The sequence below is a fragment of the Lolium perenne genome, chromosome 5 (assembly GCF_019359855.2).
Source record: "Lolium perenne isolate Kyuss_39 chromosome 5, Kyuss_2.0, whole genome shotgun sequence".
In the NCBI taxonomy this organism is placed as follows: domain Eukaryota; kingdom Viridiplantae; phylum Streptophyta; class Magnoliopsida; order Poales; family Poaceae; genus Lolium; species Lolium perenne.
In genome coordinates this window covers 254,684,867-254,829,045 of record NC_067248.2, presented here as the reverse complement: position 1 = coordinate 254,829,045, position 144,179 = coordinate 254,684,867, and the positions used below count along the sequence as shown (strand labels likewise).

The 144,179-nt window shown below is 43.3% G+C and overlaps 3 protein-coding genes across 19 annotated transcripts; 2 read left to right on the top strand and 1 right to left on the bottom strand.

The window, feature by feature from the left end:
- Window positions 1–11,402: 11,402 nt before the first annotated feature.
- LOC127302769 (ornithine decarboxylase 1B, chloroplastic) lies at window positions 11,403–13,220 on the top strand. The gene has a single exon (XM_051333341.2). The coding sequence runs from the start codon at window positions 11,614–11,616 to the stop codon at window positions 12,844–12,846; it is 1,233 nt and encodes a 410-aa protein (XP_051189301.1). The 5' UTR covers window positions 11,403–11,613; the 3' UTR covers window positions 12,847–13,220.
- A 21,717-nt stretch (window positions 13,221–34,937) lies between these two features.
- LOC127302767 (PHD finger protein ALFIN-LIKE 3) lies at window positions 34,938–58,384 on the top strand. 7 transcript variants are annotated; one of them, XM_071820473.1, is made up of 6 exons: window positions 34,939–35,235; window positions 35,875–35,891; window positions 36,162–36,299; window positions 36,404–36,454; window positions 36,596–36,815; window positions 54,027–54,192. In XM_071820473.1, the coding sequence occupies exons 3-6, from the start codon at window positions 36,227–36,229 to the stop codon at window positions 54,157–54,159; spliced, it is 477 nt and encodes a 158-aa protein (XP_071676574.1). In that variant the 5' UTR covers window positions 34,939–35,235; window positions 35,875–35,891; window positions 36,162–36,226; the 3' UTR covers window positions 54,160–54,192. The 7 variants fall into 7 exon arrangements, with proteins under 7 accessions (XP_071676568.1, XP_071676574.1, XP_071676569.1 ...); XM_071820467.1 differs by lacking the exon at window positions 35,875–35,891 and having other exon boundaries at window positions 34,938–35,235; window positions 36,227–36,299; XM_071820468.1 differs by lacking the exons at window positions 35,875–35,891; window positions 54,027–54,192 and adding an exon at window positions 58,264–58,384 and having other exon boundaries at window positions 36,227–36,299.
- Window positions 58,385–76,355: 17,971 nt separating this feature from the next.
- Window positions 76,356–85,057, bottom strand: LOC127302766 (pentatricopeptide repeat-containing protein At1g03100, mitochondrial). 11 transcript variants are annotated; one of them, XM_071820463.1, is made up of 8 exons: window positions 84,595–85,057; window positions 84,394–84,469; window positions 80,756–84,166; window positions 80,451–80,591; window positions 79,961–80,240; window positions 79,558–79,706; window positions 78,225–78,395; window positions 76,356–77,574 (listed from the first exon to the last, which is right to left on the bottom strand). In XM_071820463.1, exons 1-3 carry the CDS (start codon window positions 85,040–85,042, stop codon window positions 81,838–81,840), a joined length of 2,853 nt encoding a protein of 950 aa, XP_071676564.1. In that variant the 5' UTR covers window positions 85,043–85,057; the 3' UTR covers window positions 76,356–77,574; window positions 78,225–78,395; window positions 79,558–79,706; window positions 79,961–80,240; window positions 80,451–80,591; window positions 80,756–81,837. The 11 variants fall into 11 exon arrangements, with proteins under 11 accessions (XP_071676564.1, XP_051189277.1, XP_051189279.1 ...); XM_051333317.2 differs by lacking the exon at window positions 80,451–80,591 and having other exon boundaries at window positions 80,756–80,882; window positions 81,394–84,166; XM_051333319.2 differs by lacking the exon at window positions 80,451–80,591 and having other exon boundaries at window positions 80,756–80,882; window positions 81,508–84,166.
- Between the last annotated feature and the right edge of the window lie 59,122 nt (window positions 85,058–144,179).

Below are 144,179 nucleotides of genomic sequence, written 5' to 3'. Positions count from 1 at the left end.
TAGTTTGTGTAAAAAAACATGTATCGGAGCTGTCGTTTTGGGGGCGCCGGTGTGGAAACAGCTCCCACAAATAGAGCATGATGTGTTGTCACCCTCAAACGGAGTTGTCGGTGTCTATTTAGAAGCTGCCGGTGAAGATGCTCTTAGACACTTGTTAGTTGCGGTTTTTCTTTCTTTCCATAACATGCATGCAAGTTCTGGTGGCGTTCCCATAGATAGAACAAACTGTGGAATTCCTGTTCAGAATCACCTACCCCGATCGAGCAATATAGGCAGCTGGTCGCAACATGTGACATGATAATATGATTATAATCGGATTTATCATTTGTGCTGCAGATCCACGAAGATCTGAACATTTAATCAGCAAGACTGGACCATATAGCGTGTTTCGAAAGAACCCTGGTGATCAGGTGGGTACGTGAGCACGCTCTAAATGTCTGACACGTGTCTAATAGAGGTTTGTAAAACGTTAAGGGGTTACCGGTCACGGAAGCAAAGCAAGGACACACTTTTGTATTGTACCCAGATTCCTGTCATTATGTCCGGCCGTGAAAAGCAAGCGCATGACCAGCACACACAGCTCGCACGGATGGAGCGGCAATTCAGAACTTTTCCCCTTATCCTCTCCACCGCTCTTGCGCTCTCCTGGTTCTCTGACTCCCCGACGCCTCCTCTTCCTTCCTCCTCCGCTGGCTAGTTCTAGGAGAAGCTCGCTGGAGTGGAGGATCCGGCGACTTTGGTTTGGTGTTCTACTTCTCCTCGCGGCCGCCGGTCTAGGAGAGGTAGAATCCGCCGGCCTGGGCAAGGCAAATTTGGCGGCCTTCCGCGCAGGTTCTCCGCTCTCTCGCCGTTGCCGCTGCGGGTAAGGGAGGGGCGCGAGCTCCACCGACAGCACCTCCGCCCTCCACTCCGACAGCCACTGCGACAGCTCCGTCCGCCCTGCTCCGACGGCGCCGCCTGCTGTCCCATCGCCCCCCGACGTCAACATATTGCCGCCGCAGGACGCGCTAGCTGTTGGAACAGCTATCTCTACAAGAAATTGGAAGGAGGCATGAGGATGCGGGCGGCGGGCAGGTGGAAAGGCGGCGTGAGACTGCTGCGACCTGGAATTCCAGCAATCGGAAGAGTTTTGCTTGTTCAATCTGTTACTGTATTTTTGTTGATTTGCAGATATGCTGTTATTTCTGAACCGAACTGCAGTTTTGCTTCTGAACTAAATTGTTTTTTGGCTGCTGAAATGGGACGAACTGAATCGCGTTTCATCTCAGGCTGAGTTTTTTTATGCCAATCGTTTGCTTGCCCCTGGGCTCCTGGCTACAAGCCGCTAAGGAAGATGGCTGTACTGAGGAGTCGGACGAGCTTGACCGTGTAGCCGCGCGGCGGTGGACCATCGGGATGGTGCGGCCAGCTTCCCTGCATGCACGCGCGCGGCGGTGGACCATCGGCGAGCTCGAAGCTGGGCTGCAGAATCCGCCGCCGGCACCGGCACCGGTACACTCAAGAGCTTGGCTCCCTGTGTCTGACTGTGGAGGACTTTTTGGTTTCGTTCGCCAAGGAGAGAGAGCGCATCGGGTCCAGAGCAACACACAACAGATAATCAGATTCTGTTTAACACCGTATGTCGCCGTTAGATCAGAAAGTGGGATGGCAGAATCTTAAAGCCAATCCAACGACAGCTGATGCGTGCGCGCGTACCCATCTGATCACCAAATCCCTAGCGTGTTTAGTTGACTCCACATGACTTTGAAACAGGCTATTTCACTAGTAGAAAAAGATGATTTGGTTTTTGGCTCCAAAGACCATTAACACCGGATCGACTACGAATTGTTGTTAAAGGTGCATTAGCACCGGTTCGAGAGGCTAAATTTTTAGCACCGGTTCGTGCGGGACCTTTAGCACCGGTTCATGCTACGAACCGATGCCAAAGGGTTGGCATTAGCCGCGAACCTTACGAACCGGTGCCAAAGGGTCGGCATCAGGCGCGAACCTTACGAACCGGTGCTAAAAGACCTTTAGCACCGATTCGTAACACGAACCGGTGCTAAAGGTTTTTCTGCTCCACACGCACCTCCACTTCCCTGCGGATCGTCTTTTTTAACTCTGTAAAATAGAAAACAAATGATAGAAAATTCAAAAAAAAATCTTTGAGAACCCTGTATGTTACGCAACCTACTCTTAGGGAAAATTTCAAATTTTGAATTTCAAATTTTTTTGCATAAAAAGTTTAGAAAAAGGTAAAATGGCATTAACTTTTGCATACAACGTCGGAAAAAAGCGTATAGTATATCAAAATGATGGTGGGAAAAAGTTACATCCGAATTCATTGGGGTTTTCCCGATTATCCAATTTTTAGATTCTCAAAATTCCAAATTAAAATATGAAAGCAGGAAGATTTTAGTTTTTTGCTAGAAATTTAGGATTTTATATATTTTTTATTTTTTAAAAATGAAAATTAATAATTGCATCCTGCATAAAGATTACTATTACTTTTAGCAAATTGTAAGACTTTCAAATTTTCAGGTTTTAGGTTTGGCAAAAAAAAATTAAAATAAAAAAATAAAAAATACAAATTATAAAGTTAATGTTTATTTATTTATTCAAGATTATTATTACATCATTACTTTTTTTATTAAAAGAATTATTTGAGATTCAAACAATAAAGAAATATGACATCGACCAACATGTTAATATGATTGATATGGTACTAGTATCATATACATGCACGCGAAGCACTTGGATGCGAGACGAGAAGGAACTTGAAGTTAAGCGTGCTAGTGCTAAAGTAGTGGGAGGATGTGGGACCGAGCGGCAAGTTTGACCATGAGTAAGTTATTTGACTAGAGATAAGTGTAGTTAGAGACTAAACTTGTGAAATAACTAATTCTGAAAAAAGGGAGTGGAAATAATTCGTAAAAAAATTACGGTAGCGGGTTTCTACCGCGGCAGCGTTTTGAGGCGTTTTCCTGCCGCGGTAGACCATTTAGCACCGGTTCGTATTACGAACCGGTGCTAAAGATCCTCTCGCTCGGGCGCTCGACAGCCGCCATGTGGTGCCCCTTTAGCACCGGTTCAGTTGCGAACCGGTGCTAAAGGGGGGCCTTTAGCACCGGATGCGTTGCAACGGTTAGCCATCCGGTGTATATGACCATTTCGAACTGGTGCTAAAGCCCTGATTTCTACTAGTGGTTCTAAATAGCTAGCCAAATCTAGGTTAATTGGTTGGCTGAGCATCCTCCACTTTATCGCGTGTTTTCTTCTAGAGCAATGCTACGTAGTTACGTGATGTTGTCAGTATCATGATACAGATCCTAGTATCTTACGATACTAAGATCCTATCAGAGTGAAATGATACTTATCGTATTGTGTATCTCAATCGGGTGATATCCTTGTGGGAGTGTGATGCTATTCCTTAAATTAAGGGTGTGTTTGGTAGACCGGGTCAACTGAGAATATATATCTCTTATCATACATGCTCACCCTAGCTATGCTGAGGTCAGACTCATCACATGTTTGGCAGCCTCGGATGTGTTGAGCTAGGCTCATATGGGATGGTGTTTGGTACAATTTGTGGTGGGGTGAGCAGGTCTCATAGCAATTTTACAGAATGGTCCAACTTTTTAGCAAAAAGGTCCTGAAACAAAGAGAGAGAAAAGCAATCAAGCCCTCAAGATCTCATCTCACGCCATGGACCTGCTGGGTGGCGCGGTGGCCGGAGCTGGGCAGCCTTGGGCGGAGGCGGGCGGCCTTGGGCGACGGCGGGCGGTGACGGACGGTGCTGGACGGTGGCGCAGGCCGAGCTTGGGCAGCGCTGGGCGAGCGGTGTCCAGGGGAGGGGGCGAGCGGTGTCCAGGGGAGGGGGCGACGGCGGCCAGGGGAGGGAGGAACGGCGGGCGACGAGCGGTGTCCACTGGAGGAGGCGACGGCGGCCAGTGCAAGGGCGACGACGGCCAGAGGAGGTCCACGGGAGCGAGCAATTCCCTTCGAGAGCGAATGACGGGTTCGGGAGAGTGTCTGGGGGTGCGTTGGTGGGCCCCCGAGGTGGATTGCGGGATCAACTCAGCTTGGCTGGGTTGTGAAGCTCGATTTGAGCTTCACAACCGGGCTAGGCTGAGGGACGTTTTTTGTATGAGGTGGGCATAGCCCATCTCTAGTGACCCGCTCTAACAAACACAGTTTTCTCTCAAAATCTCGGTTGAGATGAGATATTCCGGACAAACACAGGCTACCAAACACACCCTAATAGTATCCCGATACCTTTATGACAATGGATACCACACATCGGTTAAGCTAATCAAGATACTAGTTAACATGCTAACATCAGTGAACCTTATAAGCACGTAGTATTTTTGTTGGTTTCTTGTTGTGGACTAAACATAGTATTTGCCACCTCTCCATCCCTCTTGTGGTGTTGCGCTGCATGTTCCAAGTCCAGAATATGATATACCACTCCCTTACAAGAACAATATGACATGCCACTATGTTTTTCTAGAAAAATGTGATAGGTAACTATTTTATTTAATACATAAGTCGATTCTATTTTAAAAAATTAGAAATCTCATAGTATCATGATACTACGATATGATTCTGCGGTACGATATTGTTGACCGAAAAACGATATCACCTAGTATATCGATGCTGAAAACTTTGCCCGGGAGCGAACTTAACTATATGCATGCAAGTAATCACGTCCTTAACTCTATGCATGTGAATAATGTTTCCCTTTATTGAAAGGCAATTGCGAAAATATATGGTGGATTTCTTTATGTCGGCCAAGAGATCACCAAACATCCCAGTTGCTCAGAATGAGTCACACGATTCGTCCAGGAAAGTAAAGGACAGATGGTATCCTGTTCTGCCCACAATTTAGACCGGCGACGTTGCAGGCGTCCCCTACTAACAACTAACAAGATGGATGCACCTGTCGTCGGTAATTATTTAAGGTCGCCCTTGTCTGACTTTGATCTAGCTTTGGCCACTATCATGGCTAATCTGCACGTGTGACTTCTGCATCAGTTCCGGCATCACTGTTCAAGCATGTACAATGTCAATCAGACACTTGTTGGCTACGATATTTTCTTCTTCTTTCGACAACATGCAGGTTCTCGTCGCGTTCCGGAAGAGTTGACCGTCGAATTCATGTTCAGAATAACCTACCCCTGATGTAGCGAGATCTGTCTAGCTACCCACCCGGCCGGTCGATCGATCGACAATATGGCCTCATGCATGGTCACTGGTCAGGGAGGCTTAATCTCATTGCTAGTTTGCTACACATGCATGTATTCCGTACGCGCACTAAGCAGCCGCCTCCAAGTAGCCTTTTTTTTCAGGGGGTAAGAACCAATATAGAAACCTTTATGGCATGCTCTCTAATCATGTAGGATTAGGAAACTATACAATTTTGGGCCCACAATTACACAGAAAATTAAATAAATTATAAAAATAGATTAGAGTGAAGGAAAAAAATTCCTCTGAAATATAGTGCAAATGAATCTCTTGTAGAAATTTTAAAGTACTGCAATCCTATGAATCAACCAACCTTTGTACGAAGAAAGCTTAAGAATTCAAATCCTACAAAATACCTAAACAATTTGTTTGAGTCAAATGAGCCCTTACTTTTTTTTGCCGGAAGAGTCGGCATCAAGTAATCACGCATGTGGAATTGGCATAACCTTTTCTTTTTCATTTCTTCAGTCATCGGACAATCGCCGTCACACCGGCCGGCGTCGGCCTCGAACAATAAGGGTACACCTACCGTCGGTAATTATTCGGGTCGCCAGGAAAGTGATTTTTTTCAACCGGATAGAGTGATGTCTAGAAGTTCACCGCACATGGTTGTTAGTCTATACTGATTTCTGACGCTGAACCTATGCAAGGACACTAAGGATCTTAGAATCTTTGGCCGGTCCAACCGAGCTTTCATACTGAAAGGCGAACAAGAGCCGACAAATGAGGAATGTGTGTTTGATGTGTGGTTCCTCGCACTCACGACACGGCTATGGCAGCATCCTTTGTTATTCTTTTCCGTGGGAGTAAACATCTGGTGTGACTAAGCATAGGTTGGTTTCTTTTGCAAAGTAGCACTCCAAGTTTGTCAAGTGTTGCAAGATGCCTCTTCGTGTTTTCAACGCCCACTTTGCATGATGTCATTTTGAAGGAAAGTATATGTCAAATAAAAATGCTTATCCTGACAGTGATATTGTTCCAAAGACACGAAAATGTTCGAAAAGTGTCTTAGTAGGCAGACGGAGGCGAGGAAGAGACTGCGGAGAGAGGATAGGAGAGCATTCGACACGTTCGTTTTGTTGATCGCTTGTACGCTTTGGAAACAAAGGAATGCCCGGGTGTTTGGGAACCTAGATAGACAGTTATCCACGGCGCAGATCATTGTTAGAGTCTTCGAGGAGTTCAGCCTTTGGTGGGCTGCGAGGGGAGGAGAGCGGAGGGTCATGTTGCGAGAGTAGGTGTTGAGTTCTGGGTGTGTGCGTGGGTTGGCCAAGGGCAGATGTTCGCATCCCCCTATGACTTCTTGTAATTCTTGTTGCTCCCTTCTATAAAGATTTGGCACGCTTTTCGCGTGCCCGCGAAAAAAAGCACTAGTGCTCCTGCTTTTTAAAATTCATATTTTTAAAATTTCCAAAAAATGAGATTAAATATCCACATACATATAAACATTCCGAAGATACGGTATGAACTTGGGTTAAATATGTTGTATTTTGAGCTATACGAAAAAGACAAATTTCTGACAAATATCTACCTCTCTACATGTAGCCACAAATTTGTTTTTCCCTGTAGCTCAAAATATAATGCAATTTCTAGCAAAACTCTGCACAAGTATTCAGGACATATGTATGTATTTATGAAATAAATGTGATGATTTTTTTGAAATGTAGATATATAATTTTTAAATATTTTGAAAACTAAGAGCACTGGTACTCATGTGCACCAAATCTGCTTCCCAAAAATGTCCCGCTTTTCCCAGTCATATAGTTATTATGCTCTTCACCCCCAATTCTTCCTACGGAACCACCTCCTAAGCAGGTGGTCTTCATATTTTAGAAGTTAAACTTGTCTTAATATTGGGCACCATAGCATAAAGAGTATGGTTAGACAAGGTCAATCAAGGCACCCCACGCACGCACAGCCGCCGCCTCAACCCTAGCCGCCTCCAGTACATCCTCCTCCATAGATCGGTTCCCCCTTCTCCGGTCAGCTTCGCCGGCGTCGGGAGGAGTGGGGAACCCGATTTATGCGTGGAGTTTTCAATAAAAGTATTATTTTCATTAGATTATGTTAGGATTTTGGTAGCCACCTTCTTGTTGGTTTCCTCTCAATGGAGATGGCATCGTCTACAATAAGTGATCTTCGGCCTTTCGTTTGGCGACGAGACCTTCTTCCCGACATCAATGGTGGTGTTGAACAATCACAATTTTCTAGCTATGGGTCTTCAGATCTTGCTTCGCCAGATCGATTTTGGATATTTTGTCATTGTTTCCGCGAGGAGGATTATCCTCGCAGTTTTTGTAGGACTGTGTGTTAGAATTGAAAAAACCACAGCCCATCCCATCCAGGCATCTAGCCATCCCCATTGACCCAACCCGCCCTATCACTCCATCACTGCACAAGCCAACTTAACGTCCTAACTCATGAGTCCTAACCTAGCCGCCAGGGACAGAGAGACCCCAATTCCCATCGACCAACTCATGAGTCCTCCTCCTCATAGCATGATGCCCTCCTCCACCTCTCAGATACGTCTAGTCGCCGACGTCGCGCCATCCAAGTCCGCCATCCAGACGGATGCCGGCACTCCATCCTGTTCACCGCCGCCCCCTGCATCACAAGTAATGACAAGGTTGTTGAAGAGTTGACAGATAAGTTGAATACTACTTCTCTTATGCTGAATGGTAAATACTTCCATATGTGTTATGATGCACATGTCCTTAATTTTATTGTCAAAGATGGAATGAATGTATTGGAGTAGGGTATTGGTAGAGTCCACGATAGTGTTGCTTATTTGTCAGCCAGACCTAAAATACATGAGAGGTTTGAGAAAATGGCTAAGACTCTAAATATTGCATATTCTAGAAGGACGAATCTGGATTGTCAAACTAGGTGGAATTCCACATATGTACTGTTCGACATTGCATTACAATACATCCAAATCTTTGAAAATATAAACAAACGGGAAAAAAAATTGCGAAAGAAAATTGTTGTCCAACCATCGAAGATTAGAACTTCGCAAGAGAGATTTGTGATAGGCTTAAAGTATTCTTTGACATCGCTGTGTTTTTCTCGGGTACTAAATATGTCACATCCAATATCTTCTTCTCAAAAATATCTGACATTCGTTTATCAATAATAAAATGGTCCACTAGTGATGATCCTCTTATCAAAAAGATGTCTGAGGAAATGAAAACAAAATTGAGAAATATTGGAAAGATGTTCATGGCCTTATGGTTGTTGCAACAGTCCTTGATCCTGGATATAAGTTACATATGTTGCAGGCTGTTTGGCTAACTTTATGGATATGAATATGCAAATAGGGAAGTAGAAAGAATCAGAAATTTAATGGTTGATTAGTTGGAAGAATACCGACCTGTTGAGAATGGTGGGTGTGAATCTAAACATGGTAGCGTTGCTGCTTCCACAGTTGGAACAGATAAAGCCTTGCAGATATTCAGTGCATATATGTTTTCTTAGCCGGTTGTGAGTGCTAATTCTCGTGTGCAGACTGAACTAGAACTATACATGGAAGAGCCAAATATTCGGCATTCTCATTGTTACAGATTTGCAGCCAGCTTCGAATTATCATTGTTGCAGGCTTGGAGCCCGGCTTGGTGTTGTTTGATTCCTGGGCATTCTCATTGTCGGCTTGTCGCTATTTGTGTAATCATGTTGAATATTAGTGTTGTTTTGTGAGCCAGTGAGGCCAATATTTATTTATGTAATCTGATTTGTGATTGTTACCTGCTTGGCTGCTACTTAGAAATATTTCTGAGACTATGTATATCTATTTGGCATGCATTTGAACATTGTATTATGCCACTAATGTGCTTAAAATTCTGTAAATGCTGCTACTTGATGTCTTTATTGTGCAGACCTGATGGGTGCTCGTCGGGTCGAGTGACCCATCGGGTGCGGGCGTGGGTGAGATCTTACACCCATTGGTAGGGTAATGGGTACGGACCCTTACCCATTTGTTAATCGGGCAATGTGCGTGGGAGAGCTTGACCCGGCGAAACCGACCCATTGCCCTCTTAACTCCTGTTACAAAAAGAAAAAAGAAGCTCGACATTTTTCAAGCAAGGCATATAAACTTCACCTGTGTCGTGCAAACAAAGTAAGAGGCCCAAGGCCCAACACGATTCGTCTAATGGACCAGGAGGCTACTTGGCTTTTCCCACCCAAAACGATTGCGCCTCAGCAACATGTACCTTTTGAAAAGGTAAATCTTATAAGCCGCCCGTTGTAGCCCCAAAGCCTCGCACCGCGTACCCTGTGACACTTGTGTTCGGTGACTGGGTCGGGGCCGTTAGTGGTGATTGCCACCGAAAAATAGGAAGACAGTGGTGGCCACCCGGAGAGGATGGGGACGCGACGACGACCAGCATCATCGACATTAGGAACGACATGGCTAGGCCAAGACCTCACCTGGGACGGGGATGAAGCGGCTAGCCGTGGCGTCACCGCGCGAAGGTGAGGAATAAAACTTAGGGTTGTGGTGCGAGTGGGGTGCGGGGAGCTCGCCAACGATGAGGTCTTGGGGTTTAGGGTGAGGGGGTTTGTTTTATTCTATGTCAGAGGGCTTTAGAGGGGGATTTGGACGGTGGTGGACTGGCGGTGTTGGGCAGATCAAGGAGGGCATGGCAGCGCCGGCCGCGGGCCGCAGTTGGCTGCCTAGCGAACGACGGAGGCAAGGCATCGTTCTTTGTCTAGAGGAAGAAGATCCAAGGAAGAAGAATAAGAAAGTGGGCCATAGCCAACAACGCCTTGATGCCTGCAGCACGTCGCTTCGACACCTCAAAATGCATTGTATAGGCACCCCTTTTGAAAACGTCGTCTAGCGGGCAGCCGCGTGCCTGTTGGTGCATTTGAGCGGGCTTATAAAAAAGAAAGCATGATAGTTTTGTCAGTGTGAATGCCTAGTGATTGTAGTATTCAAAATCATATAATTTTTGAACCAGATGTCGAAATTATGATCCGCTTTCACTTTTGAATTTCTTGCGTGACCTCTTCAAAACTAGATCTCATCTCTATGTATTTTGATAAAAAAAATTCTAGAGCAACTTCTACGTGCGATAAAGCAATTATAATACGAGATGATGCAACTTTAGTGCGGGGCGAAGCAACTTTGCTGCACGGCGTAAATCTACATTCACAACGAAAATTGCATCACTGGACGCCAAAGTTACTCAGCCATCTATCAAAATTTATTCGGTGGGCACCGAAGTTGCTTCGCTAGACGCCAAAATTGGGCCGTCACAAACCAAATTTGCTTTGTCGAGTACCAAAGTTGCTCTGCAGGATATTAATTTGCTCGGTCGGGCGCTAAAGTTGCTCTCCATGGTTCGAAAACTACGTCGCCGAGTACCAATGTCACTCAGCAGGGTTCGAAAACTACTTACCAATGTTGCTCTGCAGGGTACTTAAGTTGCTTCATCACACGTTAAAATTGCTCCGATGGATACCAAAATTGTTGTCGGGCAGCAAAGTTGTGCCTTCGTGTACCAAAAAGTATTCATCTTCGTTGCACATCAAAGTTGCTTTTATCGTACACGAAAGTTGTTTTGGTGCATAATAAAGTTGCTCTGTCGCGTATCAAAGTTGCTTGTTAAAAAAATTCATCGAAACATATGAAAATATGGTCTAGTTTCGAAGCTCTCGTCGTGGAGATTTTAGATGTGAAAACGAATTGTAATTTCTCCACACGATTTAAGAGTTACACCTGATATCAGCTAGCCTACCATTTTTGTGATAGCTGGATGCAACAGGTTGTCGCCTAGTGCGTGTGCCTAAGACGTCCATCTGGCACGCGCCCGCTCCTAAGATTTCAGGATAACATATACTCCCTCCATCTAAAAATAAATGCCTTACTAAAATGTCTCTAAATACATCCACAAAGCTAAGACACTTATTTTAGGTAGTATCATACAAAAAGTTACAAAATATCATAAACATTTGTGTGCTGAGACCAAACTCGAAAGTGCACCCCAATTAAGAAGGGAAGACCGTGCACATATTCCACTTTTGTTTGACCGGACCCGAGAGTCCCGGATCTAGCATTGCAAATTGCAACGCAGCAAGGAAGAGAGCCGGCAGAAACGACGAAGCTCTCCTACTCGTTGGGGCGCCGTTTCAAACAGCAAAAGGAGGAGGCGGCCAACTCCATCCACTACCTACCGCTGTGGCCTGTGGCTGTGCCCGCAGCGTCACAACCGAGCCGGCAGAGCACTACATAAGACGCCCGAGTTCGTCGCAGCTTAGCCGCACACACGCCAAGAAGCACTCGCCGGGATCTCCTCTCGCCGCGCGCATCTCTCATTGTTTAAGCGTGACCACTAACATCCCCACAATCACATCGCCGTCGTCACCATCGTCCTCCTCCTCCTCGTCGAGATGGTCGGAAGCAGCCCGATGCAGGCCGTGCTGGTGGCGCCGGGCGTCAAGGACAAGAAGGTCATCGCCTTCAAGCGCGACGCGCTCAAGGAGAAGGACGCCGTGTCCGCGCTCATGCGGGCCATCTCCGCGCCCGGCAGCGGCGTGCGCAGCGCCTTCTACGTCTTCGACCTCGCCCGCGTCGTCGACCTGCACCGCGGCTGGCGCCGCGCGCTCGCCGGCGTGCGCCCCTGCTACGCCGTCAAGTGCAACCCGGAGCCGGCCCTCCTCGGCGCGCTCGCCACGCTCGGGGCGGGCTTCGACTGCGCCAGCCGCAGGGAGATCGAGGCCGTGCTGGCGCTCGGCGTCGAGCCCAGCAGCATCGTGTACGCCAACCCGTGCAAGCCCGAGGCGCACCTCGAGTACGCGGCGGAGGTCGGCGTCAACCTCACCACCTACGACTCCGAGGAGGAGGTGGCCAAGATCAAGCGCTGCCACCCGAACTGCGACCTCATGCTCCGCATCAAGGGCCCCGACGGCGGCGACGTCAGGGTGGACCTCGGCACCAAGTACGGCGCGCACCAGGACGAGGTCCTCCCGCTCCTGCGCGCCGCCCAGCGCGCGGGGCTCAACGTGGCGGGCGTCTCCTTCCACGTCGGCAGCGGCGCGGCCAACACGGACGTGTACCGCGGCGCCATCGAGGCCGCACGGAACGTCTTCGACCAGGCCCTCGCCCTCGGCATGCCGCCCATGCGCGTGCTCGACATCGGGGGCGGGTTCATGGCCGGCCCGGCCTTCGATGAGGCGGCCACGGTCATCAACGCCGCCCTCGACCGCTACTTCGGGGACCTGCCCTGCGTGGAGGTGATCGGGGAGCCCGGGAGGTACTTCGCCGAGACGGCCTTCACCATGGCGGCGCGCGTCATCGGGAAGCGCACGCGCGGCGAGGTGCGCGAGTACTGGATCGACGACGGCCTCTACGGCACCCTCAGCTGCATCCCCATGGACCACTACGTGCCGCACCCGAGGCCGCTCGCCGCGCCGCGCGCCGGCGACAAGACGTACGCCTCCACGGTGTTCGGCCCGACCTGCGACTCCCTCGACACGGTGGTCACCGGCTACCAGCTGCCGGAGATGAGCGTGGGGGACTGGCTCGTCTTCGACGACATGGGCGCCTACACCACCGCCTCCGGCTCCAACTTCAACGGCTTCTCCACGTCCGACATCAACATCTACTATGCATACTCCAGCTGAGACAGATACTACGTGATGTGGACACCAAGTGTACGTAGCAAACGCTAGTATTGGATTTGTTTTACCCCGGCCGCGCGCGTATACAAAACGTGCTACTAAAAGCTCGTACAAAAATGTACGTACGTGCTTTGTTGATTCTAATTTTCTTATTATTAGGTATACACATGTATCCGATGTTGAAACGAAAATGCAAGTCTACATATATGTGGGCGTCCCCGTCCTATCTAGGACGTCCATTAGTTCATTATGCTTCGAGATTGGTGCCAGCTTTTTGGCAAAATCAACCTCCAACATGTTCCATGCACATTGTAAAAGCACCCTCTAAAACTACTACATGCTTATTAAGAGATCCTCGGGACATAGAATTCACGGAAGATATGGACTGCCATCATGTACATAATTCCTTTCTGTATCACTATTATTTTCTGGAAGATCTGGACTGCGCCCATGTACGGACTTAGCAAATCTTGAATCGAAAAGCAAACAGATTCTACATATGGAGGAAAAAATAGAGGATATGTTCTTCTTTATGGAAGATGCATTTTTTGTACTGTACAATGATTCAGGTTTTGCATCAACAACAGGACAAGATTTTGGAACATAAATTTCCAAGATTTACAGAAGCACAGAAAATCCATACATGACCCATCACAAAGAATCGAAACTACACAAAAAAATCTCACATGAATTGTTAAATTTAGATAACATTACAAGTTGTGTCAATTTAGCTAGCTTAGATTTTGTTTGAGATCCAACCATACACCAGAACATACCCAACGAAAGATCAAGTGGGGTTAACACTACATGAAATCGTCAAGGTGGCGATGGCCTATACCTATGGCGATGACTTTTAGTCGGGGCCGTCGACGTGAGCCATGAGCCAGGTAGCCCAACAGCATTGTCGTCGGCCCAAATAAGTCGTCGGCACCGGGCATGTTAGGCCGACGGCAACCGTCGGTGTAGGCTAAGTCGTTGGCTCAGGGTACGGCTCACCGTCGGCCTACAAATGCCGTCGGTATAGGCTGGGACACTATGGTCCCGAGAAGTCTTCACCATGACGGCGAAGCGAGGGTGTCAACCCTACGCCGACGGGTTAGCCATCGGCCCAGCTCTATTTTGTTTGCTCTTCATTTTTATATAGCCATATATTTATACTCATTTATTTATTACTCTCAATTATTTTAATGTGCTTATATTTTTACCACCACTTGTAGGGAGTCATATCCTCCGAATAGCGGTCTCCACCCACCTAAAATGACGTCGCGAATCTTGTCTCTCACAGCTGCACAACGAGAAATTGCGCAAGTGTTATCCCATGCGTGTAAATAATATCTCTCACGCATTTTCGGGCATAAGTTGGTCATATATTCCATGAAGTTCCTTCACCGGAGTGGGGTAGTGTTGAGGTGTTCCGGCGCTCCGACGAACCCTTTCTAGCGAAACCCTACGTCGTCACCCCCACGGGTCTATCCCGCTAGCTTTCTCCGTGCGAGGGTCAACCAATGGACTTTCCATTTTTTTGGGTTTGTTTAGACCATACCAACATGGGAAACAAAGGTTGACCCCAAGATTCCACCATTTTCCCTTTGTTTGACATGCGGTGCGAGTTTCCTCCTACAAGTACATGACATTTGGAAAACCTTGACTTGCATTATTAAAAAGACATGATAAGTTATGTAAAAGATTATATGGATGTCATATTTAGATTCGTCTAATTTTTCTGCTCGATTTAGACATAATATTTTTCAAATTCCGATTTACAACTTTAAAGATACGAATTATTCCATATTAAATATAAAAACGAAAAAATATTTTCATTATTATCTAATTATTTGTATTTATTCAAATAATTTTATAATTCAAATAATAAATAATTGTGACATCGTGACAAAGGTTAATATGATTGATATGATACTATTATCACCGAGGTATAACTATTTATTTGGAAACTTGTTAGGATAGAACTTAACACTTAAGCATGCTTGACCCAGAGCACTCTGAGAATGGGTGACCGAGTGAGAAGTTTAACTATTAATAAATAATTGACCTAAGTTAATCATGCTTAGAGATTAAACTGTTAAACAATAATAAAAATTGAAAAAAATAATAAAAAAAAGTTTAATACGCCGACTGTCGCTGCCTATTCGACGGTACCTCGGAGGAGGGATCCTCACGAGAGGGAGAAGAAGTAGGGGCCATAGGGCGGAGTGCACACGGGACGGTGGTACGCGATTTACCCAGCTTCGGAACACCTGCACGATGGCAATGCCTACTGCTACTTGTCTGGAATTATCTGGGCGCTTTCGCGTTGTTACAATGAGCTGTGGTTGTGCCTCTAGGGCTCCCAGGATCCAGCTTATAAAGGCGCACGGATCTAGGGTTTACATGGAGAGTCCTAGCCGGATTACAGGTTGCCTAACTACGGTACAATGTCTTGCCGTGTACGTCAAGGATCCGCCTTCCATCTACTTCGTACTGGATCCGGGTTCCTCATGGGCCTTCACGGATCTGGCTTCCTCCGAAGGTCGGTTAGGATCCGGCTTCCCTATCCTGGGCTGGACTTCATCCTTCATGATCAATAGCAACTGGGCCGCCCGATGGGCCACATGCCACATCACCGTCTATGGGCCACTCGGGCTTGCTGGATCTAGGCACTGTCGATGGTACACCCATGAAGTATACTGATGACGCGTAAAGCACACGCTCGTTGGGAACCCCAAGTGGAAGGTGTGATGCGTACAGCAGCAAGTTTCCCTCAGTAAGAAACCAAGGTTTATCGAACCAGTAGGAGTCAAGAAGCACGTTGAAGGTTGATGGTGGCGGGATGTAGTGCGGCGTGATACGTCTCCGACATATCGATAATTTCTTATGTTCCATGCCACATTATTGATGTTATCTACATGTTTTATGCACACTTTATGTCATATTTGTGCATTTTCTGGAACTAACCTATTAACAAGATGCCGAAGTGCCGATTCTTGTTTTCTGCTGTTTTTGGTTTCAGAAATCCTAGTAAGGAAATATTCTCGGAATTGGACGAAATCAAAGCCCAGGGGCCTATTTTCTCACGAAGCTTCCAGAAGTCCGAAGGAGAGACGAAGAGGGGCCACGGAGGGGCCACACTATAGGGCGGCGCGGCCCCCCCCTTGGCCGCGCGGCCCTGTGGTGTGGGGCCCCCGTGCCGCCTCTTGACCTGCCCTTTCGCCTATAAAAAGTCTCCGTGACGAAAACCCCGCATCGAGAACCACGATACGGAAAACCTTCCAGAGACGCCGCCGCCGCCGATCCCATCTCGGGGGATCCAGGAGATCGCCTCCGGCACCCTGCCGGAGAGGGGAATCATCTCCCGGAGGACTCTACGCCGCCATGGTCGCCTCCGGTGTGATGTGTGAGTAGTCTACCCCTGGACTATGGGTCCATAGCAGTAGCTAGATGGTTGTCTTCTCCCCATTGTGCTATCATTGTCGGATCTTGTGAGCTGCCTAACATGATCAAGATCATCTATCTGTAATTCTATATGTTGCGTTTGTTGGGATCCGATGAATAGAGAATACTTGTTATGTCGATTATCAAAGTTATGCTATGTGTTGTTTATGATCTTGCATGCTCTCCGTTACTAGTAGATGCTCTGGCCAAGTAGATGCTTGTAACTCCAAGAGGGAGTATTTATGCTCGATAGTGGGTTCATGCCTGCATTGACACTGGGGACAAGGATGTGAGAAAGTTCTAAGGTTGTGTTGTGCTTTGTTGCCACTAGGGATAAAACATTAGTGCTATGTTCAAGGATGTAGTCACTAGTTACATTACGCACCATACTTAATGCAATTGTCTGTTGCTTTGCAACTTAATACCGGAGGGGTTCGGATGATAACCTGAAGGTGGACTTTTTAGGCATAGATGCAGTTGGATGGCGGTCTATGTACTTTGTCGTAATGCCCAATTAAATCTCACTATACTCATCATGATATGTATGTGCATGGTCATCCTCTCTTTATTTGTCAATTGCCCAACTGTAATTTGTTCACCCAACATGCTGTTCGTCTTATGGGAGAGACACCTCTAGTGAACTGTGGACCCCGGTCCAATTCTCTTTACTGAAATACAATCTACTGCAATACTTGTTCTACTGTTTTCTGCAAACAATCATCTTCCACACAATACGGTTAATCCTTTGTTACAGCAAGCCGGTGAGATTGACAACCTCACTGTTTCGTTGGGGCAAAGTACTTTGGTTGTGTTGTGCAGGTTCCACGTTGGCGCCGGAATCTCGGTGTTGCGCCGCACTACATCCCGCCGCCATCAACCTTCAACGTGCTTCTTGGCTCCTCCTGGTTCGATAAACCTTGGTTTCTTTCTGAGGGAAAACTTGCTGCTGTGCGCATCATACCTTCCTCTTGGGGTTGCCCAACGAACGTGTGAAATACACGCCATCAAGCATATTTTCAAGCGCTGCTGTTCGGGAGATCAAGACACGCTGCAAGGAGTCTCCACTTCTCAATCTCTTTACTTTGTTTTTGTCTTGCTTAGTTTTATTTACTACTTTGTTTGCTGCACTAAATCAAAATACAAAAAATTAGTTGCTAGTTTTACTTTACTTGTTATCTTGTTTGCTGTATCAAAAACACAAAAAAATTAGTTTACTTGCATTTACTTTATCTAGTTTGCTTTATTTACTGTTGCTAAAATGGCCAACGCTGAAAACACTAAGTTGTGTGACTTCACAACCACAAATAATAATGATTTCTTATGCACACCTATAGCTCCACCTGCTACTACAGCAGAATTCTTTGAAATTAAACCTGCTTTATCGAATCTTGTTATGCGAGAGCAATTTTCTGGTGTTAGTTACGATGATGTCGCTGCCCATCTTAATAATTTTGTTGAACTATGTGAAATGCAAAAATATAAAGATGTAGATGGTGATATTATTAAACTAAAATTGTTCCCTTTCTCATTAAGAGGAAGAGCTAAATATTGGTTGCTATCTCTGCCTAAGAATAGTATTGATTCATGGACTAAATGCAAGGATGCTTTTATTGGTAGATATTATCCCCCTGCTAAAATTATATCTTTGAGGAGTAGCATAATGAATTTTAAACAATTAGATACTGAACATGTTGCTCAAGCTTGGGAAAGAATGAAATCTCTGGTTAAAAATTGCCCAACCCATGGATCGACTACTTGGATGATCATCCAAACCTTCTATGCAGGACTAAATTTTTCTTCACGGAATTTATTGGATTCAGCTGCTGGAGGTACCTTTATGTCCATCACTCTTGGTGAAGCAACAAAGCTTCTTGATAATATGATGATCAACTACTCTGAATGGCACACGGAAAGAGCTCCACAAGGTAAGAAGGTAAATTCGTCAAGAAACCTCTTCCTTGAGTGATAAGATCGATGCTATTATGTCTATGCTTGTGAATGATAGGACTAATATTGATCCTAATAATGTTCCATTAGCTTCATTGGTTGCACAAGAAGAACATGTTGATGTAAACTTCATTAAAAATAATAATTTCAACAACAATGCTTACCGGAACAATTCTAGTAACAACTATAGGCCATATCCTTATAATAATGGCAACGGCTATGGTAATTCTTATGGGAATTCTTACAACAATAATAGGAGTTCACCCCCTGGACTTGAAGCCATGCTTAAGGAATTTATTAGTACACAAACTGCTTTTAACAAATCTGTTGAAGAAAAGCTTGGGAAAATTGATATACTTGCTTCTAAAGTTGATAGTCTTGCTGCTGATGTTGATCTTTTGAAATCAAAAGTTTTGCCTAATGAGAATCATCATAATAAAATTACTACTACAGCAAATGCCATTCAAGTTAGAATTAATGAGAATATAAGATTAATGGCTGAACTGCGTGCTAGGTGGGATAGAGAAGAAAATGAAAAACTAGCTAAAGAGAAGAATATAGCTAAAGTTTGGACTATTACCACCACTAGTAATGCTAATGCTACACATGTTGCTGCACCTCCTACTCATACTAATAAAAGAATTGGTGTTAGCAATGTTTCCACTTCGAATGCAAAGCGCGAAAAACTGCCTGAAACTGCTAAAATTGCTGAAACTGCTTGTGATAAAGCTGCTGAAATTTTTTCCAACATTGGGGATGATGATCCCATTGCTTTAGATTATAATGGTTTGAATTTTGATGATTGCCACATCTCTGAAGTTATAAAGTTCTTGCAAAAACTTGCTAAAAGTCCTAATGCTAGTGCTATAAATTTGGTTTTCACGCATCATATTACAAATGCTCTCATAAAAGCTAGAGAAGAGAAACTAGAGCGTGAAGCCTCTATTCCTAAAAAGTTAGAGGATGGTTGGGAGCCCATCATTAAGATGAAGATTAAAGATTTTGATTGTAATGCTTTATGTGATCTTGGTGCAAGTATTTCTGTTATGCCTAAGAAAATTTATAATATGCTTGACTTGCCACCGCTGAAAAATTGTTATTTGGATGTTAATCTTGCTGATCATTCTACAAAGAAACCTTTGGGTAAAGTTGATAATGTTCGCATTACCATTAACAATAACCTGGTTCCCGTTGATTTTGTTGTCTTGGATATTGAATACAATGCATCTTGCCCCATTATATTGGGAAGACCTTTTCTTCGAACTGTTGGTGCTATCATTGATATGAAGGAAGGTAATATAAAATATCAATTTCCTCTCAAGAAAGGTATGGAACACTTCCCTAGAAAGAGAATGAAGGTACCTTTTGATTCTATTATGAGAACAAATTATGATGTTGACACTTCATCTCTTGATAATACTTGATACACACTTTCTGCGCCTAGCTGAAAGGCGTTAAAGAAAAGCGCTTATGGGAGACAACCCATGTTTTTACCTACAGTACTTTGTTTTTATTTTGTGTCTTGGAAGTTGTTTACTACTGTAGCAACCTCTCCTTATCTTAGTTTTGTGTTTTGTTGTGCCAAGTTAAGCCGTTGATAGAAAAGTAAGTACTAGATTTGGATTACTGCACAGTTCCAGATTTCTTTGCTGTCACGAATCTGGGTCCACCTCCCTGTAGGTAACTCATAAAATTAAGCCAATTTACGTGCATGATCCTCAGATATGTACGCAACTTTCATTCAATTTGAGCATTTTTATTTGAGCAAGTCTGGTGCCATTTTAAAATTCGTCAATACGAACTGTTCTGTTTTGACAGATTCTGCCTTTTATTTCGCATTGCCTCTTTCGCTATGTTGGATGAATTTCTTTGATCCACTAATGTCCAGTAGCATTATGCAATGTCCAGAAGTGTTAAGAATGATTGTGTCACCTCTGAATATGTCAATTTATAATGTGCACTAACCCTCTAATGAGTTGTTTCGAGTTTGGTGTGGAGGAAGTTTTCAAGGATCAAGAGAGGAGTATGATGCAACATGAGCAAGGAGAGTGAAAGCTCTAAGCTTGGGGATGCACCCGGTGGTTCACCCCTGCATATATCAAGAAGACTCAAGCGTCTAAGCTTGGGGATGCCCAAGGCATCCCCTTCTTCATCGACAACATTATCAGGTTCCTCCCCTGAAACTATATTTTTATTCCATCACATCTTATGTGCTTTTTCTTGGAGCGTCGGTTTGTTTTTGTTTTTTGTTTTGTTTGAATAAAATGGATCCTAGCATTCACTTTATGGGAGAGAGACACGCTCCGCTGTAGCATATGGACAAGTATGTCCTTGGTTTCTACTCATAGTATTCATGGCGAAGTTTCTCCTTCGTTAAATTGTTATATGGTTGGAATTGGAAAATGATACATGTAGTAATTGCTATAAATGTCTTGGGTAATGTGATACTTGGCAATTGTTGTGCTCATGATTAAGCTCTTGCATCATATGCTTTGCACCCATTAATGAAGAAATACATAGAGCATGCTAAAATTTGGTTTGCATATTTGGTTTCTCTAAGGTCTAGATAATTTCTAGTATTGAGTTTGAACAACAAGGAAGACGGTGTAGAGTCTTATAATGTTTTCAATATGTCTTTTATGTGAGTTTTGCTGCACCGGTTCATCCTTGTGTTTGTTTCAAATAAGCCTTGCTAGCCTAAACCTTGTATCGAGAGGGAATACTTCTCATGCATCCAAAATACTTGAGCCAACCACTATGCCATTTGTGTCCACCATACCTACCTACTACATGGTATTTTCCGCCATTCCAAAGTAAATTGCTTGAGTGCTACCTTTAAACAATTCAAAATTTATCACCTCTGATTTGTGTCAATGTTTTATAGCTCATGAGGAAGTATGTGGTGTTTATCTTTCAATCTTGTTGGGCAACTTTCACCAATGGACTAGTGGCTTCATCCGCTTGTCCAATAATTTTGCAAAAAGAGCTAGCAATGGGATTCCCAGTCCCAAATTAATTAACAAAAATAGACACTCCTCCATGGTATGTGATTGTTGGACGGCACCCGAAGGATTCGGTTAGCCATGGCTTGTGTAAGCAAAGGTTGGGAGGAGTGTCATCATAATAAAACTAAAATAAAAAGGCACTCCTTCATGGTATGAGATTGTTGGCAGGCACCCGAGGATTCGGTTAGCCATGGTTTGTGAAAGAAAGGTTGGAAGGAGTGCCATCCAAAATAAAATAAAATGGGAGCCGCTCTTTGAAGGTTTGTCTGGCAAGGGGGTTAGAGTACCCGCTACCATTCGTTGACAACAACATACACCTCTCAAAACTTTATTTTTATGCTCTCTTTATGTTTTCAAAATCAAAGCTCTAGCACAAATATAGCAATCGATGCTTTTCCTCTATGAGGACCATTCTTCTACTTTTATTGTTGAGTCAGTTCACCTATTTCTCTCCACCTCAAGAAGCAAACACTTGTGTGAACTATGCATTGATTCCTACATACTTGCTTATTGCACTTATTATATTACTCTATGTTGACAATATCCATGAGATATACATGTTACAAGTTGAAAGCAACCGCTGAAACTTAATCTTCTTTTGTGTTGCTTCAATACCTTTACTTTGAATTATTGCTTTATGAGTTAACTCTTATGCAAGACTTATTGATGCTTGTCTTGAAGTGCTATTCATGAAAAGTCTTTGCTATATGATTCACTCGTTTACTCATGTCATATACATTGTTTTGATCGCTGCATTCACTACATATGCTTTACAAATAGTATGATCAAGATTATGATGGCATGTCACTCCAGAAATTATCTGTTATCGTTTTACCTTCGGGACGACGAGCAGAACTAAGCTTGGGGATGCTGATACGTCTCCGACATATCGATAATTTCTTATGTTCCATGCCACATTATTGATGTTATCTACATGTTTTATGCACACTTTATGTCATATTTGTGCATTTTCTGGAACTAACCTATTAACAAGATGCCGAAGTGCCGATTCAAGTTTCTGCTGTTTTTGGTTTCAGAAATCCTAGTAAGGAAATATTCTCGGAATTGGACGAAATCAAAGCCCAGGGGCCTATTTTCTCACGAAGCTTCCGTAAGTCCGAAGGAGAGACGAAGAGGGGCCACGGAGGGGCCACACTATAGGGCGGCGCGGCCCCCTTGGCCGCGCGGCCCTGTGGTGTGGGGCCCCGTGCCGCCTCTTGACCTGCCCTTTCGCCTATAAAAGTCTCCGTGACGAAAACCCCAAGACCGAGAACCACGATACGGAAAACCTTCCAGAGACGCCGCCGCCGCCGATCCCATCTCGGGGATCCAGAGATCGCCTCCGGCACCCTGCCGGAGAGGGGAATCATCTCCCGGAGGACTCTACGCCGCCATGGTCGCCTCCGGTGTGATGTGTGAGTAGTCTACCCCTGGACTATGGGTCCATAGCGATAGCTAGATGGTTGTCGTCTCCCCATTGTGCTATCATTGTCGGATCTTGTGAGCTACCTACCATGATAAAGATCATATATCTGTAATTCTATATGTTGCGTTTGTTGGGATCCGATGAATAGAGAATACTTGTTATGTCGATTATCAAAGTTATGCTATGTGTTGTTTATGATCTTGCATGCTCTCCGTTACTAGTAGATGCTCTGGCCAAGTAGATGCTTGTAACTCCAATAGGGAGTATTTATGCTCGATAGTGGGTTCATGCTCGCATTGACACAGGACGATGTGAGAAAGTTCTAAGGTTGTGTTGTCTGTTGCCACTAGGGATAAAACATTAGTGCTATGTTCAAGGATGTAGTCACTAGTTACATTACGCACCATACTTAATGCAATTGTCATTTGCTTTGCAACTTAATACTTTGGAGGGGGTTCGGATGATAACCTGAAGGTGGACTTTTTAGGCATAGATGCAGTTGGATGGCGGTCTATGTACTTTGTCGTAATGCCCAATTAAATCTCACTATACTCATCATGATATGTATGTGCATGGTCATGCTCTCTTTATTTGTCAATTGCCCAACTGTAATTTGTTCACCCAACATGCTGTTCGTCTTATGGGAGAGACACCTCTAGTGAACCTGTGGACCCCGGTCCAATTCTCTTTCTTGAAATACAATCTCTTTGCAATACTTGTTCTATCGTTTTCTGCAAACAATCATCTTCCACACAATACGGTTAATCCTTTGTTACAGCAAGCCGGTGAGATTGACAACCTCAGCTTCGTTGGGGCAAAGTACTTTGGTTGTGTTGTGCAGGTTCCACGTTGGCGCCGGAATCTCTCGGTGTTGCGCCGCACTACATCCCGCCGCCATCAACCTTCAACGTGCTTCTTGGCTCCTCCTGGTTCGATAAACCTTGGTTTCTTTCTGAGGGAAAACTTGCTGCTGTGCGCATCATACCTTCCTCTTGGGGTTGCCCAACGAACGTGTGAAATACACGCCATCACGGCGCAACACCAGGGATTCCGGCGCCAACGTGGAATCTGCACAACACAACCAAAGTACTTTGCCCCAACGAAACAGTGAGGTTGTCAATCTCACCGGCTTGCTGTAACAAAGGATTAACCGTATTGTGTGGAAGATGATTGTTTGCAGAAAACAAGTAGAACAAGTATTGGCAAGAGATTGTATTTCAGTAAAGAGAATTGGACCGGGGTCCACAGTTCACTAGAGGTGTCTCTCCCATAAGACAAACAGCATGTTGGGTGAACAAATTACAGTTGGGCAATTGACAAATAAAGAGAGCATGACCATGCACATACATATCATGATGAGTATAGTGAGATTTAATTGGGCATTACGACAAAGTACATAGACCGCCATCCAACTGCATCTATGCCTAAAAAGTCCACCTTCAGGTTATCATCCGAACCCCTTCCAGTATTAAGTTGCAAAGCAACAGACAATTGCATTAAGTATGGTGCGTAATGTAATCAACAACTACATCCTTAGACATAGCATCAATGTTTTATCCCTAGTGGCAACAGCACAACACAACCTTAGAACTTTCTCACATCGTCCTGTGTCAATGCAGGCATGAACCCACTATCGAGCATAAGTACTCCCTCTTGGAGTTACAAGCATCTACTTGGCCAGAGCATCTACTAGTAACGGGAAGCATGCAAGATCATAAACAACACATAGATATAACTTTGATAATCAACATAACAAGTATTCTCTATTCATCGGATCCCAACAAACGCAACATATAGAATTACAGATAGATGATCTTGATCATGTTAGGCAGCTCACAAGATCCGACAATGATAGCACAATGGGGAGAAGACAACCATCTAGCTACTGCTATGGACCCATAGTCCAGGGGTAGACTACTCACACATCACACCTGAGGCGACCATGGCGGCGTAGAGTCCTTCGGGAGATGATTCCCTCTCCGGCAGGTGTCGGAGGCGATCTCCCGGATCCCCCGAGATGGGATCGGCGTTGGCGGCGTCTCCGGGAAGGTTTTCCGTATCGTGGCTCTCGGTACTGGGGGTTTCGTCACGGAGGCTTTAAGTAGGCGGAAGGGTAGGTCAAGAGGCGGCTCGGGGGGCCCAAACCATAGGCCGGCGCGGCCAGGGGTGGGGCCGCGCCGCCCTAGGGTTTGGCCACCCCGTGGCCCCTCTTCGTTTCGTCTTCGGACTTCTGGAAGCTTCGTGGAAAAATAGGCCCCTGGGCTTTGATTTCGTCCAATTCCGAGAATATTTCTTTACTAGGATTTCTGAAACCAAAAACAGCAGAAACAAAGAATCGGTACTTCGGCATCTTGTTAATAGGTTAGTTCCGTAAAATGCACGAATATGACATAAAGTGTGCATAAAACATGTAGATAACATCAATAATGTGGCATGAAACATAAGAAATTATCGATACGTCGGAGACGTATCAGCATCCCCAAGTTTAGTTCTCGTCGTCCCGAGCAGTAAAACGATAACACGTATAATTTCTGGAGTGACATGCCATCATAATCTTGATCATACTATTTGTAAAGCATATGTAGTGAATGCAGCGATCAAAACAATGTATATGACATGAGTAAACAAGTGAATCATAAAGCAAAGACTTTTCATGAATAGCACTTCAAGACAAGCATCAATAAGTCTTGCATAAGAGTTAACTCATAAAGCAATAATTCAAAGTAAAGGCATTGAAGCAACACAAAAGAAGATTAAGTTTCAGCGGTTGCTTTCAACTTGTAACATGTATATCTCATGGATATTGTCAACATAGAGTAATATAATAAGTGCAATAAGCAAGTATGTAGGAATCAATGCACAGTTCACACAAGTGTTTGCTTCTTGAGGTGGAGAGAAATAGGTGAACTGACTCAACATTGAAAGTAAAAGAATTGTCCTCCATAGAGGAAAAGCATCGATTGCTATATTTGTGCTAGAGCTTTGATTTTGAAAACATGAAACAATTTTGTCAACGGTAGTAATAAAGCATAAGTATCATGTAAATTATATCTTATAAGTTGCAAGCCTCATGCATAGTGTACTAATAGTGCCCGCACCTTGTCCTAATTAGCTTGGACTACCGGATCATCACAATGCACATGTTTTTACCAAGTGTCACAAAGGGGTACCTCTATGCCGCCTGTACAAAGGTCTAAGGAGAAAGCTCGCATTCGATTTCTCGCTATTGATTATTCTTCAACTTAGACATCCATACCGGGACAACATAGACAACAGATAATGGACTCCTCTTTTATGCATAAGCATGTAACAACAATTAATAATTTTCTCATTTGAGATTGAGGATATATGTCCAAAACTGAAACTTCCACCATGGATCATGGCTTTAGTTAGCGGCCCAATGTTCTTCTCTAACAATATGCATGCTTAACCATAAGGTGGTCGATCTCTCTTACTTCAGACAAGACGGACATGCATAGCAACTCACATGAAATTCAACAATGAATAGTTGATGGCGTCCCCAGTGAACATGGTTATCGCACAACAAGCAACTTAATAAGAGATAAAGTGCATAATTACATATTCAATACCACAATAGTTTTTAAGCTATTTGTCCCATGAGCTATATATTGCAAAGGTGAATGATGGAATTTTAAAGGTAGCACTCAAGCAATTTACTTTGTAATGGCGGAAAAATACCATGTAGTAGGTAGATATGGTGGACACAAATGGCATAGTGGTTGGCTCAAGTATTTTGGATGCATGAGAAGTAATCCCTCTCGATACAAGGTTTAGGCTAGCAAGGCTTATTTGAAACAAACACAAGGATGAACCGGTGCAGCAAAACTCACATAAAAGACATATTGAAAACATTATAAGACTCTACACCGTCTTCCTTCTCGTTCAAACTCAATACTAGAAATTATCTAGACCTTAGAGAAACCAAATATGCAAACCAAATTTTAGCATGCTCTATGTATTTCTTCATTAATGGGTGCAAAGCATATGATGCAAGAGCTTAATCATGAGCACAACAATTGCCAAGTATCACATTACCCAAGACATTAATAGCAATTACTACATGTATCATTTTCCAATTCCAACCATATAACAATTTAACGAAGGAGAAACTTCGCCATGAATACTATGAGTAGAAACTAAGGACATACTTGTCCATATGCTACAGCGGAGCGTGTCTCTCTCCCATAAAGTGAATGCTAGGATCCATTTTATTCAAACAAAACAAAAACAAAAACAAACCGACGCTCCAAGAAAAAGCACATAAGATGTGATGGAATAAAAATATAGTTTCAGGGGAGGAACCTGATAATGTTGTCGATGAAGAAGGGGATGCCTTGGGCATCCCCAAGCTTAGACGCTTGAGTCTTCTTAATATATGCAGGGGTGAACCACCGGGGCATCCCCAAGCTTAGAGCTTTCACTCTCCTTGATCATGTTGCATCATACTCCTCTCTTGATCCTTGAAAACTTCCTCCACACCAAACTCGAAACAACTTATTAGAGGGTTAGTGCACAATAAAAATTAATATATTCAGAGGTGACACAATCATTCTTAACACTTCTGGACATTGCATAATGCTACTGGACATTAGTGGATCAAAGAAATTCATCCAACATAGCAAAAGAGGCAATGCGAAATAAAAGGCAGAATCTGTCAAAACAGAACAGTTCGTATTGACGAATTTTAAAATGGCACCAGACTTGCTCAAATGAAAATGCTCAAATTGAATGAAAGTTGCGTACATATCTGAGGATCATGCACGTAAATTGGCTTAATTTTATGAGCTACCTACAGGGAGGTAGACCCAGATTCGTGACAGCAAAGAAATCTGGAACTGCGCAGTAATCCAAATCTAGTACTTACTTTTCTATCAACGGCTTTACTTGGCACAACAAAACACAAAACTAAGATAAGGAGAGGTTGCTACAGTAGTAAACAACTTCCAAGACACAAAATAAAAACAAAGTACTGTAGGTAAAAACATGGGTTGTCTCCCATAAACGCTTTTCTTTATAGCCATTAAGATGGGCTCAGCAGTTTTGATGATGCACTCGCAAGAAATAGTATTTGAAGCAAAAGAGAGCTTCAAGAGGCAAATTAAAAACACATTTAAGTCTAACATGCTTCCTATGAAGAGGAATCTTGTAAATAAACAAGTTCAAGAAGCATAATGCAACAAGCGTAGAAAGATAAAACAAGTGTAGCTTCAAAAATTTCAGCACATAGAGAGATGTTTTAGTAACATGAAAATTTCTACAACCATATTTTCCTCTCTCATAATAACTTTCAGTAGTAACATGAGCAAACTCAACAATATAACTATCACATAAAGCATTCTTATCATGAGTCTCATGCATAAAATTATTACTCTCCACATAGGCATAATCAATTTTATTAGTTGTAGTGGGAGCAAATTCAACAAAGTAGCTATCATTATTATTCTCAACATCAAATATAGGAGGCATATTGTAATCATAATCAAATTTATCCTCCATAACAGGTGGTACTAAAAGACCAATATCATTATCATAAATAGGAGGCAAAGTATCATCAAAGTAAATTTTCTCCTCAATGCTTGGGGGAATAAAAAGATCATGAAAACCAGCTTCCCCAAGCTTAGAACTTTCTATATTATTATCAACAATGGTGTTCAAAGCATTCATACTAATATTACTACCAGCATGCAAATAAGATTCCATAGGTTTTTTAATTTTCGCATCAAACAATCCATGTTTTAAATCAGGAAATAGAATAAGAAGATCATTCTTGTCCATTATGCCAAACTAGTGAAATAAAAACATGCATGATATTAAGTAAAGTAAAACAAGTAACTAATTTTTTTTGTGTTTTTGATATAGCAAACAAGATAGCAAATAAAGTAAAACTAGCAACTAATTTTTTTGTATTTTGATTTAGTGCAGCAAACAAAGTAGTAAATAAAACTAAGCAAGACAAAAACAAAGTAGAGAGATTGAGAAGTGAAGACTCCCCTTGCAGCGTGTCTTGATCTCCCCGGCAACGGCGCCAGAAATTTAGCTTGATGACGCGTAAAGCACACGCTCGTTGGGAACCCCAAGTGGAAGGTGTGATGCGTACAAAGAAGCAAGTTTCCTCGCAAGAAACCAAGGTTTATCGAACCAAAGTAGGAGTCAAGAAGCACGTTGAAGGTTGATGGCGGCGGGATGTAGTGCGGCGCAACACCAGGGATTCCGCGCCAACGTGGAACCCGCACAACACAACCAAAGTACTTTGCCCCAACGAAACAAAGTGAGGTTGTCAATCTCACCGGCTTGCTGTAACAAAGGATTAACCGTATTGTGTGGAAGATGATTGTTTGCAGAAAACAGTAGAACAAGTATTGCAGAGATTGTATTTCAAGAAAGAGAATTGGACCGGGGTCCACAGTTCACTAGAGGTGTCTCTCCCATAAGACAAACAGCATGTTGGGTGAACAAATTACAGTTGGGCAATTGACAAATAAAGAGAGCATGACCATGCACATACATATCATGATGAGTATAGTGAGATTTAATTGGGCATTATGACAAAGTACATAGACCGCCATCCAACTGCATCTATGCCTAAAAAGTCCACCTTCAGGTTATCATCCGAACCCCTTCCAGTATTAAGTTGCAAAGCAACAGACAATTGCATTAAGTATGGTGCGTAATGTAATCAACAACTACATCCTTAGACATAGCATCAATGTTTTATCCCTAGTGGCAACAAAGACAACACAACCTTAGAACTTTCTGTCACACCGTCCCTGTGTCAATGCAGGCATGAACCCACTATCGAGCATAAGTACTCCCTCTTGGAGTTACAAGCATCTACTTGGCCAGAGCATCTACTAGTAACGGAAAGCATGCAAGATCATAAACAACACATAGATATAACTTTGATAATCAACATAACAAGTATTCTCTATTCATCGGATCCCAACAAACGCAACATATAGAATTACAGATAGATGATCTTGATCATGTTAGGCAGCTCACAAGATCCGACAATGATAGCACAATGGGGAGAAGACAACCATCTAGCTACTGCTATGGACCCATAGTCCAGGGGTAGACTACTCACACATCACACCGGAGGCGACCATGGCGGCGTAGAGTCCTCCGGGAGATGATTCCCCTCTCCGGCAGGGTGCCGGAGGCGATCTCCTGGATCCCCCGAGATGGGATCGGCGTTGGCGGCGTCTCTGGAAGGTTTTCCGTATCGTGGCTCTCGGTACTGGGGGTTTCGTCACGGAGGCTTTAAGTAGGCGGAAGGGTAGGTCAAGAGGCGGCTCGGGGGGCCCAAACCATAGGCCGGCGCGGCCAGGGGTGGGGCCGCGCCGCCCTAGGGTTTGGCCACCCCGTGGCCCCTCTTCGTTTCGTCTTCGGACTTCTGGAAGCTTCGTGGAAAAATAGGCCCCTGGGCTTTGATTTCGTCCAATTCCGAGAATATTTCTTTACTAGGATTTCTGAAACCAAAAACAGCAGAAACAAAGAATCGGCACTTCGGCATCTTGTTAATAGGTTAGTTCCAGAAAATGCACGAATATGACATAAAGTGTGCATAAAACATGTAGATAACATCAATAATGTGGCATGAAACATAAGAAATTATCGATACGTCGGAGACGTATCATATACCCACAACACCGACGACCAACCTGATGCTACGCGCCTTTTTCTACGATGATGACAAACTGTCCTGAGCTAACGATGTATTATACCAACGGGGCTACACCGACGGCAAAATAGGCCTATGCTGACAGCTTCCGGCCATCGGCACAAGTGGGATCTATTCGAATGAGACATATATATATATTATATATATATATAATAAACCTACTAATCAACTAAGAATATGGTAAGGGAGCAAATCTTCGCTTGGAATGGGACCATCCCCGGCGTCCCACAACATCCAAGTGGGAAGTCACTCAACGATTGGTGGGATGAGACGATCTCCCACCTTCCAAAGGCTAAGAAGCGGGAGGCTAGCGGTGCGATCATCTACTCCATGTGGGGAGTGTGGAAAGAGAGGAACGTGAAGTCACTCAACGATTGGTGGGATGAGACGATCTCCCACCTTCCAAAGGCTAAGAAGCGGGAGGCTAGCGGTGCGATCATCTACTCCATGTGGGGAGTGTGAAAAGAGAGGACATGCGAGTGTTTCAGAAAACCGCTTTGCAGTCGGCTGACTTGGCGGCTCTTATCAAAGAGGACATTTCTCGAGGACGTACGCGCACACCCAAGATCTCACAGATGGGATTGTAGCCTAGCGATGTAGCTCCTTTTTTTTGTGCCTTTTCTATGATTTGACTCGCTTGTGGGTCTTCTGTAATTAAAACTCTTCTATCTAATCGATTGGCAGTTCGGCTGCCCCTTCTTCAAAAAAAAAAAACTGAGAATCCAGTAGGTGACTAAAAATAGTAGTATGCCCGTTCAAAAAATAAAATAATATACCCACGTGACCTTAATCAACAATCTCCGCCATTTCCATATGTAAGACGAGTTCTCCCACGGTGACCCAAAGGATTCGGTGTCTCAACACGTGAAGTGAGCTCGGTGCAATGTAAGTTGCTGCTGCTAGTCGTTTGTTCTAATTTAAGCTTGGTCATCACCACCTACTCTGGTTAACTAGTACTTTTATATTTTGACAAGGAGTACTATATTGGCAACTCTGAATATTCGATCGGTAGTTGTCGGCGCTAATGAAGGCGTACACACGCGCTTTTCTGACTCTTGTGTTTGCTCTGCCGACGGTAAACCAGCCCCAGTTCAACGTTGCCGCAGTGCGGAGTCGCGTCATATCGAGATCATGCTGTTCAATCTGTCAGTGTCACTCGATCAAGACACAGGACAAGCCAAAAAAAAAAGGACCCGGCGATATTCCATTCGCATTTCTGGGCTCTAATCCCTTAACACGCAAGCTGGGCTGTTAATCCACACTAGATAGATGGGGCCTGTAAATTTCTCGTGAATAATCTGGGCTTAATCTCTGTGCGTGAAGCAAGGTAACACAGTCCTGCCGAAAGTCCAGACTACTACTAAGATATGGCCCAGACAAATTCGGACTTGTCCTTTTTTCTTTAGAGTTCAAATCTCATGCCCGCAGCCGCAGACCGGCAGAGGTCGCTTGTTCGATCGATCTCCTGTCTAACACACCCCTTAAAACACCCAACCCCGTAAAATAATCGCCGAAATACGGGGTGGGGTTTTACCCAGCAGTCTAGCAGATCCCGTAAATCAGCCTCCCTCCTCGAATTTTTACAGTTTCGGCTACGGGGCGGCTCCTCGCCCCTTACAAGTACAGGGTGGGAGGCCAAATACTTGGCCAACCCCTCACTCGTGGCGGGCTGAAATTTCAGAAAATCTAACTGCTTTCGCGATTCGCATCGCCGGAATCCGGCTAAATTCCGGCGAGCTGCAGCCGGGGCGGGGCGACACGGCCGGTAGCAAGACGGTGCGAGCACGGCCGGGGATCGGGCGCGAGCACGCCAGAGCAGCATGCGCGAGCACGGCCGGAGCATGGCCGGAGCGGGTGGCGAGCACGGCCGGAGCACGGCCGGCGGGGCCGGGAGCGCCGCCGGGGCCGACGCGAGCACGGCCCGAGCGAGGCGAGCCGAGCGAGCGCCGCCCGGGCCGAGGCAGCGCGGCCGAGAGCGGGGCGAAGCGAGGCGGCCGGGGCGACGCGGCGGCGGGCCGGGGCGGGGCGAGGCGAGGGCGGCCGGTGGCGGCGCAGCCATGGCCGGGGCGGGGAGCACGGTGGCCAGGCCAGCAGTTGGCTAGAGGAGGAAGATGGGAGGAGAATTTTTTCGATTTGCCATATTCTGGGAATATTCCATTTTACAGGGTGAGTTTACAGGTTCTGCTAGCTTGGACGCGTTTTTGGCCGGTGAAAAACGAATACAGGGCCCTCTACTCGCTAGATACGGGGCAGAAATTTAAGGGGTCTGTTAGACATGCTCTTACATTATCCGGGATAAGGGGCTCTGGGACTGGGAGAAGGTGGCACCACGGCAGGAGTGGCAATGGAGCGAGGAAGACAGAGGCGCCGTGCTGAGAAATATAGAGGATGAGACTTGTCGCCGCTTTGTTTGACAACTCAAATTGTTTTTGGGTGACCTTTTTGTTGACAATGCAAGCTTGATGATGCAAGGTATTTGTGTTAAAATTTTGCATGGTTCCTGATAGCCTTTCTTCCCACAAGGTTCCTTTGAAGTTTGTCGATGCTTGTATTGAGCTTGGGATGATGTGATTTCTATTGAGAGCGTCGGTGGAAACAATTTCTATCACTAGAATCCCCAAATCGTTGCCAGCTACGATTTGGGGCTCATCGATGGAGATGCTCTAATAAAGAAAAGTATCTAGACTCTGTGGCTTATACGAATAACATGGTTTTTTCTATCGCATTAACGTGACCCCAGAGGCAACCGGCACGACGCGATCAAAACCGTGTGATCCCGGAGCTGACAAGCGGGATTTCCGTGTTGCCTGCAACATGGCAACTTTGACTAAAATTAAAAATATATATACATTTTATACGGAGTATTAAAGATATTGATAATTTTTATGGTCAAACTTTATAAAATTGAACTTCAACTAAAAAATTATAGGCAACATATTTTGAAATGGAGGGAGTAGTTGTTTTAAACTTGGGATAGTTTTCGGGGCCAATTTGAAGTAGACATTTGTACAAACCCATCTAATGAGAGAATGCGTAAAATTGGCTGTTTTTATTTAGTATAAACAAACACATTTTGGACTTCCCGCATCAGTTCATTGTTTCTTTCGCGTATTCGGTTTCGACCTATTCTTTTTAAGTCAAATTTTGCTTTGGTAGCATTTCTATGATAGCAATCCAAAAGTGGTAGTGGGCAATGTCAGTGGTTAAACTTATTCCTCTTCTTTTTTTCTCCCTTTCCCTATTCCTTTTCCTTCCGCTGCCTCGGAGGTTGCAGGTGATGGTGGACGACGGCCGACCACCTGCTCCAGGACGTGCGAGAGAAGCACCCTACCACTCGACGACAAGGCAGTGGCCACGGTGAGCAACCCACGCAGGAACATGGCACCAATTTTGCGGGCTGCCGTGGGAGGGCTCGGAGGCGCGCAAGGCGGCCGTGGGAAAGGTGGGAGGGTAGGGGATTGACCGATCAGGAATCGGCCGGAATTGAGCTCGGGAAGAGGCGCATGGGTGGCGTGATGGTCCGGCAGCGTGTGGGAGCTAGCGGCGGAGGCAGGACAATAGCGGATGTGCACCAATAGTGGCGAGCGAGGTGGTGCGGCCCCGGTGTCATGCGGGAGGAGCAGTTAGGAACTTTCACACCTCGTGCATGTTTTTTGCAAATTATACGAAGTGCCTCTTGCCTTTGCAAATATTATACCAAGTGTAGGTGCAAATATAGCAAGCTTGCCTAAATTTTTGTGTGACATGACCACTTATACAAAGGGTTTGATCAAATTGCTATATTTTCAATTTTTTGCAATTCTAGCAAACTATGCTCTAAAAATTACTACGTACTACTATTTTAGAACGGAGTAGCATTAACATGCGTACTATAGTGAAAATACTAGTACATTAAAGTACTAGAGTAATTATTTAGAAAAGGGAACTGCTGGGCGTCCCCCAGGGGATCTGATTTCCCAGCCCTCGGGTCGCTAGCCGTCGGATCGGCTATATTGGACGGTCAGATCTGCTTCTACTGAATGTAGCGAAAAAATAGCTCCCAGCAACAAAAACATAACCCGTTTTTGCTACATTGTAGCAAAAAACGGTTCAGTTACGAAATCAAATAAAAAGGCTGAGCTCGCCGGAGATCTCGCCGGAGAGCTCGTAGCAAATTTTTTAAATTAAAATAGCAAAACAACAAAATAATTATAGCAAAAAAAAGCATCACATCGTGATAATATGTTTGCTACGTTGTCTCCGGCGATGTCTCTGACGATTTTCATCTTTGCTACATTATCACATTTTTTTGCTACGTGGTCTCCGGGGAGGTCTCCAGCGAGTCCAGCCTTTTTTTCTGAACAAACCGTTTTTTGCTTAGTCATTTACTGCCGGGGGTAATTTTTTGCTGCCAACGGTGTTTTTTTGCTACATACAAATCTAACTATTAAAATAGTTGATCCAGCCGCTGAAGACCCGGGGGCTGAGAGAGCCTTATCCCGGGGGCAACGAATCATTTTCCTTTAGAAAAAGAGGAGCCGATTGGTCAAGGGGTCAGGGCCGCGTGACGGTGGACTCAGTCAGCGTCGCCACTCCGCCAATGAAAGAATTGGACTTGGAGGATGGACCCATCAACGATGCGGGACCCGCCGGTCAGCGTGAGTCCCGAATTCCCATCCCCTACCTCGCCCCTCTCTCTCTGCTCCCCAATTTCTCCCCATCGATCCTCGCCGCCTCCATCCCTAGGCAGGCAGGCTCGAGGGAGGGACGCTCATCTCCGGGAGGGGCTCCGCTTGCCGCACCAGGTCCGTGGGGTTGCAGGCCTACTGCTCCGCCTCCGCCTCGTACGTGGGGTGCTGGCCGTCGCTAGCGGAGGCAATCCTCGATCTGTTTCCGGCTACAAGGTGAGGTCGCAAACCCCTCCTCTTCCTCTCTTTCCTGCCCGCCCCAATCACTAAGGACGGGCTTTATCAAGTGCGTGCATGCATAGGTTGTTTGAGGACAGGCTTCACCATGTTTTCCAAGCAGGAAAACCTTATTAGTTCCGTCCGTGCGTGCGTGCTTCTTTTTATTGCATGACAGTAACAGAGGTGGTTTGAATCTAGGGGACTAGGTAAAGAAGAGGGGTTCACCAAATCCCCAATCCCTTGGGGCTTGCAATTGCAACCCCTCGCTTCAAGGTGAGGGGATTATTAGTATCATCATCATTTAACTGAACACTATTTTGTCACATAATCTCTGCAATCAACCCGACCCCTAGGTTTTCTCAGTAAAAAAGACTGGTGTCTAATCCTTGTAGTCGATAAAAGCACATGTTAGCTTCGTGAAAATGACATGAGCATCCGATGGACAAAACTTGCAATTGTATAACACAACATTTCTAACATGGTCAAACCTAATCCGAAACTAAACGTAGGAAGGGTGACTCACAATTCCACTTGATTGACGGGGTATTAAAAGAATCAGCATTAGTGCTTGCCTGCTTGCTGTGCTCATCGCCTTGGTTCTTGAATCTATGATTGGAATTTTGGTGCACTTGCCAGCTCGATTGCTTCATCCCAAACTGGGTGGACTAGAAAAGCTATCTTCTGGTATAAATATTTTCCATGTTATTAGTATGGATGTTGACTTTCTTGCCTAGTCATGTATGTTCCATTGAAAAATGTTGTCCTGTGATTTGTAATTAATTTAAAAATAGACCTTAATGTAATTTCGCAAACATGTCATATTTTGTATTTAATCTGAAGTATAAATTTAAGCTCCGTTGGAAAATTCTTTTTTATATTCAGCCTAAACTTATGCTGTGTTACTCAGATAGCCTTGACGCCACTTACCTACTGTGTTGCTGCCTTCCATCTTCGCTAATTTCAATCGATCTGGTTTTGTGATCATAAGATGGGCAAGGTGCACGCTGCGTTTCAGGAGTTTCAGCATCGTCGAGATGGCCTTATCAAGGCTCTCACCGCAAGTAATTTAACCTTCATAGCTTTCATGTTATACTTTTATTTGCTTTTATTTTCCGCTATACTATATGATTACTCTTGTTAAGTCATTTTCTTTTCTTTTATATAGATTTGGATACAATTATTGAGGAAGCCAAAAAGATTGGCAAGGAGACACCATGTATTTTTTCTGACTTTTCACTTTTGAATGAATTTTATTATGACTCTCTGAACAAGCAGCCTTGGGTTACTTTAGTACAGTTTGGAATTATCTTTTTAACGTTATGCAATTAAAGCGCTTTGTCATTGATTGTTAATTTAGATGATCAAAGGAAGTGCCTATGGGGATTGGAGGACAAAAGCTGGGAGCTGCGACATGCTGCATATCCATGCTCCGAGGCTCCTCCGCAGCCTGAGCCGTTACCTCCCTTTGAAGAAGGGATGTCACTAATCCAATGGACTAGGATAGTCGCAGATTTCAGCTATGCTTGGCTTGCGACTTTCTCAGCATATCTGTCCTCCTCTTTTACCCTTGAAGAAAGGTTTGGCTCTCTTGGTTGGTTTGCTTCTTACTAGATGCATGCACGTCTCCTTTTTCGGAAATACAATATGCAATATAAGTAATAACAGATTAGTGCATGCACGTCTCTATACCTATGCGTACTGTTGGGTAATACGAAGGGGGACTAAAGGGTTTTGCCCCATAGACCACCCTTTAGTCCCGGTTCGTAATACGAAGGGGGACTAAAGGGTCCAAACGAACCGGGACTAAAGGGTTTTAATGATGAACCGGGACCAATGCCCCCCATTGGACCCGGTTTGGTTCAAAACGGGGACTATTGCTTGGGACGAAAGACCTCTTTTCCACTAGTGTCTGAAATAACAACCGAGATCGGTGTTCCCGAGCTAACTTTTGGTCATTTTTAAACATTGTGTTATGTAAGATTTCTTCTATACGACCTAGGCTTTCAAGAGACCGAATTTTAGCCCATCGAATATGGGAAAAGGTTTTGTTACCAACCAAACACGCCCCTAATGTCTTTTGGAAAGTTTCTAGAACATTTCGTGCAGTTTTTTCTTGTTTAGCCGTGTTTTCGTTTGTCTTCTCTATTATCTTTTCTATTTTTTTCGTTCTCTTTTTTATGTTTTTCCTTTTTAAAATCTGAACATTTTTATGTGCTTTCCGCCTCGCCAATGGCAAAGTGCGACTCGCTCTGCTCCTCTCGTCAACCATGGCGGCGCGCAACACTCGTAGCGCCGGAAACCCAATCCCATATAGCTAGCTCCCCATTGATGACCTTCTCCATCAACTCAGTGTGCAGCCGTTGTTGGAGGATGGACGGCAAGCGGCTCATGGTCTTGGTCGCCGACGCCACCGTGTCGCTCAAGAAAACCACGAGCGCACGACACACACGACGCTCGCGGGCGCGGCAACGAGGAGCCGGTGTTGTGGCTCGAAGATGAGAGAGCGTCGAATCAAGACGAAACCGACAGCTCGAAGACGACACTCGTACCTCAAAGCCGCACTCGCAAGTGGAGAACCTGGCAAGGCGTGCGCGTGTGCGCTATGCATCTCCAAGCGCAAATGGAGAACTTGCCGCACTTGCAACTATAGTAATATGAGAACCGTATCCAATGGAAAGGATTTGATAATGTTGTACTGAAAATTATGGAAATGGCATGTTGTACCGGTGATAAATGAAAATTGGGCAGCATTTTGGCGGTGTTGTATGTCGTACCACCGTGATAATTGAAAATTGGGCAGCATTTTGGGAGTTATTTTTTACCGATTATAGGGACAACAAACTGGGACAAAATGCAATGTAATAGATGACAACACCGGCATTATCTCAAATGTAATAGTGCAGACCTGGAATAACAGATTCAACATCCGATCATACACAAAAGATGCAGATAAATTATTGACCAAATAAACAAAGAACAGAAAAGAATTATTCCTTTACTCGTTTCCCTGGTTCTGCCGCTTTCTTCTTAGTGCCATAAATCCACCACTTGAGCCTCCCAAAGAGCTGGCATTTTTTCTCGTTGTAATTGGTTGTGAATTTGTGTGATATCGAGAAGAAGCGGACCGAATTCCATGACTGAAGCATGTCATCTTCCTCATCCGAACTTTGTTTAGTTCCTTCCTCTGTGTCATCTTCCTCATATGAACTATATTTAATTCCTTTTCCTTTTTCTTCATCAAGGTCCGATATTTGGATGTTGTGCCGCAATATTGACAAAAGCACATGTTGTCTCTTGTAAATTTTCTCTCGGATACTCATCGAACTCCTCTTCGAGGATGCCTTGCATACAAGTCCATGGTCTTCAAGCCGTATCACTGCAGCTCTACATTTTTTGTCGTGAAACTTTCAACATAAAGTTGTCTTCTCAAGAAAGGTCACGAGCAGCTTTACATGATTTGCAACTCGGAGGATTCATGATTTAGTTCGCAAAAAAGGAAGAAAAATCAAACTTTCAAACGATTGCATCGAGCACCGATTTACATCGTTGTTCTTATTAAAATTGTGGTGTCATACATCGCATTCTTTAAAATTTTGGTGCCATGCAACTAGCCTTAATGAGAAGGAAAGTTTCAAAATTTCGTAATTTAAACATGAAAAGTAGTCAGTATACACTACTCTAAATTATTCATCACAAAGTTGTTCCAACTTAATTGATAACTTACCCCGACACAAGTGTTCTACTAGGCATCAAATGGTATGCTACAGCAGCATGCCTCTTTTTCTACGGTAGTAGCTATCATGCTAAAACCGAACCTGAGGTCAACAATAGGGATGTAGGAACCGAATCGGAGCATCAATCTAGCAGATTGTGTCTTTCCCGCATTTCGACATATGCCGATTGTGTCTTTCTTTTTCGACAAGACCTTTTAAACCGCTTGTGGAGCAAAGAATGAGTTCGTAAACCGATATCATGAATAGTGGGTACCCCTCCTTTAAAAAAATGAGTGAAAGTGTTCCCCTGTGTAGTGGAATCATGAGTGTAATGTTCCTGTGCCCCAAATCCCGATTCAAGATACGAGGATGTAAAAGTTAAATTTATCGTATCATCTTCCTTAGATTTTAATACAAATATTATACGCTTTAGTGGCGTGGACAATGAAAGTTTACAAAGGGGCAAGTTAGAAGATCCCTTCTATAGTATGGCAGAGAAAACAAGATCACAAACTTCAAGATAACTATAGATTTACTAAACGTTGCCAATGAGTATATTAGCAATGTTGCCACAACAAAATTAGAAGAGAAGATTTGCTACACTAACCTCGTTTCGTGAGCTTCTTTGCTATCACTAAAATTGTTTAGAGAGCCCGAGTTAATTGACCATGAACGGAAATAGGTCACGGTCCTCCATCACACATAGTAGCTTAAAGCTCGAATTGCGGTGCAATGTTTCAACTTCTAAAAATCACAAAGCCTGTTTGTTTAACATTTAACAACTTAGCACACATGTTCACACATGTTCGGTAGGAGCTTGAGCAAAATGTCAATACGAGCCAAGCCGTTTAAGAGGAGCTTACTATTGGAAACTTGGGATAAAAGTGCAAGACTTCTTCATATATACTTGTAGCTGATCTTTTCTCAGGATTTTTTGATATATTATACGTTTTTTCCGACGTCGTATGCAAAAGTTATTGCGGTTTTACCATTTTTTTAACTTTTTTTGCAAAAAAAGTGAAAATTCGAATTTCTTAATTTCTCAGAATAGTAGGTTGCATAACATACAAGAATCTGAAAAGATTTTATTTTTTGAATTTTGTATCATTTTCTTTTCTATTTTACAGTGCTAAAAAAGGCGATCCACGGGGGGGGGGGGGGGGTGGGGGTGCAGGGGGAGGCCAAAAACCCTTTAGTCCCCCTTCGTGTTACGAACCGGGACTAAAGGGTAGACCTTTAGTCCCGGTTGGTAATACGAAGGCTAAAGGGTTTTGCCCCATAGACCACCCTTTAGTCCCGGTTCGTAATACGAAGGGGGACTAAAGGGTCCAAACGAACCGGGACTAAAGGGTTTTAATGATGAACCGGGACCAATGCCCCCCATTGGACCCGGTTTGGGTCAAAACGGGGACTATTGCTTGGGACGAAAGACCTCTTTTCCACTAGTGTCTGAAATAACAACCGAATCGGCTGTTCCCCCGAGCTAACTTTTGGTCATTTTTAAACATCGTGTTATGTAAGATTTCTTCTATACGACCTAGGCTTTCAAGAGACCGAATTTTAGCCCATCGAATATGGGAAAAGGTTTTGTTACCAACCAAACACGCCCCTAATGTCTTTTGGAAAGTTTCTAGAACATTTCGGTCTGGTTTTTTCTTGTTTAGCCAGGTTTTCGTTTGTCTTCTCTATTATCTTTTCTATTTTTTTCGTTCTCTTTTTTTATGTTTTTCCTTTATAAATCTGAACATTTTTATGTGCTTTCCGCCTCGCCAATGGCAGTGCGACCTGCTCTGCTCCTCTCTGTCAACCATGGCGGCGCGCAACACTCGTAGCGCCGGGAAACCCAATCCCATACAGCTAGCTCCCCATTGACAAATTCCTTCTCCATCAACCGTGTGCGGCTGCAGTGTTGGAGGATGGACGGCAAGCAGCTCATGGTCTTGGTCGCCGACGCCACCGTGCTGCTCAAGAAAACCACGAGCGCACGACACACGACGCTCGGTGGCGCGGGGCAACGAGGAGCCGGTGTTGTGGCTCGAAGATGAGAGAGCGTCGAATCAAGACGAAACCGACAGCCCGAAGACGACACCGTACCTCAAAGCTGCACTCGCAAGTGGAGAACACAGGCGTGCGTGCGCGTGTGCGCTATGCATCTCCAATCGCAAATGGAGAACTTGCCGCACTTGCAACTATAGTAATATGAGAATCAGTATCCAATGGAAAGGATTTGATAATGTTGTACTGAAAATTATGGAAATGGCATGTTGTACCGAGTGATAAATGAAAATTGGGCAGCATTTTTGGCAAAGTGTTGTACTGTCGTACCACCGTGATAATTGAAAATTGGGCAGCATTTTGGGAGTTATTTTTTACCGATTATAGGGACAACAAATCGGGACAAAATGCAATGTAATAGATGACAACACTGGCATTATCTCAAATGTAATAGTGCAGACTGGAATAACAGATTCAACATCTGATCATACACAAAAGATGCAGATAAATTATTGACCAAGAAACAGCAACAGAAAAGAATTATTCCTTTACTCGTTTCCCCTGGTTCTGCTTGCTTTCTTCTTAGTGCCATAAATCCACCACTTGAGCCTCCCAAAGAGCTGGCATTTTTTCCGTTGTAATTGGTTGTGAATTTGTGTGATACCGAGAAGAACTGGACCGAATTCCATGACCTGAAGCATGTCATCTTCCTCATCTGAACTTTGTTTAGTTCCTTCCTCCGTGTCATCTTCCTCATATGAACTATATTTAATTCCTTTTCCTTTTTCTTCTACTGAAGGTCTGATATTTGGATGTTGTGCTGCAATATTGACAAAAGCACATGTTGTCTCTTGTAAATTTTCTCTCGTATACTCATCGAACTCCTCTTCGCAGGATGCCTTGCATACAAGTCCATGGTCTTCAAGCCGTATCACCGCAGCTCTACATTTTTTGTCGAAACTTTCAACATAAAGTTGTCTTCTCAAGAAAGGCTGCCGAAGCAGCTTACATGATTTGCAACTCGAGGATTCATGATTTAGTTCTGCAAAAAAGGAAGAAAAATCAAACTTTCAAACAAGCAGATCGAGCAATGATTTACATCGTTGTTCTTATTAAAATTGTGGTGTCATACATCGCATTCTTTAAAATTTTGGTGCCATGCAACTAGCCTTAATGAGAAGGAAAGTTTCAAAATTTCTGTAATTTAAACATGAAAAGTAGTCAGATACACTACTCTAAATTATTCATCACAAAGAAGTTGTTCCAACTTAATTGATAACTTACCCTGGACACAAGTGTTCTACTAGGCATCAAATGGTATGCTACAGCAGGCATGCCTCTTTTTTCTACAGCCGTAGCTATCATGCTAAAACCGAATCGGAGGTCAACAATAGGGATGTAGGAACCGAATCGAGCATCAATCTAGCAGATTGTGTCTTTCCCGCATTTCGACATATGCCGATTGTGTCTTTCTTTTTCGACAAGACCTTTTAAACCGCTTGTGGGAGCAGCAATGAGTTCTCAGAACCGATATCATGAATAGTGGGTACCCCTCCTTTAAAAAAAATGAGTGAAAGTGTTCCCGGTGTAGTGGAATCATGAGTGTAATGTTCCTGTGCCCCAAATCCCGATTCAAGATATACGAGGATGTAAAAGTTAAATTTACTATATCATCTTCCTTAGATTTTAATACAAATATTATCTCGCTTTCATGCGTGGACAATGAAAGTTTACAAAGGGGCAAGTTAGAAGATCCCTTCTATAGTATGGCAGAGAAAACAAGATCACAAACTTCAAGATAACTATAGATTTACTAAACGTTGCCAATGAGTATATTAGCAATGTTGCCACAACAAAATTAGAAGAGAAGATTTGCTACACTAACCTCGCTTGAGCTTCTTTGCTATCACTAAAAAAATTGTTTAGAGAGCCCGAGTTAATTGACCATGAACGGAAATAGGTCACGGTCCTCCATCACACATAGTAGCTTAAAGCTCGAATTGCGCAATGTTTCAACTTCTAAAAATCACAAAGCCTCGCTTTGTTTAACATTTAACAACTTAGCACACATGTTCACACATGTTCAGTAGGAGCTTGAGCAAAATGTCAATACGAGCCAAGCCGTTTAAGAGGAGCTTACTATTGGAAACTTGGGATAAAAGTGCAGCACTTCTTCATATATACTTGTAGCTGATCTTTTCTCAGATTTTTTTGATATATTATACGTTTTTTTCCGACGTCGTATGCAAAAGTTATTGCGGTTTTACCATTTTTTTAACTTTTTTTGCAAAAAAAGTGAAAATTCGAATTTCTTAATTTCTCCGAATAGTAGGTTGCATAACATACAAGAATCTGAAAAGATTTTATTTTTTGAATTTTGTATCATTTTCTTTTCTATTTTACAGTGCTAAAAAAGGCGATCCACGGGGTGGAGGTGCATGGGGAGGCAAAAACCCTTTAGGCCCCCGTCGTGTTACGAACCGGGACTAAAGGGTAGACCTTTAGTCCCGGTTGGTAATACGAAGGGGGACTAAAGGGATTTGCCCCGTAGACCACCCTTTAGTCCCGGTTCGTAATACGAAGGGGGACTAAAGGGTCCAAACGAACCGGGACTAAAGGGTTTTAATGATGAACCGGGACCAATGCCCCCCATTGGACCCGGTTTGGTTCAAAACGGGGACTATTGCTTGGGACGAAAGACCTCTTTTCCACTAGTGTCTGAAATAACAACCGAATCGGCTGTTCCCCCGAGCTAACTTTTGGTCATTTTTAAACATCGTGTTATGTAAGATTTCTTCTATACGACCTAGGCTTTCAAGAGACCGAATTTTAGCCCATCGAATATGGGAAAAGGTTTTGTTACCAACCAAACACGCCCCTAATGTCTTTTGGAAAGTTTCTAGAACATTTCGGTCTGGTTTTTTCTTGTTTAGCCGTGTTTTCGTTTGTCTTCTCTATTATCTTTTTCTATTTTTTTCGTTCTCTTTTTTATGTTTTTCCTTTTTAAAATCTGAACATTTTTATGTGCTTTCCGCCTCGCCAATGGCAAAGGCGACTGCTTCCGCTTCCTCTCTCGTCAACCATGGCGGCGCGCAACACTCGTAGCGCTCGGAAACCCAATCCCATACAAACTAGCTCCCCATTGACAGCCTTCTCCTCACAATCAGTGCAGCAACTGTTGGAGGATGGACGGCAAGCAGCTCATGGTCTTGGTCGCCGACGCCACCGTGCTGCTCAAGAAAACCACGAAAGCGCATTTGGCTACACACGACGCCCGCGGCGCGGGCAACGAGGAGCCGGTGTTGTGGCCTCGAAGATGAGAGAGCGTCGTAATCAAGACGAAACCGACAGCTCGAAGACGACACCGTACCTCAAAGCTGCACTCGCAAGTGGAGAACCTGGGCAAAGGCGTGCGCGTGTGCGCTTATGCATCTCCAACCGCAAATGGAGAACTTGCCGCACTTGCAACTATAGTAATATGAGAATCGTATCCAATGGAAAGGATTTGATAATGTTGTACTGAAAATTATGGAAATGGCATGTTGTACCAAAGTGATAAATGAAAATTGGGCAGCATTTTGGCGTTGTTGTACTGTCGTACCACCGTGATAATTGAAAATTGGGCAGCATTTTGGGAGTTATTTTTTACCGATTATAGGGACAACAAATCGGGACAAAATGCAATGTAATAGATGACAACACCGGCATTATCTCAAATGTAATAGTGCAGACCTGAATAACAGATTCAACATCCGATCATACACAAAAGATGCAGATAAATTATTGACCAAAGAACAAAGCAACAGAAAAGAATTATTCCTTTACCCGTTTCCCGGTTCTCGCCGTTTCTTCTTAGTGCCATAAATCCACCACTTGAGCCTCCCAGAGGCTGGCATTTTTCTGTTGTAATTGGTTGTGAATTTGTGTGATACCGAGAAGAACTGGACTGAATTCCATGACTCGAAGCATGTCATCTTCCTCATCTGAACTTTGTTTAGTTCCTTCCTCTCGTGTCATCTTACTCATATGAAATGTCTTTAATTACTTTTCGTTTTTCTTCTACTGAAGTTGTGATATTGGGTTGTTGTGCTGCAATATTGACAAAAGCACATGTTGTCTCTTGTAAATTTTCTCTCGTATACTCATCGAACTCCTTTTCGCAGGATGCCTTGCATACAAGTCCATGGTCTTCAAGCCGTATCACCGCAGCCTCTACATTTTTTGTCGTGAAACTTTCAACATAAAGTTGTCTTCTCAAGAAAGGCTGCCGAGCAGCTTACATGATTTGCAACTCTGGAGGATTCATGATTTAGTTCTCGCAAAAAAGGAAGAAAAATCAAACTTTCAAACAAAGGTATCGAGCAATTGATTTACATCGTTGTTCTTATTAAAATTGTGGTGTCATACATCGCATTCTTTAAAATTTTGGTGCCATGCAGCCTAGCCTTAATGAGAAGGAAAGTTTCAAAATTTCTGTAATTTAAACATGAAAAGTAGTCAAGATACACTACTCTAAATTATTCATCACAAAGAAGTGTTCCAACTTAATTGATAACTTACCCTGGACACAAGTGTTCTACTAGGCATCAAATGGTATGCTACAAAGCAGTATGCCTCTTTTTTCTACAGCCGTAGCTATCATGCTAAAACCGAACTGGAGGTCAACAATAGGGATGTAGGAACCGAACTGGAGCATCAATCTAGCAGATTGTGTCTTTCCCGCATTTCGACATATGCCAGATTGTGTCTTTCTTTTTCGACAAGACCTTTTAAACTGCTTGTGGGAGCAAAGAACGAGTTCAGTAAACCGATATCATGAATAGTGGGTACCCCTCCTTTAAAAAAATGAGTGAAAGTGTTCCCCGGTGTAGTGGAATCATGAGTGTAATGTTCCTGTGCCCCAAATCCTGATTCAGATATACGAGGATGTAAAAGTTAAATTTATCGTATCATCTTCCTTAGATTTTAATACAAATATTATCTGCTTTCAGTGGCGTGGACAATGAAAGTTTACAAAGGGGCAAGTTAGAAGATCCCTTCTATAGTATGGCAGAGAAAACAGCATCACAAACTTCAGTATAACTATAGATTTACTAAACGTTGCCAATGAGAATATTAGCAATGTTGCCACAACAAAATTAGAAGAGAAGATTTGCTACACTAACCTGCTTCGGAGCTTCTTTGCTATCACTAAAAAAATTGTTTAGAGAGTCTTAGTTAATTGACCATGTACGGAAATAGGTCACGGTCCTCCATCACACATAGTAGCTTAAAGCTCGAATTGCAGTGCAATGTTTCAACTTCTAAAAATCACAAAGCCTGTTTGTTTAACATTTAACAACTTAGCACACATGTTCACACATGTTCAGTAGGAGCTTGAGCAAAATGTCAATACGAGCCAAGCCGTTTAAGAGGAGCTTACTATTGGAAACTTGGGATAAAAGTGCAGCACTTCTTCATATATACTTGTAGCTGATCTTTTTCTCAGGATTTTTTTGATATATTATACGATTTTTTCCGACGTCGTATGCAAAAGTTATTGCGGTTTTACCATTTTTTTAACTTTTTTTGCAAAAAAAGTGAAAATTCGAATTTCTTAATTTCTCCGAATAGTAGGTTGCATAACATACAAGAATCTGAAAAGATTTTATTTTTTGAATTTTGTATCATTTTCTTTTCTATTTTACAGTGCTAAAAAGGCGATCCACGGGGGTGGAGGTGCATGGGAGGCAAAAACCCTTTAGTCCCCCTTCGTGTTACGAACCGGGACTAAAGGGTAGACCTTTAGTCCCGGGACTAAAGGGTAGACCTTTAGTCCCGGTTGGTAATACGAAGGGGGACTAAAGGGTTTTGCCCCATAGACCACCCTTTAGTCCCGGTTCGTAATACGAAGGGGGACTAAAGGGTCCAAACGAACCGGGACTAAAGGGTTTTAATGATGAACCGGGACCAATGCCCCCCATTGGACCCGGTTTGGTTCAAAACGGGGACTATTGCTTGGGACGAAAGACCTCTTTTCCACTAGTGTCTGAAATAACAACCGAATCGGCTGTTCCCCCGAGCTAACTTTTGGTCATTTTTAAACATCGTGTTATGTAAGATTTCTTCTATACGACCTAGGCTTTCAAGAGACCGAATTTTAGCCCATCGAATATGGGAAAAGGTTTTGTTACCAACCAAACACGCCCCTAATGTCTTTTGGAAAGTTTCTAGAACATTTCGGTCTGGTTTTTTCTTGTTTAGCCAGGTTTTCGTTTGTCTTCTCTATTATCTTTTCTATTTTTTTCGTTCTCTTTTTTATGTTTTTCCTTTTTAAAATCTGAACATTTTTATGTGCTTTCCGCCTCGCCAAGGGCAGTGCGACCTGCTCTGCTCCTCTCTCACAACCATGGCGGCGCGCAACACTCGTAGCGCCGTGGAAACCCAATCCCATACAAATTAGCTCCCCATTGACAGCCTTCTCCCCGTCAATCAGTGCGGCTGCACTGTTGGAGGATGGACGGCAAGCAGCTCATGGTCTTGGTCGCCGACGCCACCGTGTCGCTCAAGAAAACCACGAGCGCACGACACACGACGCCGCGGGCGCGGGGCAACGAGGAGCCGGTGTTGTGGCTCGAAGATGAGAGAGCGTCGAATCAAGACGAAACCGACAGCTCAAGACGACACTGCACTCTCAAAGCTGCACTCGCAAGTGGAGAACTCCGGGCAGGCGTGCGCGTGTGCGCTATGCATCTCCAACCGCAAATGGAGAACTTGCCGCACTTGCAACTATAGTAATATGAGAACTGTATCCAATGGAAAGGATTTGATAATGTTGTAATGAAAATTATGGAAATGGCATGTTGTACCAGTGATAAATGAAAATTGGGCAGCATTTTGGCGTTGTTGTACTGTCGTACCACCGTGATAATTGAAAATTGGGCAGCATTTTGGGAGTTATTTTTTACTGATTATAGGGACAACAAACCGGGACAAAATGCAATGTAATAGATGACAACACCGGCATTATCTCAAATGTAATAGTGCAGACACTGAATAACAGATTCAACATCTGATCATACACAAAAGATGCAGATAAATTATTGACCAAAGCAAACAAAGAACAGAAAAGAATTATTCCTTTACCCGTTTCCCCGGTTCTCGCTGCTTTCTTCTTAGTGCCATAAATCCACCACTTGAGCCTCCCAAGAGCCGGCATTTTTTCTCGTTGTAATTGGTTGTGAATTTGTGTGATACCGAGAAGAATCGGACTGAATTCCATGACCTGAAGCATGTCATCTTCCTCATCCGAACTTTGTTTAGTTCCTTCCTCTCGTGTCATCTTCCTCATATGAATCGTATTTAATTCCTTTTCCTTTTTCTTCTACCGAAGGTCTGATATTTGGATGTTGTGCTGCAATATTGACAAAAGCACATGTTGTCTCTTGTAAATTTTCTCTCGTATACTCATCGAACTCCTTTTCGCAGGATGCCTTGCATACAAGTCCATGGTCTTCAAGCCGTATCACCGCAGCTCTACATTTTTTGTCAGAAACTTTCAACATAAAGTTGTCTTCTCAAGAAAGGCTGCCGAGCAGCCTTACATGATTTGCAACTCGGAGGATTCATGATTTAGTTCTCGCAAAAAAGGAAGAAAAATCAAACTTTCAAACAAGCAGTATCGAGCAGCTGATTTACATCGTTGTTCTTATTAAAATTGTGGTGTCATACATCGCATTCTTTAAAATTTTGGTGCCATGCAGCTAGCCTTAATGAGAAGGAAAGTTTCAAAATTTCTGTAATTTAAACATGAAAAGTAGTCAGATACACTACTCTAAATTATTCATCACAAAGTTGTTCCAACTTAATTGATAACTTACCCTGGACACAAGTGTTCTACTAGGCATCAAATGGTATGCTACAAGCAGGCATGCCTCTTTTTTCTACAAACCGTAGCTATCATGCTAAAACCGAATCGGAGGTCAACAATAGGGATGTAGGAACCGAATCGGAGCATCAATCTAGCAGATTGTGTCTTTCCCGCATTTCGACATATGCCAGATTGTGTCTTTCTTTTTCGACAAGACCTTTTAAACTCGCTTGTGGGAGCAGCAAAGAGTTCTGTAAACCGATATCATGAATAGTGGGTACCCCTCCTTTTAAAAAAATGAGTGAAAGTGTTCCCCGGTGTAGTGGAATCATGAGTGTAATGTTCCTGTGCCCCAAATCCTGATTCAAGATACGAGGATGTAAAAGTTAAATTTACCGTATCATCTTCCTTAGATTTTAATACAAATATTATCTCTTTCAAAGTGGCGTGGACAATGAAAGTTTACAAAGGGGCAAGTTAGAAGATCCCTTCTATAGTATGGCAGAGAAAACAGCATCACAAACTTCAGTATAACTATAGATTTACTAAACGTTGCCAATGAGAATATTAGCAATGTTGCCACAACAAAATTAGAAGAGAAGATTTGCTACACTAACCTGCTTCGGAGCTTCTTTGCTATCACTAAAAAAATTGTTTAGAGAGCCCGAGTTAATTGACCATGAACGGAAATAGGTCACGGTCCTCCATCACACATAGTAGCTTAAAGCTCGAATTGCGCGTGCAATGTTTCAACTTCTAAAAATCACAAAGCCTGTTTGTTTAACATTTAACAACTTAGCACACATGTTCACACATGTTCGCAGGGAGCTTGAGCAAAATGTCAATACGAGCCAAGCCGTTTAAGAGGAGCTTACTATTGGAAACTTGGGATAAAAGTGCAGCACTTCTTCATATATACTTGTAGCTGATCTTTTTCTCAGGATTTTTTTGATATATTATACGATTTTTTCCGACGTCGTATGCAAAAGTTATTGCGGTTTTACCATTTTTTTAACTTTTTTTGCAAAAAAAGTGAAAATTCGAATTTCTTAATTTCTCCGAATAGTAGGTTGCATAACATACAAGAATCTGAAAAGATTTTATTTTTTGAATTTTGTATCATTTTCTTTTCTATTTTACAGTGCTAAAAAAGGCGATCCACGGGGGGGGGGGGGGTGGAGGTGCATGGGGAGGCAAAAAACCCTTTAGTCCCCCTTCGTGTTACGAACCGGGACTAAAGGGTAGACCTTTAGTCCCGGGACTAAAGGGTAGACCTTTAGTCCCGGTTGGTAATACGAAGGGGGACTAAAGGGTTTTGCCCCATAGACCACCCTTTAGTCCCGGTTCGTAATACGAAGGGGGACTAAAGGGTCCAAACGAACCGGGACTAAAGGGTTTTAATGATGAACCGGGACCAATGCCCCCCATTGGACCCGGTTTGGTTCAAAACGGGGACTATTGCTTGGGACGAAAGACCTCTTTTCCACTAGTGTCTGAAATAACAACCGAATCGGCCGTTCTCCGAGCTAACTTTTTGGTCATTTTTAAACATCGTGTTATGTAAGATTTCTTCTATACGACCTAGGCTTTCAAGAGACCGAATTTTAGCCCATCGAATATGGGAAAAGGTTTTGTTACCAACCAAACACGCCCCTAATGTCTTTTGGAAAGTTTCTAGAACATTTCGGTCTGGTTTTTTCTTGTTTAGCCAGGTTTTCGTTTGTCTTCTCTATTATCTTTTCTATTTTTTTCGTTCTCTTTTTTATGTTTTTCCTTTTTAAAATCTGAACATTTTTATGTGCTTTCCGCCTCGCCAATGGCAGTGCGACCTGCTCTGCTCCTCTCTGTCAACCATGGCGGCGCGCAACACTCGTAGCGCCGGGAAACCCAATCCCATACAGCTAGCGCCCCATTGACAGCCTTCTCCCTCAACAACCGTGTGCGGTTTGTTGGAGGATGGACGGCAAGCAGCTCATGGTCTTGGTCGCCGACGCCACCGTGCTGCTCAAGAAAACCACGAGCAGACGACACACGACGATCAAGGGCGCGGGCAACGAGGAGCCGGTGTTGTGGCTCGAAGATGAGAGAGCGTCGAATCTGAAGACGAAACCGACAGCTCGAAGACGACACTGCACCTCAAAGCTGCACTCGCAAGTGGAGAACCTGGGCAGGCGTGCGCGTGTGCGCTATGCATCTCCAACTGCAAATGGAGAACTTGCCGCACTTGCAACTATAGTAATATGAGAACTGTATCCAATGGAAAGGATTTGATAATGTTGTACTGAAAATTATGGAAATGGCATGTTGTACCGGTGATAAATGAAAATTGGGCAGCATTTTGGCAGTGTTGTACCGTCGTACCACCGTGATAATTGAAAATTGGGCAGCATTTTGGGAGTTATTTTTTACCGATTATAGGGACAACAAACCGGGACAAAATGCAATGTAATAGATGACAACACCGGCATTATCTCAAATGTAATAGTGCAGACCTGGAATAACAGATTCAACATCTCGATCATACACAAAAGATGCGTATAAATTATTGACCAGCAAACAAATAACAGGAAAAGAATTATTCCTTTACTCTGCTTTCCCTGGTTCTGCCGTTTCTTTCTTAGTGCCATAAATCCACCACTTGAGCCTCCCAAGAGGCGGCATTTTTTCTGTTGTAATTGGTTGTGAATTTGTGTGATACCGAGAAGAACTGGACTGAATTCCATGACTCAAGCATGTCATCTTCCTCATCTGAACTTTGTTTAGTTCCTTCCTCTCGTGTCATCTTCCTCATATGAACTATATTTAATTCCTTTTCCTTTTTCTTCTACTCAAGGTCCGATATTTGGATGTTGTGCTGCAATATTGACAAAAGCACATGTTGTCTCTTGTAAATTTTCTCTCGGATACTCATCGAACTCCTCTTCGCAGGATGCCTTGCATACAAGTCCATGGTCTTCAAGCCGTATCACCGCAGCTCTACATTTTTTGTCGTGAAACTTTCAACATAAAGTTGTCTTCTCAAGAAAGGCTGCCGAGCAGCTTACATGATTTGCAACTCGAGGATTCATGATTTAGTTCTGCAAAAAGGAAGAAAAATCAAACTTTCAAACAAGCAGATCGAGCAGCTGATTTACATCGTTGTTCTTATTAAAATTGTGGTGTCATACATCGCATTCTTTAAAATTTTGGTGCCATGCAGCTAGCCTTAATGAGAAGGAAAGTTTCAAAATTTCTGTAATTTAAACATGAAAAGTAGTCAAGATACACTACTCTAAATTATTCATCACAAAGCAGTTGTTCCAACTTAATTGATAACTTACCCTCGACACAAGTGTTCTACTAGGCATCAAATGGTATGCTACAGCAGTGCATGCCTCTTTTTTCTACAGCCGTAGCTATCATGCTAAAACCGAATCGGAGGTCAACAATAGGGATGTAGGAACCGGAATCGAGCATCAATCTAGCAGATTGTGTCTTTCCCGCATTTCGACATATGCCAGATTGTGTCTTTCTTTTTCGACAAGACCTTTTAAACTGCTTGTGGGAGCAGCAGTCTGAGTTCTGTAAACCGATATCATGAATAGTGGGTACCCCTCCTTTAAAAAAATGAGTGAAAGTGTTCCCCGGTGTAGTGGAATCATGAGTGTAATGTTCCTGTGCCCCAAATCCTGATTCAAGATAACGAGGATGTAAAAGTTAAATTTACCGTATCATCTTCCTTAGATTTTAATACAAATATTATCCGCTTTCAGGGCGTGGACAATGAAAGTTTACAAAGGGGCAAGTTAGAAGATCCCTTCTATAGTATGGCAGTAGAAAACAAGATCACAAACTTCAAAGATAACTATAGATTTACTAAACGTTGCCAATGAGTATATTAGCAATGTTGCCACAACAAAATTAGAAGAGAAGATTTGCTACACTAACCTGCTTCGGAGCTTCTTTGCTATCACTAAAAAAATTGTTTAGAGAGCCCGAGTTAATTGACCATGAACGGAAATAGGTCACGGTCCTCCATCACACATAGTAGCTTAAAGCTCGAATTGCAGTGCAATGTTTCAACTTCTAAAAATCACAAAGCCTGTTTGTTTAACATTTAACAACTTAGCACACATGTTCACACATGTTCGAGGAGCTTGAGCAAAATGTCAATACGAGCCAAGCCGTTTAAGAGGAGCTTACTATTGGAAACTTGGGATAAAAGTGCAGCACTTCTTCATATATACTTGTAGCTGATCTTTTTCTCAGGATTTTTTTGATATATTATACGTTTTTTTCCGACGTCGTATGCAAAAGTTATTGCGGTTTTACCATTTTTTTAACTTTTTTTGCAAAAAAAGTGAAAATTCGAATTTCTTAATTTCTCCGAATAGTAGGTTGCATAACATACAAGAATCTGAAAAGATTTTATTTTTTGAATTTTGTATCATTTTCTTTTCTATTTTACAGTGCTAAAAAAGGCGATCCACGGGGGGGGGGGGGGTGGAGGTGCATGGGGAGGCAAAAAACCCTTTAGTCCCCCTTCGTGTTACGAACCGGGACTAAAGGGTAGACCTTTAGTCCCGTGTGGTAATACGAAGGGGGACTAAAGGGTTTTGCCCCATAGACCACCCTTTAGTCCCGGTTCGTAATACGAAGGGGGACTAAAGGGTCCAAACGAACCGGGACTAAAGGGTTTTAATGATGAACCGGGACCAATGCCCCCCATTGGACCCGGTTTGGTTCAAAACGGGGACTATTGCTTGGGACGAAAGACCTCTTTTCCACTAGTGTCTGAAATAACAACCGAATCGGCTGTTCCCCCGAGCTAACTTTTGGTCATTTTTAAACATCGTGTTATGTAAGATTTCTTCTATACGACCTAGGCTTTCAAGAGACCGAATTTTAGCCCATCGAATATGGGAAAAGGTTTTGTTACCAACCAAACACTCCCCTAATGTCTTTTGGAAAGTTTCTAGAACATTTCGGTCTGGTTTTTTCTTGTTTAGCCAGGTTTTCGTTTGTCTTCTCTATTATCTTTTCTATTTTTTTCGTTCTCTTTTTTATGTTTTTCCTTTTTAAAATCTGAACATTTTTATGTGCTTTCCGCCTCGCCAATGGCAAAGTCAAGGACTGCTGCTCGCTCCTCTCTCACAACCATGGCGGCGCGCAACACTCGTAGCGCCGGAAACCCAATCCCATACAGCTAGCTCCCCATTGACAGCCTTCTCCCGTCAATCAGTGTGCCGCAGCTGTTGGAGGATGGACGGCAAGCAGCTCATGGTCTTGGTCGCCGACGCCACCGTGCTGCTCAAGAAAACCACGAGCAGACGACACACGACAGTCAGTGGCGCGGGGCAACGAGGAGCCGGTGTTGTGGCCTGAAGATGAGAGAGCGTCAGAATCTGAAGACGAAACTGACAGCTCGAAGACGACATCCGTACCTCAAAGCCGCACTCGCAAGTGGAGAACTGGCAAAGGCGGCGTGCGCGTGTGCGCTATGCATCTCCAATCGCAAATGGAGAACTTGCCGCACTTGCAACAATAGTAATATGAGAACTGTATCCAATGGAAAGGATTTGATAATGTTGTACTGAAAATTATGGAAATGGCATGTTGTACCAGTGATAAATGAAAATTGGGCAGCATTTTGGCAGTGTTGTACTGTCGTACCACCGTGATAATTGAAAATTGGGTAGCATTTTGGGAGTTATTTTTTACTGATTATAGGGACAACAAACTGGGACAAAATGCAATGTAATAGATGACAACACTGGCATTATCTCAAATGTAATAGTGCAGACCTGGAATAACAGATTCAACATCTGATCATACACAAAAGATGCAGATAAATTATTGACCAGCAAACAGCAACAGAAAAGAATTATTCCTCTACTCGTTTCCCCGGTTCTCGCTGCTTTCTTCTTAGTGCCATAAATCCACCACTTGAGCCTCCCAAAGAGCTGGCATTTTTTCTGTTGTAATTGGTTGTGAATTTGTGTGATACCGAGAAGAACTGACTGAATTCCATGACTCGAAGCATGTCATCTTCCTCATCTGAACTTTGTTTAGTTCCTTCCTCTCGTGTCATCTTCCTCATATGAACCGTATTTAATTCCTTTTCCTTTTTCTTCTACCAAGGTCTGATATTTGGATGTTGTGCTGCAATATTGACAAAAGCACATGTTGTCTCTTGTAAATTTTCTCTCGTATACTCATCGAACTCCTTTTCGCAGGATGCCTTGCATACAAGTCCATGGTCTTCAAGCCGTATCACCGCAGCTCTACATTTTTTGTCGAAACTTTCAACATAAAGTTGTCTTCTCAAGAAAGGCTGCCGAGCAGCTTACATGATTTGCAACTCTGGAGGATTCATGATTTAGTTCTGCAAAAAAGGAAGAAAAATCAAACTTTCAAACAAGCAGCATCGAGCAAACCTGATTTACATCAGTTGTTCTTATTAAAATTGTGGTGTCATACATCGCATTCTTTAAAATTTTGGTGCCATGCAGCTAGCCTTAATGAGAAGGAAAGTTTCAAAATTTCTGTAATTTAAACATGAAAAGTAGTCAAAGCATACACTACTCTAAATTATTCATCACAAAGAAGTGTTCCAACTTAATTGATAACTTACCCTGGACACAAGTGTTCTACTAGGCATCAAATGGTATGCTACAGCAGGCATGCCTCTTTTTTCTACAGCCGTAGCTATCATGCTAAAACCGAACCGGAGGTCAACAATAGGGATGTAGGAACCGAACTGGAGCATCAATCTAGCAGATTGTGTCTTTCCCGCATTTCGACATATGCCAGATTGTGTCTTTCTTTTTCGACAAGACCTTTTAAACTGCTTGTGGGAGCAGCAAGCCCGAGTTCAGTAAACCGATATCATGAATAGTGGGTACCCCTCCTTTAAAAAAATGAGTGAAAGTGTTCCCTGTGTAGTGGAATCATGAGTGTAATGTTCCCAGCCCCAAATCCTGATTCAAGATACGAGGATGTAAAAGTTAAATTTACTGTATCATCTTCCTTAGATTTTAATACAAATATTATCTGCTTTCAGTGGCGTGGACAATGAAAGTTTACAAAGGGGCAAGTTAGAAGATCCCTTCTATAGTATGGCAGAGAAAACAGCATCACAAACTTCAGTATAACTATAGATTTACTAAACGTTGCCAATGAGTATATTAGCAATGTTGCCACAACAAAATTAGAAGAGAAGATTTGCTACACTAACCTGCTTCGGAGCTTCTTTGCTATCACTAAAAAAATTGTTTAGAGAGCCCGAGTTAATTGACCATGAACGGAAATAGGTCACGGTCCTCCATCACACATAGTAGCTTAAAGCTCGAATTGCAGTGCAATGTTTCAACTTCTAAAAATCACAAAGCCTGTTTGTTTAACATTTAACAACTTAGCACACATGTTCACACATGTTCAGTAGGAGCTTGAGCAAAATGTCAATACGAGCCAAGCCGTTTAAGAGGAGCTTACTATTGGAAACTTGGGATAAAAGTGCAGCACTTCTTCATATATACTTGTAGCTGATCTTTTTCTCAGGATTTTTTTGATATATTATACGTTTTTTTCCGACGTCGTATGCAAAAGTTATTGCGGTTTTACCATTTTTTAAACTTTTTTTGCAAAAAAAGTGAAAATTCGAATATCTTAATTTCTCCGAATAGTAGGTTGCATAACATACAAGAATCTGAAAAGATTTTATTTTTTGAATTTTGTATCATTTTCTTTTCTATTTTACAGTGCTAAAAAAGGCGATCCACGGGGGGGTGGAGGTGCATGGGGAGGCAAACCCTTTAGTCCCCCTTCGTGTTACGAACCGGGACTAAAGGGTAGACCTTTAGTCCCGGTTGGTAATACGAAGGGGGACTAAAGGGTTTTGCCCCATAGACCACCCTTTAGTCCCGGTTCGTAATACGAAGGGGGACTAAAGGGTCCAAACGAACCGGGACTAAAGGGTTTTAATGATGAACCGGGACCAATGCCCCCCATTGGACCCGGTTTGGTTCAAAACGGGGACTATTGCTTGGGACGAAAGACCTCTTTTCCACTAGTGTCTGAAATAACAACCGAATCGGCTGTTCCCCCGAGCTAACTTTTGGTCATTTTTAAACATCGTGTTATGTAAGATTTCTTCTATACGACCTAGGCTTTCAAGAGACCGAATTTTAGCCCATCGAATATGGGAAAAGGTTTTGTTACCAACCAAACACGCCCCTAATGTCTTTTGGAAAGTTTCTAGAACATTTCGGTCTGGTTTTTTCTTGTTTAGCCAGGTTTTCGTTTGTCTTCTCTATTATCTTTTCTATTTTTTTCGTTCTCTTTTTTATGTTTTTCCTTTTTAAAATCTGAACATTTTTATGTGCTTTCCGCCTCGCCAATGGCAAGGCGACCTCGCTCTGCTCCTCTCTGTCAACCATGGCGGCGCGCAACACTCGTAGCGCCGGGAAACCCAATCCCATACAGCTAGCTCCCCATTGACAGCCTTCTCCTGTCAACTGTGTGCGGCTACAGCTGTTGGAGGATGGACGGCAAGCAGCTCATGCTCTTGGTCGCCGACGCCACCGTGCTGCTCAAGAAAACCACGAGCAGACGACACACGACAGTCAGTGGCGCGGGGCAACGAGGAGCCGGTGTTGTGGCCTGAAGATGAGAGAGCGTCGTAATCTGGAAGACGAAACCGACAGCTCGAAGACGACACTGTACCTCAAAGCTGCACTCGCAAGTGGAGAACCTGGGCAGGCGTGCGCGTGTGCGCTATGCATCTCCAACTGCAAATGGAGAACTTGCCGCACTTGCAACTATAGTAATATGAGAACTGTATCCAATGGAAAGGATTTGATAATGTTGTACTGAAAATTATGGAAATGGCATGTTGTACCAGTGATAAATGAAAATTGGGCAGCATTTTGGCAGTGTTGTACTGTCGTACCACCGTGATAATTGAAAATTGGGCAGCATTTTGGGAGTTATTTTTTACTGATTATAGGGACAACAAACTGGGACAAAATGCAATGTAATAGATGACAACACTGGCATTATCTCAAATGTAATAGTGCAGACCTGGAATAACAGATTCAACATCTGATCATACACAAAAGATGCAGATAAATTATTGACCAGCAAACAGCAACAGGAAAAGAATTATTCCTTTACTCGTTTCCCTGGTTCTGTCGCTTTCTTCTTAGTGCCATAAATCCACCACTTGAGCCTCCCAAGTAGCTGGCATTTTTTCCGTTGTAATTGGTTGTGAATTTGTGTGATACCGAGAAGAACTGGACTGAAATCAATCACCTGAAGCAATTCATATTCCTCATCTGAAAATTGTTTAGTTCCTTAATCTGTGTCATCTTCCTCATATGAACTAAATTTAATTCCTTTTCCTTGTTCTTCTACGGAAGGTCTGATCTGTGGATGTTGTGCTGCAATATTGACAAAAACACATGTTGTCTCTTGTAAATTTTCTCTCAGATACTCATCGAACTCCTCTTCAGTAGGATGCCTTGCATACAAGTCCATGGTCTTCAAGCCGTATCACTGCAGCTCTACATTTTTTGTCAGGAAACTTTTAACATAAAGTTGTCTTCTCAAGAAAGGCTGCCGAGCAGCTTACATGATTTGCAACTCTGGAGGATTCATGATTTAGTTCTGCAAAAAAGGAAGAAAAATCAAACTTTCAAACAGTGCATCGAGCAGCTGATTTACATCAGTGTTCTTATTAAAATTGTGGTGTCATACATCGCATTCTTTAAAATTTTGGTGCCATGCAGCTAGCCTTAATGAGAAGGAAAGTTTCAAAATTTCTGTAATTTAAACATGAAAAGTAGTCAGTATACACTACTCTAAATTATTCATCACAGCAGTGTTCCAACTTAATTGATAACTTACCCTGGACACAAGTGTTCTACTAGGCATCAAATGGTATGCTACAAAGCAGGCATGCCTCTTTTTCTACAGCCGTAGCTATCATGCTAAAACCGAATCGGAGGTCAACAATAGGGATGTAGGAACCGAATCGAGCATCAATCTAGCAGATTGTGTCTTTCCCGCATTTCGACATATGCCGATTGTGTCTTTCTTTTCGACAAGACCTTTTAAACCGCTTGTGGAGCAGCAAATTGAGTTCAGAAACCGATATCATGAATAGTGGGTACCCCTCCTTTAAAAAAATGAGTGAAAGTGTTCCCGGTGTAGTGGAATCATGAGTGTAATGTTCCTGTGCCCCAAATCCTGATTCAAGATACGAGGATGTAAAAGTTAAATTTACCGTATCATCTTCCTTAGATTTTAATACAAATATTATCTGCTTTCGGTGGCGTGGACAATGAAAGTTTACAAAGGGGCAAGTTAGAAGATCCCTTCTATAGTATGGCAGAGAAAACAAGATCACAAACTTCAAGTATAACTATAGATTTACTAAACGTTGCCAATGAGTATATTAGCAATATTGCCACAACAAAATTAGAAGAGAAGATTTGCTACACTAACCTGCTTCGGAGCTTCTTTGCTATCACTAAAAAAATTGTTTAGAGAGCCCGAGTTAATTGACCATGAACGGAAATAGGTCACGGTCCTCCATCACACATAGTAGCTTAAAGCTCGAATTGCTGTGCAATGTTTCAACTTCTAAATATCACAAAGCCCGTTTGTTTAACATTTAACAACTTAGCACACATGTTCACACATGTTCGCAGGAGCTTGAGCAAAATGTCAATACGAGCCAAGCCGTTTAAGAGGAGCTTACTATTGGAAACTTGGGATAAAAGTGCAGCACTTCTTCATATATACTTGTAGCTGATCTTTTTCTCAGGATTTTTTTGATATATTATACGTTTTTTTCCGACGTCGTATGCAAAAGTTATTGCGGTTTTACCATTTTTTTTAACTTTTTTTGCAAAAAAAGTGAAAATTCGAATTTCTTAATTTCTCCGAATAGTAGGTTGCATAACATACAAGAATCTGAAAAGATTTTATTTTTTGAATTTTGTATCATTTTCTTTTCTATTTTACAGTGCTAAAAAGGCGATCCACGGGGTGTGGAGGTGCATGGGGAGGCAAAACACCCTTTAGTCCCCCGTCGTGTTACGAACCGGGACTAAAGGGTAGACCTTTAGTCCCGGTTGGTAATACGAAGGGGGACTAAAGGGTTTTGCCCCATAGACCACCCTTTAGTCCCGGTTCGTAATACGAAGGGGGACTAAAGGGTCCAAACGAACCGGGACTAAAGGGTTTTAATGATGAACCGGGACCAATGCCCCCCATTGGACCCGGTTTGGTTCAAAACGGGGACTATTGCTTGGGACGAAAGACCTCTTTTCCACTAGTGTCTGAAATAACAACCGAATCGGCTGTTCCCCCGAGCTAACTTTTGGTCATTTTTAAACATCGTGTTATGTAAGATTTCTTCTATACGACCTAGGCTTTCAAGAGACCGAATTTTAGCCCATCGAATATGGGAAAAGGTTTTGTTACCAACCAAACACGCCCCTAATGTCTTTTGGAAAGTTTCTAGAACATTTCGGTCTGGTTTTTTCTTGTTTAGCCAGGTTTTCGTTTGTCTTCTCTATTATCTTTTCTATTTTTTTCGTTCTCTTTTTTATGTTTTTCCTTTTTAAAATCTGAACATTTTTATGTGCTTTCCGCCTCGCCAATGGCAGTGCGACCTGCTCTGCTCCTCTCTATCAACCATGGCGGCGCGCAACACTCGTAGCACCGGGAAACCCAATCCCATACAGCTAGCTCCCCATTGACAGACTACTCCCCGTCAATCCGTAGCGGCTGCAGCTGTTGGAGGATGGACGGCAAGCAGCTCATGGTCTTGGTCGCCGACGCCACCGTGCTGCTCAAGAAAACCACGAGAAGACGACACACGACAGTCAGTGGTGCGGGGCAACGAGGAGCCGGTGTTGTGGCCTTAAGATGAGAGAGCGTCAGAATCTGAAGACGAAACTGACAGGCCTGAAGACGACACTGTACCTCAAAGCTGCACTCGCAAGTGGAGAACCTGGGCAGGCGTGCGCGTGTGCGCTATGCATCTCCAACTGCAAATGGAGAACTTGCCGCACTTGCAACTATAGTAATATGAGAACTGTATCCAATGGAAAGGATTTGATAATGTTGTACTGAAAATTATGGAAATGGCATGTTGTACCAGTGATAAATGAAAATTGGGCAGCATTTTGGCAGTGTTGTACTGTCGTACCACCGTGATAATTGAAAATTGGGCAGCATTTTGGGAGTTATTTTTTACTGATTATAGGGACAACAAACTGGGACAAAATACAATGTAATAGATGACAACACTGGCATTATCTCAAATGTAATAGTGCAGACCTGGAATAACAGATTCAACATCTGATCATACACAAAAGATGCAGATAAATTATTGACCAAGAACAAAGCAACAGGAAAAGAATTATTCCTTTACTCGTTTCCCTGGTTCTGCTGCTTTCTTCTTAGTGCCATAAATCCACCACTTGAGCCTCCCAGTAGCTGGCATTTTTTCTATTATAATTGGTTGTGAATTTGTGTGATACTGAGAAGAACTGGACTGAATTCCATGACCTGAAGCATGTCATCTTCCTCATCTGAACTTTGTTTAGTTCCTTCCTCTGTGTCATCTTCCTCATATGAACTATATTTAATTCCTTTTCCTTTTTCTTCTACTGAAGGTCTGATATTTGGATGTTGTGCTGCAATATTGACAAAAGCACATGTTGTCTCTTGTAAATTTTCTCTCAGATACTCATCGAACTCCTCTTCAGTAGGATGCCTTGCATACAAGTCCATGGTCTTCAAGCCGTATCACTGCAGCTCTACATTTTTTGTCAGGAAACTTTCAACATAAAGTTGTCTTCTCAAGAAAGGCTGCCGAGCAGCTTACATGATTTGCAACTCTGGAGGATTCATGATTTAGTTCTGCAAAAAAGGAAGAAAAAATCAAACTTTCAAACAAAGTGCATCGAGCAGCTGATTTACATCGTTGTTCTTATTAAAATTGTGGTGTCATACATCGCATTCTTTAAAATTTTGGTGCCATGCAGCTAGCCTTAATGAGAAGGAAAGTTTCAAAATTTCTGTAATTTAAACATGAAAAGTAGTCAGTATACACTACTCTAAATTATTCATCACAAAGAGTTGTTCCAACTTAATTGATAACTTACCCTGGACACAAGTGTTCTACTAGGCATCAAATGGTATGCTACGGCAGGCATGCCTCTTTTTCTACGGCCGTAGCTATCATGCTAAAACCGAATCGGAGGTCAACACTCGGGATGTAGCAACCGACCAGGAGCATCAAGCTAGCCGCTTGGGTCTTGCCCGCCTTTCCACATATGCCAGAATGGGTCTTTCTTTTTCGACAAGACCTTTTAAACTGCTTGTGGGAGCAGTGCCGAGTTCTCAGAACCGATATCATGAATAGTGGGTACCCCTCCTTTAAAAAAATGAGTGAAAGTGTTCCCCGGTGTAGTGGAATCATGAGTGTAATGTTCCCAGGCCCCAAATCCTGATTCAGTATACGAGGATGTAAAAGTTAAATTTACTGTATCATCTTCCTTAGATTTTAATACAAATATTATCTGCTTTCAGTGGCGTGGACAATGAAAGTTTACAAAGGGGCAAGTTAGAAGATCCCTTCTATAGTATGGCAGAGAAAACAGCATCACAAACTTCAGTATAACTATAGATTTACTAAACGTTGCCAATGAGTATATTAGCAATGTTGCCACAACAAAATTAGAAGAGAAGATTTGCTACACTAACCTGCTTCGGAGCTTCTTTGCTATCACTAAAAAAATTGTTTAGAGAGCCCGAGTTAATTGACCATGAACGGAAATAGGTCACGGTCCTCCATCACACATAGTAGCTTAAAGCTCGAATTGCAGTGCAATGTTTCAACTTCTAAAAATCACAAAGCCTGTTTGTTTAACATTTAACAACTTAGCACACATGTTCACACATGTTCAGTAGGAGCTTGAGCAAAATGTCAATACGAGCCAAGCCGTTTAAGAGGAGCTTACTATTGGAAACTTGGGATAAAAGTGCAGCACTTCTTCATATATACTTGTAGCTGATCTTTTTCTCAGGATTTTTTTGATATATTATACTTTTTTTTTCCGACGTCTTATGCAAAAGTTATTGCGGTTTTACCATTTTTTTAACTTTTTTTGCAAAAAAAGTGAAAATTCGAATTTCTTAATTTCTCCGAATAGTAGGTTGCATAACATACAAGAATCTGAAAAGATTTTATTTTTTGAATTTTGTATCATTTTCTTTTCTATTTTACAGTGCTAAAAAAGGCGATCCACTGGGGGGGGGGGGGTGGAGGTGCATGGGGAGGCAAAAAACCCTTTAGTCCCCCTTCGTGTTACGAACCGGGACTAAAGGGTAGACCTTTAGTCCCGGTTGGTAATACGAAGGGGGACTAAAGGGTTTTGCCCCATAGACCACCCTTTAGTCCCGGTTCGTAATACGAAGGGGGACTAAAGGGTCCAAACGAACCGGGACTAAAGGGTTTTAATGATGAACCGGGACCAATGCCCCCCATTGGACCCGGTTTGGTTCAAAACGGGGACTATTGCTTGGGACGAAAGACCTCTTTTCCACTAGTGTCTGAAATAACAACCGAATCGGCTGTTCCCCCGAGCTAACTTTTGGTCATTTTTAAACATCGTGTTATGTAAGATTTCTTCTATACGACCTAGGCTTTCAAGAGACCGAATTTTAGCCCATCGAATATGGGAAAAGGTTTTGTTACCAACCAAACACGCCCCTAATGTCTTTTGGAAAGTTTCTAGAACATTTCGGTCTGGTTTTTTCTTGTTTAGCCAGGTTTTCGTTTGTCTTCTCTATTATCTTTTCTATTTTTTTCGTTCTCTTTTTTATGTTTTTCCTTTTTAAAATCTGAACATTTTTATGTGCTTTCCGCCTCGCCAATGGCAGTGCGACCTGCTCTGCTCCTCTCTGTCAACCATGGCGGCGCGCAACACTCGTAGCGCCGGGAAACCCAATCCCATACAGCTAGCTCCCCATTGACAGCCTTCTCCTGTCAACTGTGTGCGGCTGCATTGTTGGAGGATGGACGGCAAGCAGCTCATGGTCTTGGTCGCCGACGCCACCGTGCTGCTCAAGAAAACCACGAGCACGACACACGACGCCGATGGCGCTGGGCAACGAGGAGCCGGTGTTGTGGCCTCGAAGATGAGAGAGCGTCGAATCAAGACGAAACTGACAGGCCTGAAGACGACACTGTACCTCAAAGCTGCACTCGCAAGTGGAGAACCTGGGCAGGCGTGCGCGTGTGCGCTATGCATCTCCAACTGCAAATGGAGAACTTGCCGCACTTGCAACTATAGTAATATGAGAACTGTATCCAATGGAAAGGATTTGATAATGTTGTACTGAAAATTATGGAAATGGCATGTTGTACCAGTGATAAATGAAAATTGGGCAGCATTTTGGCAGTGTTGTACTGTCGTACCACCGTGATAATTGAAAATTGGGCAGCATTTTGGGAGTTATTTTTTACTGATTATAGGGACAACAAACTGGGACAAAATGCAATGTAATAGATGACAACACTGGCATTATCTCAAATGTAATAGTGCAGACCTGGAATAACAGATTCAACATCTGATCATACACAAAAGATGCAGATAAATTATTGACCAAAGCAAACAAAGAACAGAAAAGAATTATTCCTTTACTCGTTTCCCCTGGTTCTGCTGCTTTCTTCTTAGTGCCATAAATCCACCACTTGAGCCTCCCAAAGAGCTGGCATTTTTTCTGTTGTAATTGGTTGTGAATTTGTGTGATACTGAGAAGAACTGGACTGAATTCCATGACCTGAAGCATGTCATCTTCCTCATCTAAACTTTGTTTAGTTCCTTCCTCTGTGTCATCTTCCTCATATGAACTATATTTAATTCCTTTTCCTTTTTCTTCTACTGAAGGTCTGATATTTGGATGTTGTGCTGCAATATTGACAAAAGCACATGTTGTCTCTTGTAAATTTTCTCTCAGATACTCATCGAACTCCTCTTCAGTAGGATGCCTTGCATACAAGTCCATGGTCTTCAAGCCGTATCACTGCAGCTCTACATTTTTTGTCAGGAAACTTTCAACATAAAGTTGTCTTCTCAAGAAAGGCTGCCGAGCAGCTTACATGATTTGCAACTACGAGGATTCATGATTTAGTTCTGCAAAAAAGGAAGAAAAATCAAACTTTCAAACAAGTGCATCGAGCAGCTGATTTACATCAGTGTTCTTATTAAAATTGTGGTGTCATACATCGCATTCTTTAAAATTTTGGTGCCATGCAGCTAGCCTTAATGAGAAGGAAAGTTTCAAAATTTCTGTAATTTAAACATGAAAAGTAGTCAGTATACACTACTCTAAATTATTCATCACAGCAGTGTTCCAACTTAATTGATAACTTACCCTGGACACAAGTGTTCTACTAGGCATCAAATGGTATGCTACAGCAGGCATGCCTCTTTTTTCTACAGCCGTAGCTATCATGCTAAAACCGAACTGGAGGTCAACAATAGGGATGTAGGAACCGAACTGGAGCATCAATCTAGCAGATTGTGTCTTTCCCGCATTTCGACATATGCCAGATTGTGTCTTTCTTTTTCGACAAGACCTTTTAAACCGCTTGTGGGAGCAGCGATCGAGTTCTGTAAACCGATATCATGAATAGTGGGTACCCCTCCTTTAAAAAAATGAGTGAAAGTGTTCCCCGGTGTAGTGGAATCATGAGTGTAATGTTCCCAGGCCCCAAATCCTGATTCAGTATACGAGGATGTAAAAGTTAAATTTACTGTATCATCTTCCTTAGATTTTAATACAAATATTATCTGCTTTCAGTGGCGTGGACAATGAAAGTTTACAAAGGGGCAAGTTAGAAGATCCCTTCTATAGTATGGCAGAGAAAACAGCATCACAAACTTCAGTATAACTATAGATTTACTAAACGTTGCCAATGAGTATATTAGCAATGTTGCCACAACAAAATTAGAAGAGAAGATTTGCTACACTCACCTGCTTCGGAGCTTCTTTGCTATCACTAAAAAAATTGTTTAGAGTGCCCGAGTTAATTGACCATGAACGGAAATAGGTCACGGTCCTCCATCACACATAGTAGCTTAAAGCTCGAATTGCAGTGCAATGTTTCAACTTCTAAAAATCACAAAGCCTGTTTGTTTAACATTTAACAACTTAGCACACATGTTCACACATGTTCAGTAGGAGCTTGAGCAAAATGTCAATACGAGCCAAGCCGTTTAAGAGGAGCTTACTATTGGAAACTTGGGATAAAAGTGCAGCACTTCTTCATATATACTTGTAGCTGATCTTTTTCTCAGGATTTTTTTGATATATTATACGTTTTTTTCCGACGTCGTATGCAAAAGTTATTGCGGTTTTACCATTTTTTTAACTTTTTTTGCAAAAAAAGTGAAAATTCGAATTTCTTAATTTCTCCGAATAGTAGGTTGCATAACATACAAGAATCTGAAAAGATTTTATTTTTTGAATTTTGTATCATTTTCTTTTCTATTTTACAGTGCTAAAAAAGGCGATCCACGCGGGGGAGGTGCATGGGGAGGCAAAAAACCCTTTAGTCCCCCTTCGTGTTACGAACCGGGACTAAAGGGTAGACCTTTAGTCCCGGTTGGTAATACGAAGGGGGACTAAAGGGTTTTGCCCCATAGACCACCCTTTAGTCCCGGTTCGTAATACGAAGGGGGACTAAAGGGTCCAAACGAACCGGGACTAAAGGGTTTTAATGATGAACCGGGACCAATGCCCCCCATTGGACCCGGTTTGGTTCAAAACGGGGACTATTGCTTGGGACGAAAGACCTCTTTTCCACTAGTGTCTGAAATAACAACCGAATCGGCTGTTCCCCCGAGCTAACTTTTGGTCATTTTTAAACATCGTGTTATGTAAGATTTCTTCTATACGACCTAGGCTTTCAAGAGACCGAATTTTAGCCCATCGAATATGGGAAAAGGTTTTGTTACCAACCAAACACGCCCCTAATGTCTTTTGGAAAGTTTCTAGAACATTTCGGTCTGGTTTTTTCTTGTTTAGCCAGGTTTTCGTTTGTCTTCTCTATTATCTTTTCTATTTTTTTCGTTCTCTTTTTTATGTTTTTCCTTTTTAAAATCTGAACATTTTTATGTGCTTTCCGCCTCGCCAATGGCAGTGCGACCTGCTCTGCTCCTCTCTATCAACCATGGCGGCGCGCAACACTCGTAGCGCCGGGAAACCCAATCCCATACAGCTAGCTCCCCATTGACAGCCTTCTCCTGTCAACTGTGTGCGGCTGCAGCTGTTGGAGGATGGACGGCAAGCAGCTCATGGTCTTGGTCGCCGACGCCACCGTGCTGCTCAAGAAAACCACGAGCAGACGACACACGACAGTCAGTGGCGCGGGGCAACGAGGAGCCGGTGTTGTGGCCTGAAGATGAGAGAGCGTCAGAATCTGAAGACGAAACTGACAGGCCTGAAGACGACACTGTACCTCAAAGCTGCACTCGCAAGTGGAGAACCTGGGCAGGCGTGCGCGTGTGCGCTATGCATCTCCAACTGCAAATGGAGAACTTGCCGCACTTGCAACTATAGTAATATGAGAACTGTATCCAATGGAAAGGATTTGATAATGTTGTACTGAAAATTATGGAAATGGCATGTTGTACCAGTGATAAATGAAAATTGGGCAGCATTTTGGCAGTGTTGTACTGTCGTACCACCGTGATAATTGAAAATTGGGCAGCATTTTGGGAGTTATTTTTTACTGATTATAGGGACAACAAACTGGGACAAAATGCAATGTAATAGATGACAACACTGGCATTATCTCAAATGTAATAGTGCAGACCTGGAATAACAGATTCAACATCTGATCATACACAAAAGATGCAGATAAATTATTGACCAGCAAACAGCAACAGGAAAAGAATTATTCCTTTACTCGTTTCCCTGGTTCTGCTTTCTTCTTAGTGCCATAAATCCACCACTTGAGCCTCCCGATGCTGGCATTTTTTCTGTTGTAATTGGTTGTGAATTTGTGTGATACTGAGAAGAACTGGACTGAATTCCATGACCTGAAGCATGTCATCTTCCTCATCTGAACTTTGTTTAGTTCCTTCCTCTGTGTCATCTTCCTCATATGAACTATATTTAATTCCTTTTCCTTTTTCTTCTACTGAAGGTCTGATATTTGGATGTTGTGCTGCAATATTGACAAAAGCACATGTTGTCTCTTGTAAATTTTCTCTCGTATACTCATCGAACTCCTCTTCGCAGGATGCCTTGCATACAAGTCCATGGTCTTCAAGCCGTATCACCGCAGCTCTACATTTTTTGTCAGAAACTTTCAACATAAAGTTGTCTTCTCAAGAAAGGCTGCCGAGCAGCTTACATGATTTGCAACTACGGAGGATTCATGATTTAGTTCTGCAAAAAGGAAGAAAAATCAAACTTTCAAACAAGCAGTGCATCGAGCAGCTGATTTACATCAGTGTTCTTATTAAAATTGTGGTGTCATACATCGCATTCTTTAAAATTTTGGTGCCATGCAGCTAGCCTTAATGAGAAGGAAAGTTTCAAAATTTCTGTAATTTAAACATGAAAAGTAGTCAGTATACACTACTCTAAATTATTCATCACAAAGCAGGTGTTCCAACTTAATTGATAACTTACCCTGGACACAAGTGTTCTACTAGGCATCAAATGGTATGCTACAGCGAGCATGCCTCTTTTTCTACAGCCGTAGCTATCATGCTAAAACCGAATCGAGGTCAACAATAGGGATGTAGGAACCGAACTGGCGCATCAATCTAGCAGATTGTGTCTTTCCCGCCTTTCGACATATGCCTGATTGTGTGTTTCTTTTTCGTCACGACCTTTTAAACTGCGGGTGGGTGCAGCAGTCTGAGTTCAGAAACCGATATCATGAATAGTGGGTACCCCTCCTTTAAAAAAATGAGTGAAAGTGTTCCCCGGTGTAGTGGAATCATGAGTGTAATGTTCCCAGGCCCCAAATCCTGATTCAGTATACGAGGATGTAAAAGTTAAATTTACTGTATCATCTTCCTTAGATTTTAATACAAATATTATCTCTGCTTTCGATGGCGTGGACAATGAAAGTTTACAAAGGGGCAAGTTAGAAGATCCCTTCTATAGTATGGCAGAGAAAACAGCATCACAAACTTCAGTATAACTATAGATTTACTAAATGTTGCCAATGAGTATATTAGCAATGTTGCCACAACAAAATTAGAAGAGAAGATTTGCTACACTAACCTGCTTCGGAGCTTCTTTGCTATCACTAAAAAAATTGTTTAGAGAGCCCGAGTTAATTGACCATGAACGGAAATAGGTCACGGTCCTCCATCACACATAGTAGCTTAAAGCTCGAATTGCAGTGCAATGTTTCAACTTCTAAAAATCACAAAGCCTGTTTGTTTAACATTTAACAACTTAGCACACATGTTCACACATGTTCAGTAGGAGCTTGAGCAAAATGTCAATACGAGCCAAGCCGTTTAAGAGGAGCTTACTATTGGAAACTTGGGATAAAAGTGCAGCACTTCTTCATATATACTTGTAGCTGATCTTTTTCTCAGGATTTTTTTGATATATTATACGTTTTTTTCCGACGTCGTATGCAAAAGTTATTGCGGTTTTACCATTTTTTTAACTTTTTTTGCAAAAAAAGTGAAAATTCGAATTTCTTAATTTCTCCGAATAGTAGGTTGCATAACATACAAGAATCTGAAAAGATTTTATTTTTTGAATTTTGTATCATTTTCTTTTCTATTTTACAGTGCTAAAAAAGGCGATCCACGGGGGGGGGGGGGGGGTGGAGGTGCATGGGGAGGCAAAAAACCCTTTAGTCCCCCTTCGTGTTACGAACCGGGACTAAAGGGTAGACCTTTAGTCCCGGTTGGTAATACGAAGGGGGACTAAAGGGTTTTGCCCCATAGACCACCCTTTAGTCCCGGTTCGTAATACGAAGGGGGACTAAAGGGTCCAAACGAACCGGGACTAAAGGGTTTTAATGATGAACCGGGACCAATGCCCCCCATTGGACCCGGTTTGGTTCAAAACGGGGACTATTGCTTGGGACGAAAGACCTCTTTTCCACTAGTGTCTGAAATAACAACCGAATCGGCTGTTCCCCCGAGCTAACTTTTGGTCATTTTTAAACATCGTGTTATGTAAGATTTCTTCTATACGACCTAGGCTTTCAAGAGACCGAATTTTAGCCCATCGAATATGGGAAAAGGTTTTGTTACCAACCAAACACGCCCCTAATGTCTTTTGGAAAGTTTCTAGAACATTTCGGTCTGGTTTTTTCTTGTTTAGCCAGGTTTTCGTTTGTCTTCTCTATTATCTTTTCTATTTTTTTCGTTCTCTTTTTTATGTTTTTCCTTTTTAAAATCTGAACATTTTTATGTGCTTTCCGCCTCGCCAATGGCAGTGCGACCTGCTCTGCTCCTCTCTGTCAACCATGGCGGCGCGCAACACTCGTAGCGCCGGGAAACCCAATCCCATACAGCTAGCTCCCCATTGACAGCCTTCTCCTGTCAACTGTGTGCGGCTGCAGCTGTTGGAGGATGGACGGCAAGCAGCTCATGGTCTTGGTCGCCGACGCCACCGTGCTGCTCAAGAAAACCACGAGCAGACGACACACGACAGTCAGTGGCGCGGGGCAACGAGGAGCCGGTGTTGTGGCCTGAAGATGAGAGAGCGTCAGAATCTGAAGACGAAACTGACAGGCCTGAAGACGACACTGTACCTCAAAGCTGCACTCGCAAGTGGAGAACCTGGGCAGGCGTGCGCGTGTGCGCTATGCATCTCCAACTGCAAATGGAGAACTTGCCGCACTTGCAACTATAGTAATATGAGAACTGTATCCAATGGAAAGGATTTGATAATGTTGTACTGAAAATTATGGAAATGGCATGTTGTACCAGTGATAAATGAAAATTGGGCAGCATTTTGGCAGTGTTGTACTGTCGTACCACCGTGATAATTGAAAATTGGGCAGCATTTTGGGAGTTATTTTTTACTGATTATAGGGACAACAAACTGGGACAAAATGCAATGTAATAGATGACAACACTGGCATTATCTCAAATGTAATAGTGCAGACCTGGAATAACAGATTCAACATCTGATCATACACAAAAGATGCAGATAAATTATTGACCAGCAAATAGCAACAGGAAAAGAATTATTCCTTTACTCGTTTCCCTGGTTCTGCTGCTTTCTTCTTAGTGCCATAAATCCACCACTTGAGCCTCCCGATGCTGGCATTTTTCTGTTGTAATTGGTTGTGAATTTGTGTGATACCGAGAAGAAGCTGGACTGAATTCCATGACCTGAAGCATGTCATCTTCCTCATCTGAACTTTGTTTAGTTCCTTCCTCTGTGTCATCTTCCTCATATGAACTATATTTAATTCCTTTTCCTTTTTCTTCTACTGAAGGTCTGATATTTGGATGTTGTGCTGCAATATTGACAAAAGCACATGTTGTCTCTTGTAAATTTTCTCTCAGATACTCATCGAACTCCTCTTCAGTAGGATGCCTTGCATACAAGTCCATGGTCTTCAAGCCGTATCACTGCAGCTCTACATTTTTTGTCAGGAAACTTTCAACATAAAGTTGTCTTCTCAAGAAAGGCTGCCGAGCAGCTTACATGATTTGCAACTCTGGAGGATTCATGATTTAGTTCTGCAAAAAAGGAAGAAAAATCAAACTTTCAAACAGTGCATCGAGCAGCTGATTTACATCAGTGTTCTTATTAAAATTGTGGTGTCATACATCGCATTCTTTAAAATTTTGGTGCCATGCAGCTAGCCTTAATGAGAAGGAAAGTTTCAAAATTTCTGTAATTTAAACATGAAAAGTAGTCAGTATACACTACTCTAAATTATTCATCACAGCAGTGTTCCAACTTAATTGATAACTTACCCTGGACACAAGTGTTCTACTAGGCATCAAATGGTATGCTACAGAGCATGCCTCTTTTTTCTACAGCCGTAGCTATCATGCTAAAACCGAACTGGAGGTCAACAATAGGGATGTAGGAACCGAACTGGAGCATCAATCTAGCAGATTGTGTCTTTCCCGCATTTCGACATATGCCAGATTGTGTCTTTCTTTTTCGACAAGACCTTTTAAACTGCTTGTGGGAGCAGCAGTCTGAGTTCTGTAAACCGATATCATGAATAGTGGGTACCCCTCCTTTAAAAAAATGAGTGAAAGTGTTCCCCGGTGTAGTGGAATCATGAGTGTAATGTTCCCAGGCCCCAAATCCTGATTCAGTATACGAGGATGTAAAAGTTAAATTTACTGTATCATCTTCCTTAGATTTTAATACAAATATTATCTGCTTTCAGTGGCGTGGACAATGAAAGTTTACAAAGGGGCAAGTTAGAAGATCCCTTCTATAGTATGGCAGAGAAAACAGCATCACAAACTTCAGTATAACTATAGATTTACTAAACGTTGCCAATGAGTATATTAGCAATGTTGCCACAACAAAATTAGAAGAGAAGATTTGCTACACTAACCTGCTTCGGAGCTTCTTTGCTATCACTAAAAAAATTGTTTAGAGAGCCCGAGTTAATTGACCATGAACGGAAATAGGTCACGGTCCTCCATCACACATAGTAGCTTAAAGCTCGAATTGCAGTGCAATGTTTCAACTTCTAAAAATCACAAAGCCTGTTTGTTTAACATTTAACAACTTAGCACACATGTTCACACATGTTCAGTAGGAGCTTGAGCAAAATGTCAATACGAGCCAAGCCGTTTAAGAGGAGCTTACTATTGGAAACTTGGGATAAAAGTGCAGCACTTCTTCATATATACTTGTAGCTGATCTTTTTCTCAGGATTTTTTTGATATATTATACGTTTTTTTCCGACGTCGTATGCAAAAGTTATTGCGGTTTTACCATTTTTTTAACTTTTTTTGCAAAAAAAGTGAAAATTCGAATTTCTTAATTTCTCCGAATAGTAGGTTGCATAACATACAAGAATCTGAAAAGATTTTATTTTTTGAATTTTGTATCATTTTCTTTTCTATTTTACAGTGCTAAAAAAGGCGATCCACGGGGGGGGGGGGGGGGGGTGGAGGTGCATGGGGAGGCAAAAAACCCTTTAGTCCCCCTTCGTGTTACGAACCGGGACTAAAGGGTAGACCTTTAGTCCCGGTTGGTAATACGAAGGGGGACTAAAGGGTTTTGCCCCATAGACCACCCTTTAGTCCCGGTTCGTAATACGAAGGGGGACTAAAGGGTCCAAACGAACCGGGACTAAAGGGTTTTAATGATGAACCGGGACCAATGCCCCCCATTGGACCCGGTTTGGTTCAAAACGGGGACTATTGCTTGGGACGAAAGACCTCTTTTCCACTAGTGTCTGAAATAACAACCGAATCGGCTGTTCCCCCGAGCTAACTTTTGGTCATTTTTAAACATCGTGTTATGTAAGATTTCTTCTATACGACCTAGGCTTTCAAGAGACCGAATTTTAGCCCATCGAATATGGGAAAAGGTTTTGTTACCAACCAAACACGCCCCTAATGTCTTTTGGAAAGTTTCTAGAACATTTCGGTCTGGTTTTTTCTTGTTTAGCCAGGTTTTCGTTTGTCTTCTCTATTATCTTTTCTATTTTTTTCGTTCTCTTTTTTATGTTTTTCCTTTTTAAAATCTGAACATTTTTATGTGCTTTCCGCCTCGCCAATGGCAGTGCGACCTGCTCTGCTCCTCTCTGTCAACCATGGCGGCGCGCAACACTCGTAGCGCCGGGAAACCCAATCCCATACAGCTAGCTCCCCATTGACAGCCTTCTCCTGTCAACTGTGTGCGGCTGCAGCTGTTGGAGGATGGACGGCAAGCAGCTCATGGTCTTGGTCGCCGACGCCACCGTGCTGCTCAAGAAAACCACGAGCAGACGACACACGACAGTCAGTGGCGCGGGGCAACGAGGAGCCGGTGTTGTGGCCTGAAGATGAGAGAGCGTCAGAATCTGAAGACGAAACTGACAGGCCTGAAGACGACACTGTACCTCAAAGCTGCACTCGCAAGTGGAGAACCTGGGCAGGCGTGCGCGTGTGCGCTATGCATCTCCAACTGCAAATGGAGAACTTGCCGCACTTGCAACTATAGTAATATGAGAACTGTATCCAATGGAAAGGATTTGATAATGTTGTACTGAAAATTATGGAAATGGCATGTTGTACCAGTGATAAATGAAAATTGGGCAGCATTTTGGCAGTGTTGTACTGTCGTACCACCGTGATAATTGAAAATTGGGCAGCATTTTGGGAGTTATTTTTTACTGATTATAGGGACAACAAACTGGGACAAAATGCAATGTAATAGATGACAACACTGGCATTATCTCAAATGTAATAGTGCAGACCTGGAATAACAGATTCAACATCTGATCATACACAAAAGATGCAGATAAATTATTGACCAGCAAACAGCAACAGGAAAAGAATTATTCCTTTACTCGTTTCCCTGGTTCTGCTGCTTTCTTCTTAGTGCCATAAATCCACCACTTGAGCCTCCCAGTAGCTGGCATTTTTTCTGTTGTAATTGGTTGTGAATTTGTGTGATACTGAGAAGAACTGGACTGAATTCCATGACCTGAAGCATGTCATCTTCCTCATCTGAACTTTGTTTAGTTCCTTCCTCTGTGTCATCTTCCTCATATGAACTATATTTAATTCCTTTTCCTTTTTCTTCTACTGAAGGTCTGATATTTGGATGTTGTGCTGCAATATTGACAAAAGCACATGTTGTCTCTTGTAAATTTTCTCTCAGATACTCATCGAACTCCTCTTCAGTAGGATGCCTTGCATACAAGTCCATGGTCTTCAAGCCGTATCACTGCAGCTCTACATTTTTTGTCAGGAAACTTTCAACATAAAGTTGTCTTCTCAAGAAAGGCTGCCGAGCAGCTTACATGATTTGCAACTCTGGAGGATTCATGATTTAGTTCTGCAAAAAAGGAAGAAAAATCAAACTTTCAAACAGTGCATCGAGCAGCTGATTTACATCAGTGTTCTTATTAAAATTGTGGTGTCATACATCGCATTCTTTAAAATTTTGGTGCCATGCAGCTAGCCTTAATGAGAAGGAAAGTTTCAAAATTTCTGTAATTTAAACATGAAAAGTAGTCAGTATACACTACTCTAAATTATTCATCACAGCAGTGTTCCAACTTAATTGATAACTTACCCTGGACACAAGTGTTCTACTAGGCATCAAATGGTATGCTACAGCAGGCATGCCTCTTTTTTCTACAGCCGTAGCTATCATGCTAAAACCGAACTGGAGGTCAACAATAGGGATGTAGGAACCGAACTGGAGCATCAATCTAGCAGATTGTGTCTTTCCCGCATTTCGACATATGCCAGATTGTGTCTTTCTTTTTCGACAAGACCTTTTAAACTGCTTGTGGGAGCAGCAGTCTGAGTTCTGTAAACCGATATCATGAATAGTGGGTACCCCTCCTTTAAAAAAATGAGTGAAAGTGTTCCCCGGTGTAGTGGAATCATGAGTGTAATGTTCCCAGGCCCCAAATCCTGATTCAGTATACGAGGATGTAAAAGTTAAATTTACTGTATCATCTTCCTTAGATTTTAATACAAATATTATCTGCTTTCAGTGGCGTGGACAATGAAAGTTTACAAAGGGGCAAGTTAGAAGATCCCTTCTATAGTATGGCAGAGAAAACAGCATCACAAACTTCAGTATAACTATAGATTTACTAAACGTTGCCAATGAGTATATTAGCAATGTTGCCACAACAAAATTAGAAGAGAAGATTTGCTACACTAACCTGCTTCGGAGCTTCTTTGCTATCACTAAAAAAATTGTTTAGAGAGCCCGAGTTAATTGACCATGAACGGAAATAGGTCACGGTCCTCCATCACACATAGTAGCTTAAAGCTCGAATTGCAGTGCAATGTTTCAACTTCTAAAAATCACAAAGCCTGTTTGTTTAACATTTAACAACTTAGCACACATGTTCACACATGTTCAGTAGGAGCTTGAGCAAAATGTCAATACGAGCCAAGCCGTTTAAGAGGAGCTTACTATTGGAAACTTGGGATAAAAGTGCAGCACTTCTTCATATATACTTGTAGCTGATCTTTTTTTCTTTCTTTCTTTCTGGAATACACCCTAGAAGGTGTATCTCAATTCATGGAAGTGCCAAAAGGCAAGTTTACAACATCACATAGAGGCTTAGATCGCTGCCAACAATAGGTGGCAGCTCCTCAGCCCTAAACCTACTCTCCATCTAGCAACCAACATACTTGTAGGTGATCTAAGATAACCAATTCCATAGGAGGTGTCTTAGCTCACGCTGGCCATCATGATCTTCCCCTGCACAAGTTTGTAATTGGGAACGCTCTGTAGTTAACTTAGAAGGGCTCATAGGATGTAAAAACATACTACTTAATTTTTGTAAGGGGTTATCTAATTGTCATCGAACGAACAAGCTCTGGGCACAAATAGGGACATTTATGTCTGCACAAATCTGTATTGACATGTAGGCCAATCTGACATCTTTCATCGGTGAAGTTCAAGTAAACTACAAATACAGCTGTTATGCAGATCAAAGATTTGTACTAACAGAGACGTCTACACATTGGTCTCCAACTTTGCTGGAGCCGGGACAAGTATGGCACATTGTGAACATAAATATCTCAGGTATCTAAGTTCTAGTGTTTCACTGCTTTCAAAATCTCACTTTCACGTCAATCCAATCCATCTCTTGAAATGTAATGCTGCTTCTCTCCTTATCAATTGAGCTTCTGTTTGCACCTTGGGAGCCTTACCTTTGTACATCTTGTATTTTTTCATCAATTCTATAACTTCCATTGCTCGAAGAAAGAAACCACCTCTCACAAAGCAATACAACAGAGAGTCCAATAGTTCTTGATCAAATTTCATTGAGTTGGAGTTCGCCAGAACTTTCATTTCACCCCACAAGTCCGTCACCTCCACATATTTTCTACCAACAGCAGCATAACTAGTTACTAAAGAATGGAAAGTTTGTGCGTTTGGCATGTGGCCTAAAACACGCATCTTGCTCAGTGCTTTGTGAGCATCATGCATTAATCTCTTCTTACAGAAGAAATGTATAACATTATTCCAGTCATGAATAGCATGATTAACCGTATGGCCACTTCTGACTTCTTCTACTAGCTTAGTCATCAAAGCAGCTTCACTGTTATCACAGCTTTGTACTAACATCTCAAACTCCCTGTGACCAGATCTTTGAATGTTTGAGTTCTTCATCTCTTCAAAAAGATGGAGAGCACCTGTGGTGTTATTGCGATGTGCCCTGGATTGTATCAAATTTTCATAGCAGCTTGAGTCCAACTGAATTCCTGCTTGATCAATGGAAGAACCAACCCTAATTCCAGAAAATCTCATCTCGTCAAGAAGATCATGTGCTTGCTCTAATAACCCAACAGAAATACATGCGCTTATTACTTGGACAAACTGTGGCATGTCAGATCTTTGCCGCTGACGGCCGATGTTGCCATGGCATACGGCTCTGTCTTCACCGGGTATCTGAGGAGGTGCCCTTGCAACATTTCATCTCTTCTGATGTGAGTCTCTCTCAGCTATTTGGTTCAGTAATCTTACACAGTCGGGGCTTGAACGATCCTTGAAGTGCTCGTCGACCACTCCAAGGTGCTCAGCCCGTAGAGAAGTCCTATACCTATATACCTGCAAGCAAAATATGGAAATATGCAGCAAATTAGCTAAAAACCGGAACCCTATCAATATTTTTACCCAAGCCTTCTCTGCTAACCTGGAAAAAGAGAAATTCAAGGAAGTTCAGCAGATTTCACAGATCATCCCTATTGCATGAACATAGATCATGAACCGCCGATATTTTCTAGCCAGGCCTTACGAATTTGAAGAGGGGGAATTGAAGTTCATATGATTTTTTTAAGGAACGGCTGGAACTGTGCTCATGAATTCATGATGAATCAAATTTGCCTATTCTTTAGTCATATATTCACTCTTGTTCAGACAACAAGAGTAGGTTAAAGTGATGGAAGCTCAATGGCATGTTAACTAACTAATACTGATACAGAGATAAGAACAGTTGGCTAATTCAACTTTTGGTACTATAAGGTAAGAAGCAACTTTCGAAAATATAGCTCTACCTATCTGTATGTTATGACGTTCACTAGGACCTTACCATCTTTTTTGTTTTTCTTAGTTAAGGCGCAAAGACTAATCTTACCACACAGGCATGGAGGATGTTAGACAAGTAAGCTGCTGACAGGTAGGCTTAACACTGATACAAGTGGTCAATTTCACACAATGTTCTTTCTTATGAAGGAATGAAACACACAGCAACACATTACCGCTGCACTTCTATCTGAAGATTTGTCTGAGTCAGGACTACCATTTGTTGATGGTTCTCCCCGATTGCCAAGACAGTAGAAGTTCAAGTAATCTTGAAGCTTTGCATTTTCAATATTCATGGCCTTGAGCTCTTGTGCAATTACTCTATACATCATCTTCATTGTCTGAGCCTGTGAGATAAAAGAATAAACCATTAATATTTTGGCTTTTCCATGAAGGTGAAAATACTTTATTCAAGTCTACAAGTAAGCTGTCACACAATCCATGTCACACTTCACAAACACAATGAGAAACCTACCAAATACATCGTAAATATAAATAATCCTCATTCCTCGCTCTGAAACCTCTTGCAAAATCAAGCATCAAAACTATCAAGTATCAACAGCCATCAGGCAGACAACTACGAGTGTATTTGATGAATCATGAGTGAAAAGTTCCTAGTTGAAGAACATAGGAGTGTTGGAAGGGTGATGAAAAGCATAGCTATGCACATGGCCTCCCTGTCTCATAAAGAAGCCGCCAAGAGATCCAGGCTCCTATATGATATTTCAGGTGCTAGTTAATGAATTTCATATTGAACTTAGGTGCGCTTTATTCTCACATTTTGAGATGTGCCAGATTGTGTCTTTCTTTTCTGATAAGACCTTTCAAACTTCTTCTGTGAGCAGCAGTCTGAGCTCTGTAGTCCGATATCACAAATAGTGGGATTCCAGAGGTACCCCTCCCTTAAAAAATATGTAAAACTGTTCGCCGGTGTAGCATTCCCAGGCCCCAAATCCTGATTCAGTATATGTGCATGTAAAAGTAAATTTACTGTATCATCTTCCTTAGATTTTAGTACAAATATTATCTGCTTTCAGTGGCACGGACAATGAAAGTTTACAAAGGGGCAAGTCAGAAGCTATTTATGGTATGGTAGGCCTATGTGGATATTATTATTTGAGTACAATTAGCATTATTATGTTTCTGTGACTTTCAGGCGGTAAGGACATTACCTATTACATGCTCTATGAAAGTTACTGCAGCTTAGCGAAAGAACCAGTTGAGGTCACCAAAACCAAGGACAAGCATAAAATGGCGTCAAACTAAACAAAGGAATGTGAGCATAGGTAGAGTATTATTGTATTAAAAACAAACAAAAAAGTGTACATCAGGGAATATGCCAATGTGTACTTGAGTGGAAGATCTGCTCAGATTTAAGTTTCAAGGCAGAATAAGATTTCCATGTATCAATAAATCTTAGATTGGATATCCATTTCTTGATAAATCCAAGATTTGGGGTTTCCTAATAGCCGTTATAATGGTTTTACCATTTTACAAAAGAGAGCTTACCTGAAAGTAAAGAATTTCTTGCACAGAGGCTGTGGTAGGGACTCCTTCAGGACACATTGGTATGACTACATAAACCGTAAATCGCTCGCCAGCTCTAATCTTGCTTGTAATTTTGAGGGCCAGTTCCATTGGTATCAGATTGTTAGCACCTGCAGCATCCCAAGGGAACAAAATTCCAGCTTGTGTAAAGCATGCCATAACATTAAACATCAATGTTTAATTTACACAACAGAAAAATCAGCAACAAAAGCATGAAGGAAACAAAAAAGAGTGTGACCTATCTAATGAAAGCAGAAAGAGAAAATTAAATCTATGTTCTCTCTGGTTTCTCTGCATTACGTGTGTGTGCCTGTTTCGCTCCAAGTGAGTAGAATTCACAAGTGTAACCATAAGCAGAACTTACAAGAGTAGTGCTAAGACCTGAACATGCCAATTTTCAGAATCTTGTTCTTTTGAAACCCGCAAACTAACATGATCATTTGGAACATAGCCGAAGGGCTGAGTATCCATGAGATATGCTCCAGCTTTAATAGAGCATCATCTTTCCAAGATACTTTCCTAAATCGATCGCGGAACTTGGAGACCTTTCTCTAGCGTTGCTAAAAAAGGACATCATAGGCAGCTGGTCCATCATTCTTACAGTGCAAATCGTACCAAGGTTGTCTTGGTCCATTCCCACTTGCCTGCATCAAGAGAACACACATGATGCTAGAAACTTAAAACTCAGTGAGATTAACATGCTGCAAGAACACACATGGTGCTAGAATACAAATGATATTCATAATAATGGGATAATGCTTTTTTTTTAGCTGAAAACTGTAGGGGAGGCCCCGACAGTAAATTTTATTTATTAAAAAAGAAATATATGTACAAGATAGAGGTAAAGAATGTACAAAAGGGCTTATCCCAGGGCATAGCCCAAAGGAACTACAGATCGTCTAGCCAGGCTAAAAGGGAGGATTTGAGATCATCCTTCATTCTGTAAGAAAGGAGGAAGAGGTCCCTTTTGAAAGAAAAGGTCCAAGCTCTGGTACCTGATTTTATTTGAACAAAGCTATCTGTCAGCTTAGGTGCACATTTACTATCCATATGGCACCAACACATAATGGTAAATATTTACTTGCTAAAAGGGGAAGCATGACTAATTACTAATTAGCTAAGCACTGCTTGCAGTTTATTAAAAAACTAAACAAAATACCTAGGAAACCTACTGCCAGAACTTGCCCGAGCTTACTGCTGGCATATCAAGGTGAAAAAACACAAATGACTGAAGAATGCTTGAAAAACTTTCTAGTTTCTTCATCATGTGTTCCCATCACACCATCCTGCAAAAGCGTAGGCAGGGGGGATTTATTCTTAAATGTCATCACAAACACACCAAAATGAACATGGTGTATGAATAATGATGGGGATGAGGGATGATAAACTGTACACCCTGTTTAGTAGATTCAGAGAACATGGCATGATTTATAAGCAGCTATAGAATCTGTGTCAATTATTATAGAAATTACGAACAAAAACAATATCAAATTGACATTACTACAATTGTCATGAAATAAATTCATATTATATAACTACTTTTGTGAAACAACATATGGTTTGAAAAATTACTTTGAAGACGTGTCAATGTCCTAAGATATTTATATTGTGAACTGAGTATGTATAATGCAATGTTTTCAACCAATTTCTTATCGTAATACATATAAATAGACTTGTCAGTTATTAGTAAACAGAGATAGAGAAAACAAGAGGGAAAAGCTTATAGGTAAAGAGCATCGCTGAAACAAGTGATAAAAAGAATTAAGTTAAAAGGATTTTACTTTATATAATTCTTACCCTATAGTATGATCTAGAGTAGAAAAATATGCACGCTAGAAATGCAGTAAGTGAAACTGAGAAAATAAATGTCAAATAGTAAGTCATAAGCACATTCTGAGGGCATCAACGCACATAGTAGTTTAAAGCTCGTATTGCAGTGCAATGTTCCACCTTCTAAAAATCACAAAGCCTGTTTGTCTAACATTTAACAACTTGGCACACATGTTCAGTGGGAGATTCAGCAAAATGTCAATACAACCCAAGCCATTTAAGAGGAGCTCGCTATTGGAAAAATGGGATAAAAGTGCAGCACCACCTATATACTTGTAGGTGATCTAAGATAACCAATTCCGTCGGAAGTGTCTCAGCTCACGTTGGCCGTAGTGATCCTCTTCCCCTGCACAAGTTGATAATTGGGGATGTTCTGTGGTTAACTTTAGAAGTGCTCATAGAATCTCACTCTCATGTCAACCCAATCCATCTCTTGAAATGTAATGCTGCTTCTCTCCTTATCAATTGAGCTTCTGTTTGCACCTTGGGAGCTTTACCTTTGTACAATGTTCTGTGATATTTAAGCCACAGGGACTTGTACTTGTATTTATCTATAAACATCTTGCATTTTTCCATCAATTCTATAACTTCCATTGCTCGAAGAAAGAAACCACCTCTCACAAAGCAATACAACAGAGAGTCCAATAGTTCTTGATCAAATTTCATTGAGTTGGAGTTCGCCAGAACTTTCATTTCACCCCACAAGTCCGTCACCTCCACATATTTTCCACCAACAGCAGCATAAGCAGTTACTAAAGAATGGAAAGTTTGTGCATTGGGCATGTGGCCTAAAACACGCATCTTGCTCAGTGCTTTGTGAGCATCATGCATTAATCTCTTCTTACAGAAGAAATGTATAACATTATTCCAGTCATGAATAGCATGATTAACCGTATGACCACTTCTGACTTCTTCTACTAGCTTAGTCGTCAAAGCAGCTTCACTGTTATCACAGCTTTGAACTAACATCTCAAACTCCTTGTGACCAGATCTTTGAATGTTTGAGTTCTTCATCTCTTTAAAAAGATGGAGAGCACCTGTGGTGTTATTGCGATGTGTCCTGGATTGTATCAAATGTTCATAGCAGCTTGAGTCCAACTGAATTCCTGCTTGATCAGCATCCTTCAGAAGTGCAGTTATATCATCTTCATGATGGCCCTCCTTGCAGTAGGCTTTTAGGAGCGACGAATAAATGGAAGAACCAACCCTAATTCCAGAAAATCTCATCTCGTCAAGAAGATCATGTGCTTGCTCTAATAACCCAACAGAAATACATGCGCTTATTACTTGGACAATAAAGGAGCTCTCAACAGACACTGGACAGTCTTCTTTGCTTGCTTTCACAAGAAATGATGCCAATGCACTGATCTTATCTGCTTCCAGAAAAGCTTTGACAAGTTTGGCATACATTGTTTCAGTTGGATGGAGGATACCATGTTCAGATTTAACTAGTCCGACCTGTTCCTGGAGCTTATCTGATAATAACTTGTGTAATTCTCTTGCCTCTAATTCAAGCTTTGCAAAGTTCTTGTCTTTGAAGAATGAAACATAGTTCAGCATTTGGCTATCAGTAGACACAGACTTATTCGGGGAACCCAAATTTTCAGTGCCTGCTTTGTCATAAGGAAGATAAATTTTGTTATTCTCAACTGCTTCGAGGACTGCTTTAGCTGCTTCTAGTGACCGTTTAGCATTTTTACCCTTTTTAAGCATATCCAAAACCATATCCACAGCAGAATCCAAATCCCCAAATTTTAAATGACAGGAGAGCAGGCAATCATAGAACTGCCTGAATTCTGATTCACTTAGACCACAGGCCTCATCAACATGCCTCTTCAACTTCTGAATCTCATCCTTGTGTCCATTCTTTTCATATATACGGGCCATGACAATCAGCAAGCTAGCTTCCGGTTTCACCCCTATCCTGGGCATTAATTCAAGAAGCTGTTCCGCCTTTTTAGTAGTGCCAAACAAGAGGGATGCGGTCAGAACTATGCTGAAGGTAAATGAATTGGGTTTCATTGATAGCAATGGACGATTGCTCTTCTTGCGTGGATCAACTCTATTATTCTGGAAAAGGTATCCAATCTCCATGACCATGTCGGCAGCAAGAAACGAACCGGTTGCAGTTTGACACATATGTGCAACGATCGCAGACCATGCAGCAACGGGTGGGTATATTTCCATCTTTACTAACTTCCTCACAACATTGACTGCAAGATCAGGAAGAGCGCAACGTGCTAGAATAAGAGATAGGTAAATTAGGGGCTCCCTCTCCAACAATTCAATCTTGTCTCGAGATACATGATCGACCACACTGTATGACTGGTTAAGCCTGTGAGCATCACAGGTCACCGCGAAGCCAGTGATGAGCTTACCCAAAACAGACTTTCTTGGGAACCCGTCCATGTGAACATGCTTCTCATACGCCCTCCACGCGTCATCAAACCTCCTCTGATCGATCGCGTTCTCTATCTCCAATGCTAGCTGAGACGAGTCACGGGCTTGGACCAGAACTGTTTCGGTAGCAGTGGAAAAGCACGCGCCGCAACTACCAACACGAGGTTTCTGGTTCAGGAATCCTATATGTTCATCACCGGTGCACTTAGTCCCAAGAAACTTACTGTCCAAGCGATACGTGCTGCCACGACCAGCGAAAGGTTGTGGACCCGCAAGGAATGCAAATACAGCACGGGCTGAATTCGGTCTTGTACAGATTCTTCCAACACGAAACATTTGCCTGCCATGGACAAAGAGGCGAAAGTTGATAAGATCAACACATGTGAAGAAGAGGAAATGATAGCTGCTTCAACCTAAAATGTGAGGATACAGAAACATGTATCAGCATCGGGCCGATACGGATACTTAAATTCGCCATTTTGAAAGTGCGCAAATATGGGGATACGTTCTACTATTTTTTAAATTCAGAAAAAAGTATGTGTATAGAAGCTAGGAACAGCAGATTACCTGCTTGTTCGCTCTCCTGAGGATGCCGAAGCAGCTCCAAGACTCGCCAGTTGACAATGTTGATGCCCTGCTCCAACTCCAAGTTCCAAAGGGATAATAGAATTAGACTTTTAGTAAGTGTCAAATGAATATGGAGCAGCAAATCAAATCATTGTTTAGCTGTACATCACCTTTAGTACGGAAATGGTACCAGGAGAGTACCTTGGGTGGGTGCTGCTGCCACCTGCGATGCGAGTGCGAAGTGGGGGTTTAAACCGGCGAGCTGCCGCCGGCCGGCCTGCCTGCCTCCGTGCCTCGCTGCTGGCTGCTGACTGGCCTGCTGCTTGAGGGGTGCATAGAGCTGAGGGTGGAGTCGGGGAATGGGGAGGAAGGGAGGAAGGAGAGGAGCAGCCTGCAGGAGGGAGCGGCGGTGGTCTTGTGGAGGGCAGCGGTAGACTGGTGGAGGGAGACGGAGGGGAGCGGCGCGCAGTGATCTGGTGGAGGCCGACGGAGAGGAGCGGCGCGGCGGTGGTCTGGTGGAGGCCGGCGGTGGAAGGGAAGGGTTTATTTTGTTTTCTGCCCGGCGCGGCGGCGGTCTCTGACTGATCTCCGGCCCGGTCAGCTGGATATGCACCAGTGGGCCGCATTTTGACATCTGGGCCAAGCCCATGTGAGATTCCTGCTGCCGCTGCTCCTCTTGGTCTCTTCAGTCTTCCTCTTCCCCCGCAGCCGATCCACCCAAATCCGAGAGAACGCCCGCCGTCGCAGCCTCCATCCCGAGCGGCATCTCTCTGTGGCTCCGCCGCGGAGTAACCGACCAGCCGGGGAACTGGCGTGTTCGAGGATTTGGCGCAGGAGGTCGCCGGCGACCGGAGAGGAAGATGGGCGTCAGGCGCGCGGATCGGCGGCTCATTGCCAGCGGAGCGTCCGGAAACGGCGGCTGTGGTAACTGGTAAGCTGGGGAGATCAAAAGAAAACAGTTAGTACAAGAAAATTACAGCTATAGAATAAGTTCTGAAGGATACTGCCATCAAAAGGAATCTCCAAATTAAGATGAAGATACATAGGAGAGATGTCTACCCAGTGACAGTGAGATGCTGCTGTTCCTGAGAAAACTGTGGAATTGCAAGTGTGCATTCATGTAGGATCTTCAGGTTTACACTCAAAGCATATATTACATATAGTGCGATTGTGAATGTGTAGGAAAACCGCAGCTAGGTATTAGTTGCTAAATAAACCATCATTGGTTGTTGTGATACAAGAAACTGAAGCTAAATACAGATGGGCATGTGCATATCAGCTGACTAATTAGTTACCCTTTGTAGTGAGGCCAAACCCACAGATTCTCCTTTTTGGAAGGGACTCATGCGGGTTAAACATGAATTTTTCAAAAGATGAGCCTTTAAGGTTGGTAACGGAACGAGAGTACGCTTCTGGGAAGATAGTTGGCTAGGTGATCTTCCACTTTCTCTCCAATATCCGTCGTTATACAATATAGTCCAACGGAAAAATGTGTTAGTATCTACAGTTTTGGCCGAGCATCCTCTTAATATTGGTTTTAGGAGAATGCTTAATGAATATAAATATAATCTATGGTTACACTTATGTCAACGGTTGATGAATATTCAGTTAACAAATGAATCTGATAAATTTATCTGGAAATTAACTGATAGTGGATTATTCTCTGTTAAATCTATGTATATGGACCTTATGAATGGTCATACTAGATTCTTACGGAAATATCTTTGGAAGATTAAAATTCCTCTTAAAATTAAGATATTCATGTGGTTTCTTAGTAATAAAGTTTTGCTTACAAAGGACAATTTGGTGAAGAGAAAATGGACAGGGAGTCAAACATGTTGTTTCTGTAACAATAATGAAACTGTGGATCATTTGTTTCTTCATTGCCCTTTTGCAAAAATTGTTTGGCGGATGATATATTTTGCTTATAACATTCCACCACCGGCTAATGTAACAAATATGTTTGGTAATTGGTTAAATGGTGTTAAAAAAGAGGATAAGGCTCATATTCGGATTGGTATTTCGGCAATATGTTGGTCAATTTGGACTAGCCGAAATGATATTATTTTTAACAGACAGAAGGGAACAAATTTTTTGCAGGTTATTCTTCGTGCGGCGCAATGGATACAGCTATGGGCGTATATGCTTCCGGAGGACCAGTGGGGTATTATGGATACTGGATGCAGCCGTCTACTCAAGGTCACGCAGGACTGTTATTTCCAGGCTACTGGATGGCGTCATATTAGTAGGATTCGAGATGTAGTTTTTGTACTTTTCATCTTTAGCTGGTTCGTAGTGTTGCTTCAATGGCACACTTTCATGTGTAATAAACACTCTTGTTTACAGTACTATTTTAAATAAATGGCTGTGTGCATCGATTGATGCAGAAGCCGGGGCATCGCTCCCATATTAAAAAAAAAAGTGATGGCTGTGTAGATGTACACAACCAGCTCCGTTTTGTTACATACCCGGGCAGTGAGGCGACACTCGCTGTTTGGCGGACGAGAGACAGCTCCGGTGTGTACATGGGCGACGGAGCGGTCCATGTTGCTGGCTGGCACTTCTTTGTCGACGCCCGTCGTTTTCGAGTGCAGCAGGAAGGGTCAAGGGTGATATCTCCGGTCTCTCTCAAAGCAGTAGTACCAGTTATGGCTAACAGCTGAAGGTGTCTGCTGGTACGTTGTATACGCTTGTGGTTGTTAGTTGTGTCTCTGGAGTCCGGAATCTGTGTACATGTGGATACAGGTCCCGTCTTTCCCAACATGTTTGAGAGGTTGGTAATTGGTAGAGGTTGGTAGTTACTGGAGGTTGGAGTATCTTGGCCCAAAAAAAATTACTCCAGAAATTTATTGGAACACTAGAGACGTTGATGATCACGTAGTCCCGATATCTGGAAACTTGCACTTTGGTGTGTTCCTGCCCAAATGTTGATCATCAGGGTCCGAGACCTGGAAAATTTGCCCTTGCATGGGCGTGTGGGTGAGAGCAACAAGGCACTTCCTTGCATCGTGGCGACACATTGGGCATGTCGCCGCCTTGTAGAACCACGGCACGATGCACTCACCGTGGAAGGAACAAGAGCACTCCACTTGTTTGCAGCCCACGGCGCTGGAAGTGTGTTAGTTCGTTTCTCTGGAATAGGGAGTGACCAAATTTGTTTCTTGCACGCCCTGGATCTTGTCTCTGTATATTTGGTTTTTTGAAGATCGAACCACTCGTTTGGCGGCATGTTTGTTACACGTGTCAATCGACCGAGAAGTGCATGACGCGTGTTTCTACCTGCTACCTTTTGGCGTCCGAAAATATTTTCCGCCTCAGCTCTGCCGTCTTCGTGTTGCCTGCATTTTCCGACGGACATGATAAGATCAGTTAGGCATGTATCTGTATTTGCATTTTTGCTTGACCTGTCCTATTTGAGCTTGGGCTGGAGAAGAAACAACAACACAATCTTGTTTCGTCAGTAGACGGAAACGGATACCCGTTGCGTGTGCCCCAGTCACATTTTGACTCGCTATCAGCAAAGACGAAATTCACAAGGCGATTTTGACAAAAATAATTTTTTTTGAAAGGAAAGCACGGATTAACCCTCTGGCTAAACTATTTTACCAGATTAACCCTTTTGTGTGGCGTCCTTCCCATCGGTGCCACACCTCACTGTGTGGCATCCATGCGAACGGCGCCACACATCCATGCCGACGTGGCGCGGTCGACGCTGCGCGCCGTTGACCAGCCGACGTGGCAAGATGTGTGGCGCCGATGGGAAGGCCGCGATGTGTGGCGCCGAACCGCCCTCAGCCCGACCCAACCCTTCATCTCTCTCTGTTTCGCGTGAAGAACAAGGGTGCCGGTGGTTCCTCCTCCCCCCTCCCCCACCAAATCCACCACTAAATCCTCAGATATGGAAGGCCATTTCGTTCCCCATCCATTCCTGAAGGTATTCTCCCTCAATCCCCTTCGTTTCATCCATAATTTGCTAAGATTTAATTCGATTTAGACATGAAACCCTAGATATGAAAATCTTAGAATCCATGTGCTCATGTATGTGTTGAAATCCATATTCTCATGTATCTATGTGTTGAAATCCTAGATTTGTTAGAACCCTAGACATCAAATTTCAATGAATGTGTATGTGTAGGAACCCTAGATATGTATGTATCCATATTCTTATGTATGTATATGTATGTATGTGTGTGTTGACACCCTCGATTTCTTGGAACCCTAGATATATTCTTATGTATGTGTGGCTCATATTTGTTAGTGGAACCAAAATTTAGAACATGTATGGTCACAAATAATGGTAGTTCTTATTGTGTGTATTTGTGGAAAAAATGTAGGATGGTGTGGCTCCTAGATCATGAGTATGACAAAGAACACCGGGCATATCATATGACGGAAAAGGGGAAGGTACTAATATTTATTTCTATTAACACCTCTTGTTTTATTCCATTGGATATGGCATAATATTATATGTCTGGACGTCCTTGTAGGTTCTTCAGCCCTTGAAGATTCGTTACCACGGTAATATAAGTGACATGCCGTATGACGAGCGGTACACAGAGTTCATCCAGCCTACCGGTCTTCTCCCGTTCATCACGCTTGTAAGCCGGGGGCCGCCAAACATGAACGCCGCGGCACTCACCGCCCTTGTCAACCGGTGGAGGCCGGTGACGCACACCTTCCACTTGAGGGCCGGCGAGATGACCCCTACTCTTCAGGATGTTTTGATGATCCTTGGTATCCCTATTCAGGGTGAGGCACTGTGTATGAACACAGCTTCCGGTGGGTGGCACCATCAGATGGAGGCGCTTATTGGCATGGCTCCGGAGGAGCCAGAAGATAAAAAGGATAGAGCTCCCGCCGGCGCACCTTTCCTTTGGATCGGGACTAACTTTGGACAATACCAGGAAGGGGCCAACCGTGACACTGTCAAGACATACACCCGAGTGTACTTGTGGTATGTCATTTCGAGGACTCTCTTTGCTGACAGTGGTAGGAAGTTGGCCCATTGGTGTTGGCTCAAGGCGCTTACGGTGTTGGAGCACCAGTGGAGTTGGGGAACCGCGGCACTTGCCTACCTCTACCGACATGTGATGATTTGCTATCTTTACTATTCTTCTATAGTAGTCTGCTAGATAAAGTACTAACCATATGTATTATGTACGCAGTTGGATGAAGGTTGTCGCAGGATTGGTCGCGGCGGTATTGGTGGATGCATGCTCCTACTTTCCGTATGGAGCTGGGAACGCCTATCAGTTGGGTGGCCCCAGAAACAACCAGAGGCCATGGGCTCATTACTGGAACAGCCTTGATCGGGAGTCCACTTGGGCATACTTGTGGGACAATGTCTCAGAGATGACGAACGATCCAATTGTCATGTACATGTAATACACTGAGGAGTTGGAGACTCTTACCTCTGAGCAGGTAACCTTTCTGAAGCCATCACTCTTTTGCTATCATATTTCATAAATTCCACTGGCATGTTGTAAATTTTGAAATATTTATATGTTGCAGGTGGATTGGGAGCCATATGGTAGCTTTTACCGTATTGGATCGGCGATGACTGACCTCAACCCCAAGTGCTTGGAGGAGTCGGATTTCTGGCGTATGCGGTGTCCACTCATATGCATGTGGGTGGTTGAATACCACCAGCTGCACAAAGTGATGAGACAGTGTGGCTTGTATCAGCAGTGCCCACCTGAGTGGCAAGACACGGACCACGCGCTCCATAGGTAAACTTCTTGATTCATGCGATGGAAACTTGTTGATTCAAGCGATAGAATCTTACTTTATCCATTGTGCTCCAATATCTTGCAGGCTCGATAGGAAGCAGCAGCGAAAGATCCAGAATTGGCATGAGCATCATAGGATTCACGTGACATCGTTCGCACACAGTTTGGACGCAGTACGGAATGGCGGACATGTCGAGGTTGCCCCGTACGACGTAGAATCTTTCAACAACTATATCCATTGGTTTCATCGAAGCATGCATATTGAGTTAGTGAACCACCCGCATGATGAAGACATGTTGGATAAGCCCATCATGTTCGATGAGGTTGCGCAAAGCCAGTACAATAGAATTGTTCGAGGAGGGAGATCGACTTCTATTGCTTCGAGGAGCCACACGTCCTGCCACGTCGGCTGGTCAACGGCGCGTAGCGTCGACCGCGCCACGTCGGCATGGATGTGTGGCGCCGTTCGCATGTGTGTGGTGCCGATGGGAAGGACGTCACACAAAATGGTTAGTCCGGTGAAATAGTTTGGTCAGAGGATCAGTTTGTGCTTTTCTTTTACAAATGGGTTATTTTTGTCAAATTCGCCAAATTCACAACCCCACAAAGGGTTTTCCTTTGCTTTTCCCAGATGACAATTCGGAGCGAGCAGACCAATCGTCTAATTTGTTTCAAGTGTTCTTTCTTGTCGTGCTAGCGGTCTTTCCGGGCCAGGCAGAAAAGATGATTCCTGTCCAGTGCGCATCATCACAGAAAAGCTGCAAGCAAAAAAGGTAGGCACGCGGTGACTGGTGACAGATAAAGATCATGATCGTGTTATTGGAACATCCCGGAGCGTGCCTCACCAGAACAGGTTACCGTTTTGGCTCATCTGCCAAGCGATATCTCCCAGATGCCGTCTCTCAGACATATTTTGTGTCATTTAAAAAAAAGTGAAAATTTACAAATCAAATAATCTCGCATAAGTTCCCGACACCGAAATGCCCCTCAAGTACGGCCACCAATATTACAAGACAGCATAGCACGAAATCGAATCGAAGACGACGGCTCATATGTTGCCACCTGCTACTTTGATGTTGTCCCCTTTTGTTCGCCCCTCGTTGATGTTGCCGTCGCCGGCCTGTCCTGATTGCGCATAGCCGATGCCAAAACTGCCCAGATCATATGCGCTACCTTCACCTCGTAATCCATGTTTGACGTGTCGGCGGTCAAGATCATGAAATTCTCATTCCTCTTTTTCTCCACAAGCCTCCGTATTGAGCTCGATTATCTTCTCTTGCTTCTCCAACATGGACACCCACCTTTTTGTGGTACCTTGTGCTCGAATAATTGAGATGGATGTGATCTCGGCAATGGATGATTTCAAGGGCTTCAATGATGCCGCCTCAATGATAGCCGGTGTGGCCTTCTTGTTGATGTTGGGCGGCCAGCCGATGTGGCCAAGGGCGCCTCCAAATCAATGGCGTTCTCGCCCGACCTTCTGATGCATATGAGCCTCTACTTCTCACAACCCTTCAATTTTTGAAGCAATGCATCGATCATAAGAGGAGCCAAAAGGGTTGGCATAGCCTTTTGGTGCCTATTCATGTGCATCATGGCATAGTCAGTATCGATGATCTTGCGTTCATCAAAATCGGTTTTCATCCTCTTCCAATGGGCATCACTTGTTTTGATCTTGCGTTCATCAAAACCTGGCGCCACTGGGCCAGCTGAGGAGCTACCCGTCGTCGCCGGCCGTCCCATTTGAGCTGTGGGAAAAGAACAAAGTTAGAAGCAGCGAAAACAAACAACGCAATTTGCGTTAATTAATCGCTATCGTGTCCCGCTGCTGGCCACACGAGTTCCTCATCGCGAGTCGCGAGTCGCGATTACTTTAGGTCGCTTCCCGTACGTACACCGCACCCTGCCTAGCTCCGTTTATGCATCTTCCAAGTGGTTGACCTGCTATCAGTAAAGTGTCATCATGGTTGCACACACACGGCATGAGGCAGGGAAAACAAGAGCTCTCTTCTCGATCCTTGGCTCGTGTCAACCGTCAAACCTGGTGTACGTATTGCCAGTATTCTCGTGACCCGTTGGACTGGATCATCGGACGCACTGCTGCCTAGAATAATCATCTGCAACAACCTTGAAACGGTCGAAGAATGCGTCGTCGATCGTGCCTGAACAAACGATCGTGGCCACCGTTTCCTTGCGCCCAGCTGAGTTGCAGCAGACGCGTCCCCGTCAACCCTCTGGCCTTTGATCTGTTGACTAACTGACAGCCTAACGACGACCCGCTGTTGGCTAGTACTACTCAAAGTGTGAGGTCTCCAAACCCGTCCCTAAACCGTCTCCAAACCGCGTCGGATTGAGCGTTTGGGGGACGTGTTTTGTTCGTGCCGCGTTTGGGAGATGTCGCTCCCAGCCGCGTCACCCAAACGCCGCCCCCCAAACATTAAAAATACTTCTTTTTTAACATAGAACCATTTATCAAATATAGCATATGAATAAAAATGTTTGCGAGGATTGTTTTCAAATTAAAATACAACAAACAATAAAACAAATAAACAAATATAATAAATAGGGCTAGATGCTAGATCAAGGTGCAACGGTATTTCCTTTGATCCTCCACAAATGCTCAACGAGATCAGCTTGAAGTTGATCATGAACATTGCTGTCACGGATCTCTGTCTGCCTCACACTCATAGGGACCAACATGTATCCTGGCATGATTCTTGCGGTCATCCTCGATGATCATGTTGTGCATGATCACACAAGTCTGCATTACCTCCCACATTTCATCGTGAGACCAGCTTAGAGCAGGGTACCGGACAATGGCAAATTGTGCTTGAAGCACACCAAATGCCCGCTTGACATCCTTCCTGCAAGCCTCCTGTCGCGTAGCAAAGTGAGAATTCTTCAGACCTGATGGATTCGAGATTGTTTTGACAAAAGTGGCTCATTTTGGATATATACCATCGGCTAGATAATAGCCTTTGGTATATTCGTGGCCATTGATCTCGTAGTTGCATGGTGGAGCATGCCCTTCCACTAGTCTGCTGAACACCGGAGACTGCTGCAACACGTTGATGTCATTGTGTGATCCCGCCATGCCATAGAAAGAATGCCAAATCCACATGTCATAATCCACCACAGCTTCAAGTACCACACTGCAATAACCATGACGCCCTTTGTATATACCTTGCCAAGCAAACATGCAATTCTTCCATGCCCAGTGCATGCAATCGATGCTTCCAAGCATTCCAGGAAATCCTCTGGCAGCATTTTGTGCCATGATCCTTGCAGTCTCTTCCTCAGTTGACTCTCTCAAGTAGTATTTGCCAAACTTTCCCACCACAACTCGGCAAAACTTGTACATGCACTCAATGGCAGTAGACTCACTCATGCGAAGGTAGTCGTCCTGTGTATCGGCAGGTGCTCCGTATGAAAGCATCCTCATGGCGGCGGTGCACTTCTGAATCGACGAGAACCCGATAGCGCCTACAGCGTCGAGCTTGAGCTTGAAGTAGGGGTCGAACTCTCGAACGCCGTGGAGGATATTCATGAACAGCCCCTTGCTCATCTTGTACTGGCGCCAAAAATTGTCGGCATGTGTTGCATCATCGGCGAAGTAGTCGTTGTGCAGCATGGCATGCCCCTCCATCCTCTGCCGGGTGAAAGTGCATGGAGCCCCCATGTGTGGTTTTGGTAATTAATGACAATCCCTATGGACTAATGTTTGCATTGAGTTATATTTGTAGGAGTTGTCCATAGGCAATTCTTGAACCATATGTTGGCTTCAAGGTTACAATAAGAAGAATTTGATGAAGGATATCAAGTGTCAAGTATGTCTTGAAGATGAAGATGAAGTGAGCCATCAAGTTACTTGAAGACATCAACATGTTTGTATTAGGTTGCAATAAGAAGAAATTGATGAAGGATATCAAGTATCAAGTATGTCTTCAAGATGAAGATGAAGTGAGCCCTCAAGTTACTTCAAGACATCAACATGATGAAGAATGAAGAAATGAAGTGCAAGTTCAAGATGAGCCAACTCGAAGAGATCATAAGCTTGAAGCTTGCCATGGAGAAATGAAGTGCTAGTTCAAGATGAGCCATCTTGAAGAGATCCTTTGATTGACTCTTGCCATCCATATGGTGATCATGGATATGTGAAGTTGCGCCGAAGAAGAAGCTCTCCCATGGTGGTTTATGGGGGAGCAATCTACAAGACTTCGTCAAGCAAGCACAAGCAAGAAAGGTGTTCCATATTGTTGCGGTCAAGATCGTCATCATCGAGCTCAAGTGGAATGCGCAAGTATAAGGTTTGCTCTTGATAGGGTTTCTTTCTCACCGGTATCATAGTGTAGTTGGAGACCGGTTTATAGTTTAGTTGCCGTACTATCAAGAGGGCTCTCGAGTGAGTAACTCGATCGTATCCTTCGAAGAGCTCAAACCTTTGCATCATTGCATCATCTTTCTTGGTTGCTATTTGTATCTTATCCATATGGTGTTTTAGAGCTTGTGCTTATTCTCATGACAAGCTATAGTTAATCGAAAACGGATTCCGCATGAATCACTTGTTGCGTTTTCGATATTGGAGTTTTTCTCGGTTTCTCGTATTGAGAGGTTTCACTCTAAAATACATAGAAAAACCTACCCCACTTGTTCTTAATCTTTTCACTCTTTTTGGGGTAACTCTTGTCATCTTCTTTACAACAAAATTGGTTTCACCTAAATCCGAGTTTCCTAACTCAAGTTGTTGCATTTTCGAGGTTGGAGGTTTTACCGGCATGTCTTTTTTAGATAGGTCAAACCTTTCATCATTTATTTCTATCCTACCTTACTGGACTATGATGGTTCCCTGCATGATCCTGTAGATCTTGTTACTAGCTTTGAAACGAGCCCAAGATCATCAAAATCGGAGTCCGGATGCAAAAGTTATTCAAGTTTCCGTGAAGCCGTTTTTTGGCCGGAAGTTGGCCGGAAGTTCCGGTGGCCGGAACTTCCGCCCTACTTCCGGTGAACTTCCGGAAATGACGATCCTGCACGCAGAAAACATACCGGGAGCATTCCGGGGGCGCCCTACTTCACCCGGAAGTTGGCCGGAACTTCCGGGGGGCGGAAGTTCCGCCCCAAATGACCGGAACTTCCGGTTTTGACGCGTTTTGTGCATAACGGGCAGATTTCTCTTGCCCTATTTAAGGGGGTCTTCTTCCTCAAAGTTTCCCAACCGTTTGAGCTCGTTTTTGCCTCCATTGTTGACCTTCTTTGAGCTTTCTATCTCCCTCTCCCTCCCATGAATCTTGCATCTATTTGAGAGAAAGATAGAGGAGATCTAGATCTACATCTTCACCAATTAAATCCCTCTCTTTGTGAGGGGAACACTACAAGAAAAGTTGCCACGGCCGACGAAGTTGAAGTCGCGCCGTGGTTGCTGGTGTACCATGGCCGACGATTTTGGGTCTGTCCGTTGTGCATGTCAAAACGTTTTTTTTCTCGTTTTTGAGGCCACCTAGCCCGACGAAACCGGCCAAAACGTTGCGTATGGTGGCCCGGGACGTGGTGCATCTCGAATTCTCGGGTTCGCCGGCCGAGTCAACGCAAATCCGCACCGCCGAGGGATGTAGGGCCCAGATGGCAGCCTCTCTGGCATTGTTTTTTTTCTCGATCGCGCCATCTCGTTCAACGCTCTCCGATCGAGCCGTTTACGATGCAGGATCATGGGTCCCGCATGTCATCCTCTATGAACCAAAATTGTTTCTATTCTTGGATTTTTTTTGACACCCTGATTTCTGGCTACTTCCTTTTTCTTTTGATCCCTTGCCGCCTTGGAAACGTTGAGACCGCTGCTGCTAATTGGGACCCGCATGTCATCCTCTATGAGCAATCAACTTTCTTTTCTTGGAGTTTTTTTTGGCACCTCAAATTTGGTCACTTGCCTTTTTCTTTCGATCCCCTGCCGCCTCTCAAACAGTGATACCGCTGCTGCTAAATGGGACCCGCATGTCATCCTCTATGTACTATAAAACTTTCTTTTCTTGGATTTTTTTTGGCACCTCATATTTGGTCACTTGCCTTTTTCTTTCGATCCCCTGCCGCCTCTCAAACGGTGATACCGCTGTTGCTAAATGGGACCCGCATGTCATCCTCTATGTACTATAAAACTTTCTTTTCTTGGATTTTTTTTGGAACCTCATATTTGGTCACTTGCCTTTTTCTTTCGATCCCGTGCAGCCTCTCAAACGGTGATACCGCTGCTGCTAAATGGGGCCCGCATGTCATCCTCTTTGTACAATCAAGTTTCTTTTCTTGAATTATTTTTGGCTCCTGATATTTGGTCACTTGCATTTTTCTTTCGATCTCATGCCACGTTGAGACCGCTGCCGCTAATTGGGACCCGCATGTCATCCTCTATGTACTATAAAACTTTCTTTTCTTGGATTCTTTTTGGCACCTCATATTTGGTCACTTGCCTTTTTCTTTCGATCTCATGCCGCCTTTGAAACGTTGACTAAGCTGCTGGCTCATGGGTCCCGCATGTCATCCTCTACGACAATAAAAGTTTTCTTTCTTGGAGTTATTTTTTACCCCTAATTTCTGGCTATTTGCCTTTTTCTTTTGATCTCCTGCCCCCTCTACAACGATGAGGACGATGTTGGCAGGTCGGTCCCACATGTCATCCTCTATGAACAATAAAAGTTTCCTTTGATGGATTTATTTTGAACCCCTAATCAATTTCTGGATATTTCCTTTTTTTCTTTTGATCCCCTGCCGCCTTGAAATCGCTGAGGATCTGCTCGCCTCATGGGTCCCGCATGTCATCCTCTCGAACGGTAAATGTTTTCTTTTCTTGGATTTTGTTGACCAAACGATTTTTGGCTTATTTTTTCTTTCGATCTCCTGCAGCCTTTAAAACGTTGAGGACGGCTGGCTCACGGGTCCCATATGTCACCTCTATGAACAATAAACGCCGAGGATCTTTGCCGCCTCATGGGTCCCGCATGTCATCCTCTTAGAACGAAAATGTTTCTTTTCTTGGATTTTTTACCAACAGATTTTTGGTTTATTTTTTCTTTCCATCCCCTGCCGCCTTTAAAACGTTGACGACGCTGCTGGCTCATGGGTCCCCGATGTCAGCCTCCCCGTACAACAAACATGTGATATCTTGATTATTTTCCTAGTTATTTTATTTGTGTATGTAATTGTGTGTATCATTGATATCAGATTTTAGGCTCATGAAATTTAATGCAAGTTGACTAGTCAAACAACCAGGGCCCTATAACAGATTGGGCCGGCCCATTAACAGTAGTGTGGGACCCACTTTCATTTTGGGTCGGCTCACTTACTTGGGCGGCCGTTAATCAGAAAGTGGGACCCACCTGTGCTTTTGGCCCGGCCCACTGTCTTGTTGGGCCGGCCCACTTGCTACATGATGGACCCCACATACTAAATGGGCCGGCCCTTTAAGAGGAAAGTGGGACCACCTGCGTTTTTGGCCCAGCCCACTAGCGTGTTGGGCTGGCCCACTTGCTATATGGTGGACCCCACATATTAAATGGGCCGGCCCTTTAACAGGAAAGTGGGACCCACCTGTGCTTTTGGCCCGGCCCACTATCTTGTGTGGCCGGCCCACTTGCTATATGGTGGACCCCACATACTAAATGGGCCGGCCCTTTATCTGGGAAGTGGGACCCACCTGTGTTTTTGGCCCGGCCCACTATATTGTTGGGCCGGCCCACTTGCTATATGGTGGACCCCACATACTAAATGGGCTGGCCCGTTAACAGGAAAGTGGGATCCACCTGTGCTTTTGGCCGACCCGGCTGGCTTGGTGGGCCGGCCCAATTGATCTAATGTGGACCCCACGCACTAAATGGGCCGACCCGATTAGCAGGAAAGTGGGACCCACCTGCTAATTGGGCTGGCCCAATAACTTCTTGGGCCGGCCCACTTGCTTTAAGGTGGACCCCACTTTGTAAATGGGCCGGCCCGATAACATGAAAGTGGGTCCCACATGTTTTGTGGGCGACCTTTTTGCTGTTGACCGGTCAAACGAGTGCATTCGGCCGGCCCACATGCTTAGTGGGCCGGCCCATTAATGTTTTGACCGGTCAACCTTAGAGGTTAGGCCGGCCCACGTAACTAATGGACCAGCCCGGCTATATAGTTGACCGGTCAAACTAAGTCGGTGGCCCGGCCCGCAAACTTAATGGGCGGCCGCTTAAGACGTGGCGGTGCCTCGTGTGGGCCTACCATCTACCACGGGGTTTCGGCGGTTAACGCCGTTAAGCGCCGATTAACTGCGTACGCCACGTGGCGGTTGCATGACGTCAGCAGTCAACGGGCTCCCGGAAACACTTCTGCAACGGTCCGATTTTCCGTGGCGGAAGGGCACCCAAGCGCGACGGACCGAAAAATACGTGGTAGGACTTTGCCTGACGCAGTTTCGACAACAGAACCCATATCGTCGGGTTAGGCCCATAGGCGACGAAAAACACCCCTTAGCGGACGATTTTGAGACGTTGCATATCAGAACTTTTCTTGTAGTGGAATCCACTAGATCTAGATCTTGGAGAAATTTGGTGTTCCTCCTCCTATTTGTTCTTACTCTCTTATTCCCCAAATAGCTTTTGTAGCTTTGTTGGAATTTGAGAGAGAAATACTTGAGCATCTTTGTGGTGTTCTTGCCATTGCATTTGGTGCATCGGTTTGAGTTCTCCACGGTGATTCGTGGAAGTGAAAGCAAGAAAGTTGTTACTCTTGGGTTCTTGGAACCCTAGACGGATTTGAGGCATTTGTGGTGATTTCTTGGGAGCCTCCAATTAAGTTGTGGATGCGTGCCCCAAGCTTTGTGTAAGGCCCGGTTTCCGCCTCGAAGGAAATCCCTTAGTAGAACCGTGACCTAGGCCTTTGTGGCGAGGGTCACCGGAGATTTAGGTGAGGCGCCTTCGTGGCGTTCGGTGTGTGGTGTGAGTACCGCATCTTGGGGTGAGGCCTTTGTGGCGTTGGTGTGCATCGAGCAACCACATCTGAAGGTGAGCCTCTTGTGGCGTTCGGGAGCACTAAGCCACCGCACCTCTCCAACGGAGATTAGCACTCGCAAGAGTGTGAACTTCGGGATAAATCATCGTCTCCCGCGTGCCTCGGTTATCTCTATACCCGAGCTCTTTACTTATGCACTTTACCTTGTGATAGCCATCGTGCTTGAAGTTATATATATCTTGCTATCACATAAGTTGCTTGTATTGCTTAGCATAAGTTGTTGGTGCACATAGGTGAACCCTTGCTTAGAATAAGTTGTTGGTGCACATATGTGAACCATAGTATATAGGCTTTGGGCTTGACAAAGTAAACGCTAGTTTTATTCCGCATTTGTTAAGCCCATCTCGTAAAAGTTTTAAACCGCCTATTCACCCCCCCCCCCCTCTAGGCGACATCTGTGTCCTTTCAATTGGTATCAGAGCAAGGTCTCTCATTCTTAGGTTTCACCGCCTTGAGAGTAAAGATGTCGGTTAGGGGTTTAGTGCACAATAACTTGCTTATATTTGATGGCACAAATTATGATCTATGGAAAATTTATGTGCTTAATATTTTACGGGGTATGTCCCCGGACATGGAGCGATTTCTTGACATGGGTTTTTCTTCTCCTAAGGATCCTCAAAATTTATCTCTTGAGGAGGAGAAAAACTCTTGCCTCGATGCTCTTGCTTCTTATGTGTTTTCCATTGTTGTGAGCAATGTAGTTACTTCTTCAATCATGCCCTTTGAGAGCGCTCATGAATTATGGACAAAGCTTAAAGACAAATATGATGTGTCCAATATTATTGAGGATGATTGTATTGCTTCCACTTCCGGCCGTAATGAGTTCTCATCTTCATCCACTTCACCAAAGTGTGGTAAGACACAAGGTAATGATATGGTGAGTGGTGACGAAAATTGCAATTTTGATATTGAGCTTACTATTGATGATTCCTCATCTCTATCTCATTGCAATGCTTCATCTTCGGACTTAAACACATCTAGCACTAGAAATGATTTACATGCTTGTGTTGATAGTCCTCGCATATCATGTGTAAGTTGCTTGAAAAAATCTAACGATGATATGCTTGCATTGTCTTGTGGCCATGATAAAAATGATTCTATTTCCTCTAGTTGTTGTGTGTCTAACAATGTAGAGGAAACCAAAGATTCTATTGGTCAAGACAAGATCTTGAAAGGAGCCTCAAGTAACCCCTCATCTTTATCTCACGGTCCTCATATATGCCTTATGGCCAAGGGTTCCACGGTACCTCCTACCATGGAACCTAATATGTCTCGTGGTGATAAGGATGAGGATGAATATGAATATGAAGAAGAGGATTGGGTTGTCTCTCTACGCGATAAGGGTAAGAGCGTATTCAAGGTTATTTGCAAAGATAAAATTGCTAGCACTCACTTCTTTGAAATCTTGACTACCGCTATTGAGAGCCAAAAACTTATTTGGATGCATGCGAACACCATTGATAAAAAGGGTGCTCTTGAACGAGAGTATGCCAATGATGTAGCATCCCTAAAGAATGATCTTGAAGAAGAACAAGAGACCATAGCCTCTCTTGAAGAGCAACTTGAAACCCTTGAAGTGTCTCAAAATGAAATAGTTTCTAAACTCACTAAGGAAAGAGACCATGCTAAAGCTCAAGAAAAAATGCTTAAAAAGGAAAATCCCAAAGTTGGTCTTCGTCATGATAAACTTGTTAAGGATCTAGATGATCTAGACAAGGCCCGCAAGGTCTTGGAGAGCGAACACTTGTAATATCCCAGGTATTGGGGTTACAAAAATTAAGGAAACAGATGTGTGCATTGCATTCATGCATAGAAAATCTGGGGAATTTTCGCGCTTTAAAGTAAAACAGTCACAGTAACTGAAGTTTCACTTGACCTTGGTGGAATTGAAGTAGCTCATCAAGTCAAGCGCTATAAACCTCAATGTGACTCTGTTAAAACCTTGTTTTGGGTAGAGATGATTTGATCTAAGGGGTTAGATCAAATGGAACTAACAATCAACACAACGACACTTTACTCAATGATCAACTACTTGATCTTATTAAAGATCACAACATGATATTCCTTGCCATAACCTATGAACACCTATTTAATTGGAAACTAAGTAACAATAACTGGAGAAACTATTCTTCACTTATTTTCTCCATATCTTAAACTAATCCATGCTCTTATCATAAACCCTATGATATCCATTCTACTTTAATCTGGGAAGCAAGACAAGGAGATCCAACTAAGGAATATAATTCTTCTCTATTCCATATTAAATATGCATCAAACCTAGAGAGGTGAGAGTTCTATATTAATTATTAAAGAAGCAATAACAAACCTTGAGCTAAACCTTGGATATGCATCCATGTATTCAAATAATCATCTTTAAGAGAAACCCTAGGATGTTATTCCAGACCATCCCTAGAGAGAGAACCCAATTATATTAAACATAAATATTGATGATCACATCATTCTCTATGGAGCCTAACCCTAGGTTAGTATTAAAGACCTTTCCAAATGAGAGAGACCAATCATACAAATCATAGCTTTACCTATTTAAGAATAAGTGACAACCATTGAACTAAAGTATTAGATTTGTAAACCATTTCATCTTGGAGGGGTGAGATAACCAAATATCCAATTGGATAAGATAATATCCATGAGTTGATGAAATAGGGAGGAGACTAATCCAACTAAGTTAACCAAGTGGAATCTTAGCCTAGATACCTAAGTAAATATTAGGAGTACACCATAAACCCTAGAATAAACCATTCCTATATGAGAGAACTCAAGCTATGGAGTTACACTCAATATAGTTGAGGCAACACCTGGATTTGAGGGAGAGAACTATTCTTATAACCAGCTGACCATATCATCATTGTTTGAGTACAACCCTAGCAGAATATCTCAGGCATTCTCCTGGGATATAATCTAGTGAGACAACCAGAGTCATGTACACCCAAGTAATTATAAGAGGGGTATCATACCCTAGCTGATCCAGACAATACTTGATCTTAGAAATGAGAAACCATAATTCAGGAGAGATACTTTAGGAAGCCAAACCTTGATCATTATAAATTGAGTGATGATCATAAACCCTAAGAACTTGAGGTAGAGATATTAAGAACAAGTTGATCATGCCTAATCCATGATCATGCTCTTGAGGTATGTGAGAATAAGTTAAATCCTAATAGGATTAGTAGATGTTATTCACCACATGAAATCATAGGGAGGTAACTAGTAATCAACCATAGGCTTATATCCCAATCTTAACTTGTGAGTCACTTGGTGATCATAAGTAGAATCTTACCCCATCTATTTTTCATTCATTCATCAATTAAAGAACCTAAGAAAACCTTAGAGTTAAACTCTATACTTAATATGGTAAGAAACCATACAACCATATGACCAAAGTTAACTATAAAAAGAACTATAACCAATGTAGTTACTTTCATGATAAATTGGGGATAATAATAGAAGTTAATTGGTAGAAGATAAAACCAATTCTCAAATCCTTAGTAATTAGAGAAGCACATAAGATATGAAGCAAGTAACCATATTACCATGGTTAGGGGAGATTAAACCCTAGCCAATGCAAAATGATGTCATCCCATGTCTACAACCTAGAATTGTATCTCAACCTAGTTTGTATACCACTTGGGTGAGCATAACTAAAACCCAATGAAGCCATATTTGAGTTTCAAACCATATGTCAGTAAGCACATAGAATTAGAACCCTAGCATTGCACTCTCATGCTTATTTATTGAACACAAGAGACATCTAGTGCTAAATCCTATAATTTAAACCTATGGTGGTGATCAACCACTTATTCTCATAATTAAGACCAACCCATGATGAGAGTAGTATCTACTTTAGGTGTTAATAAAATATAATACTAGTGCTACCCTTGAAATAGGATTATAATAATACTTACAAAACCTTAACAAGCAAGTGCTCACATAAAATTATGTACAAGTGACAACATTCCCAAATAAGAGGTCAAATCCTTAGACACATTTTAGTACATGAAATCATGCCATTAAAGCCACCTTCTTATTTGCAATTCAGTAATAAATATTACCATGAAATTGTTTCTTGCAAAGTAATACCAAATAAAACCTACATATCACTAAGTGAGAAAAATATCATTGGAAAATAATTTGATTACTTTCAAGATGATATTCAAATTCATGTCCATAGGAATATTTAAATCCAAATAACCATAGTAATTAAGAAACCAATGTTTTAGTACATATTAAATTTGTTAATACACAACAATAGTCTTTAAGTGCATGGAATGAATATTACTTGAATTCAATCAAGCAGATTTACTAAATATGGTTGAATTCAAAACAGTATTTAAATTAACAAAATGGAAAACAGAAAAAGGAAAACAAAAATAAAAGAAGATGTAGAAATAGGCTTACCTGGCCGAGCAGCCCAGCAGCAGCCTACAAAGCAGTCCAACACCAAGCCCAGCAGCAGCCATGGCCCAGTACCACTTCGCAGCCCACCACAGCCACGATACCTCTTCGATGGATAATACCGAAGACGAAGTCCTTGTCTTCGTCTTGTCCACCGTCGACGCGCGCGAGGACGCCAGCACGACGGTGAGCTCCACGTCCCGCGGTCGCCGCCGATGTTGTTGACCGCCAGCACACGCCAGGAGACGTATAAGTAGCGCGGGAGCCCTCCAATTTCCTTCATTTTGCCCCAGTTCCTCCCCATACTGAAACCCTAGCTCGCCAGCAACCATTCCGCCCCGGTGATTCCGACCACCCCAGCACCCGCCGTTGAGCTCAGGAGGAGCGTCTTGATGTCCTCGTTCGTCTAGTGGAGTCACAAGCCGAGGGGAGCTCGGGGGAGGAGTAATTTCTCCGTTCCTTTCCGCAGTACCGCGCGGGAAATGGCGATCGCCGCGTCTTCTCCGTCCTCCATCGACCTCGCCGACATGCCCGTCGTGCTCACGGTGAGCCCACGCAACTACTGAGCCTCTTATTGCATCAAACCGTCGCCCATAGCCTCCTAGCCACGTGTGCCCGTGTCCGTCGCCGTTCGGCCTCACCGGCAGCCGAGCTCCGGCGACCACTTAGGGGCGGCGCGAGTACCAATAGCTTCGCCTCGACGCACTTAGTCTTGTGGTGTAGTTAGTTGGCCCGGGGAAGCACCGTACCGCCGGCGACCACCGCCACTGCCCGCCGGTGAAGGCCTTGGTTGCCACATCACTGCCACGGTGGAAGCCAACGTGGCGACTGGCCCACTAGTCAGTCCCTGGGTGTAGGCTAGTCCGGGTACCTTTAGTTAATTTGCTTGTTTTAATTCAAATTCCTAATTAATGAAACTTTGCATTAATTTATAAAATTCGTTATAATTCAGAAAAATACCAATTAGATATCAAAATGTTCCTAAAAGAAAATCTATCAAATAAAAATATAGTATGAAATTTTTATTTTTAATAAAAATTCAATTATTTAATACTTGTTAATTAAGCCTTTAATTTTAATTCTAAATTCAATTAAAATTCAATAATTAGGAAAACTTCATAAAATAAATAAAAACCAGTAAGTAAATAAGGAAAATATTAAAATTAATTTACCTTTACTATTAACTTATTAAATCCTTATTAGGAGGATTTAAAACCCTAAATAATAATTAACTTAATTATTAATTGTTCAAAAATAATAAAATGTCAAATGCAATATTAATTTTACTTCAAAGTTATTAGTAACTTCAACTTTAACATGAAGTTATTAATCATAGAACTATATGGTAAATAGCAAACTCTAAATTCCACATGGAATGATATTACAACCCATCATTTCATATGAAACCTAAAACCCTAATTCAATAAGGAACCCTAGTTCCATTATAACATGTGATCATCCTACTTTCTTTTCAAACATATAGCCATAATAGCAACTAAATAATTGCCATGGCCACATAAAATGTAAGAACCCTATCACTACTAATTAGCATCCCATGTGTTCATCTTCATCAGACTTAAATAATCAAGTAGGGTCAGCCAAGTGTAAACCCTAGATCCTATTACCAAAACAATCATCCTTAATTATTCATTCCTATTTAGCATCACACCAATGTGATGAACCTCAGGAGCAACTATGCCAAATCTTGAGCATTACCTAACCATATTCCACTAAACCCTACTAGTGTTGGATACCTATCCACCATCCTATTTAGGAGACAATTATTCTTTACTTAATAGAACCAACAGTAAAACCTAGACCACCTCAACCCAAATTGATATACTTCTTATTACCTAAGAACTATGTTCTTCAAAAGTTATTCTTTTGAAGAAAACAAGGAATCATCATCAACCCTGCTTATAAGGACCTATAAACCCTAGCCAGCTATCACTAGAAGATAAACCAATCTTGATAGCACCCATGTGTAATTAATTGCTTAGGATGCCTAGGCATAACTCCACCTGCTATTGATGAATCCAACTTTGTTGAGATCCATCTAACCTTACTCCAGAAATCAATTAGAATTATAGTAAACCATAGAACTCCACAACCCTAATTATCATACTTGTTCTTTATTAAAGAACATGTTCTTCAAAAGTTATTCTTTTGAAGTATATGATAATTAATCATTAACCATGTCATATAGTGCTAAAACCAACCACTATTCATTACATGTTAGGATTACACCAAATCTTATTGTTGTGTGCTATTAATGCTGTTTTTATGATATATTGCAGCACATGTTTATGATACCAAGTAATCACACCTGAATAAGAACCTTGTTTGTGAATCACTCTAAAAGTGCAACACACCCTAAACTAATCATTACCACTCACTAATCCTAAATCATCGGGGTTAGATCACGCTTAGAGCGATTGCATCTCATACTTATGCATTATTGCATTCTTGCCAATCTTTTAAACATCGTCCTTACCGGACGATGATGCTATTTCAGAATTTGGAGTTATTGCGTATCGAAGACCTTGCCTGCATAATCTTCCAGTCAAGAAAGGCAAGTTCATCACTTGATCATGCCATTTGAGTATTTTTATCAAATTACTTGCAAAGTACTATGTTTATCACTATTGCATAAAAACCAAAACCACTATTTTCATAACTATGAATATGACTATGTGGTGGGCAATGGAACCATGGATTGTGTTGATATGGTGGAGGTTCCATTGCAAGGGTTTATATCCATCTAGGATTAAACAACAAATGTCGTCCAGTGATTCTTGTGCCGTAATACCCGTGTTAACCATAAGATCTGGAATGGGACGGACTAGTCAATCGTATTTCCACCTCTTGTACATCAACGGATGCGCTTACCGTAGCGGTTGTATCTTGCGGAGCAACTTGAGGGTGGGGATCCCACTCTAATTCCCCACGGTTATGCTGTGCATACCGTAGCAGTTGCGGCTTGCGGAACAACTTGAGGGTGGGGAACCCACTCTAAGTCCCCACGGTAATGTGGTCTATGATGGGTTACAGCTACCGGCGAAGGAGTTTGGTTCGATCACAGACTGTCGTCGTGGTCGGGGTCCATCCTTAAGTGGTGTAAGTGGACCGACGAGGACCCAGGGTCGGGGTTTGCAACAAAGGGTGGGTGTGCGAGGTAGCGGAGGAATATGATTGGCTATGACCTTATATCGGGCCTCACACCATAGGAAGTGTGGACGGGAAGATCACCCGGTTGGCACCAAGGATAAGATCTCTTATGGGTAAAGCAACACACCTCTGCAGAGTGTAATGAATCGTGACCTGTCACTCCCTGTTCCGGGATTTGGAACTGCGAACGCTGCCGGAAAGGAGCTCCATGAAGTTCTAGTAAACCGGTGAAGGCTGACGGACATAGTTCTTCTAAATAAAAGCAACCTTTTGAAGAAATGATTATGAAAACCTGCATTGGTATTAGACTTTCTGGTCTAATGCCGTAGCTAGTGCATTAAACACCTCTTTCCTATAATGAACTTGTTGAGTACGCTCGTACCCATCCCACTCTTAAATCCCCTGCTTAGATATGGAGGCCTCGAAGGAGGATCTACAGTGCAACTCGAAGGCCAAGGAGCCAACAACTACTTCAAGAGACAGGACCCTGTCAGAGGAGTCAGATACCACATCCAACAAGGAGAAAACCTAGTTTAGCCATAGAAGGGAACTAGCTTCCTAAACCTAGCTCCTATCTAGCTAGAATCTATTCTTAGCCTCTATAGCTAGTTAAATACTCTACAAATAGAGTTCGTGATAAGTCTAGACTACGAGTCGTTCTTCTGGAGTTTATTTGCAGTTTTACCTCATTGTAAAGTAGGAGGCTGTGATGATCTTATGTAACAGAGTCAATGTTGTAATTCTATAGACATGCCTTGGACCCGCATATGTTTCTGTTGTACCACTCTGAGCAATATAATACTAGTGGAACGGTGTTTCATTGGTGTTATATCAGACTTGCATACTACACCATGCAGTGGTATGCCGGGTCACCACAGTTGGTATCAGATCAAATGCTTTGACCCTAGAATTAAAACCCTTTAAAAGGAGACCTATAGGATTGGTAGTGTCTATAGGAAGATGTCCTAGGTAAACCAAATAATTCTTATGACTTGAGATGGATATTCACTTGAGAATAATCCTGACACACTTGAGTCAACATTTCCTACCTATCCTTCCTAAGTGAAGTTAGTTAGCTAATCCAAAACATGTAGCACATCAATAAGTCCTTAAAACAATAGATGAGTAGATCACAGTTGGTATACAATACATGGTAGTCCAAAGAGAGGATACAACCATAAGGAAGATATCCTATTGGAAGATGTGTACCAACACATGTTATAGCTAATAAGAATTACTCAGACCTGCACTAGAAGTAATATCAAGTGATGAAGATAATTAAGATATCCTAATAGAAGACGTAGACCCAAATAAGTAATGAGTAAGTAAAATTATCTAGACGTGTGAAACAATTGATAGTTAGTGATAACTCTGAATCATGTGAGGTAGTATAGACCATGATGAGTCAATCATGGGAGGTAAGGAAGAGAGATAGACATAAAACATGTCTACTTACAAAGTAGTGATAGTAATCATATATGATTCACCTGAGAATCATTATGTGATGGACTAGAACATCAATATTAGGAGGAGAACAATAAGAAGTCAGTTGTTCCACAATAGTGCAAGAATTGTGTTCCAAAAATATGGAAAGTGTGCCAAGCACATCATGACCATAGTCTCATGGTAGAAACACTTGGAAGTATAGGAACTATGCTCTAATAGTTAGGAGTAATTTAGAGTAGCTATATTAGAATCTAGAGATAGCGTGTAAAGTAGTCCTCAATAAAATGAAAGTTAAGTAGTACTTCCAAAGAAAATTAGGTTAACCTTAACCATCCCAAACCACTTTGTTTCAAGTTTATCTCATTGCAATTGTGCAATTAAGGTAAAGGTTGAGACAAATAGCAGAATCCAATATATTCGTGCTAAGTATCACGATATAAACCTATCTTATGTGGTGTTATATACTACACATCAGAGCCTGATGTTTAGAGATGTCTTACTCAACTATTATCTTCGGGTTTGTGATAGTGTGTATTATATGCACAAAGCTGAATCTTCTTGGATTTTATTGGATTTTCATTGTTTGACTAGATCCATACATGAAGTTTGACGTTGATATGCAAATGCATGTTGCAATATCAAGTCCTTACTTGATACTATAGATCTAGAGGGTAATGGTAAACGTGTGAGGAAGTGACGAATTCTGGAAGATCCCGAAGACAAGAGGAAGGTTCATCAGAAGAAGGAAGCAAAGTTGTGGGAAGTAACCACACAATACTCTGAAGGAAGTACAATCAGAAACTCATGCTTAGCCTCAACAGAGGAGTACTTTACAACATGAGAAGCATGAAGGTGAGAAATCTGGTGATTATGGTGAAGCTCAAGCAGATCCATAATTAATATAGAAGAGGGAATGCAAGGGAAATCACTTTGGATACTATATTCATAGTGGTTTTCTTGCAAAATAAATCCTGAAAAAAGGAAGATGACCTATGAAACCATAGCAGATATAAGAATACCATAGTTGATATCAGAAGACCACAATTGGTATAGGATCAATACTGCGAGATAAAGTAGAGGATGTCTCGTCCAGTTGATCAGAACCTATAATAGAATCCAATTGGTATCAAGTAGTCCATAATTGGAATATTCGTACCGAGAAGTTGTGAACAAATAAAATTTTGTAAGCCAAATAATAATGACCTGTAATCAATTAGTCAAAGGATTCACATTGGATATCCACAATTGAGTGGATACATGATACGTCTCCGACGTATCAATAATTTCTTATGTTCCATGCCACATTATTGATGATATCTACATGTTTTATGCATACTTTATGTCATATTTATGCATTTTCCGGCACTAACCTATTAACGAGATGCCGAAGAGCCAGTTGCTGTTTTCTGCTGTTTTTGGTTTCAGAAATCCTAGTAAGGAAATATTCTCGGAATTGGACGAAATCAACGCCCAGGGGCCTATTTTCACACAAGCTTCCAGAAGACCGAAGACTCAACGAAGTGGGGCCACGAGGTGGCCAGGTGATAGGGCGGCGCGGCCCAAGCCCTGGCCGCGCCACCCTGTCTCCTGGGCCCCTCGTGACGCCCCCTGACCTGCCCTTCCGCCTACAAATAGCCTTCATCGCGAAACCCCCAGTACCGAGAGCCACGATACGGAAAACCTTCCAGAGACGCTGCCGCCGCCAATCCCATCTCGGGGGATTCAGGAGATCGCCTCCGGCACCCTGCCGGAGAGGGGATTCATCTCCCGGAGGACTCTACACCGCCATGGTCGCCTCCGGAGTGATGAGTGAGTAGTTCACCCCTGGACTATGGGTCCATAGCAGTAGCTAGATGGTTGTCTTCTCCTCATTATGCTTCATTGTTGGATCTTGTGAGCTGCCGAACATGATCAAGATCATCTATCTGTAATGCTATATGTTGTGTTTGTTGGGATCCGATGAATAGAGAATACTATGTTATGTTGATTATCAATTTATATCTATGTGTTGTTTATGATCTTGCATGCTCTCCGTTATTAGTAGAGGCTCTGGCCAAGTTTTTACTCTTAACTCCAAGAGGGGGTATTTATGCTCGATGGTGGGTTCATGTCTCCGTGAATCTAGGGGAGTGATAGAAACCTCTAAGGTTATGGATGTACTGTTGCCACTAGGGATAAAACATTGATGCTATGTCCGAGGATGTAGTTATTGATTACATTACGCACCATACTTAATGCAATTGTCTGTTGTTAGCAACTTAATACTGGAAGGGGTTCGGATGATAACCTGAAGGTGGACTTGTTAGGCATAGATGCATGCTGGATAGCGGTCTATGTACTTTGTCGTAATGCCCAATTAAATCTCACAATACTCATCATAATATGTATGTGCATGGTCTTGCCCTCTCTATTTGTCAATTGCCCAACCGTAATTTGTTCACCCAACATGCTATTTATCTTATGGGAGAGACACCACTAGTGAACTGTGGACCCCGGTCCATTTTTTATATCTGAAATACAATCTACTGCAATTGTTCTACTGTTCTCTGCAAACAATCACCATCCACACTATACATCTAATCCTTTGTTACAGCAAGCCGGTGAGATTGACAACCTCACTATTTCGTTGGGGCAAAGTACTTGGTTTGTGTTGTGCAGGTTCCACGTTGGCGCCGGAATCTCTGGTGTTGCGCCGCACTGCATCTCGCCGCCATCAACCTTCAACGTGCTTCTTGGCTCCTACTGGTTCGATTAAACCTTGGTTTCATACTGAGGGAAAACTTGCCACTGTACGCATCACACCTTCCTCTTGGGGTTCCCAACGGTCGCGTGCTGTACGCGTATCAAGACTGTTTTCTGGCGCCGTTGCCGGGGAGATCAAGACACGCTGCAAGGGGAGTCTCCACATCGCAATCTCTTTACTTTGTTTTTGTCTTGCTTTACTTTATTTACTACTTTGTTTGCTGCACTAAATCAAAACACAAAAAAATTAGTTGCTAGTTTTACTTTATTTGCTATCTTGTTTGCCATATTAAAAACACAAAAAAATTAGTTACTTGCATTTACTTTATCTAGTTTGCTTTATTTACTATTGCTAAAATGAGTAATCCTGAAGTTGAAGTTCGTTCGTTTAAGCAACAAGGGGGAGAATGTTTAAGAGATGCTTGGTATAGAATTAGTAATGCCCATAATAGGTGCACTAAGAAACACTCCACCACTATTTTACTCAGGAATTTTTATGTTGGTATCTCTAGCTGGAATAGGTATGTTCTTGATTGTCTCGCGGGAGGTAACTTCCTAAGTACTCCTGCCTTAGAAGCTAGTTGCATTATTGAGAGTTTATTTGGAATACCACCTGTTAATGAAGTTAAAATTGAAACATCTCTTGAAGATGTCATGAAAAAGTTGGAAACCATAGAACAAAACCTTCCAAGTATTGATACAACTTTGGGAGCATTACTTGATAGCACTGATAAACTTGATAAATCTCTAGGTAGAATTAATGAGAAAATTGCCATTTTGGAATCTTGTGCTATACATGATAATAAAACCCAAAGGATTAGTGAACTTGAAGAGGCTATGGGAACATTGGGTTCAACATTTTCATCTATAAAATTTAGAGAGAAAGCTTATGTGGGTAAGGAGCAAAAGTTCATGTATGTCTCTAAAGGGCCTAAACCAAAAAGCTATTATAGGCCTAAAATTGATAAAGCTCTTAAAACCACTATAAGTAAGGGAGCATCTAAGACACCTAATGGGATAAATTTTGAAAATGATGTTGATGCTCCATCTCTTGATAATACTTGATACACACTTTCTGCGCCTAGCTGAAAGGCGTTAAAGAAAAGCGCTTATGGGAAACAACCCATGTTTTTACTACAGTAATTTTAGTTTTATTTTGAGTCTTGGAAGTTTTTTACTACTGTAGCAACCTCTCATTATCTTAGTTTTGTGTTTTGTTGTGCCAAGTAAAGTCGTTGATAGTAAGGTTCATACTAGATTTGGATTACTGCGCAGAAACAGATTTCTTTGCTGTCACGAATCTGGGCAAAATTCTCTGTAGGTAACTCAGAAAATTATGCTAATTTACGTGAGTGATCCTCAGATATGTACGCAACTTTCATTAAATTTGAGCATTTTCATTTGAGCAAGTCTGGTGCCTCAATAAAATTCGTCTTTATGAACTGTTCTGTTTTGACAGATTCTGCCTTTTATTTCGCATTGCTTCTTTTGCTATGCTTGATGGATATTTCGATTCCATTGACTTTCAGTAGCTTTGTGCAATGTCCATAAGTGTTAAGAATGATTATGTCACCTCTGAACATGTATATTTTGATTGTGCACTAACTCTCTAATGAGTTGTTTTGAGTTTGGTGTGGAGGAAGTTTTCAAGGATCAAGAGAGGGAGATGATACAACATGATCAAGGAGAGTGAAAGCTCTAAGCTTGGGGATGCCCCGGTGGTTCACCCCTGCATATATAAAGAAGACTCAAGCGTCTAAGCTTGGGGATGCCCAAAGGCATCCCCTTATTCATCGACAACATTATCAGGTTCCCCTAGTGAAACTATATTTTTATTCCGTCAGATCTTATGTACTTTGCTTGGAGCGTCGGTTTGTTTTTGTTTTGTTTGAATAAAATGGATCCTAGCATTCATTGTGTGGGAGAGAGACACGCTCCGCTGTTGCATATGGACAAATATGTCCTTAGGCTTTACTCATAATATTCATGGCGAAGTTTCTTCTTCGTTAAATTGTTATATGGTTGGAATTGGAAAATGATACATGTAGTAATTGCTAAAATGTCTTGGATAATGTGATACTTGGCAATTGTTGTGCTCATGTTTAAGCTCTTGCATCATATACTTTGCACCTATTAATTAAGAAATACATAGAGCATGCTAAAATTTGGTTTGCATATTTGGTCTCTCTAAAGTCTAGATAATTTCTAGTATTGAGTTTGAACAACAAGGAAGACGGTGTAGAGTCTTATAATGTTTACAATATGTCTTTTATGTGAGTTTTGCTGCACCGCTTCATCCTTGTGTTTGTTTCAAATAGCCTTGCTAGCCTAAACCTTGTATTGAGAGGGAATACTTCTCATGCATCCAAAATACTTGAGCCAACCACTATGCCATTTGTGTCCATCATACCTACCTACTACATGGTATTTCTCCGCCATTCCAAAGTAAATTGCTTGAGTGCTCCCTTTAAAATTTCCATCCTCTACCTTTACAATATATAGCTCATGGGACAAATAGCCTAAAAACTATTGTGGTATTGAATATGTACTTATGCACTTTATCTCTTATTAAGTTGCTTGTTGTGCGATAACCATGTTCCTGGGGACGCCATCAACTACTCTTTGTTGAATATCATGTGAGTTGCTATGCATGTTCGTCTTGTCTGAAGTAAGGGAGATTTACCACCAAAATGGTTAGAGCATTGCATAATGTTAGAGAAGAACATTGGGCCGCTAACTAAAGCCATGATCCATGGTGGAAGTTTCAGTTTTGGACAAATATCCTCAATCTCATATGAGAAAATTAATAATTGTTGAATGCTTATGCATAAAAGAGGAGTCCATTATCTGTTGTCTATGTTGTCCCGGTATGGATGTCTAAGTTGAGAATAATCAATAGCGAGAAATCCAATGCGAGCTTTCTCCTTAGACCTTTGTACAGGCGGCATAGAGGTACCCCTTTGTGACACTTGGTTAAAACATATGCATTGCGATGATAATCCAGGTAATCCGAGCTAATTAGGACAAGGTGCGGGCACTATTAGTATACTATGCATGAGGCTTGCAACTTGTAAGATATAATTTACATAACACATATGCTTTATTACTACCGTTGACAAAATTGTTTCTTGTTTTCAAAATCAAAGCTCTAGCACAAATATAGCAATCGATGCTTTCCTCTTTGAAGGACCATTCTTTTACTTTTATGTTGAGTCAGTTCACCTATTTCTCTCCACCTCAAGAAGCAAACACTTGTGTGAACTGTGCATTGATTCCTACATACTTGCATATTGCACTTGTTATATTACTTTGCATTGACAACTATCCATGAGATATACATGTTATAAGTTGAAAGCAACCGCTGAAACTTCATCTTCCTTTGTGTTGCTTCAAAACCTTTACTTTGAATTATTGCTTTATGAGTTAACTCTTATGCAAGACTTATTGATGCTTGTCTTGAAAGTACTATTCATGAGAAGTCTTTGCTATATGATTCAATTGTTTACTCATGTCATTTACATTGTTTTGATCGCTGCATTCATTACATATGCTTTACAATAGTATGATCAAGGTTATGATGGCATGTCACTCCAGAAATTATCTTTGTTATCGTTTACCTGCTCGGGACGAGCAGAAACTAAGCTTGGGGATGCTGATACGTCTCCGACGTATCGATAATTTCTTATGTTCCATGCCACATTATTGATGATATCTACATGTTTTATGCATACTTTATGTCATATTTATGCATTTTCCGGCACTAACCTATTAACGAGATGCCGAAGAGCCAGTTGCTGTTTTCTACTATTTTTGGTTTCAGAAATCCTAGTAAGGAAATATTCTCGGAATTGGACGAAATCAATGCCCAGGGGCCTATTTTCACACGAAGCTTCCAGAAGACCGAAGAGTCAACGAAGTGGGGCCACGAGGTGGCCAGGTGATAGGGCGGCGCGGACCAAGCCCTGGCCGCGCCACCCTGTCTCCTGGGCCCCTCGTGACGCCCCCTAACCTGCCCTTCCGCCTACAAATAGCCTTCGCCGCGAAACCCCCAGTACCGAGAGCCACGATACGGAAAACCTTCCAGAGACGCCGCCGCCGCCAATCCCATCTCGGGGGATTCAGGAGATCGCCTCCGGCACCCTGCCGGAGAGGGGATTCATCTCCCGGAGGACTCTACACCGCCATGGTCGCCTCCGGAGTGATGAGTGAGTAGTTCACGCCTGGACTATGGGTCCATAGCAGTAGCTAGATGGTTGTCTTCTCCTCATTATGCTTCATTGTCGGATCTTGTGAGTTGCCGAACATGATCAAGATCATCTATCTGTAATGCTATATGTTGTGTTTGTTGGGATCCGATGAATAGAGAATACTATGTTATGTTGATTATCAATTTATATCTATGTGTTGTTTATGATCTTGCATGCTCTCCGTTATTAGTAGAGGCTCTAGCCAAGTTTTTACTCTTAACTCCAAGAGGGGGTATTTATGCTCGATAGTGGGTTCATGTCTCCGTGAATCTGGGGGAGTGACAGAAACCTCTAAGGTTATGGATGTACTGTTGCCACTAGGGATAAAACATTGATGCTATGTCCGAGGATGTAGTTATTGATTACATTACGCACCATACTTAATGCAATTGTCTGTTGTTAGCAACTTAATACTGGAAGGGGTTCGGATGATAACCTGAAGGTGGACTTTTTAGGCATAGATGCATGCTGGATAGCGGTCTATGTACTTTGTCGTAATGCCCAATTAAATCTCACAATACTCATCATAATATGTATGTGCATGGTCATGCCCTCTCTATTTGTCAATTGCCCAACTGTAATTTGTTCACCCAACATGATATTTATCTTATGGGAGAGACACCACTAGTGAACTGTGGACCCCGGTCCATTCTTTATATCTGAAATACAATCTACTGCAATTGTTCTACTGTTCTATGCAAACAATCATCATCCACACTATACATCTAATCCTTTGTTACAGCAAGCCGGTGAGATTGACAACCTCAATGTTTCGTTGGGGCAAAGTACTTGGTTTGTGTTGTGCAGGTTCCACGTTGGCGCCGGAATCCCGGGTGTTGCGCCGCACTGCATCTCGCCGCCATCAACCTTCAACGTGCTTCTTGGCTCCTACTGGTTCGATTAAACCTTGGTTTCATACTGAGGGAAAACTTGCCGCTGTACGCATCACACCTTCCTCTTGCGGTTCCCAACGGTCGCGTGCTGTACGCGTATCAATACACCACAAACATTCTTCGCAAGACCTTAGAAGAATACAAACCATAAGCTAGAACCTAGACCAATATTCTAATCATAAGTCCAATAGTTGGAAGAAAAGGAGTTGAAGACCATAAGAAAACTCTAAGGGGTAGAGTAAAGATTGAGTTGGATGTACAGTAACTCAATACTTTAAGCTATATAGAAGCAGAAGGTCTGAACTAAGAGGAAGTTCGATCTTATTTTCATAAGATTGTTGAACACTACTTTCAGAAGTATGTCAGAGCAGAAGCCGAGGTTTATACCTCGAGGAAGTAAGAAGTGGACTATGACTTGAGAAAGTGAGTAATATTTACTCAAAAGTACGGAAGCTCAAGTAAGTCAAGCATAAAGAAGTTGGGCGAAGAAAATACCGTAGATCAAATACAGCTCAAGAAGGCCAAAGACCGAAGGAGATTGACCATACCAAAACTAAAGTCTATTTGAAAGATTCCTTTCATGGAACCTAAAGAAACCAAAATAGTTATAGGTATCAACAATAAACCATGATTGGATGGACTAAATGAGTCTAATTCATTCTTAGGGAAATAAACCACCATGATCATTTCCATGTTAAGTACCTTACCAAGTACCATTATTGCAGTTTTGGTAGTAAGGAAAACTAAGACTTATTTTACCAATTAGGAGTATATTATCAAATTAGTCTTCCGTTAAGACTAGCAGCACCAGAAGAAGTCCCATCATTGAATCTTCAATGAGAAAGGAAACAAGCTTACAGAGTTGAAAGAAATCAAATAATTAAAGTTAGAAGCCATGGCTCAGAGACAGGTATTATTAGATTCAAGGAAAAAAATCAGGGAACTGAAGTCAGAAGCCACTGTTCAGTGACAGATACTATTGGATTCCAGGAAGAATCTGGACGAGGGATATATTCAATTATATCCAGTAAGAACAATACGGAGTTCGAGAAAAATCGTAGTCTGCACAAGTCAGATCCACACTCCGAAACGTGAGAGAGTTCAAACTTCGAGGACGAAGTTTAGTTTAAGGGGTAGAGACTGTAATATCCCAGGTATTGGGGTTACAAAAATAGAGGAAACAGATGTGTGCATTGCATTCATGCATAGAAAATCTGGGGAATTTTCGCGCTTTAAAGTAAAACAGTCACAGTAACTGAAGTTTCACTTGACCTTGGTGGAATTGAAGTAGCTCATCAAGTCAAGCGCTATAAACCTCAATGTGACTCTGTTAAAACCTTGTTTTTGGTAGAGATGATTTGATCTAAGGGGTTATATCAAATGGAACTAACAATCAACACAACGACACTTTACTCAATGATCAACTACTTGATCTTATTAAAGATCACAACATGATATTCCTTGCCATAACCTATGAACACCTATTTAATTGGAAACTAAGTAACAATAACTGGAGAAACTATTCTTCACTTATTTTCTCCATATCTTAAACTAATCCATGCTCTTATCATAAACCCTATGATATCCATTATACTTTAATCTGGGAAGCAAGACAAGGAGATCCAACTAAGGAATATAATTCTTCTCTATTCCATATTAAATATGCATCAAACCTAGAGAGGTGAGAGTTCTATATTAATTATTAAAGAAGCAATAACAAACCTTGAGCTAAACCTTGGATATGCATCCATGTATTCAAATAATCATCTTTAAGAGAAACCCTAGGATGTTATTCCAGACCATCCCTAGAGAGAGAACCCAATTATATTAAACATAAATATTGATGATCACATCATTCTCTATGGAGTCTAACCTTAGGTTAGTATTAAAGACCTTTCCAAATGAGAGAGACCAATCATACAAATCATAGCTTTACCTATTTAAGAATAAGTGACAACCATTGAACTAAAGTATTAGATTTGTAAACCATTTCATCTTGGAGGGGTGAGATAACCAAATATCCAATTGGATAAGATAATATCCATGAGTTGATGAAATAGGGAGGAGACTAATCCAACTAAGTTAACCAAGTGGAATCTTAGCCTAGATACCTAAGTAAATATTAGGAGTACACCATAAACCCTAGAATAAACCATTCCTATATGAGAGAACTCAAGCTATGGAGTTACACTCAATATAGTTGAGGCAACACCTGGATTTGAGGGAGAGAACTATTCTTATAACCAGCTGACCATATCATCATTGTTTGAGTACAACCCTAGCAGAATATCTCAGGCATTCTCCTGGGATATAATCTAGTGAGACAACCAGAGTCATGTACACCCAAGTAATTATAAGAGGGGTATCATACCCTAGCTGATCCAGACAATACTTGATCTTAGAAATGAGAAACCATAATTCAGGAGAGATACTTTAGGAAGCCAAACCTTGATCATTATAAATTGAGTGATGATCATAAACCCTAAGAACTTGAGGTAGAGATATTAAGAACAAGTTGATCATGCCTAATCCATGATCATGCTCTTGAGGTATGTGAGAATAAGTTAAATCCTAATAGGATTAGTAGATGTTATTCACCACATGAAATCATAGGGAGGTAACTAGTAATCAACCATAGGCTTATATCCCAATCTTAACTTGTGAGTCACTTGGTGATCATAAGTAGAATCTTACCCCATCTATTTTTCATTCATTCATCAATTAAAGAACCTAAGAAAACCTTAGAGTTAAACTCTATACTTAATATGTTAAGAAACCATACAACCATATGACCAAAGTTAACTATAAAAAGAACTATAACCAATGTAGTTACTTTCATGATAAATTGGGGATAATAATAGAAGTTAATTGGTAGAAGATAAAACCAATTCTCAAATCCTTAGTAATTAGAGAAGCACATAAGATATGAAGCAAGTAACCATATTACCATGGTTAGGGGAGATTAAACCCTAGCCAATGCAAAATGATGTCATCCCATGTCTACAACCTAGAATTGTATCTCAACCTAGTTTGTATACCACTTGGGTGAGCATAACTAAAACCCAATGAAGCCATATTTGAGTTTCAAACCATATGTCAGTAAGCACATAGAATTAGAACCCTAGCATTGCACTCTCATGCTTATTTATTGAACACAAGAGACATCTAGTGCTAAATCCTATAATTTAAACCTATGGTGGTGATCAACCACTTATTCTCATAATTAAGACCAACCCATGATGAGAGTAGTATCTACTTTAGGTGTTAATAAAATATAATACTAGTGCTACCCTTGAAATAGGATTATAATAATACTTACAAAACCTTAACAAGCAAGTGCTCACATAAAATTATGTACAAGTGACAACATTCCCAAATAAGAGGTCAAATCCTTAGACACATTTTAGTACATGAAATCATGCCATTAAAGCCACCTTCTTATATGCAATTCAGTAATAAATATTACCATGAAATTGTTTCTTGCAAAGTAATACCAAATAAAACCTACATATCACTAAGTGAGAAAAATATCATTGGAAAATAATTTGAATACTTTCAAGATGATATTCAAATTCATGTCCATAGGAATATTTAAATCCAAATAACCATAGTAATTAAGAAACCAATGTTTTAGTACATATTAAATTTGTTAATACACAACAATAGTCTTTAAGTGCCTGGAATGAATATTACTTGAATTCAATCAAGCAGATTTACAAAATATGGTTGAATTCAAAACAGTATTTAAATTAACAAAATGGAAAACAGAAAAAGGAAAACAGAAATAAAAGAAGATGTAGAAATAGGCTTACCTGGCCGAGCAGCCCAGCAGCAGCCTACAAAGCAGTCCAGCACCAAGCCCAGCAGCAGCCATGGCCCAGTACCACTTCGCAGCCCACCACAGCCACGATACCTCTTCGATGGATGATACGGAAGACGAAGTCCTCGTCTTCGTCTTGTCCACCGTCGACGCGCGCGAGGACGCCAGCACGACGGCGAGCTCCACGTCCCGCGGTCGCCGCCGACGTTGTTGACCGCCAGCACACGCCAGGAGACGTATAAGTAGCGCGGGAGCCCTCAAATTTCCTTCGTTTTGCCCCAGTTCCTCCCCATATCGAAACCCTAGCTCGCCGGCAACCATTCCGCCCCGGCGATTCCGACCACCCCAGCGCCCGCCGTTGAGCTCAGGAGGAGCGCCTTGATGTCCTCGTTCGTCTGGTGGAGTCACAAGCTGAGGGGAGCTCGGAGGAGGAGTAATTTCTCCGTTCCTTTCCGCAGTACCGCGCGGGAAATGGCGACCGCCGCGTCTTCTCCATCCTCCATCGACCTCGCCGACATGCCCGTCGTGCTCACGGTGAGCCCACTCACCTACTGAGCCTCTTATTGCATCAAACCGTCGCCCACAGCCTCCTAGCCGCGTGTGCCCGTGCTCGTCGCCGTTCGGCCTCGCCGGTGGCCGAGCTCCGGCGACCACTTAGGGGCGGCGCGGGTACCAATAGCTTCGCCTCGACGCGCTTAGTCTTGTGGTGTAGTTAGTTGGCCCGGGGAAGCACCGTACCGCCGGCGACCACCGCCACTGCCCGCCGGTGAAGGCCTTGGTTGCCACATCACTGCCACGGTGGCAGCCAACGTGGCGACTGGCCCACCAGTCAGTCCCTGGGTGTAGGCTAGTCCGGGTACCTTTAGTTAATTTGCTTGTTTTAATTCAAATTCCTAATTACTGAAACTTTGCATTAATTTATAAAATTCGTTATAATTCAGAAAAATGCCAATTAGATATCAAAATGTTCCTAAAAAGAAAATCTATCAAATAAAAATATAGTATGAAATTTTTATTTTTAATAAAAATTCAATTATTTAATACTTGTTAATTAAGCCTTTAATTTTAATTCTAAATTCAATTAAAATTCAATAATTAGGAAAACTTCATAAAATAAATAAAAACCAGTAAGTAAATAAGGAAAATATTAAAATTAATTTTCCTTTACTATTAACTTATTAAATCCTTATTAGGAGGATTTAAAACCCTAAATAATAATTAACTTAATTATTAATTGTTCAAAAATAATAAAATGTCAAATGCAATATTAATTTTATTTCAAAGTTATTAGTAACTTCAACTTTAACATGAAGTTATTAATCATAGAATTATATGGTAAATAGCAAACTCTAAATTCCACATGGAATGATATTACAACCCATAATTTCATATGAAAACTAAAACCCTAATTCAATAAGGAACCCTAGTTCCATTATAACATGTGATCATCCTACTTTCTTTTCAAACATAGAGCCATAATAGCAACTAAATAATTGCCATGACCACATAAAATGTAAGAACCCTATCACTACTAATTAGCATCCCATGTGTTCATCTTCATCAGACTTAAATAATCAAGTAGGGTCAGCCAAGTGTAAACCCTAGATCCTATTACCAAAACAATCATCCTTAATTATTCATTCCTATTTAGCATCACACCAATGTGATGAACCTCAGGAGCAACTATGCCAAATCTTGAGCATTACCTAACCATATTCCACTAAACCCTACTAGTGTTGGATACCTATCCACCATCCTATTTAAGAGCCAATTATTCTTTACTTAATAGAACCAACAGTAAAACCTAGACCACCTCAACCCAAATTGATATACTTCTTATTACCTAAGAACTATGTTCTTCAAAAGTTATTCTTTTGAAGAAAATAAGGAATCATCATCAACCCTGCTTATAAGGACCTATAAACCCTAGCCAGCTATCACTAGAAGATAAACCAATCTTGATAGCACCCATGTGTAATTAATTGCTTAGGATGCCTAGGCATAACTCCACCTGCTATTGATGAATCCAACTTTGTTGAGATCCATCTAACCTTACTCCAGAAATCAATTAGAATTATAGTAAACCATAGAACTCCACAACCCTAATTATCATACTTGTTCTTTATTAAAGAACATGTTCTTCAAAAGTTATTCTTTTGAAGTATATGATAATTAATCATTAACCATGTCATATAGTGCTAAAACCAACCACTATTCATTACATGTTAGGATTACACCAAATCTTATTGTTGTGTGCTATTAATGTTGTTTTTATGATATATTGCAGCACATGTTTATGATACCAAGTAATCACACCTGAATAAGAACCTTGTTTGTGAATCACTCTAAAAGTGCAACACACCCTGAACTAATCATTACCACTCACTAATCCTAAATCATCGGGGTTAGATCACGCTTAGAGCGATTGCATCTCATACTTATGCATTATTGCATTCTTGCCAATCTTTTAAACATCGTCCTTACCGGACGATGATGCTATTTCAGAATTTGGAGTTATTGCGTATCGAAGACCTTGCATGCATAATCTTGCAGTCAAGAAAGGCAAGTTCATCACTTGCTCATGCCATTTGAGTATTTTTATCAAATTACTCGCAAAGTACTATGTTTATCACTATTGCATAAAAACCAAAACCACTATTTTCATAGCTATGAATATGACTATGTGGTGGGCAATGGAATCATGGATTGTGTTGATATGGTGGAGGTTCCATTGCAAGGGTTTATATCCATCTAGGATTAAACAACAAATGTCGTCCAGTGATTCTTGTGCCGTAATACCCGTGTTAACCATAAGATCTGGAATGGGACGGACTAGTCAATCGTATTTCCACCTCTTGTACATCAACGGATGCGCTTACCGTAGCGGTTGTATCTTGCGGAGCAACTTGAGGGTGGGGATCCCACTCTAATTCCCCACGGTTATGCTGTGCATACCATAGCAGTTGCGGCTTGCGGAACAACTTGAGGGTGGGGAACCCACTCTAAGTCCCCACGGTAATGTGGTCTATGATGGGTTGCAGCTACCGGCAAAGGAGTTTGGTTCGATCCCAGACTGTCGTCGTGGTCGGGGTCCGTCCTTAAGTGGTGTAAGTGGACCGACGAGGACCCAGGGTCGGGGTTTGCAACAAAGGGTGGGTGTGCGAGGTAGCGGAGGAATATGATTGGCTATGACCTTATACCGGACCTCACACCATAGGAAGTGTGGACGGGAAGATCACCCGGTTGGCACCAAGGATAAGATCTCTTATGGGTAAAGCAACACACCTCTGCAGAGTGTAATGAATCGTGACCTGTCACTCCCTGTTCCGAGATTTGGAACTACGAACGCTGCCGAAAAGGAGCTCCATGAAGTACTAGTAAACCGGTGAAGGCTGACGGGCATAGTTCTTCTGAATAAAAGCAACCTTTTGAAGAAATGATTATGAAAACCTGCATTGGTATTAGACTTTCTGGTCTAATGCCGTAGCTAGTGCATTAAACACCTCTTTCCTATAATGTACTTGTTGAGTACGCTCGTACTCATCCCACTCTTAAATCCCCTGCTTAGATATGGAGGCCTCGAAGGAGGATCTACAGTGCAACTCGAAGGCCAAGGAGCCAACTACTACTTCAAGAGACAGGACCCTGTCAGAGGAGTCAGATACCACATACAACAAGGAGAAAACCTAGTTTAGCCATAGAAGGGAACTAGCTTCCTAAACCTAGCTCCTATCTAGCTAGAATCTATTCTTAGCCTCTATAGCTAGTTAAATACTCTACAAATAGAGTTCGTGATAAGTCTAGACTACGAGTCGTTCTTCTGGAGTTTATTTGCAGTTTTACCTCATTGTAAAGTAGGAGGCTGTGATGATCTTATGTAACAGAGTCAATGGTGTAATTCTATAGACATGCCTTGGACCCGCATATGTTTCTGTTGTACCACTCTGAGCGATATAATACTAGTGGAACGGTGTTTCATCGGTGTTATATCAGACTTGCATACTACACCATGCAGTGGTATGTCGGGTCACCACAACACTCTATCCTCACCAAGTCCCATGAGCAACTTCAAGCTTCCTATTTAAAAGAGCATGCTATGTTACCCTCTCTTCTTAATTTGTCTTGTGATGATGATTGTGCTACTAACTCTACTTCTTGTGAAGCATCTATCTTGAAGGAGAATGTTGAGCTAAGGGCTCAACTTAAATTGCTAACTAGTAATGTTGTGGGTATACTTCATGGGTATATCAACGGCATGGCCTAGATCCGGCAAGCCCGGGTGGCCCATAGTTGGTGGTGAGGCATGTGGCCCATCGGGCGGCCCAGTTGCTGTAGATCCTGAAGGATGAAGTCCAGCCCAGGAACGAGGAGCCGGATCCTAACCGACCTACGAAGGAGGCCGGATCCGTTGAAGCCCATGAAGTATCCGGATCCAGCACGTATTTGGAGGAAGGCGGATCCTTGACGTACACGGCAAGACTTTGTACCGTAGTTGGGCAACTTGTATTCCGGCTAGGACTCTCCGTGTAAACCCTAGATCCGTGCGCCTTTATAAGCCGGATCCCGGGAGCCCTAGAGGCACAACCACAACTCATTGTAACAACGCGAAAGCGCCCAGATAATTCCAGACAAGCAGCAGTAGGCCCTGTCATCGTGCAGGTGTTCCGAAGCTGGGTAACTCGCGTACCACCGTCCCGTGTGCACTCCGCCCTATGGCCCCTACTTCTTCTCCCCCTCGTGAGGATCCCTCCTCCGAGGTACCGTCGATTAGGCAATGACAGTTGGCGCCCACCGTGGGGCCTGTGGCGTCTGGAGGCCGGAACCGGGAGGGTTCCGCCATGGGAAGCTACGACGACACCATCGCTGTGGGGCGCGTCCTTTACGCCGGGAATCTGCCGATCGTCCCTCCGGATGAGTGTTGGATTCCGGCTAGGACAAACCCCGTCAAGCTCTCCATCGTCCCAATTGGCGGCATTCACATCTTCATCGGGGAAACCGTCGATTCCGACGGAAACCCACTGGTAAGTAACGCAGACGCGACCGCCGCAGAGCTGGACGCTGTCGCGAAGATCCGATCTGAGATGCAGGAGCTTCCCAAGGAAGATTCCGCCTTGGATCTGGAAATTTCAAAGCCCACCCAATCCACCCCTGAGCAGGAAACAACGGTGGAAGACCAATGCAGATCCGCCTGGGTCTCCCAGGTGTTAGAAAAGCAGAGGTGCCACTTCGTACACTTCTTGGCCCATACCACCGGAACCGCCCCCCAAGAAGCCGGAGCTGGTCCTGAGCAGGTAGAGGCACCGGAAAACGGCGCAGATCCGGATCAGGCTGAGCCTGTCGGAGAAAGCGAAGCTCCGGTTGAAGAGTCAATTTTGGGCAATCTGAGCCCAATTTCCGGAGATACCCCCTCCATGGAGTCTGATGACTTCGTTCGCAAGCTAGGGGAGTACGGTTTCGGTGATCAGCCTGAAGTCGACTCCGCCCAGCCTAAGCAGGTTCTCGCAACTGTAGCAGCGCTGGGACAAACTGGATCTGAAGAGCCAACCAGCCAATCCGACCCTCAGCCATCCCAACAAGGATCTCCAATGTCTCGGGAGCGACCCCGCAGGGATTCTTCCTCAGAGGAGCTCCTGTCAGCTGAAGAGATGGCCGCGCGAGCAGTTCTTAACACACCTATAACCCCGGGCGACGCCGCAGATCTGGAGGCCCTAGAGGCCACTAGAAAGGAAATGCTGGCCACAGCCAAGAAGCTCACCGATACCGAAGCCGCGTTAAGGGAAGAGAGGGCAGAAGCTGCAGGCTTGGCGGAAAATTTCGACAGACAGGACCGCGAGATTACTGCCACACTCGAGCAGGTCAAGAGCATGAGGGCTGAGTGGGAAGTAAAGATGATCTATGCGCAGGCGGAGGCCGATCGAATTGTTAGAGAAGCAATTCCGCCTCGCAGGATACCCTTCAACACGCCCGCAGAGCACCAGCCACTGGAAACCCCAAAGGACAACATGCAAAAAGTTGCGGAATTGTTGAAGAAGAAGGACGAAGAGGTTGATATCAACTATCTCCGCACACTTGTCGCTTCAGCAATGCAGCAGCAAAGTAAGGCGGATACTTCGCGCAGGTTGGAATCCAATCCGGATAACTGTGTATCTACCGCGCAGAAGGACGCCCGCGCTGATCGGCATCCCGACGATGAATCACACACCGGATCCTCGGAGCGCAGAAGAAGGACCAGGGAACACCCAAATCCGATCCCCGTTCCGTCAAAGACGCCTTCGTCAGATCCAAGAAAGGGAAAGGATGCGATGTACTCTGGACGAGACAAATACCGCAACCCATCTCCTCCGCCTAACGGTTACCCGCGACCCCCTTGCCGCCGTAGTCCAGCCGGAAACACCAGGCCCCCAGGGCATGGAGGGATTGTTATCCGCGACAACGTGCTGCCAAGAAACAGAAACAGGGAGCGCTCGCCGGAACCTCGCCGGAACCAGAACAACGTTCATGACCCCGAGCCCAGGAGGAGTCGGAATGAGGACCGCGGCCCAGAACCTCGCCGGAGCCGCGACCCAGAACCTCGCCGGAGCCGCGACCCAGAGCCTCGTCGGAGCCGGGACCCAGAGCCTCGCCGGAGCCGTGACCCGGAGCCTCGCCGGAACGACCAGGGCAGCCAGCGCCAGGGCGAAGGCAGCCACAGGAGCCGGAGCCAGCACCAGGAAGGCCGAGGAGAATCAGATGGCGGAAGCAAGAAGTCGGACCGCCCACCTCGCAGATCTCCCTCACCACCACCTAGCGGTGGCGGCGGAGGTGGAGGCGGAGGCGACGGCCGGAGATCTCGCTCTCGCTCACAATCCCCTCGCCACGGCCTGCGCGACGCACGAGATCGCCTTAACGAGTACAGAACCGACTACATTGGTCCGAAGTGCTTTGGCAGGATGATTCGAGAGGAACCAAAGCCAAGGATGAACCTCAAGCTACCCGGAAATCTGAAGCATTATGATGGCACCGAAAGGCCGGATACCTGGATTGAGGATTACTACAACGCTGTAACCTTCGCCGGAGGAACCCCTTACATCGCCTGCCGCATGCTTCAATTGTACCTTGTAGGTCCAGCCCGGATCTGGCTCAGCGACCTCGAGAAGAATTCCATCTTTTGCTGGTTCGACCTGAAGAACGCTTTCGAGAAACACTTCAGGGGCACCTACAAGAGACCTGCCACAACAAGCGACCTGCAGGCATGTATCCAGAAGAAGGGCGAAACATCGAGGCATTTCCTCACCCGATGGTTGGCATGCAGAAACGAGTGCGAGAACGTCGACAACCGCACAGCAATGCACGCCTTCATTGGGGGCTTGCAGCGAGGAGGATTGCTACGACACAAGCTAACTTGCTTGGTCAATGCAAATAAACTGACGTTGGACGACATGATCACCATCGCCAGCGATCACACTGCCGCCGATGACGACGCAGGCGGTGATCTCGCAGCTACAGCAATCCCCCTGCATCAACAAAAGAAGAACCGTGACAACGGTAGCAGCAGCAGCCATAAGCGCAAGAACCCTGATGACCAGAAGAGTGGCGGATCCGAGATGGTCGCCATGGCATTTCAACGTGGAGGTTCAGGAGGCGGCAGAGGACGCGGACGTGGAGGCGGAGCCGGCAGGGTCGGCGCGACATACCTCCGAGGTCACAACCGGCGGATCCCGCGCCCCGCAAACCTACGAGGAGTACAGAGACATGCCCTGCCTGGCCCATCCGGATCCGGTTCTGGAAGTACACTCACACCAACCGCAACTGCAAGTGGGTCAATGATCTAAAGAACGACCCGGAGGCAGGATACAAGCGCGCCCGGAAGCACCGCCCTCGCGGAAAAGGTGGCAAGGGCAAGAACAAGGACAAAGAGGAGGATAGTTCCGAGGCGATGGATGAGGATGATAACTCGCCGGATCCCAAGGCAGGATCCGCAGGAAAATCCAACCCATTCGATAAAAAGAGCGTGGGGGCTTACCACACTTTCCTCGGGACACCAACAGTACGCGCCTCCAAGTCAGCTACCCGGATCCTGAACGCCATAGTTCCGGCTGTGCCGCAGTACGTCAGGTGGTCGGAAATCCCGTGCACATTTGATAGGAAGGATCACCCCGCAATTATGCCAAAGGAATGCTACGCCTTGGTTGTAAGTCTCCGCATAGATGGGTATGACTTCTCCAAATGCCTCATGGATGGCGGAGCCAGCTTGAACATCATGTACCTGGAGACTCTAGAGCGGATGAACCTCACCAAGGAACAGCTTAAACACAGCACCACTGAGTTTCATGGCGTGGTTCCGGGTAAGAAGGCGAATTCCCTCGGCAGCATCACACTTCCCGTGGCTTTTGGCGATGTTCATAATTTCCGCGAAGAGAAGATCACGTTTGAAGTTGTGCCCTTCAAGAGCTCCTACCACGTCATTTTCGGCAGGCCCACCTACCACAAGTTCCACGCAAGAGCGTGTTACATCTACAACAAGCTCAAGATTCCGGGTCCTAAAGGTATGATTACCGTATCCGGAGACTACAAAAAGGCTCATGAGTGCGAGTTAGGCGAAGCCGCCTTCGCAGAGTCTGTGATATCTGGAGAAGAGCTGAAAGGCTACAGAGCCGCGGTGGATCCGACTGAGATGCAGACCACCAAGAAGCAGATCTCCGAGCAGAAAACCTCCTTCAAGGCCGCGATAGAAACCAAGAAGCACGACCTCATCAAAGGCGACTCTTCCAAGCAGGTTTCAGTCGGAGCCAACATGGACCCCAAATAGGAAGACGCGCTCGTCGAGTTCCTCCGCGCTAACATGGATATCTTCGCATGGCAACCTTCTGACATGTCCGGAGTACCTAGGGAACTCGCCGAGCACTACCTCAACATAAATCCGGGGGCTAAACTGGTGAAGCAAGCTATGCGACGCTTTGGAGATAAGAAGCGCCGCGCCATAGGAATGGAACTAGCAAAGTTACTAGAAGCAGGTTTTGTAATAGAAGTTATCCACACCGATTGGGTCGCGAATCCCGTCCTTGTACCCAAAAAGAACACTGAAATACAAAGAATGTGCATCGATTATTCTGGCTTGAACAAGCATTGCCCGAAGGATCCGTTCCCCTTGCCGCGCATTGACCAAGTCATTGATTCGACGGCGGGGGCGGAACTTCTGTGTTTTCTTGATGCGTATTCCGGTATCATCGTATCCGGATGAAGGAATCCGACCAAAAGGCGACTTCATTCATTACCCCGTTTGGTACTTACTGCTATGTTACTATGCCTTTTGGTTTGAAAAATGCAGGTGCTACTTACCAACGTACGATACAGCGGTGCCTGAAGGACCAAATTGGCCGGAACGTGCACGCTTACGTCGACGACATCGCGGTCATGACCCGGAAAGGATCCGACTTGATCAGCGACCTCACAGAAACCTTCGACAACCTCCGCAGGTACAAGATGATGTTGAATCCGCTGAAGTGCGTTTTTGGCGTGCCAGCCGGAAAACTCCTTGGCTTCATAGTCTCTCACAGAGGCATTGAGGTTAACCCAGAAAAGATCAAGGCAATCCTGTGCATCAAACGGCCAACTTGTCTCAAAGATGTGCAACGACTAACTGGTTGCGTCGCAGCAATCAGTAGGTTTGTTAGCCGTCTTGGCGAGAAGGCGCTACCTCTGTACAAGCTGCTGAAGAAAACAGACAAATTTGTCTGGGACGACGCAGCTGACGCAGCTCTTCGAGGGTTGAAGGAAATACTCACCTCCCCACCTATCTTGGCAGCTCCAGCAGAGTCAAAGCCAATGCTCCTTTATCTGGCAGCTACCAACAAAGTCATCAGCCTCGTCATCGTGGTGGAGCGAAAGGAAGAAGGTCATGAATATGACGTCCAAAGACCTGTCTACTACATTAGCGAGGTGCTGACGGAATCAAAGCAAAGATACCCTCACTTTCAGAAGCTAGCCTATGGAGTGTTCCTGGGCAGCCGGAAGCTGAGGCACTATTTCCAAGAGCGCCCAGTAACAGTTGTGAGCAAGGCTCCGCTGTAAACAATTCTTAACAACGCTGACGCAACAGGACGTACGGCTAAATGGGGCATCGAATTATCCCCCTTCGACATCGCTTACAAGCCTAGGACTGCGGTTAAATCCCAAGTCTTGGCAGATTTCGTTGCAGATTGGACAGAAGCTCCGGATGCAAGTCTGGAGCCGGAACCAGAGACATGGGTCATGCACTTCGATGGATCCAAGCAGCATCAAGGCTCAGGAGCCGGAGTCACCCTGAAGTCCCCTACCGGAGAAGAACTGCAGTACGTTCTGCAGATCCACTTCGAAGCTACAAATAACATGGCGGAATACGAGGCTCTACTACACGGTCTGCGCATCGCTAAGGAAATTGGGATCAAGCACATCATATGCTGTGGAGATTCCGACCTGGTGGCACAACAAGTAGCCGGAACCTGGAACGCCAGAAACTCCGTCATGGCGGCCTACAGAGACGAAGTTGATGAGATCGCCAAATGCTTCCTCGGATACGAAGTCAAGTACGTCAGGAGAGACGATAACACAGCGGCAGACATGCTATCCAAGCTCGGATCCGGCAGGAAGCAAATTCCGCCTGGCATTTTCCTGGAGCATCTCCGGATACCCTCAGTTAAGGGCGCTAACCCGGAAAACCCAGAAGTGGCAGTGTCTCCAGCTAGGGAAGTGATGGCTATCATTCCGGCTTGGACACAGCCTTTCCTGGACTACCTCATCGATCAGAAGTTGCCTGAGGACGAGGTCCTCGCAAGACAGATCGTCAGACGAGCGAGATCCTACACAATTGTTGATGGACAGCTCTACAAACGAAGTGCAGCAGGGGTATTTCTCAAATGCATCTCCAATCAAGATGGCATTGAAATCCTCAGAGAGATCCATGCAGGGGACTGCGGGCATCATGCCGCCCCCAGGTCACTCGTTGCAAAAGCTTTTCGGCTAGGTTTTTACTGGCTCACAGCTAAAGAAGATGCTGACAAAATAGTCAAGACCTGCCGAGGTTGTCGCATTACGCTACTCAACCAAACGCTCCAGCCCAAGAGCTGAAGACCATACCTATCACCTAGCCATTTGCGGTGCAGGGCTCGATATGGTTGGTAAGTTAAAAAGATCATCTCCCGGCGGTTTTGAATACCTCCGGTCGTCGTTGACAAGTTCAGCAAATGGATCGAGGCTAAGCCAGTGAGAAAAGCCGATGGTGCTACGGCACTAAAATTCGTCTGCAGCCTCGTGATGAGATTCGGCATCCCACACAGCATAATCACAGATAATGGCACAAACTTCGCTCAAGGAGAGTTGAGGGATTATTGTGAAACAATGGGGATACGGCTGGACCTTGCTCTGTGGCTCACCCACAATCCAATGGTCAGGTTGAAAGGGCTAACGGCCTAATCTTATCAGGAATTAAACCGCGCCTTGAAGAACCGCTGCGACGAGCAGCCGGAGCTTGGGCTGATGAGTTGGAAGCTGTTTTGTGGAGTTTACGAACCACCCCTAACAGATCAACAGGGTTTACCCCTTTTTTCCTGGTATACGGATCCGAAGCCGTGCTTCCCTCCGACATCATCCACGATTCACCGCGAGTTTCCGCCTACAATGAAGAAACAGCTGACGAGGCCAGACAGCTATCTGTGGACCTGATCGAGGAAGCTCGGAACTTAGCTGACCAGCGCTCTGCCATCTACCAGCAAAAGCTCCGACGTTATCACAGTCGTCGAGTTCGGAAACGCTCCTTCATGGCAGGAGACCTGGTCCTCCGCCTTCGACAGGTGAAAGACCATAAGCTGCAATCTCCATGGGAAGGACCCTTCGTCGTTAGCAAAGTGCTTTATAACGGGTCGTACTACCTTGTTGATTTCCGCGAGCTGAGGGATAGACCTGCTAACTGGCACCGGAAACGCAAGCGTGAGGATCCGGATGACATCTACGACGAAACAGATCGCCCTTGGAATATCGCACAGCTACGTCCTTTCTACACTTAGCATATTTTTTCCGAGTTACAAACTCTGTAATAGTTATACATGATCAATGAAATAAAGCTTATGGTTCACTCTTTGAGTCTTTTACCTCCTTTACTTGTTCATTTTAGATCGTGTATGTTTTTTCCGACTAAAACCGCAGAGCTGGATATTTCCGCCTAGGCGTGTATGAAAGTTGTGATTTTCAAAATCGTCACTTAGGACGTAAGCTTAAGTTTTCTGGTGGAATTTTTTTTCGTTGCGAACTTATGGATTCCTGGTAGCGATTTCCGGCACCTAGGCTGGGGGCTTGTTTCCGCGGTTATGGACGGACGCCATTGGGCTTCGTCGCCGCAGGCGAGCGTTTCCGGCCAAAGGTTTTCCGGCTCGTGGAAGGTCAAATGAGTAAGCCGGAAAATTAACAAACCAGCACTTGCTTTTTTCAAACGAAACATGCAAATAATTCAAAAGGATAGCAGGATAAGTTTTCCGCCCATGCATAATTGTTTCGTCCCTAGATACTTAAGAATTTAAAGTTATATTACAAACCCTCGCTGGGGCCAAAATGATGCATTGTCTTTCCCGCAGGAATAAAAAGTTTTCACTCCCCCTTAGCCGGACAAGTCTTGCCCTCAGAATCTTTTTTCTTGGCGTCTTCGGCCGGAGATGACACGTCCTCGTCGCTTTCTTTTTCTTCATCAGAAGCTGCAGTGCTGGTCTTGGGTTCTTCTTGGGGAGCGTCCTTGGAGCTAGTCCAGGTATATTGAGTTCCGGATTCCGCAGGTCGCGCCTTCGCGGCGAGCTCCTTTTGAAGTTCCTCTTCCAAGGGCTCGTCTGCAGGAAGAACGACCTTGTCGTAGAATTCCTCATGCTGGATCCTGCGCGCGATGCGGGTGTCGTAGCCGCTCACTGCATCCAAGAGCGCGTCAACATTCGCATCCGGAGGAACGCCCGTGGTTACCACATCAAGGTCAAGATCCGGGTTATGTGCTAAGCACATAGCCAACGTCATTGCAGCTGCTCCTCGGGCTGATGATGCTTGCAGATCCGTCACCAGCTCTGGAAGAACATCCATCTTTCCGACAAGCTTGCGAACGTTGCATGTGCGACTCCTCTTGATGGATAAGTTATAGCATATCTTGCGGGAGGCGGAGATGAGATCTTTGCAATCATCGCCCGCAAGTTGGAGAAGGTCATCTCGTGGAAATAAATTCCGGCGCTGCTCCGGATAGCCAAGCGGCTCTGCATAAAGATAATCAGGATATAAGCATGCAATTTGAGCGCAAAGTAAAAAGTCGGAGCAAACATCTGGACAAGGTTCCGGTATTGTACCCAAGATGTTCTCATTGAGCAAATCCCAGTGATGCTCCGCGGTCTCCATATATTTCCGGAGTCCATTGAGCTCTTTTTGCTGCCTCTTGATGGTCTCGCTGTCAGCATTTTTCTTCAGAATCATTTCGCCCTTTTCCCTGATATGCTCGGAGTTTTTCTCCGCCAGCTGCTTCTCGGCCTGCTCCCTCTTTAGTTCCGCCTCCTTTAATTTCATTTCCAAATCTTGGTACGAGGAGCGCAGGTTCTCAAGTTCAGATGAGGCTGTAGCAAGGGAAGAGGATGCGCCTATAATAACATAAGTTAACAACAAGTTTAAAGTCGGAATATGACTAATGACGAAGAAGGCGGAAACCAACCTTGGGCGTCCGCCAGTTGCTTGGTCAGTTCCGCATTCTCGTCCTTCAGAGTCCGGATATTTTCCGCCTGATTCAGAGTAACGCGGCGCTGAAGCGCAATATTCTTGTGCAGCTCATAGTGCAGTGCTTGCTGTTCCTGTAAAAAATAGACAGAGCAGGAGTAAAAATTCCGCCTGTAAAAGTGGTTTTCTCCAAAGCATTATTGCCGGAACTTTTCCGCCATAATGCTTGGGGGCTACTGATCCAATTTAATAATCTTCCCGGAAGTAGTCTTTCTCTAAGCATATAAGCGCTAACTATTTTTCTTGAGTTTCCGCATACATGCTTGGGGGCTACTGGGGAGTACCTTTTGCTTGCAGATGAGCTGGTCAAAGAACTGGCCAACGTTCTTCTTGAAGTCTTGGATTTCCGATGTCCTGGATTCAGGCTTCCCCCAGGCGTTGTTCAGCATGGCGTTGAGCAAGTCTTGCTCAAGCTCCCACTTCTCCGCCTCGGACAGCTTGTTGAAAAACTTGGTAGCATACGCCTTGGGGGTGGAAATGGTGTCAGCCGGATCTCCAAAGTTCTTCGGAAAAACAACCATGTCGCCAGCGCCGTCTCCAGCCTTCTCGGAAGAAGTAACTTCAGCCTCTCCTTGGCCTTGTACTTCCACGTCTTCTTGGGCAGGGCCTTTGGCCTTAGGATCTTCTCTGCCCACATTCTCGCTGCTAACCGGAATTATTTCCGGTGGAGTGTTTGCGGCAAGAGGGGGAGATGGATCAGCCTGAGGGGGAGATGGTTGAGGAGTTGGGTGGGAGGTGCTTGGTGGAACTGGAGTAGAAGGACCGACGGCCGGAGATTTTTTCATATATTTTGTGATAGTTTCTTGGCCGGTGGTCCGCACGGCCATGGTGCTCGGATTTCTGCAAACAGGTGAAAGGGATTAGACAAGAGATAATTTCGCCAAGACAAATTGCATCGTGTTCGGAAATTTACGGGGCGCCGGGGATGATGGGGCGCGTGCGCTGGCCAGCTGTCGAAAGCATCCTTAAGCGCGCACGCTCCGCTTTCCTCGAGTCTAGCGGAGGTGGTTTGGTGGTCTTGGGCTTCTTGGCGGAGGCCTCGCCGCTAGCTCCGGCTTCAGTGCCGGAAGCCTTGGCGCGGGGACGCTTCGTAGGTCGAGGGGCCGCCTTGCGGGGTGCCTGGTCCTCTTCCTCCTCGTCGTCTTCCGGAACCTCCTCCGCCGCGTCGCCGCTGACAGGGACACGAAGAATGGTGCGGAAGTTTTCCTGCGCCAAAGTGTTGAGCTGGAAGGAAATGAATAAGAGTTAAGAGTTAACATCCAAAAACTTGTGAAGTTTGAAGCAATGAAAAGAACAAAGCTTACCGGAGGACACTGGTCGTTCGTGTAAATGTCCTTGATCAGTTCCGGGACCTGTTGGCCCCTCGGAATCTTCACCAGCGTCTTGAACCTTCTCTTCAGAGAGTCGGCCGGAAGATCGTGGCGGGTAACCCGGAGAAGATCGTCCGCCCCGGTATAAGCGCACATCAGGCGCGCGTTGTAGCGTAGAGGCTGGATTCTCCGGGAGAACCAGCTAAGTGTGAGCTGGGCTCCGGTCAGTCCGTCGTGGACTAGCCAGGAGATTCTCCGCGCTGCCTTCTCCAAGATCGGGGTTTGGGCGAGCGAAGGGACGAAGCTCCAGCTTGCGAGCTCTTCCGGAGGTTCGTTGATGAACTGGGGCAGGCCTTCATGGACGTCCGGAACTGAAGCGTTCTTCTCATAGAACCATCCGGCGTTCCAGTACCGGACGGATTCGTGCGAGTCGTGGGGAGGATACATGCGACTAGGGCGGAGCATAAACGTCATGCTTCCGCAGTTCACCATTGCTTTGTCCTTGGTTTCTTTCTTCACCCGGAAAAAGAATTGCCATAACTTGACATCTGGCCGGATCCCAAGATGCCCTTCGCAGAGAGTTACGAAGTTGGACAGGAGGAGATATGAATTTGGGCAGATGTTGTGGGGCTGGAGCCCGTATGTGTTGAGGACGGAGAGAAAAAACTCCGAGCAGGGAAGTGAAAGTCCGCGTTCCACCCAAGCCTTGGTCATAACAATTTCTCCGGCTTCTGGTTTGGGGACGTCGGAATCACGAGTGAAACTCCAATGTGTGGAGATCATGCCCTCGTTCTGGAGCTCTCTAAGCTCCACATCGGTAGTTGCACAGGGCCACCACTGACCCCGCTCTCCTTCGCGGATCCGGGCCTTGGACGCCCTCTTGTTTTCCACCTCCTGCACCTTTGCTGCCATCCTAGCTTGTCCCTCGAGTTCTTCTTGAAGCTCTTGGAGGGAGGGGATCCGGCCTGGAGCGGTGCTGGAAGATGCGGAAAAAGGTTGAGCTAGTCTAATGTCGGAAACATATGGTGGCAGGAATGATATGGGATCCGGGCATATGGGTTCTATTTGATTGGGATCCGGGCTACTCGGAGAGCTACCAGTACAGTGCGACGAATCGAGTGGCATGCTTCCGGCTGCGCCCATACAAAGTATTTGAGTACCCGGATCACTAAGTCTATCTTCTACACTAGGTTATCTTCTACGAGGCCGGCGCACTTACCGCTAATGGCGCGGTGGCTCGACGGAGCTCCGGTGAAGATGAGGTCGCCGGACTTGAAGAAAACCGTCCCGCGTGAACACGAATCGGCGGCGGAGCGAAATTCTCGTTCAACCACGGGAATCTTGGCGCGAGGGGAGTCTTGGTTTGGCGGCGCGCGGAGCTCACCGTGGCGAAGCTCGCCGGAGTCGAGATCTGGCGGGCGGCGCGGCGCGAGGAGGAAGACGAAGTGGTGAGGAGAGGTGAAAGAATGAGAATTTACCGAGCTGCGGGGTATTTATAGGCCGCGCGCGGAGATTCGGGATCCGGATCCGACGGTGGAAACGGAACGGTCGCACCGTTGGATGGATGACACGTGTTTTAGGTCAAGTGCGGTAAAATAACGTGGAGGTAATTTAACCATGCACTCCCGAAAATTCCGGCTAAAGATTTGCATCTGCGAAAATTTAGCGCGGGAAATGAGGAAGTTGTGCGCGGGAAAAGTGGACCTTCCGTTGTTGTGCATGATCTGAAGATGAAGGATTTCCGGATGAGCGAACCCGGAATCAAGTAAGAAGTTTTGAAGCTCTTCAAGATTCTCTTCATTTTCGAGCTGTATGAAGTCGGAGGAATGATGAATCTCGGAGAACTTCGGGGGCTACTGTTGTGGGTATACTTCATGGGTATATCAACGGCATGGCCTAGATCCGGCAAGCCCGGGTGGCCCATAGTTGGTGGTGAGGCATGTGGCCCATCGGGCGGCCCAGTTGCTGTAGATCCTGAAGGATGAAGTCCAGCCCAGGAACGAGGAGCCGGATCCTAACCGACCTACGAAGGAGGCCGGATCCGTTGAAGCCCATGAAGTATCCGGATCCAGCACGTATTTGGAGGAAGGCGGATCCTTGACGTACACGGCAAGACTTTGTACCGTAGTTGGGCAACTTGTATTCCGGCTAGGACTCTCCGTGTAAACCCTAGATCCGTGCGCCTTTATAAGCCGGATCCCGGGAGCCCTAGAGGCACAACCACAACTCATTGTAACAACGCGAAAGCGCCCAGATAATTCCAGACAAGCAGCAGTAGGCCCTGTCATCGTGCAGGTGTTCCGAAGCTGGGTAACTCGCGTACCACCGTCCCGTGTGCACTCCGCCCTATGGCCCCTACTTCTTCTCCCCCTCGTGAGGATCCCTCCTCCGAGGTACCGTCGATTAGGCAACGACAAGTAATTATGGGAAATTGGAAGAAAATCATGGAAAGCTTTCTAGCTCCTATGAGGATCTTCTAGCCTCTCATTATAGGCTAAAGTTAGCTCATGAGGCTATAATATCTAAGGCAACACCTTGTGAGCCTCATGTGGGTACTAGCACTACTACTCAAAATGTTATATTGCCATGTGCTAGTCCTAGTAATTCATCCACTCATAATATTGCTAAATCTTGTGATGAATTATCTTCCTTGCCTTATTGCTCTAACAATGAAGGCTCTACTTCCTCTAGTACTTGTGTTGTTACTAACCATGTAGAGGAAATCAAAGAGCTCAAGGCCCAAGTCTCTTCTTTGAAGAACGACTTGGTAAAGGGTCATGAAGGGAAATGCAAACTTGACAAGATGTTAAGTGTGCAACAATCCCCCAATGACAAGAGTGGACTTGGATTCAACTCCAACAACAAGAACAAGTGCAAGAACAACAAGATTAAGAAGGGCCAATTGCAAGTCAAAGACCCGGCCAAGATTGTTTGCTTCAAGTGCAAAATTGAAGGGCATCATGTTAGATCTTGCCCTTTGAAGAAGAAGCAAAAAGGAAAGCGGCCTCAAGCTCAAACTCATATTCAACCTCAAGTTGAAGAAATGCCACTTCCCAAGAAGAATCAAGCCAATGCTCCCATTGTGGAGAAATCTAGTGAGAAGAAGGAGAAGAAAAGAACTTGCTACATATGCCGTGAGAAGGGCCAAATCTCCACCTTTTGCACTATTGGTACCTCATCCAACTCTATCTCCATTAATGATGTTTATTATCTTCGTAAGGATGAGGGTGGCAATGTGTTTGCCAAATATGTTGGTGCTCAAAGTGGTGTCAAGAAAAGAACCATTTGGGTTGCCAAGCCTATTGTGACTAACCTCTTAGGACCCAACTTAGTTGGGGACCAACAATCCAAAACTTGATCAATAGGTGCTTGTTGGAGGGCATTGGAGACTTGGCTACATCATGAAGAATTAAGGGATCTTCATCATTTATATTATCTCAAGCCAACTCTTGGTTATCTTGCTTCTATCATATGATCAATGTTCCTCCTTGCGGTAACATGTGCTCAACTCATTTATATTGAAAGTTACTCGCCCCTTTGCATGTGTTAGTTTTTGTTCCTAACATGTGTTTGTATATGTTGTGCTTCCTACTTGCTTTTCTTGAGAAATCAAGTCTATGCATGTTGGGTTGCACACCATGTATTTGTGTTTGTCTTGGAGCCACTTTGCATCTTGTTGTATCTTATATGGCTCTTATGAGCGATTAATGGACTTTCCCATTTTGGGGGAGTGATATTCTTTTAGGAATTTCATGATCCTGATAATGTGTGTACATGAGGAATATCACTTAGAATTGATATTGCAAGATTATCTAGTCTCTATGTGGTATGTCATATTCATGAGAAATTCAAATTCTAATGTCCATTAATATCTCTTGTTGGATCTTATTTGCCTCTTGTGAAAATAAATTCCTTATCACATTATGGGGGAGTAATAAGCTTTGTGCATATTACAAGCCTAGAAAATGTGAACATTTGAGGTTGTGTCACATAGAATTGATATCGTAAATTATCTCTCTCCTATGTGGCATGTTTGCTCAAACAAGCTCCAATTTGCTTAAATAGCTTCATTACTAATATCTTCGTGGATCTTATTTGTGAAAGTTTTTCTTGGCATGGTTTTTCACAACGTGTCCCTCAATATATTTTTGGAAAACCATGTGCTTCAAGTCATACTATTAATTGCTTTGCATGTTGGTATGAATACTATTAATTGCTTTGCATGTTGGTATGAATACTATTAATTGCCTTGCATGTAGGTATGACTAAATGAAGCTATCAAGAAACTATCTTTGCATGATGGTTAACTCTTATCTTTTACCATATGCTTTATTCGTTGTAAATATGATCTTATGTATACTTACAAACTACCACTGGGAAATATTTCCTAATACCTCTTGTCCTAGGACAATTGGTAATCAATTATGAGGTAGATATTTATTGATCATATCTACATTGGCTCTTGTGTTTAATTGCCTTATTTATTGCCATGCATTTGTTGTGCTTTGACTCCCATGTGTTTCCTTGCATCTTATGGATCTAATTTGTCTATTCAAACTTTCTTAGCATTTTTAGTAGATATAGGTAGCGTGATGATCCTAGTTTTGTGCATTTTGTATCCATATTCTAAATCCTAGATAATGCATTGGGGGAGCTCTCCTATATTTGTTATAATGTTTAAACTTCTCTTCATCATTATCAAAAAATTTGTTTTGGGAGGCATAAATTTTCTTTTTGGTACTTTGTGCCATCATAAAAGTGTCGAGGGTTTGGTTTATTTTTTGGAACCTTGCTCTCTTGGGAGTTGGTTATCTCATTCCTTTGTGCTTAGGCTTAATTAGCTTCTTATAATGAGATAAGTCTTTGGAGTCAATCTTGTGTTGATTTGATTCTTTGATATAATTTGGGCAACCATTGTCTCTTGATTTATTTGGTGTTTTGTCCAAATTGTATCTTCCTTTGGTCCTTGAAAGTATTGTGCATGCATATTTAATATATGTATATCTTATGGCATGTGTCACTTTCATTGATCCAATATATAGGGTAAACTCCATCAAATCCTAATTTGGCTAAGATGTGCATGAAATTCAATTTCATATCTATATGCACATAGAATTGTGGAGTTTGTCCTATATGTTGTAGTGTGTCTAACTACTTCGGACCCAATTAGTTTGGGGACCATTTTGTGCTTACCTTTGTGTTAGGTACAATGGATATGCATTGGATGCTTGTCTCACTCTTGGAAAGAAGTGGTGACTCAATGGTAACTTGAGGCAAGCTAGGATGGTCAACGAACACATATCTAATACATCCACACCAATGCTATCTTGGTAACATGTATCTTCTCATGCATACTTTTCTTGTATCCAACCTTATGGTTGCATCTTGGCATGAATCTCTTGATTTGCAAATATTGTGCTTCTTGCAAAAGTTTTTATGAAACCTCTTTATTGTGAATGTGAGTAATTTGAGATGAGTGCATTTGTTGGGAAGTATTTTAAATCATGCTCATGATTCATCCATCCCAACTATGCATATCTAGCAATTTTATTGCATATCAATTCCTCAAGGCTCTCACGTGTACAATAAAGATGAAAGTGCAAATTTAATTATTTCTTTTGGTATCCTCGTTTGTGATACTTGTTGCCTTTCTCAAATGCATCCCAACTATCTTCTATCCCTTGTTGATATTTGTGATGTATTTTAGTTGTTTGTGGCTGAAGTTCATGAATGTACGATAAGATAAAATTGAGCCTTTGGCCATGCTATTAAGCAAAGATTCTTATTGGTATATTGCATGACTTCGTCTTGGATATCATAGTATATTTCTTGCATATCTATTTTGTGTGTGCATGTTTCTTTGTGGATAAATATCTTTGTGATATTGCCCACTTAGAGAAACTTATACACATAAGAGATGATACATCTCCTTTTGATATCTTATTTATTTATTGCGTGTTGATTGGTCATGCTAAGCATATAATTCATTGAAGACTATGATGATGCTCTTTGCTCATCCTTGTAATAGTCTTATAATATGCTTTATCATGCCTTTCACATATCCTCTTGGTTGAGCCTTTTTATTATGGTGCCTCTTACTTTTTGCTCAACTATTTGTTTGTTGCAAGTGTTAAGCTTATTTTTCTATCTATGATCTATTGCAAATGTTTGTGTTTTAAATGGTAATGAGGGAGTGAGGATTCCATGTTATGCATATTGTATTCAAATACAACATTTTAATTTATGCCTGTACCTTGGGGAGCTACCTAATTTGATTTAGAGCACTATCTTTTGGTGATCATTAGAGTTTGTTTCACTTGGTATATTTATTTAATGATATTATGGGAGTGATGATTCCATTTTTGTGCACTTTATACCCCAATGCAAATTGTCTAGTTTTGTGCACAAACCTTGGGGAGCTTCCTCATATTATTTAGAGCAATCTTCTTGATCTTATCATAATATATATCTTTCTTTTGGTATCTTCTTTGTGGTTCATTTGGTTGCTTGCTTCATTTGTTGAAGCTTCTTGACTTTGTTATCTTTTTGCAATCTTTGATCCTTTCTATAGTGTGATTCCTTCCGAATATTCGTCATTGGATACGTGCATTTGATTCCACTCAAATTATGAGAAATGCACACGCTATGGAGGAACTCTCACTATATTGGCCTTCTAAATTTTTCACCCATTTCGGAAATTGGTGCCAATGGGGGAGAAGTTTGTAGGGTTTAAGGGAATTTGGTTATGTCTTTGCTTTGTGCTTAAGCATGTGCCTTTATTGCATTGCATCTTGTTGCTTTGCATAGTTGAATAGTTAGAGGAAACTCCACTAGGCTTTGAATGCCAATATATGCAATGAAAGTCAAGATCATTCACACATGCATATATTATGGGGGAGTTTGCTCTATATATTCAACTTGTTTGTTACTTCAATTCCTTATATAAACCCTCTCAAAGAGATTGTCATCAATTACCAAAATGGGGGAGATTGAAAGTGCATGGAGCCCCCATGTGTGGTTTTGGTAATTAATGACAATCCCTATGGACTAATTTTTGCATTTAGTTATATTTGTAGGAGTTGTCTATAGGCAATTCTTGAACCATATGTTGGCTTCAAGGTTGCAATAAGAAGAATTTGATGAAGGATATCAAGTGTCAAGTATGTCTTGAAGATGAAGATGAAGTGAGCCATCAAGTTACTTGAAGACATCAACATGTTTGTATTAGGTTGCAATAAGAATAAATTGATGAAGGATATCAAGTGTCAAGTATGTCATGAAGATGAAGATGAAGTGAGCCCTCAAGTTACTTCAAGACATCAACATGATGAAGAATGAAAAAATGAAGTGCAAGTTCAAGATGAGCCAACTCGAAGAGATCATAAGCTTGAACCTTGCCATGGAGAAATGAAGTGCTAGTTCAAGATGAGCCATCTTGAAGATATCCTTTGATTGACTCTTGCCATCCATATGGTGATCATGGATATGTGAAGTTGCGCGGAAGAAGAAGCTCTCCCACGATGGTTTATGGGGGAGCAATCTACAAGACTTCGTCAAGCAAGCACAGGCAAGAAAGGCGTTCCATATTGTTGCGGTCAAGATCGTCATCATCGAGCTCAAGTGGAATGCGCAAGTATAAGGTTTTCTCTTGATAGGGTTTCTTTCTCACCGGTCTCATAGTGTAGTTGGAGACCGGTTTATAGTTTAGTTGCCGTACTATTAAGAGGGCTCTCGAGTGAGTAACTCGATCGTATCCTTCGAAGAGCTCAAACCTTTGCATCCTTGCATCATCTCTCTTGGTTGCTATTTGTATCTTATCCATATGGTGTTTTAGAGCTTGTGCTTATTCTCATGACAAGCTCTAGTTCATCAAAAACGGATTCCGCATGAATCACTTGTTGCGTTTTCGATATTGGAGTTTTTCTCGGTTTCTCGTATTGAGAGGTTTCACTCTAAAATACATAGAAAAACCTACCCCACTTGTTCTTAAGCTTTTCACTCTTTGTGGGGTAGCTCTTGTCATCTTCTTTACAACAAAATTGGTTTCACCTAAATCCGAGTTTCCTAACTCAAGTTGTTGCATTTTCGAGGTTGGAGGTTTTACCGGCATGTCTTTTTTAGATAGGTCAAACCTTTCATCATTTATTTTTATCCTACCTTACTGGATTATGATGGTTCCCTGCATGATCTTGTAGAGCTTGTTACTAGCTTTGAAACGAGCCCAAGATCATCAAAATCGGAGTCCGGATGCAAAAGTTATTCAAGTTTCCGTGAAGCCGTTTTTTGGCCGGAAGTTCCGGTGGCCGGAACTTGAACTTCCGCCCTACTTCCGGTGAACTTCCGGAAATGACGATCCTGCACGCAGAAAACATACCGGGAGCATTCCGGGGGCGCCCTACTTCACCCGGAAGTTGGCCGGAACTTCCGGGGGGCGGAAGTTCCGCCCCAAATGACCGGAAGTTCCGGTTTTGACGCGTTTTGTGCATAACGGGCAGATTCCTCTTGCCCTGTTTAAGGGGGTCTTCTTCCCCAAAGTTTTCCAACCGTTTGAGCTCGTTTTTGCCTCCATTGTTGACCTTTTTTGAGCTTGCTATCTCCCTCTCCCTCCCATGAATCTTGCATCTATTTGAGAGAAAGATAGAGGAGATCTAGATCTACATCTTCACCAATCAAATCCCTCTCTTTGTGAGGGGAATCCACTAGATCTAGATCTTGGAGAAATTTGGTGTTCCTCCTCCTATTTGTTCTTCCTCTCTTATTCCCCCAATAGCTTTTGTAGCTTTGTTGGAATTTGAGAGAGAAATACTTGAGCATCTTTGTGGTGTTCTTGCCATTGCATTTGGTGCATCGGTTTGAGTTCTCCACGGTGATTCGTGGAAGTGAAAGCAAGAAAGTTGTTACTCTTGGGTTCTTGGAACCCTAGACGGATTTGAGGCCTTTGTGGCGATTTCTTGGGAGCCTCCAATTAATTTGTGGATGCGTGCCCCAAGCTTTGTGTAAGGCCCGGTTTCCGCCTCGAAGGAAATCCCTTAGTGGAACCGTGATCTAGGCCTTTGTGGCGAGGGTCACCGGAGATTTAGGTGAGGCGCCTTCGTGGCGTTCGGTGTGTGGTGTGAGTACCGCATCTTGGGGTGAGGCCTTTGTGGCGTTGGTGTGCATCGAGCAACCACACCTCAAGGTAAGCCTCTTGTGGCGTTCGGGAGCACTAAGCCACCGCACCTCTCCAACGGAGATTAGCACTCGCA

What these genes read in the sequence shown, in the direction of transcription:
- LOC127302769 (XM_051333341.2), top strand. Translation starts at nt 11,614, where the DNA reads ATGGTCGGAAGCAGCCCGATGCAGGCCGTGCTGGTGGCGCCGGGCGTC.
- LOC127302767 (XM_071820467.1), top strand. Translation starts at nt 34,954, where the DNA reads ATGGACCCATCAACGATGCGGGACCCGCCGGTCAGCGTGAGTCCCGAA. An exon ending in GATCTGTTTCCGGCTACAAG is followed by an intron (nt 35,236 to 36,226) that starts GTGAGGTCGCAA and finishes TGTGATCATAAG; the next exon opens with ATGGGCAAGGTGCACGCTGC. An exon ending in GATTGGCAAGGAGACACCAT is followed by an intron (nt 36,455 to 36,595) that starts GTATTTTTTCTG and finishes TTGTTAATTTAG; the next exon opens with ATGATCAAAGGAAGTGCCTA.
- LOC127302766 (XM_071820462.1), bottom strand. Translation starts at nt 85,042, where the DNA reads ATGGGCTTGGCCCAGATGTCAAAATGCGGCCCACTGGTGCATATCCAG. An exon ending in GGCAGCAGCACCCACCCAAG is followed by an intron (nt 84,470 to 84,594) that starts GTACTCTCCTGG and finishes TGGAACTTGGAG; the next exon opens with TTGGAGCAGGGCATCAACAT. An exon ending in TCAGGAGAGCGAACAAGCAG is followed by an intron (nt 84,167 to 84,393) that starts GTAATCTGCTGT and finishes TGTCCATGGCAG; the next exon opens with GCAAATGTTTCGTGTTGGAA.